Source organism: Salvelinus namaycush, chromosome 16, assembly GCF_016432855.1.
Source record: "Salvelinus namaycush isolate Seneca chromosome 16, SaNama_1.0, whole genome shotgun sequence".
NCBI lineage: Eukaryota > Metazoa > Chordata > Actinopteri > Salmoniformes > Salmonidae > Salvelinus > Salvelinus namaycush.
The window spans coordinates 15,286,901-15,431,079 of record NC_052322.1 but is presented as its reverse complement, the minus strand read 5'-3'; the positions used below and the strand labels follow the sequence as shown (position 1 = coordinate 15,431,079).

The following is a 144,179-nucleotide window of genomic DNA, read 5'->3' as shown; positions in this document are numbered from 1 at the left end:
GATTGGGTTTGCAATAGCAACAGCAGTCCCCTAAAACCTAGCGAAAGTGCAGCAGGATTTCCCAATCATTTTCACAGACAAATGCTGTCATGATCAAAGATCAGAATCTGATGAACAATGTTTCAACTCTTAGCCTTAGATCTGTACATTTGAATATTTGATCACGACGACATCATAAGTAGCTACAGATTTAGCATGCCTTTGTAAAGTTCCACACTCCACTATGAACTAAAATAAGTCAATCCAGTAAGTAATTGTAAGGTTGGGTTTGTTGATGTTGAGTAAAGAAGCTTTGTTTGTTTCCCTGCAGGACGACCCATGCTAAGGCCAAGTCAGATGCTGCCGATCAGGCCTCTCAGGCTTCCAACCAGGAGTCCAGCCTCGCCAGGTTGGTGGCCAGGGAACTGTCCCCTTCCTTCTATCAGCCAGGTATGTGGACTGGACTTCTCAACTGTGGGATTGATATTGACAAGAGAAAAACATATACAAGAACCTTGCTTTCTTACATTCGTTCCAAGTGCTGTATGAGACTTGGAAATATAGTAATAATTGACTTTCAAGAACAGTATTGAAAAGCAAGTGTTACAAAGTGAAATTAACGAAATTACAAGATTTTAAAAGCAAAGTAAAGTTCTGTTCAAAGCATCTACCTTATTGCTGTTTACAATGATAGATAGATCTGTCTTGCTACTGTTGCAGCTAGTCTTTGCATGGCTGGGGCAGGCACTCCATAAGGGTAGTCACCTTTGACTGTCTAAAAAAAGGACCATCTTACTTGGGTAGAGCAATCATATCAGTTTCCTTACAGGTCTGTCAGGGCCCAGGCCCAAACAGTCAGGCCCCAATGCCTTGTCGAGTGTGCATTTCTTTCCCCCTTCAGTCACTCACTACCCACCCAGGACCCGCTGAGTACTTAGCAGATCCAAATAGATACTGATAGGGCCTCCCGAGTGGCGCAACGGTGTAAGGCACTGCATCGCGGTGCTAGAGGTGTCACTACAGAGCCAGGTTCGATCCTGGGTTGTATCGCAACCGGTCGTGATTGGGAGCCCCTTAGGGCGGCATCCAATTGGACCAGCGTTGTCCGGGTTAGGGGAGGGTTTGGCCGGGGGGGCTTTACTTGGCTAGTGAATCCTTGTGGTGGGCCGGGCTCCTGCAGGCTGACCTCGGTCATCAGTTGGACGGTGTATCCTCCGACACATTGGTGCGGCTGGCTTCCGGGTTAAGCGAGTGGGTGTTAAGAAGTGCGGTTAGGTGGGTCATGTTTCGGAGGACGCGTAACTCGACCTTCGCCTCCCGAGCGATGAGACAAGATTGAAATTGGGGAGAACTTAAAATACCAAAAATAAATTAATAAGAAATAGACACTGATAAAAAGTTGCCACTGACTGTGAAGTGCCAGCATGAAATATCTGTGTCTAATGGTACAAATGGGTGTCACTCAACCACACTGAAGCTGACGGGGAATAACAGTGCTATTGTGAAGACAGACGCTGGGAGACGAGAAGCAAGTACAGGGAGTGAACATTTAATGAATAACAAACATGAAACATAGCACGGACAGCGTCTGGACAGGGGGAACAAAACAACATTAATGCAGACACGGGGAAGAAACTGAGGAAGTGACAGATTTTGGGGAAGCAATCAATAAAGTAATATAGTCCAGGTGAGTCCCATGAAGCGCTGATGCGCGTAACGATGGTGACAGGTGTGCATAATGATGTGCCAGAGAGGGGAAGCGGGAGCAGGCGTGACAGCTATAGGCTATAGTATTTCCCGAATTCTTCATTCAAGAATTTTCCTTGATCTTCTTGATTGAAAAATTGGGGCTTAAACTGGGGGCTAACGCTAAACAACAGCATGTGATTGATAGTAGATTGTCTCACTCCGTCTACTAGTCTTTTTGTCTTTGTTTGTGCTTGCCTGTACTCTATGTCAGATAGTAAGTGGTTACGTCAGAACCTGTTAATAGAAGGCTCTGAGTCAAGTCAGTGGTCATAAACATACTAGCGTACTACATACTTAAACTGCATACTCATTTCGACGCTTAATCTTTTTGAAGAAGTCACTCGTCTTTTCCGACTCAAGTGTTTGACAACAGCTGATAATCAGATAAATTGACGCGCTGTACCAAAATGAACGATGGCTGGAGTCAACGCAATCACACATTAGATGAAGCGTTCGGAGTACTATTTTCGAAATGACAAATACTCTAAAACTTTTTTGCATACTATTTAGAACGCTAGTATACAGTGGGGCAAAAAAGTATTTAGTCAGCCACCAATTGTGCAAGTTCTCCCACTTAAAAGATGAGGCCTGTAATTTTCATCATAGGTACACTTCAACTATGACAGACAAAATGAGAACAAAAAATCCAGAAAATCACATTGTAGGATTTTTAATGAATTTATTTGCAAATTATGGTGGAAAATAAGTATTTGTTCAATAACAAAAGTTTATCTCAATACTTTGTTATATACCCTTTGTTGGCTCGGAAACAGGTACCATTAATACAGGTAACGAGTGGAGGACAGAGGAGCCTCTTAAAGAAGAAGTTACAGATCTGTGAGAGCCAGAAATCTTGCTTGTTTGTAGGTGACCAAATACTTATTTTCCACCATAATTTGCAAATAAATTCATTAAAACTCCTACAATGTGATTTTCTGGAGAAAAAAAATCTCATTTTGTCTGTCATAGTTGAAGTGTACCTATGATGAAAATTACAGGCCTCTCTCATCTTTTTAAGTGGGGGAACTTGCACAATTGGTGGCTGACTAAATACTTTTTTGCCCCACTGTAGGTATTCGGACACGGACAGTATTTCAAATCCTACCCTGCAAAATGATCTTATAGGTTGTACATCAAAAACCAGCTAGCAGTTCTTATTTCATTAGGCCTATATTACAGACTCAACTTGTTTGGTTTGGCATATTGCAATTCAGCTATTAGTTTAAAGGCCCACTCTGTGATATTTACAGCCTAAAGTAGCATGTTTTTGCATTAGACTGCAAAAATTAGACCTATGAATAATCAACCCTATGTGATCTTTTACTGGAACCGCAGTTGCTGTGTTTTCTCAGGCCAACTGTAGTCACCCCACTGTGACTGTCACAGGACTGTGTTACAAGCAGACAGAGTGGCTCCAAATAAAAATTGAGACCTTGGTGATACTCCTCAAATCCATCCACGACTGTCTACACTTCCTAGCTAATAACCTCCAAAATATCCTGCACTAACCATATTTTATTAGCTACCATAGTCACGGTGTACGTGACTATAAAACATCCATAAATAAATTAGTCTGATCTTTATCTAGTCTGATCTTTATCTTGTTGTTATTGGAATCTCATCAAACATATATTTCTCTATGTTGCTCCACAGGCCCAGAGTACATGAAGAAGAGAGCGCTACAGGAGATCTCAGATGCCAATGAGAACACAGGCCCTATAATGCATGAACCACTGTTAGCAGGGCAGCCACCGACACCCGCTGAAAGCCCAATGCTGCACGACAGGCCTGGCTCCTCTCCAGCCCGCACGCCCTCCCCCAGCCCGGCTGTGACCCCTCCGGCGTCCAGGCACTCCAAGCAGGGCAACGTCAGCAAAGAGGACCCCCATCTCCTCGGCCCCGCTGGCTGGAACGGGGACAAAGGCAATGGAAGTCGGGGGAGCAGCCGTCCCAATAGCAGAACCAACAGCCGGCCCACCACTCCCGCCCCTGCCGCTGCTCCCCCTGAAGAGCGCCTCGCTACTGCCCCCATCCCTAGCAGCCGCGCCTCCAGCCGCTTGAACAACAAGGTAGAGCAGGGCTCGGACCTGGAGATCAAACCCCTGGAGAAGACGGCATCTGAGGCTAAAGTATCCGAAGCTGCTCCCTCGATAAGTACCAGTGTCGCCTACTCAGAAGAAGAAAAGGAAGCCCCACCCCCTCCTCCCGCCTCCAAAGTGTCTTCCAAAGCTGCCTTCAACCCCAAGCCTAAATCGTCAGAGCCCAAACAAAGAACAGAGTCGGTCAATGAACGACCTGTGTCCACCATATCTGAGAGCGAACCAGAGTCCAGTGCCCAGTCTGTCAATAAAGTGTCTCCCAAGCCTTCGCCATCACTCAGGCCATTGACGAAACAGGAGGCCAATCCAGCTTCAAAACCTGCCACACCTGCACCTACACCAGTGCCTAAATCTGCCAAGCCAGGCCCTAAGGTTGAACCCAAAGCAGAGGCCAAGCTGATGAAGAACATGGTGAAGAGCCCAAGTGAAGTTACAGAAGTAGTAGAATTTGAGCAGGTAAGGCAATTCAAACACTCAATATCTCATCTAATGAAATGTTATGAGAACACATTCAGTCAAATGAAGACTGTTCTTACATGTTATGTAGTACACTCTCCCATGACCTGGGTTCTAAAAGCAGACTCAGAACATACAGTAGGTCCTCTCTCCTCTAAGTGCAAATATGTAACCCGATGTTACTCTGGAGACTGTTATCTGTGGTTGATGCTGGTCCTTTAAACCACCCTTTAAACCACCCTTTAAACCACACTGATCAGACCCCATTTCTGATTAACCTCCCCTCCGCTTTTCCTCTGACGTAATAATAATTAGTTATGTTTGCACCTATTCTCAACTGCATTTCCTTTCTGACAACCACAATCAAGGCAATTTTCCCATTTCTTGTTGGGAGCTTACAGACAGATAACATGACACAATTTCTCTAGCAACCAACAACTACCATCGTTAGCTAGAAATGTCCAATTTTGTAATCCAGACGACCCATTCCGATCTATGAAAGTATGTAAATGAACGTTGCATTTCAGGTGTCTGTTACATAAGTGTTTATAAAGGCAACAGTTGTTTGTTCTGAATGATTATGGAAGCTGTAGATGGCGTGCAGACTAGTGGTTTGTCTTGGACGTGAGACCTCAGCGGTCTGCCCTATATGGCATGTACTCTAGGGAGGTTTTTCCATAGCCCAGGCCCCCTGTGTTGAAAGGGGCATACAGCATATGAGAACCTACCAGACCGCTTACCAGGCCAGCTACCATGCAGCAGCAGCTTCTCTTCCAGTCACCATATTTTACAAGTGTTATTACTAGAGTCATTACAGCATTACTACACAGGAATGGATGCAACTTAAATGTAAAAAAATATAATTGTGATTTCATTTTTCATTCATCCCATTCATATTGCTGTTGTTTCATAGATCTTTAACAGGTCTGTCTTGAGGAAGACATTTTTATCTCAATATGACAAACCTGTATAAAGGTGAAATAAAACATGAAATGTATCTACTGTACCTCTCTCTTCCAGGGTCCGAACACCATCATGATAACCATGGTGATTCTTCTCAACATTGGCCTGGCCATTCTCTTCGTACACGTCTTGTCATGAAACACTGTCGACCCAGGTAACTAACACAGCTCTCTGACTGTCCTGCCAGTCACAGATATACACTGAAAGGTATCTGTTTCTTTTGTTTCAAGCAGTCAAAACACAATGGCACTGAACTTCTGACCCTTGCAACCTGTAAGGCAATGTCTATTTGATCTGGTCACATGACTAAGTAGTGCTTGATTACAACAACAATTACTGTTTACATGTTTTGACTCGGAGGTACTTCCAGGTGGTCACGATTTTGATGATGAGACATTAACTTGTCTTCATATTTGTTTTGTCTGCTTGACCTTTTTCCCACAGGTCACCACCTTGCAGTGGTGTTGAGGTCATTTTTAAGCAAGGACCATACAGAACAAGAAAACTGCCAAGAAGCACAAGCCTTATATGAAGGAAGCATACGACAGCTCCTCCACACACAGCCTCTTGTTGATGTGACTGCGTTGAGGCTCTTTAAGGCGAATCTGCTTTTCAGAGGCTTGGAATCAGAGGATGCTGGTGGGTGGAGCTATAGGAGGGCGGGCTCATTCATGTCTGTAATGGAGTTAATGGAACGGTGTCAAACACATCAACCATATGGAAACCACATGTTTGATTCTGTTCCATTTATTCCATTACAATGAGCCTATCCTCCTATAACTCCCCCCACCAGCCTCCTCTGCTTGGACTATCTGGAGCCGGGTTAAAGAAAACCATATGAATCCGGATTGAAGGACATCAATGCATATGAATCCATTTGAATCCTTACGGCTCAGGATTGAAGGACATCAATGAATCTGAATATCAGGAAGAGGGCCTGAATGGACACTGTGTTTGTAAAGAAGAGTTGGTGAGTGCGTTTCAGTGAGTTTTGGTGTCTACCCTGGAGATGTTGTTGAATGTTATTCACTGGTGAAGTTTGAGTGAACTAAAGCACTGTGTGTTATGTTTTAACAAAGGGCTAAACCCTTCATATTGGCAAACACTGTCGCCTCAGATCACCGACAGATTAGAGTGGTTGTGGTGTGGACAGGTTAGAGTGTCAGGAAAGGATTAGTTAGCTTTGTAATTAGATATTTATTTAGCTGATGTCTTGTCTATAGGAATGTAATCTCTGGGAAAATCTCAAATAAACTGAATATTCTCTAATTTCTGCCTATTTTTGCCAATAATAATTAGTGGTTTGGGGCTAATATCAGTGTTCCTATTTATTGACAGAAATCCATGTTATGCTCCTATTAGTTTATCTGCCTTCTTCCTTTGTTGCCGTATTCTCAACTTTCTTCAGTAGTTATCAATAAAGACATTTTACAGTCTCTTTGACGTCACAGGGCTTTAAGACATGAAATGCTGATTCTTTATTCGGCAACGCCTGAGAATCAGTGATTTTCTTATCTGCAATGGCAATGCAACCCACCACAGCAATGCAATGTAATGGACAGTTATGTTTGCACATAACCTATTCTCTCTCCAAGGCAATTTTGAGTGAGTCACACTGGAATGGTATTCAAAACAATATCTGTAAAAGGAGTGGTACAGTAGTACTGACATGCATTGTACATTGTATAATTTAGTAAGAGGCTTTCAAATGACACAGAATCGAGGAGGAATTCTAGGACTTTAACCAGTGTATGTGGTTTTGGATTTCTGGAGTAATGCGTATCTATGTTGTTTTCTGGTTGTCTGATCAAAAGAAACGTAAAGCAGCCTATTGAATGGTTTGATTTGAATAAAAACATGACATGAAAATAATGATACATTTGGGTGGGCGGTGGGGGGTCAGTTTTGTCAAAAACCATTAGGGAACATTTAATGTAGATTTCGAGAGGGTATTTATTTGAACAAATGGGCTTGCATTGTTAGGATGTAATTGTGAGCAGTTGTTTGGGAATTTTGTTGGTCTGTCTGCTTCAGAATAGGTCCCACAATTTAAAATGCATTGCATTCAGAACAAACAGTTTGTGCTTCATAATCAATCAAGATGATTTTTCTCCCAACTTTTGTATGCACGTGGGCACTGTTTAGGTGTGTTTTTGTACCTTTTTGAAGTACACATCTCCAATGTAGTGTATTTAAAACAAACTCCAGGTCTTACTTTACTAGAGAGCACTACAGTATGAGATTCTGCACTGTATAAATCCTTATTTATAACTTTATTTTCCCTATGTCCCAAACAGTTGTCTTCCCCTCAAAGACGATTGATAAATAAGTGGGAAAAGATATTCAAGATAAGGTACTCTTGTACATTATGTAAAAGAGGCCTCAGATCTACTTCCTTACTACTCCAACTCCCCCCTATGGACAATGCATGTGTATTGTTTTTCTCATGCTCATAGCGATATGAGACTCTTTAACAGTCTCCTTACTCTCGACGTTATTTCATAAAACATCGAAACTTTCTATAACATATTTTCATTGCAATAAAACACTCAAGAGACCCTCAATCAGAAGTGACTTTGGTTTAATCCAGGAGCTGATTATTTAAGACATAATCCTGGATGGATCCCATTGTATTCAGAAATATTGCTGGTCCTCTTCTAAATTGTGAAATGAAAATAAAAAATATCTTCCAATGTTGTGGTATATGTCATTTTCTTCACGGGGAAGATACTTGCACAATAAACACATGCAAACCAGGCTGCAAGGAGTACAAAGGCCTTGTAAATGAGTAAACCAGGCTTCTTGGGCACATGTAAATACCTGACCCATGCACATTGACTCATAATCTATATACTGTTGTTTGCATTCTTTCTGATCTCATGGCATCATACCAATGCCAAACCCCTTGCTCGTATATCAATTTTCCATAGATACAGCACATGGTTGCTTATTTTGTCATACCATTGCAACCATGTCTAATCCATACATTTAATGAGCTGGATAATTGTAAAGGAGCATATATCATGTTGAGTCTAAACGCAGTGGGAACAAAGACAGTATTTTTAAACCCCAGCTGTCCTCTCTGCCAGCTTGACAGACCCCCCCATGACTGGGCAAGATATGAATTCCAGGACCTATTTTAGATCAGGGCTATGAACTGGGACTGGGCTCTTCTCAGGCCTAGTTGGCTTTCACTTTTGTAAATTGGAGTACATATCACTTTTCCCAATGAATGTAGATACCATAGAACATAGTATTGTAGCATGTATTATTTGTTTGCATTCTGAGGGTGAACAAATTAAGTGTATTTGGTCTAGCTCTACCCTGTATGCACTTATGGCTGTGATTTTTTCAGATACTTTTTTTAGGGACTTTTCTAAGTGTGTTGATTTAATATTACCCTTGTGATATGTTGTAGTTTTCAGTATTGAATTTGACCGACCAACTACAGTAAGCGTCTATTGGTAGTGTGTGCATGTTCACGGCAGGACAAGGACAAGAATTTATTGCACAACACTGCCCTCTAGACAATACATTTTTTAGGTATCAGAGCAGAGGCTCATCCTACTTATAGTCTTGAAAAACCAACACACAAGCTCCACCATAGCTGCTCTTTCAAAGAAATGCTCTCATATTTCAATTATTTAAGCTTCAAGTAGTTTAAGTAAGTCATTTTTAAACCTAATTTGTTTACAGGTTAGTATAAATATGTAATAAAAGTAATAGCACATACTTTGAAATTGTGTGATTCTAGGAACTTCAGTGTTCCTAGAACCCAGTGAATCTGTCTAATCCACCAGTATGACTTCGTGTACAGGACTATGCAACTAATGGTACAAAGACCTCTAAATGGGAAACTGAAAATTGTTTTCCATACAATGTCAATTTATTGTCAACATGAAAGTGATTTTGTTTGAGGTTAGGAGTTGAAAGAGCATACTGGCTGAAAAGAATAGGAAAGGGTGGATCTATGGAAAGGGGGAGTGAAAAGAAAAGGGTGGATCTATGATAAAGAATTTGAAAGACAGACAAAGAAAGCCAGCCATTTCTAATACTGTTCTCTGTCCTCTACTTCTGTCATGTCCGACCTCTTCATAATCATTCAGGGCTGCCACGTCCTCTCTGGCCTCAGAGAACTCCCTCCTCCATGCCCTCACCCACATACCAGTGCACAAAGGCACGTTTGGCGTACATCAGGTCAAACTTGTGGTCAAGACGAGCCCAGGCCTCTGCCACAGCAGTGGTGTTGCTCAGCATGCACAGTCCTCTGGACTTTGGCCAGGTCTCCACCAGGGACCACAGTGGGAGGCTGATAGTTGATACCAACCTTGAAACCAGTTGGGCACCAGTCAACAAACTGAATAGAACATTTGATCTTGACATCTTTGGGCATCACCTCACCACGGTACAGAAGGCAGCATGAAATGTACTTGCCGTGGCGAGGATCACATTTCACCATCTGGTTGGCTGGCTCAAAGCAGGCATTGGTGATTTCCGAGACAGTTAACTGCTCATGGTAAGCCTTCTCTGCAGAGATGACTGGGGCATAGGTAGCCAGAGGAAAATGAATACGTGGATAGGGCACCAAGTTGGTCTGGAACTCTGTCAGATCAACATTAAGGGCACCATCGAATCGAAGGGAAGCAGTAATGGAGGAAAGTTGGTGTAGGTGGGACGCTCAATGTCAGGGTTCCTACGACAGATGTCATATATAGCCTCATTATCCACCATGAAAGCACAGTCAGAGTATTCTAGGGTGGTGTGGGGGGTCAGGATGGAGTTGTAAGGTTCCACCACAGCTGTGGACACCTGGGGAGCTGGGTAGATGGAGAACTCCAGCTTGGACTTCTTGCCGTAGTCAGCAGACAGGCGCTCCATCAGCAGAGAGGTGAAACAAGAGCAGGTGCCACCTCCAAAGCTGTGGAAAACCAGGTAGCCCTGAACACTGGTCAGAGAAAGAGAAACACATCAATAAAAGGACAGATGTCCACATTCTAATCAGATAGTTGATCAAATATTTTATTCATTCATTCTGAGAGCCACCAGTTTGCGGATCCTGTCCAGCACCAGGTCAATGATCTCTTTGCTAATAGTGGAGTGTCCACGGGCGTAGTTGTTGGTAGCATCCTCTTTGCCAGTGATGAGTTGTTCAGCATGGATAATTGGCGGTAAGTCTCCGTGCACACCTCATCTGAGGAGAGAAATCAGTAGCTCATGGAAGAGCTCAATACCAATGTAGTAAACAGGAAGCTTACCTATGACTGTGGGTTCCAGGTCCAGAAAACACAGCCCTGGGGACATGCTTTCCAGCCCCACTGAAGAAGGTGTTAAAGGAGTCATCTCCTCCGCCAATGTTCTTGTCACTGGGCATCTGTCCAGTCCATCAGGCTGGATCCCATGTTCCAGGCAGTACAGCTTGCAGCAGGCATTGCCAATCTGGACTCCAGCCTGACCCATGTGGATGGAGATGCACTCACACTGCGGAAAGAGTTGTATACAACTCAGAAAAATAACACTTTTAATTTGAAAATCAATCAAGTATTAACTGTAAATACACATAGGACAAATCATAAGCCAGAGGAAATTATCACCTTCAAATTCTACTTTACAATCTTCAGAAAGAAAAAAGTTCTTATTGTTTATTATGCCAAAATATATTCTTGGACCAAAACATTAATCTAAAACTGGAATAGTAACAATAATATTTCATTAGTTTCAAAACAGAAATGGCCTAGAGTTTGTTTTGTTTAATTCTTAGCAACTCTGTAGGAGAGGAGAGGGGGCTTGGGGCATGACAGAAAGTGCTTTCATTGTAGAAGATAGGGTACCGGTACACATCACCTGACTGAAGAAACAAGTGATCAGCTATTGACCAGACAAACAGGCAGTGTTTTTTAGACCAAATGTCAATCATAGCCTACCATGGGGTGACTAATTTGACAAATCAATTATAATCTGATCAACACATTCCAAACAATGAATGCATTTGACTTCAAACTAATTTAGTAGACCTGCTAACCACATCTATTTTGATATGAAATGTTAAATCAAGGTATTTTTACTATGGCACTCAATTTTTTTACATTTAATAGCATATCAGCAAAGCAGTTTGAACTTTGTTATTGTCAGACATTCTGAAATATCTCATGAAATATTATATAAGTTCGAAATGAATAAAAACTACAGGTTACTTGTTACTTTCAGCCGACTTCATAAACGAGGCAATTTATTTGAATATATGAGTGCCAATGACTGAGTTTACATTTGCTACTACAGTGAGTCATTATCCCTGGGTCACTTCCAATGCAGACAAAGCAGGAGAGAGATGTCATTAAGAAGAGACATCAGTTCAAAGTCAAGTTGTTAGAGTAGTTAGAGTAGTTGGCTGAAGTTAACAAAATGATTGAGATTGATTTGAGTTTTGCTTTGGGTTACAAAACGACATCTGTAAGATGACTAAAACGTTTTAGTCAAATTGACAATTTGTGTTAAATTGAATAGAAACAGCTTTGATTTAACTATTGTAAGATATGAAGTTATTGAAACTAACAATAATATGATTTGTGTGTACTCGCCATGTGTAACGGGTGTCGTCGGAAGGAAGAGACCAAGGCGCAGCGTTCTTAGAGTTCCACATAATTTAATCACGAAGTGAAACTAAAACAGGATAAAACAATAACAACTACACCGCCTGAACAACTTTGATGTGCAAACTCCCTGCACACAAACACATAAACAAGCTCCCACACAGAAAAACGGAAAAGGGCAGCCTAAGTATGATCCCCAATCAGAGACAACGATAGACAGCTGCCTCTGATTGGGAACCACACTCGGCCAGAAACAAAGAAATACAAAACATAGAAATACAGAACATAGAATGCCCACCCAAATCACACCCTGACCAAAACAAAATAGAGACATAAAAAGGATCGCTAAGGTCAGGGCGTGACACCATGTTTAAGTTGAGAAATTTCAAGATGTGGTTCTGGAGAAATTTTATTTAATTTTATTTTAACTCTCACAGGCTTATCTTTGGGAGACTGTAGTAAGAAGTCTGATAGAAAATTTGAAAGGTGCAGCAATTTATACTTCTACGATACAGTGGACAGATGTCAGAGAAATTCTACAGGAAGAGAGACTGCAGATTCTTTCAAACAACAATTTTATAAGATTTGAAAAAACGAAGCAATCAATAACAACCACTCGATCAGTGCATTGTTAGGAAAGCCCAACGAACAGAGTTGTCTCTCTCCTCTTATAGAAAAAGTACAACCTATTTTGTCTATGTGGCAGTTTAGCAGATGGGTGGATACAGGGACGGAACATGGTGTGTAAAAGCTGATTTAGCTTATCTGTTCAGATTAAGATAGTTGACGTTGCCACCATTGTCTGTTCCTTCCTGCATGTTTCCACACATCTAAGTTCCTGTAGATTGTGAAAACAGGATGTCACATACTGCGGTCGCACCCAAATGGCTCTTATCTGTACGCCCAGACTTATGACTAAGTCACATAAGACATGCCTGTATCAGCAAAAATACTAACATATAACAATGGAAAATTCTCGAAGTAAAAACAGCATAGTTAAACTAATTAAACAGTATACAGTAGTATGTAACGAATATTACATTTCTACCACACAGACTTTGTCGAAACTGATTGGAAGGTCTTATATGCCTTTCCCAATTGGTTATCAGAGTAGAATAGGTCAAAGTATCTCTTCCATATGTGTGTGGTTTAAGTAAGCATCTTCAAAACCTACTTTTGGAAGTTGAAGTAACACTGTGTAACTGCAGTTACATTTCCAAAACTGCAGTACTACAATTACAGTTAGTATGTTTACAAATTAGAAAAATGTCACTACATTGTAACTGCAGTATTGTCACGCCCTGACCTTAGTTCCTTTTTTATGGCTCTATTTTGGTTTGGTCAGGGCGTGAGTTGGGGTGGGCATTCTATGTTTTGTGTTCTATGTTTTCTATTTCTGTGTATTTGGCCGGGTGTGGTTCTCAATCAGAGGCAGCTGTCTATCGTTGTCTCTGATTGAGAACCATACTTAGGTAGCCTTTTCCCACCTGTGTTTTGTGGGTAGTTGTTTTCTGTTTTGTGTTGCTGCACCTGACAGGACGTTTTCGTTCATTCTCTTTTGTTATTTTGTTTAGTGTTCTGTTTTAATAAATTAACATGAACACTTACGACGCTGCGCTTTGGTCCGATGATTCCTCATCTTCAGACGACGAACGTTACAAATATTTATTTATAATTAATCTAGGTCTACCAGATATAGATTCCTCTACTTCTGATGAATATGTTGGAGTTTTAAAAACATTGGTAAGTAATTGATGAAAAGTATACAACAAAACATTTGGGATTCAATTTAAACACACACTTTTAATGGTGAATCTTTAATGAAACACAAACAAATCTGTGATTGTCACTACAACAAACCAGTTGTGCTTAAACCTAAACAAGAAGCAAGAAAATATCAAACTAAGAAGAAATGCATTTGTTTTGAAATTCTGCTATTATAAGATACGGGAGACAAGGGCGTCCTTGCATGAACACTCAGTACTCCTCTCCCTCCTCCTGTCCGTCACCCTCGACGGTGTCAACCCCCACCTCTTCGTAATCCTTCTCCAGGGCTGCCATGTCCTCTCTGGCTTCAGAGAACTCTCCCTCCTCCATGCCCTCACCCACATACCAGTGCACAAAGGCACGTTTAGCATACATCAAATCAAACTTGTGATCAAGCCGAGCCCAGGCCTCTGCAATAGCAGTGGTGTTGCTTAGCATGCACACAGCCCTCTGGACTTTGGCCAGGTCTCCACCAGGGACCACAGTGGGAGGCTGATAGTTGATGCCAACCTTAAAACCAGTTGGGCACCAGTCAACAAACTGAATAGAACGTTTGGTCTTGATGGTGGCAATAGCAGCATTGACATCTTTTGGCACCACATCACCACGGTAAAGAAGACAACATGCCATGTACTTGCCGTGGCGAGGGTCACATTTCACCATCTGATTGGCCGGCTCAAAGCAGGCATTGGTGATTTCAGCCACAGAGAGCTGTTCATGGTAAGCCTTCTCTGCAGAGATAACTGGGGCATAGGTGGCCAGAGGAAAATGAATACGTGGATAGGGCACCAAGTTGGTCTGGAACTCTGTCAAATCAACATTGAGAGCACCATCGAATCGAAGGGAAGCAGTAATGGAGGAAACAATCTGGCTAATGAGCCTGTTGAGGTTGGTGTAGGTGGGACGCTCAATGTCGAGGTTCCTACGGCAGATGTCATATATAGCCTCATTATCCACCATGAAAGCACAGTCAGAGTGCTCTAGGGTGGTGTGGGTGGTCAGGATGGAGTTGTAAGGTTCCACCACAGCTGTGGACACCTGGGGAGCTGGGTAGATGGAGAACTCCAGCTTGGACTTCTTGCCGTAGTCAACAGACAGGCGCTCCATCAGCAGAGAGGTGAAACCAGAGCCGGTGCCACCTCCAAAGCTGTGGAAAACCAGGAAGCCCTGAAGGCCTGTGCACTGGTCAGACTGAGGAGAAAGAGGAACATGTCAATAAAAGGAGTCCACATTCTGATCAGATAGTTGATCAAATATTTTATCGATTAATTCTGTGGTACCCACCAGTTTGCGGACCCTGTCCAGCACCAGGTCAATGATCTCTTTGCCAATAGTGTAGTGTCCACGGGCGTAATTATTGGCAGCATCCTCTTTGCCAGTGATGAGCTGTTCAGGATGGAATAACTGGCGGTAGGTCCCAGTGCGCACCTCATCTGAGAAAAAAATCAGCAGCTTATGAAAAACAGAACGGGAAGTTCTAAAAGGGTTCTCCTACAGGGACAGCGGTTCTGCATCAAACCTTTTTCATCTGGCAACCTTCACTATGGAAGACAGGGTTCTAGAATGGTTCTTTGTTGTTGGAAAACGTTCTGGAACCAGGGTTTTTCAACAGCCCTCAAATTCAAATCTGAACCTCGAAGTCAGTTCTACAGTTTTTTTTTATTTCTTCCCCCTCTAATCAGGGACTGATATCAATCACATTTATTTATGAAGCCTTTTTTACACCAGCAGATGTCACAAAGTGCTATACAGAAATCCAGCCTAAAACCCCAGACAGCAAGCAATGAAGATGTAGACCTGGGACACCAAATAGGTGCAATTAATTATCAGGTAACAGTTAACCAGCAGTACTCTGGACCTCGTATAAGATTTCAATACCCCTGTTCTACAGGGACAAGCCAAAGAACCCTTTATGGTTCTATGTATAACCTTTTTTTCTTAAGAGCGAAAGCTTACCTATGACTGTCGGTTCCAGGTCTACAAACACAGCCCTGGGAACATGCTTTCCAGCCCCAGTCTCACTGAAGAAGGTGTTGAAGGAGTCGTCTCCACCTCCGATGGCTTTGTCGGATGGCATCTGTCCATCCGGCTGGATCCCATGCTCCAGACAGTAGAGCTCCCAGCACGCATTGCCAATCTGGACACCAGCCTGACCCACGTGGATAGAGATGCACTCGCGCTAGGGTGAAGAGGGAGACATTTTTTATTTGAAAGGAGGTCCGCAATAACCCAAAATAAAATAGTCTAGCGCAGTGGTATTCAACTCTTACCCTTCGAGGTCCGGAGCCTGCTAGTTTTCTGTTCTACCTGATACTTAATTGCACCCACCTGGTGTCCCAGGTCTAATTCAGTCAGTGATTAGAGGGGAACAATGAAAAAAAGCAGTGGAACTGGCTTTGTAGTCCAGAGTTAAGTTGGAGGTGTCTAGACCATGATATACGGTCAAAATATAAAAGATGTCATGTGAAAATACACAGCAAATTCCTCAGTGTTAAATTAACACTGAAAATGTGGACCTGTATAGACACTGAACAGTGTTGAATTAACACACTGCTTATTGTAATGCTTTATTTGCATATTTCCCAGAGTGCCTTGCCTTTCAAATGAATTGTAGAAATACCACCAGAGAGGACGAGGAAGAGAGATGCTCCACTTGGCAGAAATTCTGTCTCCCTCTTTGTTTCCCATTGTCAGGGCGAAGAAATATGTACCTTGTCAGTATATCCCTAATCTTTGGTTACCACCCATGACTGAATTTGTTAATGACAGTGACATACTTGTTGCATTCATCAATTTTCAATCCAATGGGCTTCACCAAGTGAGATCCTAAATGAATATCTTATCATTAAAATGTAATTATTTAATACATTATGTATTTCATTAGGCCTTATTTTGAGGGCATACACTAAAACATACTGAGTTGTTCGGATGACCCAACTGCTGGGTTGCAGGTATTGGGTCACATAGGGCTCTATTCAATCAGATCTGCTTTAGCTGACATTCACATAGCGGTTGTTTTGGCGATGTCAGAGGTGGAACTGCGTTAGAGATGTCAAATCCACATGCGGCTCCTGGCATTATACTGTACCTGAAATGGACATTACCATTGCCTGTACCGAGTTGCAAAAACAGAAATCCTGTGCAGCTTTGTTTACAAGTTTGAATACTGGAATGTGAGATGTAATCGACATCTTGATTAGTTTAATGATTATTTATTGTAATGATTTTTCTATTTGTGCGTAATTACTTCTTTAAAGTCTACAAGTTCTCGTTCTGAACTTCTAACGCGAGTGGGGTGGGTGTGGCTTCGTGACAATGATTGCAAGAGCAGCTGCTCACCGATTTGACGGCTCCAACACAGTTCCGCCAAAACATCCACTTTGCAGGTGTCTGCTCTTGCTGGTTAAACGCTTAATCTGAATGAATCTAGGCCTTAGTTATTTTTTTAGAGCGAGGTTTGATGATGCTGGGTTATTGAGATATGACACAGCAAGTCAGATTAGAAGACTGGAGGCTTGGATTAGTAGGGTTGTGGCTTTGTCAAGTTATTTCTGGCCACCCGTGAGAGTAAATGTCATTCTGGTTCATCTATTCTGTTCTAATTGTCATCACATGTTACAGTTGAACACGGACTCTTTTGTAACTTTAATTAATCTTACAGAAATGTATGAGTTTCTTAAAAGACTATGCAAATTCTAAAGTGATAACCCCAATTCAAAAACATTGATATTGAAACAAGGAATTATTCAAATCAACCTGCAATACAGCAGTGTGATAATTTAACACTGTTCCAGTGTCTATACTGGGCAACACTTTCAGTGTTAATTTAAAACTCTCAACTGTACCATAGAGGCACAGAATAAGTTAGAGGAAAAACAAACAGTAATGGCTGAACTTATTCAAGAAAGATCCAGTGTAATACATTATAAAAAATAAAAGCGAACTGGATGGAATATGGGGGAAAATGCAACAAATTATTTTTCAATCTTCAATACAGAAATGCTACCAAACAAAAAGTTTTGAAACTTGTTACAAATAATGGAGTTACGTATGATTCACCGAATGATATTTTGAAAGAGGAAGTAAAGTACTTTAAGAATATGTTTTTGTTTCAGTCTCCTCCATCTCCACTAGCCAAAGCTAATTGTAAGGATTTTTTTTCCTAATAATAATGTAAAATTAACATCTGTACAGAAAGACTCATGCGAAGGCCAAATTACAGAGGAGGAACTTCTTGATGCAATTAAAGCCTTTAAGGCTGGGAAAACTCCAGGGCTGGATGGCATACCAGTGGAAGTATACCAAACTTTTTTTTATATACTCAGAGGTCCATTTATTAGCATGTTTTAACCACTCCTATATAAATGGTAGATTATCGGACACACAACAAGAAGGTCTGATATCATTACTACTGAAACAGGACCCAAGTGGTATATATAAAGATCCAGTCCATTAAAAAAATTGGAGGCCTCTTACACTTCAGTGTTGTGATGCAAAAATCCTAGCAAAATGCTTGGCGCATAGAATTTAAAAAGTATTGTCAGATATTATTCATCCTAATCAGACAGGTTTTTTACATGGATGATACATTGGAGATAAAATAAGACAAGTACAGGAAACAATAGAATACTATGAAATATCGGGGACACCAGGCCGGGTTTTCATAGCTGATTTTGAAAAGGCTTTTGAAAAGGCCTGGAGTATATACAGTGGGGAGAACAAGTATTTGATACACTGCCGATTTTGCAGGTTTTCCTACTTACAAAGCATGTAGAGGTCTGTCATTTTTATCATAGGTACACTTCAACTGTGAGAGACGGAATCTAAAACAAAAACCCTGAAAATCACATTGTATGATTTAAGTAATTAATTTGCATTTTATTGTATGACATAAGTAGTTGATCTGAACACCTACCAACCAGTAAGAATTCCGGCTCTTACAGACCTGTTAGTTTTTCTTTAAGAAGCCCTCCTGTTCTCCACTTGTTACCTGTATAAAAGACACCTGTCCACACACTCAATCAAACAGACTCCAACCTCTCCACAATGGCCAAGACCAGAGAGCTGTGTAAGGACATCAGGGATAAAATTGTAGACCTGCACAAGGCTGGGATGGGCTACAGGACAATAGGCAAGCAGCTTGGTGAGAAGGCAACAACTGTTGGCGCAATTATTAGAAAATGGAAGAAGTTCAAGATGACGGTCAATCACCCTCGGTCTGGGGCTCCATGCAAGATCTCACCTCGTGGGGCATCAATGATCATGAGGAAGGTGAGGGATCAGCCCAGAACTACACGGCAGGACCTGGTCAATGACCTGAAGAGAGCTGGGACCACAGTCTCAAAGAAAACCATCAGTAACACACTACGCCGTCATGGATTAAAATCCTGCAGCGCACGCAAGGTCCCCCTGCTCAAGCCAGCGCATGTCCAGGTCCGTCTGAAGTTTGCCAATGACCATCTGGAGGATCCAGAGGAGGAATGGGAGAAGGTAATGTGGTCTACTGAGACAAAAATAGAGCTTTTTGGTCTAAACTCCACTCGCCATGTTTGGAGGAAGAAGAAGGATGAGTACAACCCCAAGAACACCATTCCAACCGTGAAGCATGGAGGTGGAAACATCATTCTTTGGGGATGCTTTTCTGCAAAGGGGACAGGACGACTGCACCGTATTGAGGGGAGGATGGATGGGGCCATGTATCGCGAGATCTTGGCCAACAACCTCCTTCCCTCAGTAAGAGCATTGAAGATGGGTCGTGGCTGGGTCTTCCAGCATGACAACGACCCAAAACACACAGCCAGGGCAACTAAGGAGTGGCTCCGTAAGAAGCATCTCAAGGTCCTGGAGTGGCCTAGCCAGTCTCCAGACCTGAACCCAATAGAAAATCTTTGGAGGGAGCTGAAAGTCCGTATTGCCCAGCGACAGCCCCGAAACCTGAAGGATCTGGAGAAGGTCTGTATGGAGGAGTGGGCCAAAATCCCTGCTGCAGTGTGTGCAAACCTGGTCAAGAACTACAGGAAACGTATAATCTCTAATTGCAAACAAAGGTTTCTGTACCAAATATTAAGTTCTGCTTTTCAAATACTTATGTCATGCAATAAAATGCAAATTAATTACTTAATCATACAATGTGATTTTCTGGATTTTTGTTTTAGATTCCGTCTCTGAAGTGTACCTATGATAAAAATTACAGACCTCTACATGCTTTGTAAGTAGGAAAACCTGCAAAATCGGCAGTGTATCAAATACTTGTTCTCCCCACTGTATATAGATGCCTAGAATATTTCAATTTTGGGGAATCTCTTATACAATGGGTTAATGTTATGTATAGTAACCCTAGGTGTAAAATAGTGAATAATGGCTACATCTCAGAAAGTTTAAAACTATCTAGAGGAGTAAAACAAGGTTGTCCACTATCGGCATATCTATTTATTATTGCCATTGAAATGTTAGCTGTTAAAATTAGATCCAACAATAAAATTAAGGGATCAGAAATCCGTGACTTAAAAACTAACATGTCATTGTACGCTGATGATTCATGTTTTCTTTTAAAACCACAATTAGAATCTCTCCACGGCATCATAGAGGATCTAAATACTTTTGCTATCCTCTCTGGATTAAAACTAAATTATGATACGTTTTGGATCACAAAAAAAATTTACATTTTACATTACCGTGTAGTTTACCAATTTAAATGGTCTGACGGAGATGTGGACATACTCGGTATCCCAAAAGAAAGAAATGATCTCACTCCGATCAATTTTTATAGAAAGTTAGCAAAAATAGATAAGATCTTGCTACCATGGAAAGGAAAATACCTGTCTATTTGTGGAAAAATCCCCCGATTTAACTCTTTAGTCATATCACAGTTTACCTATTTGCTATGGTTTTGCCTACACCTAGTGACCTGCTTTTTAAATTATATGGAAACATTTTTTTAAATTTGATTTAAAATGGCCTATTTATATAACGAATATGAAATCAGAGGGCAGAAATTATTAAGTATTAAAACATTAGACCTCTCACTAAAGGCATCAGTCATACAAAAGTTATACTTACATCCAAACTGGTTCTCTATTAAATTGGTAGCAATGTCTCATCCTATGTTCAAGAATGGCCTTTTTCCCTTTTCAAATCACAACTGCTCACTTTCGGTTGTTTGAAAAGAAAATAATCTCCAAAATATCGTTATTTTTTTAAACAAGCCTTAGAAAGTTGGTTGCAATTTCAGTTTAATCCACCTGAACTAATACAACAAATATTGTGGTTAAACTTAAATATACTAATTTATTTTTTTTAAACGTATTTTTCAAAGAAATTTTTAAAAAAGGTATAATTTTAGTGAATGATATCATGAATAGGACTGGTGGAGTTATGTCACACATGCAGCTAACACAGACATATGGAAATGTCTGCTCTACCCAAAATTACAACCAACTAATTGAAGCATTACCACAAAAATGGAAGAGGCAAGTAGAAGGGGAAAAAGTAAGGAACTTGTATGTCGGCCCTGTATTAAAGACCATAAATGGTTAAAGAAAAGTGTGATAAATAAAAACATACCAACTTCATTTAAGGACCGAAAAACAAAATAGTGGCAAAATAGTTGTGAAGAGATTTTCGGTGTATCGATTCCATGGCACATGGTTTATGAATTGACACGCAAAACAACGCCGGATTCAAAACTTCGAATTTTTCAATTTAAATTACTATACAAAATCCTTGCAACCAATAGAATGTTATATACTGTCACGTTCGTTATAAGGATCGGACCAAGGCGCAGCGTGGTATGCGTACATTCTTATTTATTAAAAGAATGAAACACTGAACAAACTAACAAAATAACAAAACGAACCGTGAAGCTATACAAATGAGTGCTGACAGGCAACTACACATAGACAAGAACCCACAAACACCAAAGGGAAAATGGCTACCTAAATATGATCCCCAATCAGAGACAACGATAAACAGCTGCCTCTGATTGGGAACCATATCAGGCCACCATAGACATACAAATCACCTAGACCTACAAAAACCCTAGACAATACAAAAACGAACATACCCGCCCTAGTCACACCCTGACCTAACCAAAATATAAAGAAAACAGATATCTCAGGTCAGGGCGTGAGAGTACCCCCCCCCCCCCCCCCCCCCCAAAGGTCCGGCCGCAAACCTGAACCTATAGGGGAGGGTCCGGGTGGGCATCTACCCTCGGTGGCGGCTCTGGTTCTGGACGCAGCCCCCCCTCTTTACGCTGATCTCTCCACCTTTGTAGAACCGGACCGCGGATCATCGCCAGAGGCTCTGGACTGCGGATCATCGCCGGAGACCCCGGACTGGGAACCTTCGCCGGAGACCCCGGACTGGGAACCTTCGCCGGAGACCCCGGACTGGGGACCTTCGCCGGAGACCCCGGACTGGGGACCGTCGCCGGAGACCCCGGACTGGGGACCGTCGCCGGAGACCCCGGACTGGGGACCGTCGCCGGAGACCCCGGACTGGGGACCGTCGCCGGAGACCCCGGACTGGGGACCGTCGCCGGAGACCCCGGACTGGGGACCGTCGCCGGAGACCCCGGACTGGGGACCGTCGCCGGAGACCCCGGACTGGGGACCGTCGCCGGAGACCCCGGACTGGGGACCGTCGCCGGAGACCCCGGACCGTCGCCGGAGGCCCCGGACCGTCGCCGGAGGCCCCGGACCGTCGCCGGAGGCCCCGGACCGTCGCCGGAGGCCCCGGACTGGGGACCGTCGCCGGAGGTTCCGGACTGGAAGCGCACTGGAAGCATGATGCGTGGTGCCGGAACTGGTGGTACCGGGCTGAGGACACGCACCTCAGGGCGAGTGCGGGGAAGAGGCACAGGCCGTACTGGACTGTGGAAGCGCACTGGAAATCTGGAGCGTAGAGCTGGCACACTGCGTCCTGGCTGGATGCTCACTTGAGCCCGGCAAGTGCGAAGAGCTGGAATAGAGCGCACCGGGCTATGAATGCGAACTGGAGACACCGTGCGTATCACTGCGTAACATGGTGTCTGACCAGTCACACGCTCCCCAGCATGCCCGCTCTGCAGCGCTCTCAATGCTAGCACCTCTCTCCGGAATCTTGCGTCGAACTCCTCATCCGACTCCCTGACTGGCTCTGGTTCGCTCCTTGGCTCCGCCGACTGCTCCATGTGCCCCCCCCCCCCAAAACATTATTGGGGCTGCCTCTCGTGCTTGCATCGTTTGTATTTCTTCTCGTAATATCGCGGTTCCGCTTTCGCTGCCTCTATTTCTTCCTTCGGAAGGCGATACTCCCCCGCCTGCGTCCAGGGTCCTGCTCCATCCAGAATCTCTTCCCATGTCCATTCCTCCTGAACACGCTGCTTGGTCCTTTTGTGGTGGGTTCTTCTGTCACGTTCGTTATAAGGATCGGACCAAGGCGCAGCGTGGTATGCGTACATTCTTATTTATTAAAAGAACAAAAGAACAAAAACTAAAAAGAACAAACTAACAAAATAACAAAACGAAACGTGAAGCTATACAAACGAGTGCTGACAGGCAACTACACAGGCAACTACACATAGACAAGAACCCACAAACACCAAAGGGAAAATGGCTACCTAAATATGATCCCCAATCAGAGACAACGATAAACAGCTGCCTCTGATTGGGAACCATATCAGGCCACCATAGACATACAAAAAAACCTAGACAATACAAAAACTAACGTACCCACCCTAGTCACACCCTGACCTAACCAAAATATAAAGAAAACAGATATCTCAGGTCAGGGCGTGACATATACAGTTGAAGTCGGAAGTTTACATACACCTTGGCCAAATACAATTAAACTCAGTTTTTCACAATTCCTGACATTTAATTCTAGTAAAAATTCCCGGTCTTAGGTCAGTTAAGATCACCACTTTATTTTAAGAATGTGAAATGTCAGAATAATAGCAGAGTGATTTATTTTAGTTTGTATTTCTTTCATCACATTCCCAGTCGGTCAGAAGTTTCCATGCACTCAATTAGTATTTGGTAGCATTGCCTTTAAATTGTTTAACTTGGGTAAAACGTTTAGGGTAGCCTTCCACAAGCTTCCTACAATAAGATAGGTCAATTTTGGCCCATTCCTCCTGACAGAGCTGGTGTAACTGAGTCAGGTTAGTAGGACTCCTTGCTCGCACACGCTTTTTCAGTTCTACTCACAAATTTTCTATAGGATGAGGTCAGAGATTTGTGATGGACACTCCAATACCTTGACTTTGTTGTCCTTAAGCCATTTTGCCACACCTTTGAAGCATGCTTGGGGTCATTGTCTATTTGGAAGACCCATTTGCGACCAAGCTTTAACTCCTGACTGATGTCTTGAGATGTTGCTTCAATATATCCACATAATTTTCCATCCTCATAATGTCATCTATTATGTGAAGTGCACCAGTCACTCCTGCAGCAAAGCACCCCCACAACATGATGCTGCCACCCCCGTGCTTCACGGTTGGGATGGTGTTCTTTGGCTTGCAAGCCTCCCTCTTTTTCCTCCAAACATAACGATGGTCATTATGGCCAAACAGTTCTATTTTTGTTTCATCAGACCAGAGGACATTTCTCCAAAAAGTACGATCTTTGTCCCCATGTGCAGTTGCAAACCGTAGTCTGGCTTTTTTATGGCGGCTTTGGAGAAGTGGCTTCTTCCTTGCTGAGCGGCCTTTCAGGTTATGTCGATATAGGACTCATTTTACTGTGGATATAGATGCTTTTGTACCTGTTTCCTCCAGCATCTTCACAAGGTCCTTTGCTGTTGTTCTGGGATTGATTTGCACTTTTCGCACCAAAGTACATTCATCTCTAGAAGAAAAAACGCATCTCCTTCCTGAGCGGTATGATGGCTGCGTGGTCCCATTGTGTTTATACTTGCGTACTATTGTTTATACAGATGAACGTGACACCTTCAGGCGTTTGGAAATTGCTCCCAAGGATGAACCAGACTTGTGGAAGTCCACAATTTTCTTTCTGAGGTCTTGGCTGATTTCCTTTGATTTTCCCATGATGTCAAGCAAAGAGGCACTGAGTTTGAAGGTAGGCCTTGAAATACATCCACAGGTACACCTCCAATAGACTCAAATTATGTCAATAAGCCTACCAGAAGCTTCTAAAGACATGACATCATTTTCTGGAATTTCCAAGCTGTTTAAAGGCACAGTCAACTTAGTGTATGTACACTTCTGACCCACTGGAATTGTGATACAGTGAATAATAAGTTAAATAATCTGTCTGTAAACAATTGTTGGAAAAATTACTTGTGTCATGCACAAAATAGATGTCCTAACCGACTTTCCAAAACTATAGTTTGTTAACAAGAAATTTGTGGAGTTTTTGAAAAACGAGTTTTAATGACTCCAACCTAAGTGTATGTAAACTTCCGACTTCAACTGTATATGGGGGATACAATCTTCCCAGCTCTGCAGATTTTGCTGTGAGGAGGCAGAGTCACTAGATCATTTATTTTGGTATTGTCCATATGTAGCTAGTTTTTGGTCACAGGTCCAGGAATGGCTAAAGAATTGCAACATTTTCCTAGAACTAACGCTGCAGATAGCAATACTGGGTGATTTGAAAAGCCATAGTCAATCAATCAATAATATAATAATTATTTTAGCGAAAAAAAATAAAAATAAATGTACAATCTGTAGATGCTATGAGAATAGAAAGGTTCAGTACTTTTATGAAGCATCACTGCACAGTTGAAAAATATATGGCAAATAGAAATCCAAAATGGATGGTGTTAAGAGATATAGATGGGAGGGGTTGAATGGAGCTGAAGGGTGGGACGAATAACAAGATAACCAATGTAAAACATATGGGGTCTGTAAAATATATATATATATATAGGTTCAGAAATGTTGTGAAAGAGCACAGTTACAAATAGAAATCCAACTGGATGGACATCAGAAATAGAGGAAGGACTAAAAACAAACAAAATATAACTATTGTAAAATAGATTGTGTCTGTAAAATGTGTATAAGATGTATAAACTGAAGGTAGATGTCACGTTCTGACCTTAGTTTCTTTTTTATGTCTTTGTGTTAGGTTGGTCAGGGCGTGTGTTGGGGTGGGCAGTCTATGTTCTTTTTTCTAGGTTGTTTGTTTTCTAAGAGTTTGGCCTGGTGTGGTTCCCAATCAGAGGCAGCTGTTTATCGTTGTCTCTGATTGGGAGCCATATTCAGGTAGCCTGTTTTCCATTGTGTGTTGTGGGTGGTTGTTTCCGTTTCAGTGTTTTCACCATTCGGGACTGTTTCGGTTTACATTTTGATTCTCTTGTTCTTTTTGTATTTTGTATTCATTCTATTAAAATATATTATATATTCTAAATATATAATATATTCAACAAAAAAAAGTATGTATATGTACGTGTATGTATATGGATATATATATTTACCAAAAAAAGATATGGGGGATTGGAAATGATGAAGACAATTACATTGGTGGAAGTAACAATCTTTCTACAATATTAAGCGGATCTACCTCTGAGAGTTTATTTTAATTTTTTCTTAATGTTAAATTTAACACTGGAGAATTTGCTGTGTGGAGTAACAAAGATGATATCTCAGCCAAACGTTAGATTGCTCTTATATGGAACTTTCTTTATTGCTGTTCTATATTCTATTATTTTATTCTAAGGGATAATCAACGAGGGGCTATGCATTTTATTGAAAATTATGAAAAAACGTAGGTGTGTTACACGACGTGCTAGCGGAGTGGAACTGACCTTCCACGGACTTGCATTATTTTCCAGAGAATGCATAGAGCCCCGAGTTGATTATCACATTTATACCATGGCTATAATTTAACACATTTACCACTAGAAATGTTTCATTTGCCAGTAGAAATGTGTTCAACATCCACTGAAGTAGCTAATACATTTACTAGACAGCTACAGTAGTTGCAGTGGTAGTTTAGCTAACCCGAACCACTAGCTTGCCATTATGAAAAGCCAATTCAACAATACCAATAATGTTTTCAATTCGACTTTTGCTTCAAAAGCAGCTCAAACATAGAAGATGTAAGAATGAACTATAGCCATTGAATTCTACCGTGAAAATATACTCTTCATTATAGGGAAATTATACACACTCTAAAATGCCCTTCAATCCAATCAGAAATAAGTATTCAACAATGCTATGTTATAACCTAGAATAATCAAATATTCTTTAAGATTCTACAGGTTCTGATTTGATCTAGCCTACTGTTCTACGGATGTGTTTTAGTGTTGTGTTTTCCTCTGACTGCGCAGCATATGGAGGGGATTATCTAGGTCAGCAAGTTTTAGTGCTGCTGTCTCTTTAAAACGTTATGAGATTAGTCAAACCACATCCAGATTTATACTGAAATTCATTCCCAGTGTTATAATAATAGTTTTTTCCCCCCTTGAATAAATATATTTCAATAACCGCTGCAGCAGGTGAATAGGAGAAACCAAATGTGCAAATATAGCCACACACATACAGGTAGCATTTTTTGGGTTTTCAATCTCTCATAGCAAGTGGCAAAAATATAGATAGCCTACTACAATACGGTGGAAAATATACATGCCATACAGTCTAATAAAGTAAATAGATTCGTCAATCAAATGGCAGTGAGACTACTGTCCACGTTGACCAGCGCTGAACATGCCTAATCTGATTTAGCCTACTGTTTGCTCTGACCAAAGGATTTGATTTTGGAGAAGTAGGCTACCGCGCAGATCCATTCATTACCGGTCCCCACAAAGTTTACATCTCTATTAACCCCATTATATTTACCTGCTTTGAGTTCAGAAAATTTGACATAAGTTTACACAATATTTGTTAAAAAAAACAAGTCAATTAAGGCTATTTCGATCGTTTCTATTTGACAAATGTCATAGAGCCCATGGGTGCAAATCAGGACTGTCCCACACATAAATTACTAAAAAACATCTTCACAAAATGATTGAAATTTTTGAAATTACACATTACATAATATGTCACCGAAAATATGTCGACTATGCTCACCATGATAGCTTTTTTTGTGCAGGGGATGAGGAGAAAAAAGTCAAATAACGATGAGCTCGTTTCAGAAGCCTGCAACTTGAGGTGTGCGATATCTGAAGATAATCCCATGAGTGACGCAACCGTAATACTATTCAGTATTAGGCTATGTCTGGGGGAAAGCTTCTAGCCTTCATGCACAAATTTTCTTTCCTAGTGTAATTTATTATTTGAATAGGTTATTTTTACTAAACAGTATATGCTCCTTTGAAGCTGTAGCCTAAACTGTACCGAGACTGAAACTTCAGGAAAACAGGTCAGCTGCCATTCGTTCACAGGTTGACGTTTATTGTCATGAGTCTTGTCCTGGAGGCAAACCTGAGCGATTTCCTCTTTAGACTAGATATGCAAGCTGCAACGTTTAAAAAAATGGCTTTATTGTAAACATTTATAAAAAAATATATATATATAGCTTTTTGTCTTAATTTAAGATTAGGGTTAGGCAGTAGGGTTAGCGGTGTGCTTACGGCTAGGTTTAAGATTAGGGTTTGGTTTAGGTTTAAATTAGATTTCACGAATTTGTGGCTGTGCCAGCTAGTGACCACACTGCAGAGCTGCCTCCAGAACAAGATTCATGACAAAGAAAATCTAACCTGGCTTTCATTCAATGAAAGACAACCCAAACACAACTAGTCAGGATTGACCTAAGTAGTACATGTATTACATTTCAAATGCAGTATATTTACATTATAATTGGCTATATTCAACCCATGCCAAAATTGCTTTATAAATCTAGCACAGAGATTTTTCCTGTTACACAAATGGAATAAGGAATATATCCTCTTTTAAAAAACAATTCATATGCAGTTACTAAACTATTATGTAACAAAATGTAAATACAATATTGTTAACAGTATTATTACAGTGTTATTTCACAGGAATAAGAACAACTTAATGTAAAGTGTTACTAAAACCTGACTGTGTGCTTTATCTACCAAATTCATGACAACTATAGAAATACAAACTGAAATACATTTAATAAGACAATTATTTCAAAAGAGAAAATACTTTTGTCAGACAATACATTTATTTTTCCAATACAGTTGTAACGGCAGCCTTCCCTCTCTTCATGAGAAGAGAGGGTGTAACAGGGATCGGACCAAGACGCAGCGTATTCCGTGTTCAACATATTTAATGACAGACGAAAAGTGAACACTTACAAAACTACAAAATAACAAATGTGGCAAAACCGATACAGTCCTTTCTGGTGCAGACAAAACACAGAGACAGGAAACAACCACCCACAAAATCCCAACACAAAACAAGCCACCTATATATGATTCTCAATCAGGGACAACGATTGACAGCTGCCTCTGATTGAGAACCATATTAGGCCGAACACAGAAACAGACAAACTAGACACACAACATAGAATGCCCACCCAGCTCACGTCCTGACCAACACTAAAACAAGCAAAACACATAAGCACTATGGTCAGGACGTGACAACAGTAGTCACTTGAAACACTGCACTTTAATAAAAATACTTTTGAAATCTTTACAGACAGATTATTTCACTTATAATTCACTGTATCACAATTCCAGTGGGTCAGAAGTTTACATACACGAAGTTGACTGTGTCTTTAAACAGCTTGGAAAATTCCAGAAAATGATGTCATGGCTTTAGAAGCTTCTGATAGGCTAATTGACATAATTTGAGTCAATTGGAGGTGTACCTGTGGATGTATTTCAAGGCCTACCTTCAAACTCAGTGCCTCTTTGCTTGGCATCATGGGAAAATCAAAAGAAATCAGCCAAGACCTCAGAAAAAAAATTTAGACCTCCACAAGTCTGGTTCATCCTTGGGAGCAAGTTCCAAATGCCTGAAGGTACCACGTTCATCTGTACAAACAATAGTACGCAAGTATAAACACCATGGGACCATGCAGCCGTCATACCGCTCAGGAAGGAGACACGTTCTGTCTCCTAGAGATGAACGTACTTTGGTGTGAAAAGTGCAAATCAATCCCAGAACAACAGCAAATGATCTTGTGAAGATGCTGGAGGAAACAGGTACAAAAGTATCTATATCCACAGTAAAATGAGTCCTATATCGACATAACCTGAAAGGCCGCTCGGCACTCAGCCACTTCTCCAAAAACGCCATAAAAAAGCCAGACTATGGTTTACAACTGCACATGGGGACAAAGATCGTACTTTTTGGAGAAATGTCCTCTGGTCTGATGAAACAAAAATAGAACTGTTTGGCCATAATGACCATTGTTATGTTTGGAGGAAAAATGTGGAGGCTTGCAAGCCGAAGAACACCATCCCAACCGTGAAGCACTGGGGTGGCAGCATCATGTTGTGAGTGTGCTTTGCTGCAGGAGGGACTGGTGCACTTCACATAATAGATGGCATCATGAGGTAGGACAACTATGTGGATATATTGAAGTAACATCTCAAGACATCAGTCAAGAAGTTAAAGCTTGGTTGCAAATGGGTCTTCCACATGGACAAGGAGGCCTACAAACCTGATTCAGCTACACCAGCTCTGTCAGGAGGAATGGGCCAAAATTCACCCAACTTATTGTGGGAAGCTTATGGAAGGCTACCCAAAATGTTTGACCCAAGTTAAACAATTTAAAGGCAATGCTACCAAATACTAATTGAGTGTACGTAAACTTCTGACCCACTAGGAATGTAATGAAAGAAATAAAAGCTGAAGTAAATCATTCTCTCAACTATTATTCTGACATTTCACATTGTTAAAATAAAGTGGTGATCCTAACTGACCTAAGACATGGAATTTTTACTAGGATTAAATGTCAGAAATTGTGAAAAACTGAGTTTAACTGTATTTGGCTAAGGTGCATGTAAACTTCCGACTTCAAATGTACCAGTGCACGTTTGGCGTACGTTTGGCGTACATCAGGTCAAACTTGTGGTCAAGATGAGCCCAGGCCTCTGCCACAGCAGTGGTGTTGCTCAGCGTGCACACAGCCCTCTGGACTTTGGCCAGGTTTCCACCAGGGACCACAGTGTGAGGCTGATAGTTGATGCCAACCTTGAAACCAGTTGGGCACCAGTCAACAAACTGGGTGGTGAGTTTGGTCTTGATGGTGGCAATAGCAGCATTGAGATACTTGGGCACCACATCACCACGGTACAGAAGGCAACATGCCATGTACTTGCCGTGGCAAGAGTCACATTTCACCATCTTATTGGCTGACTCAAAGCAGGCATTGGTGATCTCAGAGACAGAGAGCTGCTCATGGTATGCCTTCTCTGCAGCGATAACTGGGGCATAGGTAGCCAGAGGAAAATGAATATGTGTATAAGGCACCAAGTTGTCAGATCAACATTAAGGGCACCATCGAATCAAAGGGAAGCAGGAATGGAGGAAACAATCTGGCTAATGAGCCTGTTGAGGTTGGTGTAGGTGGGACGCTCAATGTCGAGGTTCCTACGGCAGATGTCATATATAGCCTCATTATCCACCATGAAGGCGCAGTCAGAGTGCTCTAGGGTGGTGTGGGGGGTCAGGATGGAGTTGTAAGGTTCCACCACAGCTGTGGACACCTGGGGAGCTGGGTAGATGGAGAACTCCAGCTTGGACTTCTTGCCGTAGTCAACAGACAGGCGCTCCATCAGCAGAGAGGTGAAACCAGAGCCGGTGCCACCTCCAAAGCTGTGGAAAACCAGGAAGCCATAAAGACCTGTGCACTGGTCAGCTTGAGGATAAAAAAGGGACATGTGCAGTGCCTTCAGAAAGTATTCATACCGCTTGAGTTATTCCACATTTTGTTGTGTTACAGCCTGAATTCAAAATGGATTAAATATATTTTTATCTCACCCATCTACACAATACCCCATAATATAGTGAAAACATGTTTTTGAAATTTTAACAAATGTATTGAAAATGAAATACAGAAATATCTCATTTACATAAGTATTCACACCCCTAAATCAATACTTTGTAGAAGCACCTTTGACAGTGATTACAGCTGTGAGTCTTTCTGGGAAAGTTTCTAAGAGCTTTCCACACCTGGATTGTGCAACATTTGCCCATTATTCTTTTCAAAATTCTTCAAGCTCTGTCAAATTGGTTGTTGATCATCGCTAGACAACCATTTTTAGGTCTTTCCATAGATTTTCAAGTAGATTTACGTCAAAACTCAGGAACATTCACTGTCTTCTTGGTAAGCAACACCAGTTTAGATTTGGCTTTGTGTTTTAGGTTATTGTCCTGCTGAAAGGTGAATTCATCTCCCAGTGTCTGGTGGAAAGCAGACTCAACCAGGTTTTCCTCTAGGATTTTGCCCGCGCTTAGCTCCATTCCATTTAGTTTTTATTCTGACAAACTCCCCAGTCCTTAACGATTACAAGCATACCCATAACATGATGCAGCCACCACTGTGCTTGAAAATATGGAGAGTGGTACTCAGTAGTGTGTTGTGTTAGATTTGCCCTAAACATAACACTTTTTATTCAGGACAAAAAGTGAATTGCTTTGCCACATTTTTGCAGTGTTACTTTAGTGCCTTGATGCAAACAGGATGCATGTTTTGGAATATTTTTATTCTGTACGGGGTCATAGCCACAGTAAGAAGCTTGGGGTTGGGGGTGCTGCGATTATTTTGGAGGGGGTGCTTATACAGGACCAGTAAAGGCCCAGTACACTACTTTTAAACTAAATGTACATTTAAACTAAATGTATTTGAGTGTTTACCAGCATTTTGTAGTCTGATAATTATCTGTACAAAACAGTTAATCTGATAATCTGAATATAAAAATACTTGCTTGATATAAGTTTTCCAGTTTCTTGAAATACCTTGCAAATGCAACTTTTTTATATGTGAAAACTTAAAATGGTCTATTCATTCCTTTTCTATTTTAGAAGACACTAATCCAGAGCATTTTACAGTAGTGAGTGCATACATTTTCATACTTTTTCATAGTGGTCCCTCATGGGAATAGAACCCACAACCCTAGCATTGCAAGTGCCATGCTCTGCCAAATGAGGCACGTCATCACAAACCACTTGATGTCTCAATGTACTTAATTACTGTATCGTGCATTGTTTAACTTCATGGTGATCGAAAGTGTACAGGTACAAACCTAGATGACCTGCCAATGTAAAATACAGTAATGTACATTTATTTACATTAAGAGGATTGTAGGATTTTAAATTAATAGTGCACAAAAAGTGGTTGTTTTCCATCTTATTTGATCAAGAAAAATATTTAATTTATTGTGGATGTATGTGTCTTTGCCCATAACTTTGCACATTTTGATGTAAATGTTCGAATACAGGGTCTTGTTCTTTCTGGATTCCATTAGAATGACAATCGCAGAGAAAATGACAGGGCAACAAGTCTTACAATTCCAACTATTGAATCCTGCAAGATACTGTTCTTAATTATACACCTACCTTTTTTTGCCAAGGCTGAGATGCTCTCTGGCAACTGAGTTAGGAAGAACGCCTGTTTCTACAGAGAGACTGGGTGTATTGATACGCCATCCAAAGTGTAATTAATAATATCACCATGCTCAAAGAGATATTCACTGCTTTTTTTACCGATCTTACAATTGATTACCTTCTTCGCGAGGCATTGGAAAATCTCCCTGGTCTTTGTGGTTGACTCTGTGTTTAAAAATGCACTGTTTGACTGAGGGATCTTACAGATAATTGTATGTGTGGGGTACAGAGATGAGGTTGTCATAAAAAAATCACTTGTTAAGCAAATTTTTACTCCTGAACTTATTTAGGCTTGCCATAACAAAGGGGTTCAATGCTTATTGACTCAAGACATTTCAGATTAAAATGTGGATGGTGGATGGAGCGAGACATGATGTCCCAGATGTGCTCAATTGGATTCAGGTCTGGGGAACGGGCGGGCCAGTCCATAGCATCAATGCCTTCCTCTTGCAGGAACTGCTGACACACTCCAGCCACATGAGGTCTAGCATTGTCTTGCATTAGGAGGAACCCAGGGCCAACCGCACCAGCATATGGTCTCACAAGGGGTCTGAGGATCTCCTCTCGGTACCTAATGGCAGTCAGGCTACCTCTGGCGAGCACATGGAGGGCTGTGCGGCCCCCCCAAAGAAATGCCACCCCACACCATGACTGACCCACCGCCAAACCGGTCATGCTGGAGGATGTTGCAGGCAGCAGAACGTTCTCCACGGCGTCTCCAGACTCTGTCACGTCTGTCACATGTGCTCATGTGCTCAGTGTGAACCTGCTTTCATCTGTGAAGAGCACAGGGCGCCAGTGGCGAATTTGCCAATCTTGGTGTTCTCTGGCAAATGCCAAATGTCCTGCACGGTGTTGGGCTGTAAGCACAACCCCCACCTGTGGACGTCGGGCCCTCATACCACCCTCATGGAGTCTGTTTCTGACCGTTTGAGCAGACACATGCACATTTGTGGCCTGCTGGAGGTCATTTTGCAGGGCTCTGGCAGTGCTCCACCTGCTCCTCCTTGCACAAAGGCGGAGGTAGCGGGTCTGCTGCTGGGTTGTTGCCCTCCTACGGCCTCCTCCACATCTCCTGATGTACTGGCCTGTCTCCTGGTAGCGCCTCCATGCTCTGGACACTACGCTGACAGACACAGCAAACCTTCTTGCCACAGCTCGCATTGATGTGCCATCCTGGATGAGCTGCACTACCTGAGCCACTTGTGTGGGTTGTAGACTCCGTCTCATGCTACCACTAGAGTGAAAGCACCGCCAGCATTCAAAAGTGACCAAAACATCAGCCAGGAAGCATAGGAACTGAGAAGTGGTCTGTGGTCACCACCTGCAGAACCACTCCTTTATTGGGGGTGTCTTGCTAATTGCCTATAATTTCCACCTTTTGTCTATTCCATTTGCACAACAGCATGTGAAATTTATTGTCAATCAGTGTTGCTTCCTAAGTGGACAGTTTGATTTCAGAGAAGTGTGATTGACTTGGAGTTACATTGGGTTGTTTAAGTGTTCCCTTTATTTTTTTGAGCAGTGTATATATTCACTACCATTCCAAAGTTTGGGGTCACTTAGAAATGTCCTTGTTTTTGAAAGAAAAGCACATTTTTTGTCCTTTAAAATAACATAAAATTGATCAGAAATACAGTGTAGACATTGTTAATGTTTTAAATGACTATTGTAGCTGGAAACGGCTGATTTTTTATGGAATATCTCCATAGGGGTACAGAGGCCCATTACCAGCAACCATCACTCTGGTGTTCCAATGGCACGTTGTGTTAGCTAATCCAAGTTTATCATTTTAAAAGGGTAATTGATCATTTGAAAACCCTTTTGCAATTATGTTAGCACAGCTGAAAATTGTTGTTCTGATTAAAGAAGCAATACAACTGGCCTTCTTTAGACTAGTTGAGTATCTGGAGCATCAGCATTTGTGGGTCCAATCCAAAATTACATATAGAATCGGCTTCCTATTTCGCAACAAAGCCTCCTTCACTCATGCTGCCAAACATACCCTCGTAAAACTGACTATCCTACCGATCCTTGACTTCGGCGATGTCATTTACAAAATAGCCTCCAACACTCTACTCAGCAAATTGGATGTAGTCTATCACAGTGCCATCTGTTTTGTCGCTAAAGCCCCATATACTACCCACCACTGCGACTTGTATGCTCTCGTTGGCTGGCCCTCGCTACATATCCGTTGCCAAACCCACTGGCTCCAGGTCATCTATAAGTCTTTGCTAGGTAAAGCCCTGCCTTATCTCAGCTCACTGGTCACCAAAGCAACTCCCACCCGTAGCCCGCGCTCCAGCATCCCCAGAGCCAACACATACTTTAGCCGCCTTTCCTTCCAGTTCTCTGCTGCCAATGACTGGAACGAATTGTAAAAGTCACTGAAGCTGGAGACTTATATCTCCCTCACTAACTATAAGCATCAGCTGTCAGAACAGCTGGTATACATTCTCTCTGGTATACAATCTAGTTTCCGCTCAGGTTATGGATGTGTCACTGCAACCTTAAAGGTCCTCAATGATGTCCCCATTGCCCTTGATTCTAAGTAATGTTGTGCTGCTATTTTTATTGACTTGGCCAAAGCTTTTGATATGGTAGACCATTCCATTCTTGTGGGCCGTCTCTGAGGGGTCTTTGGCCTGGTTTGCGAACTACTTCTCTCAAAGAGTGCATTGTATAAAGTCAGAACATCTGCTGTCTCAGCCACTGCCTGTCGCCAAGGGTGTACCCCACGTTTTTCTCAATTTACATCAACAACATAGCTCAGGCAGTAGGAAGCTCTCTCATCCATTTATATGCAGATGATACAGTCTTGTACTCAGCTGGCCCCTCACGGGTTTTTATGTTAAACTCTCTACAACAAAGATTTCTTTCTTAGTGTCCAACAAGCTTTCTCTGCCCTCAACCTTATTCTGAACAAAACAAAGGTCATGTGGTTTGATAAGAAGTATGCCTCTCTCCCCACAGGAGTGAATACTATCTCTGAGGGTTTAGAGCTTGAGGTAGTCACCTCATACAAGTACTTGGGAGTATGGCTAGACTGTCCTCACTCCCCCCTATCTGAGATATCTACTGCAGCCGTCATCCTTCACATACAACACCCGTTCTGCCAGTCACATTCTGTTAAACCTCTAATTCCTCCCAAACCCGAATCCGGGAGCACCCCCATCAGTAAAAAAATCTGACTAGCATAGCCTAGCATAGCGTCACAAGTAAATACTAGCATCTAAATATCATTAAATCACAAGTCCAAGACACCAGATGAAAGATACACATCTTGTGAATCAAGCCATCATTTCTGATTTTTAAAATGTTTTACAGGGAAGACACAATATGTAAATCTATTAGCTAACCACGTTAGCAAAAGACACCACTTTTCTTACTCCACCATTTTTTTACTGCATCAGTAGCTATCACAAATTCGACCAAATAAAGATATAAATAGCCACTAACCAAGAAACAACTTCATCAGATGACAGTCTGATAACATATGTATTGTATAGCATATGTTTTGTTAGAAAAATGTGCATATTTCAGGTATAAATCATAGTTTACCATTGCAGCCACCATCACAACTCTCACCAAAGCGACTAGAATAACTACAGAGACCATCGTGTATTACCTAATTACTCATCATAAAACATTTCTTAAAAATACACAGCGTACAGCAAATGAAAGACACAGATCTTGTGAATCCAGCCAATATTTCAGATTTTCTAAGTGTTTTACAGCGAAAACACAATATAGCGTTATATTAGCTTACCACAATAGCAAACATCACAACAGCATTGATTCAAGCCAAAAATAGCGATAACGTATAAACCACCAAAATATATTAATTTTTTCACTAACCTTCTCAGAATTCTTCAGATGACAGTCCTATAACATCATATTACACAATGCATATAGAGTTTGTTCGAAAATGTGCATATTTAGCGGCAAAAATCGTGGTTATACAATGTGATTAGTGGCCAAAACTTCAAGCAATCTGTCCGGCGCCATCTTGGAGAGGCACCTATTCTAATCGAAAACTATTCATAAACTTGACTAAAAAATACAAGTTGGACAGCAAATGAAAGACAAATTAGTTCTTAATGCAATCGCTGTGTTACATTTTTAAAATGAACGTTACTTCAGCATACAGCGTGCGCTAAAGCGAGACCGCACCGAAATTCATGGCGGAATTATTATTTGACATTTGTCAACATAAATACGAAATAACAACATAAAGATTGCTTACTATTTGCCGAGCTTCCATCAGAATCTTGGGCAAGGTGTCCTTTCTCCAGAACAATCGTCTTTTGGTTGAAAGATGTCCTCTTCTCATGTGGAAATAGCAGCTAACGATAGCCACCCACTGGAGAGGTGTCCAACTCGAGAAAGCGCATCACAAAGAAATCCAGGAAAATCGCAATAAACTGATATAAACTGCTATAAGTCGGTTTAAATTAACTACCTTATGATGTCTTTAACAACTATAACGAATAAAAACATGACCGGAGATATAGAACTGCTAAAACGAAAGCTTTGCAGGAGGCCATTGTGATGTCCCTGCTGCGCCAGGCGCCCCGTTGAAAAGAACGGTACTTCCGTTCCACGGTCTTTTATAGGGCCCCAGATTGCGCAATCCACTCCATTCAAATTCTCCCCGCTTACTGACATCTAGAGGAAGGCGTATGCAGTGCATGTAGCCCGATGGCTTACATGGGGACTTATAAACTGACCTCAGAACAGGGACCTCGATTTCTGAAATCTCACTCCCTGACAGGAAATGTGCTGCAGAATGAGAGAAATAAATAATAACATCACTCAGAGAAATAATTCAAACGGTTTTAGAAACTAGAGAGTGTTTTCTATCCAATAGTAATAATAATATGCATATTGTACGAGCAAGAATTGAGTACGAGGCAGTTTAATTTGGGAACGAATTTTTACAAAGTCGAAATGGCGCCCCCCTAGTGTCAAGAGGTCCCCAAAGCGCACACATCCTTGGGTCGCTCGTCTTTTCAGTTTACTGCAGCAAACACTCCAACTGGACAGTTTTATCTCAATCTCTTCATTCAAAGACTCAATCATGGACACTCTTACTGACAGTTGTGGCTGCTTTGTGTGATGTATTGTTGTCTCTACCTTCTTGCCCTTTGTGCTGTTGTCTGTGCCCAATAATGTTTGTATCCTGTTTTGTGCTGCTACCATGTTGTGCTGCTACCATGTTGTGCTGCTGCCATGTTGTGTTGCTACCATGTTGTTGTCATGTTGTGTTGCTACCATGCTGTGTTGTCATGTGTTGCTGCTATGCTATGTTGTTGTCTTAGGTCTCTCTTTATGTAGTGTTGTGTTGTCTCTCTTGTCGTGACGTGTGTTTTGTCCTATGTTATTATTTAAATTATTAAAAAAAAAATTTTTATCCTCCCGCAGTAGGCCGTCATTGTAATTAAGAATTTGTTCTTAACCTGACTTGCCTAGTTAAATAAAGGTTAAATAAAATAAAACAAAGAAAATGTAGGCCAAGTACAAGTGTCATTGTGATTATTATTTGTATTCATGTCAAGTTATTCTGTTGCTTGTTTTAATATTTACTGTCAGTTGTAGCCTGACCACATTCAGTTATAAAAGCACTGTTCAATATGGGTGCTTTCATCAAAATGGGTAGACTTAAATAGCTGATATTATTGATAAAATGTTAGACTGCACCAACTAAACTTGAATTTGTGGTTGTTGTAGAACTACTGTCTGTGCTGCTGATAATAGAGGTCAAATGACTCAAGCCTAGATCTAGGACAGGGAGCAACAGACACCCAACCCTCAAGCCCCCTTCCTCCCGTGGTCCATCCGTTGCTAGGTGATGAATAACGAGTTGCTTGGTTACAGGCCTAGTATCCACATAAACTGTCTTTATCTGTTAGTCACGTGACCAAGCTTGAATAGCAGCAGCAGTAAAAAGGAGTAGGACACAGCTGTCCCAATGGGGGATGTGACTGAGGCTTCCCTCCAAGTCCAAGTTCCTTGTTTTTATTTTCTCTTATACTGATTTATAGAGGAAACAGTTAAAACCTCCTTTCTCTATCTATGGTAGGATGAGCTGGAGAAGAACAAAATGTGGTGGAAAGAATTGTGAGAAGGATGGGTTAAACCTTGACTTTTGACAAAATGCCAAACAATGTATGTGGTATGGCAGTTTACACTAACTTTTTGAGGCATTGCTATGGCTTCATGATTTGTTTGGATAAGGGGGAAAAAAAATCCATATATATATTTTTTTATGTCATTCAACATGCAGCAGCGAAGTGGAAAGGCTCAGCGGCAACCCTGGTTGCTAACCACATGGGACTCAATGGCAACTATACACACTATCCCCGTAGGGTTATAAATGATACCCCCATTATCTGCTCCAGAAGCCACTGAGAGAAGAACACTAGAAAAACACAAAGTTGTTTATCATGAAAATGTCTATTTTTATCACCTCTATAAAAAGCTATTTAAGATTTATGCCCTACAGTGGAATGTTTTTTAAGCATGAACGGTAATAAGAAGTAAGCCACAGATACTGTAGACATGGCTGTTTATTTCAAAATCCACTTTGAAAGCTTTTATCATAATCATAAAGTCCTTAAAGCTTTAATATGTTCACGGAGATAACCAGTATAGGCCAACAACTGCTTTTTGACTGCATTGGAAAACCATGAGTGCGATCTGTAGATTCCATAGAGGACCACACCCATCCAGCTGCTGTTTAACTTCAGGGCTCCTCCCTCATCTGTTGCGGTGTGGGGACCTCCCCCTGGAATTGTATAGGCATGAGACCACACGTCTTGTTCTGCTCCTTCTAAAGTGTACCTAAATCTCACTCACACTTACTGTATTAACCCACAATTGACATAAATCTTTGTTTCTTGGTAGCTTACCCAGTGAGCAAAACTCATCAAAAATATGTAATTTCAACCAGTTTTTCTCACAGGGTATATTTAGAATATTCCAAAATAAAGCTCTAAAGACAAACAAATTGCTTGTGTCACAGATACTTTTTAGTGGATTTTACAGAGGGACTGTATCAAAGCAATTATTCACTTTACAGTATTTTTTGTTGTTGTTGTATGATTTAATCTTTATTTCACTAGGCAAGTCAGTTAAGAACTTACAATGACTTTGTAGAACAACCTGATGTAAGCTTTTATTTATATATCTGCCAGACAAAATCCAGTACTCAGGATAGTCTGACAATGCAGGTTTTTAAAATTTCGGTTGTTGTGTAATCCTTCAGGACAGTCTGTGTGGTGATGTAGACTTATCAGGAAACTCAGACCTGAGCCCTTAAAGTCAATACATGTTTGGTCATTATGGCTATATTCAATTGGATAGATAGCAGAAAGGAAAACTGCTTCCTTAACAGGAATACACTCAGGCCAGCCCAGTGCATTCAGGAGCAAGACACGGTGATCACGTGATCAGCCCAGGGGATGACGTTATCATTGCAGAGAATATAGGACAAAGAGGGAGGAGAGATAGGAGGAGAAAAATAGGCTTTAGCAGCATCATTGGACCACTGGCTCAGCTTCAGTGAGATAGGTCCTTCCCTGATTCTGTCATTTTAAATTATTTATCTGGTACTGTTCCCTAAAAGGACTTTGGCCATAAATCTATATATAACCATAATTTAAGATGTGGGTATGTGTTTTAAGTTGTCTTATGGTGATAGATTGGAAGGTTTCTTTGAGCATTCTGACCTTCAGTAGCTTCCAACACTCCCGTTGATTTGCAGTCAATAATCCTAATGCTAAAGCTGTCCCTACACCTAAATATTGGATTGCTCACTCTCAAGGGTATTCATGATAAGATGCATTTTTAATTGGGGTGAACTATATATTCAAACAGCGTGACACTGGACATAGGGTCAATTCACTGCCTTCCATTCCCTGAATTACATAACATTTAATAATTCTCATAATTCACAATTAGAAAAATACTAAATTAGCATAAAAGCTTCGTTTAAAAAATGTAATTTTCACACTCAAATTGGCGAATTACACAACGCATACTGCCTGTGCATAAATCTGGAAGCGCCGCCCCTCTCCATCAGCAGTTGTTGCGTCGACCCTGACGGGCAGAGAATACGCTCATTCATTCAGACACAAATAGGGATCTCTCTGCGTATTGCTTTGTATTTTCCCTTATTGTTCGATCCTCCTTGGAAAACATGGTAAGTCATGTTGTTTTTTAAGCAATAATAAGCCTGAAATAATTACGTTTTTGATGTTTTCTAATGAGAATTTATACAATTATGAGACAATATTACACCCTAATTGTGGCTATATGGGTCGATTCTTATTGTCTCGGTCAATTAATTCTGGATTGGGGGGGGGATTTTAAGCATTTTCGTGTTGTTCATCCATTTCCAAATGCAGAAGATTTGCTTAGGCTTCATTAGCGTTTGGAAATGGTATTGCATGCTATTTCGGTTTAATACAAGGGTATTACATAAATTGGTATGGCATTGGAATGAAAGAACAAGGGCACTATATTTGCATTCAGAATTTGTGCTAGCTATTGAAAACATGAATTGTACAATATTCATCAAAGGTAGCAACATTTATTTATCCAGGAAATTTATTTAAAATGGTAATAAAATGGGATTACATTCTCACTGTCATTCATTGTGTTGCTAGGTGTGGGAGGGCAGACTGGGTGGGGACAGAAGGACAGAATATATGTCTCTCTTCTGTAACATATGTCTAACATTATGTCTAGTTAAACCCTGAAAAGAAACCTATTCCTCTCCAGCTGCCAGCTGCATTTAAATTCCTTAGTTATGTAATATGACCTTCTTGTCAGTTTAGTAATGGTCATATGTTTATAGATGTCAAGATTCCACTGCTATTCATTCATACTGTTCTTCAGTTTACATGTAGCCTACCCAGTCTTCCACTAGGTGGTGTTTTTGGCAAGTGTACATTTTTGTCAAATGTATTGTAATTCTGCTACATTAAAACCTCTTAAGGATCGGCCCCTTTTTTTCAGCCTAAAATTACATACCCAAATCTAACTGCCTGTAGCTCAGGACCTGAAGCAAAGATGTGCATATAATGTAGGAGAATTTAACAGATTTGGTAAAAGATTTAAAAAAAGAAAAAAACATACGTTTCTTTGTATTCTTTTGTACCATCATCTTTGAAATGCAAGAGAAAGGCCATAATGAATTATTCTAACCCAGGCGCAATTTAGACGTTGGCCACTAGATGGTTTTAGTCTGATCCAATGTACTATTGCATATCTGTTCAAAATGTTGTATCAAGACTGCCCAAATGTGCCTAATTGGTTTATTCATACATTTTCAAGTTCATAATTGTGCACTCTCCTCAAACAATAGCATGGTATTCTTTCACTGGAATAGCTACTGTAAATTGGACAGTGCAATTAGAGTAACAATAATTTAAGCTTTCTGCCCATATCAGATATGTCTATGTCCTGGGAATTGTTTTTGTTTCTTACAACCTCATACTAATCACATTAGCCTACATTAGCTCAACCATCCCGAGGATGGGACACCGATCCTGTAGAGGTTTAAATATTTTCCCATTTATTTTCCAGCGTGAGTGTATCTCTGTCCATGTGGGTCAGGCTGGAGTCCAGATTGGCAATGCCTGCTGGGAGCTCTACTGTCTGGAACATGGGATCCAGCCAGATGGACAGATGCCCAGTGACAAGACCATCGGAGGAGGAGATGACTCCTTCAACACCTTCTTTAGTGAGACTGGGGCTGGAAAGCATGTCCCCAGGGCTGTGTTTGTAGACCTGGAGCCCACAGTCATAGGTAAGCTTCCTGGTTCTCATTCAATTGAAATAAAGGTAGCTCCTTAATGAGCTGTTCATTTTCTCTCCTCAGATGAGGTGCGCACTGGGACCTACCACCAGTTATTCCATCCTGAACAGCTCATCACTGGCAAAGAGGATGCTGCCAATAACTACGCCCGTGGACACTACACTATTGGCAAAGAGATCATTGACCTGGTGCTGGACAGGATCCGCAAACTGGTGGCTATCTCAGAATGAATGAATTACATATTTGATCAACTATCTGATCAGAATGTGGACTCCTTTTATTGATGTGTTCCTCTTTCTCCTCAGGCTGACCAGTGCACAGGCCTTCAGGGCTTCCTGGTTTTCCACAGCTTTGGAGGTGGCACCGGCTCTGGTTTCACCTCTCTGCTGATGGAGCGCCTGTCTGCTGACTACGGCAAGAAGTCCAAGCTGGAGTTCTCCATCTACCCAGCTCCCCAGGTGTCCACAGCTGTGGTGGAACCTTACAACTCCATCCTGACCACCCACACCACCCTAGAGCACTCTGACTGTGCTTTCATGGTGGATAATGAGGCTATATATGACATCTGCCGTAGGAACCTCGACATTGAGCGTCCCACCTACACCAACCTCAACAGGCTCATTAGCCAGATTGTTTCCTCCATTACTGCTTCCCTTCGATTCGATGGTGCCCTTAATGTTGATCTGACAGAGTTCCAGACCAACTTGGTGCCCTATCCACGTATTCATTTTCCTCTGGCCACTTATGCCCCAGTCACCTCTGCAGAGAAGGCTTACCATGAGCAGCTCTCTGTCTCTGAGATCACCAATGCCTGCTTTGAGCCAGCCAACCAGATGGTGAAATGTGACCCTCGCCACGGCAAGTATATGGCTTGTTGCCTTCTGTTCCGTGGTGATGTGGTGCCCAAAGATGTCAATGCTGCTATTGCCACCATCAAGACCAAACGTTCTATTCAGTTTGTTGACTGGTGCCCAACTGGTTTTAAGGTTGGCATCAACTATCAGCCTCCCACTGTGGTCCCTGGTGGAGACCTGGCCAAAGTCCAGAGGGCTGTGTGCATGCTGAGCAACACCACTGCTGTGGCAGAGGCCTGGGCTCGTCTTGACCACAAGTTTGACCTGATGTACGCCAAACGTGCCTTTGTGCACTGGTATGTGGGTGAGGGCATGGAGGAGGGAGAGTTCTCTGAAGCCAGAGAGGACATGGCAGCCCTGGAGAAGGATTACGAGGAGGTAGGGGTTGACTCCATTGAGGGGGAGGGAGAGGAGGAGGGAGAGGAGTATTGAAATGTCCCTGCAGGCAAGACATTGTCAAACATTGTTACTGTTGCATGATCTGATTATGATACCTAATAAAATATTTAATTATATTAGCCATTTGTGCTCTTGGTCTTTATTCACAACATTATTTTGACAAATAGAAAGACAATAGTGCAGTTTTGGGGGATTTTAATGGGGGAAAGATATTAAAATGTATAACTTCACAGTAGTTTCCACTAATATTCACTGGTCAAACCTCCAGTATAAAAATGTTAAATCAATGTTGGTCTTACAATACATATGCTCTTTGAAAATGTTTAGTTTGAGGGAAATAAGCCAAATTACACACAGTTCAAAAATAAATGTATAAAAAGTATAAAACAAAAAACAAAACATGTCTGATGACTATATGTGCAAATAAAATGTTTCTTGGCTGTTATTTTGTGTGTATTTGACAGTTGAATGGGTTGTTGTTGTCCATTCACACAAGCCTGTCATCGAGCAGTGGGCTGTTCTCTACAGGAGCCTGTCGACTCAGAAGGTTCCAGAACAGCAGAGGTCCAGAGCTCCAACCAGCACTGCTCTCAGCGCTCTGGGAGGAGGAGCCAACCACAGATTCCTCCTTCAGAGGACGGTAGGATTTGAACCGTCTGTGGAACAAAAAGAGAACATTAAATTACATGATTTTTTTACTAGGCTCACTTGACAAAAATGTGTGAATCTTAACGTGTCTCCCCTGGTGAAATAAAGGATAAAAAAGGTAATTAGAAAGGTATTATCAATGGTACAATATGACGCATACAGTTGCCCTGAGACTGGCTGTAGTGTAAACAGACACCATAAGGGTCATGTCTCAAAGCAAGCGGTACAGGTTATAGTTTGTGGTGATATGGAACCCTTCAGAAAGGTGTGACAAGTGTAGACCAATGTTGATGTGACTCACTTGTAAGTGTAGGCTACGGATCCAGTGACCAGAGCAACGATCAGGACCCCCATCACCATGGCTACAGTGTCCACTGAGGACAGACCGGAACCTGCCAGAGCACAGACAATAATGTATGTAAAACAACTTCATATAACAACATATTCAAATATATGAATACTTTTTTAAACAATAATTGTTGTACTGGAAGCTGTTGGACTGATTGTCCCTGGGACCCAGGTATGAGACTTGAGTGGGGCTGCCACCCAACATATTCACCATACAGAGATGTGAAGAGCAGACATGTTACAGTACATACCCATGGTCACGCTAACTTTGGCGCTGGTGACTGCCAGACTGACATCATTGGTCATGGACACATTGATGCAGAAGATGCCAGAGTCATTGAAAAAGTGACGCAGTACCAGCTGGCACTCAGAAGAGGGCGACACTGTGTTACACATGGTGTGGACTGGCATCAGACAGTCTGCATCCGACACCACCATACACACCTCTGTGGGAAGGCTTGGTGGAAAACAAACACAGGGTCAGAAACGCTCAGTGCAACAATAGAAGCCGGTTTCCCTGACCCAGACTAATCTTGGACTAAAATACAATATATATATTTTTTAATCCAGGACTAGGATTAATCTGGGGAAATGAAACTAGCCCTAGTGTTTAACTGGTGGGATATAGGCCTGTATTCCTTATTGATTTGTCTGTGGACCATGATTCTGCTTAGGGAAATAATGACTGGTTTGATTCTTTGAGACAGTCTCCCTTTAATTGCTTTGGTGCAGGAATACTCACCTCCCATGGCAGGTGACAGTTAGATCCACTACATTTCGTTCAACCTCAAATTCATCAGTCTTGATCAGAGCATTGTCCACTTGCACGATCTTCAAACTCTCAATGCCCTCTGAAAACAAAGACATAAAGACGGGATGTAATAATCCTCAATGTTAATCAAATCCAATATTAGGAAACCACAACATGGAGATTTAGATGTCCTTTAGACAGTTGACTCACCAACAATGTCAATGCCAGCGCAGAAGGACCCATAGCGATAGATCACACAGTCATCATCCTTGGGTTTTTCACCTGCTTCACGCTTAACAACTATCACCACGGGAACTTGTGCCGTAGCGGCCTCCCCTGTATCAGGAGAAAAGTGACAATCCAACTATTTAAAGCACCTTAGACATACAATTAATTCTCTTCATTCATAAATTAACATGTTACCTAGGTGTTTTGAACACACCTGCTGGCTCTACTTCAGAAGCAACTGTTGTTGAACCAGCGGAGACAGTTGAGGTGTCAGGGTTGACTGGAGAAGGTGTCTTTGTGTGCTGAGCGGTGGAGGCTCCCACCTCAGTCGTGTCCTCCTGTGTGTCAGTCTCAGCGGGGACTGAGGGGCCTACATTTACTGTAGCTCCCTGTGTGGCCGCTGTTACTGGAGCAGCCGACGCAGCCGCAGCAGGAGCTCTCACTGGGGAGAGAAACATGACCATTCAATTTCCTATTTTCTTGGTCAATTCTGGCATAGCCTACTACGTATTGGGTGAATGTCAAAAGTGTTTCCCCACGATTCATCACGTCCTCTCTCCTTGACGAGACTAAGGATGCAAGGAACCCAAGTAAAGCCTTTTGACATTCACTTCTGGACTACAGCGTTTCAAGATGAGAATTACCTGTCGTGCCTGCCAGGTTTGCAGGCCCAATAGTGACAGTGCTACCAGTGGGGATAACACCAGCTGGTGTGGCACATGCTTTATCAGGGATAACGGCCTGTACAACCACCTGAGGCTTGAAGCCGCCAGCCACTATGTAGGTATGGGTGACAGTCAGCTCTCTGGAGATGAGAGCTCCGCTGCTGTCACCAAAGTCCCAGTTGTATGTGATGTCAGCGTCACTCAGGTACTCGCTGGGATCGTGGAGACTGATGGTGAAGGCTATCGCTCTGTTCTGGACGAAGCTCAGGTCTGCCTCGTTGACGTCGTTCACTTGGCTCATCGAGACGGCAAAGGGGATTTGATCTAGAGACACAGAAATAAATACCCTCAAGTATCTTCTAGTAGCAAGTATTGTTGTTTTCTACGTAGATTGAATAAACATATGCATTTTAAAATAGTACTAAAATGTGTTCATTCATTCACTCATTAAGTCATTCAATTTGTTCACTCATTCATTCTACTAACCAGTGATGGAGAACTGTGTGGAGGCGTATCCCAGAGGGATGAACTTCTCGTGGCTGCGGTAATGGTAGATGACAATGTCCACTATGTAGGAACCCAGAGGGACATTGTCTGTCCCGATGGTGAGAGAGGAGGAGGGGCCATCAGACACCTGCCAGTACTGACCTGTGAGGCAAAGCAAAGGAAATAGCTTTGCATGCTTATAACAGTGTTATTACATGGTTTTTAAAGGTTTATAACATTCCTACAAGACAAAGTAAAACACGTTAACATTAATAATGTAGGCCTAATAGATGAGTGCTTGCAGCTGTACTTACCCCATGTCTTCCATACAAACACATACGGAGGGGGTTTGTCACCACCCTTCCTGAAAGGTGTGCCGTCGGGAAAGACTCCGTTCCACTCCGCGTTCTGTGCAGGATACACTGGCTCAGACTGATGGTAGTGTGTTCCTAGAGGAAAACAGAGCGTGTGTTGGTTTCCGCTTTGTCTTTAGACAGAGGAGTATGTACTATGAATATGTAGTATCTAACCTCAAAATGTAATTTTTGCACAGTAACTTGTAGTTTCCAAAGGGAAAGAACAATACAGATATTGTAGACTGTCATGCATTATTAATGAACAATAGCTGTCCAGAAGCCAGCACTCATGCAAGATTTGGCTCTGGGCACCAAGATTACTGTATAAGTGACAAAAGCCCCTCATATAGCCAAAACTCTAATCTTGTTCACAAGACTCTTCCTACCAATAAGCCTAGGGATGAGGTCATCAAAACCCAGTCAGTCCTCGAGGACTTACCATTGACGGTAAAGTTCTCGGCCCACACCACCTCTCCGTCGGGCATGACCTTCTGGTTGTGTGGGAACTGCAGCTCGATGGTAAAGGTCACCTTGGCTGCAGTCAGGGTCGGTGCGTCATTACCCACAATGAACTTTACCTTGCCACCTGTTGAGAAGAATGTACACTTTGAATTGATTATCATAAGTATACTATTTCACAGAGATAATTTACTTACTTTACTTAAACCCTTTTGTCCACAGAGATATTCCTGATAAATAAGATGAAAATGTTATTTAACCATCAGTGTATTTACATTGTGTTGAGACAGAGGAAAATTGTGCATACCTTTCCAAGAGTCTTTGTAGCGAGGGTCTTCATCTTTCCACACCGGATACATTTTCGTATTCCATGATGGATATCGTGTGAAGCGACTTTTGGGCTCTGGAATATAAATCATAGAAATTACATAAGTAAGCATGCACAGTCAGCATTTATTCATTAGAGTTGAAAAGGCAGGAGATGGTCACACTTTCGGTTGCAACCAAAGGAGGGGGCTCAGCTCTGACCTAGGTGACTGCTTATCCCAAAAGCTCTACAATCCCCTTCAATCCTATTCATGTGACTGTCAGCTGAGTGTGTACCATAACTTTACTACAGATTAGGGCTAAGGGAGAAGATTGTCTTTGACATAAGGACCAAAGAGGTCAAACTATTTATATTTAATTGCACTGATAAGCACAGACTATTTTCATAAATGCATATTTTTTTTTATTTGAATCAATAATCCCCCCCAAAAAGACAAATCAAAATGCTAAACCTGAGTTAGATTGAAGTCCGGTCATCCATACACAGCACCCTATAGCCAAAATCCCAAAATACAGATATCCCAGTTGGGGGAGACTGTAAAATGATTATCAAGGGTATGATTGTTAGAATAGGCTACTGTAATGTGCAATGATCCCACCATCGGTACATCTTACTGTAAAATCAAGAATTTACAGCCGCTGACTGATACTCTCTATATTGTTCGGAATTAATGCAAACTACCGATTGGTGACGAAGGAGACCCTTCTCTCTTGTGCTTTTGAACTATTTATTTAAAATCTCATGCGACTTGCACAATGTTGAAGGTTAGTGCATTGAATCTTCCTAGAGGCCCTATTACTGCAATGATGCTTCCCCATAAAATCAATGATGACAACAGAACTAATTCATATTTGTGCAATGTTTGCAAAGCATTTGGAGAATAAAATGGATAATAATCATTGAAAGGGTTTTAGTCCAGGACTAGGCTTAATCTGTGTCTGGGAAACTGACCCTTTGTCATGCACATAGTGCTGCACTGAGGAGCCACTGTCATAAGAGTGGCTAAAACAATGTTTTACAGGAAATGTAAAACTTGTAGTGTATTTTAGGTTTAAAAAGGCGTTTAAAGTTCGTAATTTCCACTTTGAAATATTAGACTTGATTCTCCCTTTCCCTCAAGAAAAATGTATCAACCCCTACAAACTTGTCCATTAATTATAATACACACAATAATTCACATTTCCTGTTGCTGCAGGATAATTTTCATGCTGTAGTAAACTGGCTTAAATTAAGATCCTACATCTGTACTTACTTGCTGCAGCAGATGAAAACAGTGCCAGCAACAACACTGCAAGGACTGTCCCCGTCTTCATTCTAAGTGTGCACGCTTCCTTTCCACATTAAATATGGAATATCCCTTTTCTTCTCCTCCAATGCAGGTCAGAACAAACTCACCAGACCATTGTGATTCCTGGCTTTATAAATTATTTAATCTCTGGCCTCACAGCAGTAGTACTAAACCCCTCCTACCCCACTGAAACTGTGGTCCCACCTCCCCAAAGGCAGTGGTGTAAAGTATTAAGTAGTACTTTCAAGTATTTTTACTTGAGTATTTTTTTTGGTTATCTGTACTTTACTATTTATATTTGTCAACTTTTACTTCACTATATTTCTAAAGAAAATAATATACTTTTTACTCAATTCATTTTCCCTGACACCCAAAAGTATTCGTTACATTTTGAATGCTTAGAAGGACAGGAACATTGTCTAATTCACACACTTGTCAAGAGAAAATCCGTGGTCATCCATACTGCCTCTGAACTAGTGGACTAAACACCTGCTTTGTTTGTAAATGGGTGTTGGAGCTTGCCCTTAACTATCCGGAAAATTTTTAAATTGTGCCGTCTGGTTTTCTTAATAAAGGAATTTGAAATGATTTATACTTTTACTTTTGATAAAGTATATTTTAGCAACTACATTTACTTTTGATCCTTAAGTATATTTCAAACCAAATACTTTTACTCAAGTAGTATTTTACTGGATGACTTTCACTTAAAAGTCATTTTCTATTAACGTATCTTTACTTTTACTCAAGTATGACAATTGGTTACTTTTTCCACCACTGCCCAAAGCCACTTGTGACATGTGGGGCTTTTCTAGAACAGTATAGCAGGGCTCATTTACATAAGGCACACAATGAAAAAGGGATTCAAATATATTTTACATACACATTTTGGTTGACCTGTGTAGAACATGTCTACAAGGTTTCAGAAGATACCTTAATATATGAGATGTTTAACTTGTCTGCTAACACATGATAATATCTGGGGAGTGATATGCATCAATCCAGTTGAAAAAGAAGACATGACTAAAACATAATACACCTGTTGTAATTATTTCCCATGAGGCTGTGCAGTCTTGGGACCCATGAAATTGTCTTTCTTCATCCTGGTCTCCATACTGTAGCCACATACACTCACCATTACCTACACATACTTACATACAGTATAAGTCCATTTAGATTCATATAGTATTTGTTACTGTGATAGATTATGGATGAGTGCAAGAACTTGTGAAATCATCAGTCTACATTCCCAAGGCTGTGGGGCTCTGTTAGTCTTAGGTTAGGATACCAAAGGTTCATGCTGCCTTGTGAATGAATTGTGATAGTAAATATGGGGCAATACTATGGTATGTACAGTAGATATGCACTTCTTATAGGCTACTGTATAATGAAGAGCTTTACAAAAGTAATAAATTATTATTATTATTGAAATTGCTGGAGTAGCGAGAATGTTTCAAACTTTCATTAAAATTGGGTAACTACATGTGAAAACTTATGTGCTCCCATCTTAAAATACCACCGGACCCATTGCATTGAGGCCAATTTGGACTCCATCCCAAAGACTACTGTCCCCAATGACTTAATTAAGAGATGTACCCTCAAATACTTTCAGCTCTATTCCAATGAGGATATTCAGTATTAAAATAGTCTAATAATCTGAGCAATAATGATAAAATCTTATCACACATAACAGTAGTAAGAACACTCGATGAGATATACAGTACCAGTCAAAAGTTTGGACACACCTACCCATTCAAGGGTTTTTCTTTATTTTTTACTATTTTCTACATTGTAGAATAATAGTGAAGACATCAAAACTATGAAATAACATATATGGAATAATGTAGTAACCAAAATAAACTTTGACAAATCAAAATTGAGATTCTTCAAAGTAGCCAACCTTTGCCTTGATATCAGCTTTGCCCACTATTGGCATTCTCTCAACCAGCTTCATGAGGAATGCTTTTCCAACAGTCTTGAAGGAGTTCCCACATATGCTGAGCACTTGTCAGCTGCTTTTCCTTCACTCTGCGGTGGAACTCATCCAAAACCATCTCAATTGGGTTGAGGACGGGTGATTGTGGAGGACAGGTCATCTTTTGCAGCACTCCACCACTCTGCTTGGTCAAATAGCCCTTACACAGCCTGGAGCTGTGTTTTGGCTCATTGTCCTGTTTAAAAACAAATTATAGTCCCACTAAGAGCAAACAAGATGGGATGGCATATCGCTACTGTGGTAGCCATGCAGGTTAGTGTGACTTGAATTCTAAATAAATCACAGACAGTGTCACCAGCAAAGCACCTCCACACCTCCTCCATGCTTCACAGTGGGAACCACACATGCGGAGAGCATCCATTCACCTACTCTGCGTCTCACAAAGACACAGCGGTCAGAAACCAAAAATCTCAAATTTGGACTGCAGACCAAAGGAAAGATTTCCATCGGTCTAATGTCCATTGCTCGTGTTCCTTGGCCCAAGCAAGTCTCTTATTATTGGTGTCTTTAGTAGTGGTTTCTTTGCAGCAATTCGACCATGAAGGCCTGATTCACGCAGTCTCCTCTGAACAGTTGATGTTGAAATGTGTCTGTTACTTGAACTCTGTGAAGCATTTGTTTGGGCTGCAATTTCTGAGGCTGGTAACTCTAATGAACTTTTCCTGTGCAGCAAAGGTAACTCTGGGTCTTCTTTTCCTGTGGCGGTCCTCATGAGAACCAGTTTCATCACAGCGCTTGATGGTTTTTGCGACTTCAGTTGAAGAAACTTAAAGTTCTTGACATTTTCCGTATTGACTGACCTTCTTGTCTTAAAGTAATGATGGACTGCCATTTTACCAAATAGGGCTATCTTCTGTATACCACCGCTACCATGTCACAAACTGATTGGCTCAAATGCATTAATAACCTCATTGGGATCGGTGCCCCCCCCCGCGGAACGGTTGAGCTAACGTAGGCTAATGTGATTAGCATGAGGTTGTCAGTAACAAAAACATTTCCCAGGACATAGACATATCTGATATGGGCAGAAAGCTTAAATTCGTGTTAATCTAACAGCACTGTCCAATTTACAGTAGCTATTACAGTAAAATAATACCATGCAATTGTTTGAGGAGAGTGCACAATTATCAACTTGAAAATGTATTAATAAACCAATTAGGCACATTTGGGCAGTCTTGATACAACATTTTAAACAGATGCAATGGTTCATTGGATCAGTCTAAAACTTTGCATATACACTGCTGCCATCTAGTGGCCAAAATCCTGGGCTGGAATAATACATTATGGCCTTTCTCTTGCATGTCAAAGATGATGGTACAAAAAAAATACTTACAAAAAAACATGCATTTTTCTTTAAGTATTATCTTTTACCAGATCTAATGTGTTATATTTTTTATTTCACCAGGTAGGCCATTTACAATTGCGACATGGCCAAGATAAAGCAAAGCAGTGTGACACAAACAACACAGAGTTACACATGGAATAAACAAACGTACAGTCAATAACACAATAGAGAAAAAAAGTCTATATACAGTGTGTGCAAATGGCGTGAGGAGGTAAGGCAATAAATAGGCCATAGTGGCAAAGTAATTAAAATTGAGCAATTTAACACTGGAGTGATAGATGTGCAAGTAGAAATACTGGTGTGCAAAAGAGCAAAAAAGTAAATAAAAACAGTATGGGGATGAGGTAGGTAGATTGGATGGGCTATTTACAGGTGGGCTGTGTACAGCTGCAGCGATCAGTTAGCTGATGTTGAAAGTTAGTGAGGGAGATATGTCTCCAACTTCCGCAATTTGTTCCAGTCAATGGCAGCAGAGAACTGGAAGGAAAGGCGGCCAAAGGAGATGTTGGCCTTGGGGATGACCAGTGAGATATATCTGCTGGAGCGCGTGCTACGGGTGGGTGTTGCTATGGTGACCAGTGAGCTGAGATAAGGAAGAGCTTTACCTAGCAAAGACTTAGATGACCTGGAGCCAGTGGGTCTGGCGATGAATATGTAGCGAGGGCCAGCCGACGAGAGCATACAGGTCGCAGTGGTGGGTGGTATATGGGGCTTTGATGAAAAAACGGATGGCACTGTCATAAACTGCATCCAGTTTGCTGAGTAGAGTGTTGGAGGCTATTTTGGAAATTACATCGCCGAAGTCGAGGATCGGTAGGATAGTCCGTTTTACGAGGGTATGTTTGGCGGCGTGAGTGAAGGAGGCTTTGTTGCAAAATAGGAAGCTGATTCTAGATGTAATTTTGGATTGGAGATGCTTAATGTGAGTCTGGAAGGAGAGTTCACAGTCTAGCCAGACACCTAGGTATTTGTAGTTGTCCACATATTCTAAGTCAAAACCGTCCAGAGTAGTGATGCTTGTCGGGCGGGCGGGTGCGGGCAGCGAACGGTTGAAAAGCATGCATTTGGTTTTACTAGCGTTTAAGAGCAGTTGGAGGCCACGGAGGGAGTGTTGTATGGCATTGGAGCTCGTTTGGAGGTTAGTTAACAGTGTCCAAAGAAGGGCCAGATGTATACAGAATGGTGTCGTCTGCGTAGAGGTGGATCAGGGAATCACCCGCAGCAAGACATTGTTGATATATACAGAGAAAAGAGTCGGCCCAAGAATTGAACCCTGTGATACCCCCATAGAGACTGCCAGAGGTCCAGACAACAGACAATTTAACACACTGAACTCTGTCTGAGAAGTAGTTGGTGAACCAGGTGAGGCAGTCATTTGAGAAACCAGGCTGTTGAGTCTGCCGATAAGAATACGGTGATTGACAGAGTTGAAAGCCTTGGCCAGGTCTATGAAGACGGCTGCACAGTACTGTCTTTTATCGATGGCGGTTATGATACCTTGAGCGTGGCTGAGGTCCAGCTCGAAAACCGGATTGCACAGCGGAGAAGGTACGGTGGGATTCGAAATGGTCAGTGATCTGTTTATTAACTTGGCTTTCGAAGACTTTAGAAAGGCAGGGCAGGATGGATATACAGTGGGGCAAAAAAGTATTTAGTCAGCCACCAATTGTGCAAGTTCTCCCAATTAAAAAGATGAGAGGCCTGTAATTTTCATCATGGGTACACTTCAACTATGACAGACAAAATGAGAAAAAAAATCCAGAAAATCACATTGTAGGATTTTTAATGAATTTATTTGCAAATTATGGTGGAAAATAAGTATTTGGTCAATAACAAAAGTTTATCTCAATACTTTGTTATATACCCTTTGTTGGCAATGACAGAGGTCAAACGTTTTCTGTAAGTCTTCACAAGGTTTTCACACACTGTTGCTGGTATTTTGGCCCATTCCTCCATGCAGATCTCCTCTAGAGCAGTGATGTTTTGGGGCTGTTGCTGGGCAACACGGACTTTCAACTCCCTCCAAAGATTTTGTATGGGGTTGAGATCTGGAGACTGGCTAGGCCACTCCAGGACCTTGAAATGCTTCTTACGAAGCCACTCCTTCGTTGCCCGGGTGGTGTGTTTGGGATCATTGTCATGCTGAAAGACCCAGCCACGTTTCATCTTCAATGCCCTTGCTGATGGTAGGCTTTGTTACTTTGGTCCCAGCTCTCTGCAGGTCATTCACTAGGTCCCCCCGTGTGGTTCTGGGATTTTTGCTCACCGTTCTTGTGATCATTTTGACCCCACGGGGTGAGATCTTGCGTGGAGCCCCAGATCGAGGGAGATTATCAGTGGTCTTGTATGTCTTCCATTTCCTAATAAATGCTCCCACAGTTGATTTCTTCAAACCAAGCTGCTTACCTATTGCAGATTCAGTCTTCCCAGCCTGGTGCAGGTCTACAGGTCTTTGTTTCTGGTGTCCTTTGACAGCTCTTTGGTCTTGGCCATAGTGGAGTTTGGAGTGTGACTGTTTGAGGTTGTGGACAGGTGTCTTTTATACTGATAACAAGTTCAAACAGGTGCCATTAATACAGGTAACGAGTGGAGGACAGAGGAGCCTCTTAAAGAAGAAGTTACAGGTCTGTGAGAGCCAGAAATCTTGCTTGTTTGTAGGTGACCAAATACTTATTTTCCACCATAATTTGCAATTAAATTCATTAAAAATCCTACAATGTGATTTTCTGGATTTTTTTTCTCATTTTGTCTGTCATAGTTGAAGTGTACCTATGATGAAAATTACAGGCCTCTCTCATCTTTTTAAGTGGGAGAACTTGAACAATTGGTGGCTGACTAAATACTTTTTTCCCCCACTGTAGGTCTATAACAGTTTGGGTCTAGAGTGTCACCCCCTTTGAAGAGGGGGATGACCGTGGCAGCTTTCCAATCTTTAGGGATCTCGGACAATACGAAAGAAAGGTTGAACAGACTGGTAATAGGGGTTGTAACAATGGCGGCGGATAATTTTAGAAAGAGAGGGTCCAGATTGTCTAGCCCAGCTGGTTTGTATGGGTCCAGGTTTTGCAGCTCTTTCAGAACATCTGCTATCTGGATTTGGGTGAAGCTGGGGATGCTTGGGCAAGTAGCTGCGGGGGGTGCGGAGCTGTTGGCTGGTGTTGGAGTAGCCAGGAGGAAAGCATGGCCAGCGTAGAGAAATGCTTATTGAAATTCTCGATTATCGTGGATTTATCGGTGATGACAGTGTTACCTAGCCTCAGTGCAGTGGGCAGCTGGGAGGAGGTGCTCTTATTCACCATGGACTTTACAGTGTCCCAAAACTTTTTGGAGTTAGAGCTACAGGATGCAAATTTCTGTTTGAAAAAGCTAGCCTTTGCTTTCCTGACTGACTGCGTGTATTGGTTCCTGGCTTTTTGGTTCCGGAAAGTTGCATATCACGGGGACTATTCGATGCTAGTGCAGTCCATATTCTCCTACATTAACTTCATATTTCCACAAACTTCAAAGTGTTTCCTTTCAAATGGAATCTAGAGTATGCATATCCTTGTTTCAGGTCCTGAGCTACAGGCAGTTAGATTTTTTTTTTTAAAGGGTCAGATCCTTAACAGGTTTTAAGAAATAAAAGTTAATTTATGGAATTTTTTAACAGGGCACACCTGTTAATTGAAATGTATTCCAGGTGACTATCTCATGAAGCTGGTTAAGAGAATGCCAAGAGTGTGCAAAGCTGTCATCAAGGCAAATGGTGGCTACTTTGAAGAATCTGAAATATAAAATATATTTTGATTTGTTTAACACTTTATTAGTTACTGCATGATTTCATATGTATTATTTCGTGGTTTTGATATCTTCACTATTATTCTACAATGTAGAAAATAGTAAAAATAAAGAAAAACCCTTGAATGAGTAGGTGTGTTCAAACTTTTGACTGGTATTGTAGGTCTAATTAGGTATAACACAGGAATATAGAATAAGTTGTACTAATTAGTGAATAGTTTCTGGGTCAACAGAACAATAAGTCATACAATGCTGCTAAGAGAAACTGCTTACAGGCAGGAAATATGGTAGGAATTTAAAGTTAATAAGGATTACTGGGGCGCTTGTGATTTAAATTAATCCGGATTTGTCCTCCCCTCTATTTGAAACTATAACAAACAGTGTTACGTTTTTTGTTAAATATTTTATGGTCAAATTGTGAGACTGTTCAAACTCCTTTTTGAACAATGTCACTATTCAGAGCAAAGCTATTTAAATTGATCTCTTAACTTTCGATTTATCATTCCTAATTTAACCCTCACATCTAAGAAAAACGAGACTGTAAATGCTTAGGTTTTTATTGTATTTCAAAGATCTTTAAAAAAAAGAAATGTATTCTTTAATAGGTCAAGCAATTTAAAATAATCTAAGCAAATGCTTCTATCATGCAAGTCCCTATTCAGTTATCACTCTCGCTGTCAGGAGAGGTCGTGGTGGCAGTTGAGTCCATTGGTGAATTGGCATGGGGTGTCATCCCACTCTGAGGCAAAGTGCTGGGCATCTCATCGTCAGACGACAGCGCAGCCAGGTGTACAGCGAATTCGCACTGCATTACCTCAACTTCCTCACGAACAGACAACATTATCTCTGCGGCGAGCAGGTTCACATCTGACTCCAGTAGGGGGGTGAGTGAAATGGCATTCTCAGTCAGCTGACAGGCCTGGTTTTTGCTCAGTTTTCTGGATAAACTTTTCAACATAAACATCACCATCTGCACATCTATCACTCCAGTGTTAATTTGCTAAATTGTAATTACTTTGCTACTATGGCCTATTTATTGCCTTACCTCCTCACGCCATTTGCACACACTGTATATAGACTTTCTATTTTGTTATTGACTGTACGTTTGTTTATTCCATGTGTAACTCTGTGTTGTTGTTTGTGTCGCACTGCTTTGCTTTATCTTGGCCAGGTCGCAGTTGTAAATGAGAACTTGTTCTCAACTAGCTTACCTGGTTAAATAAAGGTGAAATAAATAAATAAATGCTTCTAAAGTATGTACAACACGATAAACAATCAAATCAACAAATCAATTTAATCACCACCAATACAAACAAATACATCATCAATCAAATATAAATGAAAAAGCATCACACAGCAGACAAATGTTGAATACAACATTACACGGTATTTACAACATAAATATATAGGCTTACCTTTGGAGCTGGCTCTCCCAAGAGAAGTCTCTTCTTGATCTTGTCAACAAACTTTGTCTTGACTTCCTGGAAAACTTTCGGAATCAGCTGTGCTGCAGCAGACTCCCGTCAGGAGAACTCTTCTTCATCTGTAGCGTCTTCAGCCAAGGTGCGAGAGCTCTGTCCTGCACACTTTCAGGATATGTCCTTCAGCAATTTGTCTAGCATTTTCCTCTCAAAGTAATCATCCATTTGAAGATTAAACATTCAAAATTCAGGCATATTGGGTCAGTCTGTCTTTGAAGGGTTCTGTACTGAAGTGGTCCATAACGAGTCCATACAGGTTAGGAAGAGAAGCGCTTATGGTGGCTGCGTGGGCTTTCTTCACCTTGTGAATGAGAATTGGCCTTGAAACAACTTCTTCAGTATTGCTCCTTAAGTTCCTCCAGAACGTCAGTGATCAATGTTTTGAAGTAGAGGTTCAAGTCTTCTCCGTTGGCCATCCGCTCCTCTGGTTCTAGATTATTTGCTTTAGCGTTGGGTTTGATTGGGTTTCCCCCGCGGAGACTGCAGGCAGGTTCGTTGCAAGGATCGCCCGCTCGAGAGACACACTTCACCACGTCATAAGCGACTCTGGCACTCCGAACCCTTCATGCCGCTGGCTTAGACCCTGGAATCATCATTTTGACCTCATCACTGATCCGACTCCGCCAGCTGCTTCATGACAGGCTTGGAGCCCAAGTGGTCAAGGGTGACAGATTTTAGCTTTGCTCTGTCTGTGATGCCTCATCTCTCGATGGATTGGAGATCCTCAAAACAGATGCTTGCAGACCCTTCCTCTCCTTTCTTCTGTTTTTCCTGGCCTTTTTTCTTGTTGAGGGAACTCCTTGCTCGCTCTGGGAGGCCTTGGGAACCACGGGAGCCTTGGATCTAGGTTTCAGGGAACCGTCAGATGCAGCAGATACTAGTTCTCTCTTTGTTACTGTGTGAGAGTCAGGTGCCCCATCCTGTACCTGCTGTCTTTCTCAACACTTGGTTTGGATCTGCAGGGCAGTGGAGACAGAAGATCCTGGCATGGTCTCCTCTGTATCATGGGTGGCTCTTCCTTAGATGAGTTCCCTATTACAAACACACACAATACTAAATTGGATGTAATTTAGCATTCACTTTGCTATGAACATGCCAATATGCAGGCACCAAACAATACTCAGAAATATCCTTCATAATTCAATTATGATTACTTAGTGGTGAAACTGACTTGCCTGACAGAGAAACTGTTTTCTTCACAGTTTTGGTGTGAGCAGCTAGGCGAGCGAGCTGGACAGGAGCTATAATAAAAAATAAATGAAAAGATGATTACAGCAAAAGACATTCAACTGTATGTTGCATTTCACATAGTGATTTAAATATTTGTACCTGTAGCTAGGTTTCCATCCAATTGGCAACAGATTTTCATATTAACAATATGAGCATTTTCCCACCAGACATGTTTTCCATCAAATTGACTTGTTCCAGATATCTGTGCGTGATGATGTAAAAATACCTTTTGCGGTGAAATTCCCATGTACCGAATAAAAAAACAAGTTATTTTCATAGCATTTTTAGCTCTATTGATGGTTTTCTCAAAGAATAATGTCAAGTTATTTAGCGAGTGTGCCCAGTATTGGCACCGGCGCTCTAGTCGACAGCGTTATCTGCTTGAGCGCATGTTGGCTAGAGCGCATGTACAGCCAACATGAGATGATTTTTATGGACAGAAAAAATATTTTAAATTTGACAAACGGCAGCCAAGCATCGATTATTTATAGGAGCATCAAATAGAGGTGCAGTGGTCGAAGGCACTGCATCGCAGTGCTGCAGCGTCACTACAACCTGTGATTCGATCCCCATCAAATGTGCCAACTTGTCACAACTGGTCGTGACTGGGAGTCCCATAGGACTGTGCACAATTGGCCCAGCGTCGTCCGGATTGGGGGAGGGTTTGGCCAGGGGGGCTTTACTTGGCTCATCGTGCTCTAGCGACTCCTTGTGGCAGGCCGGGCACCTGCAGGCTGATTTCAGTCGTCAGTTGAACGGTGTTTCCTCTGACACATTTGTGCAGCTGGTTTCCGGGTTAAGCTTGGTTGGATGGAAACCTGGTAAGTGTGATGAATTCAAATAAAATCCTTACCTGGTTTTCCAGATATTTCTTCCAATAGATCATTTGGTTTAATAGTAGCCTCTCTCAACCTCTCAAACTCCTGGAGGTTTTTCAATTCCTCTTCCATTTTCCTCATCTGAATGGCCTGCTTTTGTTCCATGACGCATTTTCTGTGAAGAGCATAATACAACAATATACAGAGTAAAACAATAGCAGTGAAATATACCTTCAAATGTGTCAACTTAGCACCTACAAAAATGTAGGTAAAACCATTTCTTAATTTACTGACCTATTCAAACTTCAATAATTTTTTGGTTTAGTTTGTGAAGTATGAAGAGTGTGTGATATCATTACCTTTCTGTTGCGCTTTTCTTTGGCCTCCTTCAGGTGCCTGGCCTTGTTCACATCATGCTTTACATTATTTTGAATGAGTTTCAGCCTGGATCGCTCCTTAGAAACCCAATACTCCTCAAACTCTCTCTGGGTCATACAATGCAGTTTGCAGGCCATCTTTGTGTCCCCTGACCCTATTAATACATTCAACAGATCAGTCATGTACTTGACATTTCTAACACAGAGTAGGCATAACTCTACTATAAAGCTATAGAATTGTTGTCTCTATCGTAATGATATGCAGTAACATGCAGTTCGTCATTACTACCACTAGGCGTCAGCACTCACATTTGTATAAAGTGCATTTACATGCACTTCTTGCCTACCTGGAACCAATGGTTGACTGCAGATGCTTCATGTTCCGAGCTCCTTCTTCCAGTAAGTACTCTCTCATATCTTCCAGTATAACATCCTTAGGGATATGGCCTTCTTCCCGTAACTGTGGTCCCGTGTGGCTCAGTTGGTAGAGCATGGCGCTTGCAACGCCAGGGTTGTGGGTTCAATTCCCACGGGGGGGACCAGGGTTCAATTCCCACGGGGGGACCAGGATGAATATGTATGAACTTTCCAATTTGTAAGTCGCTCTGGATAAGAGCGTCTGCTAAATGACTTAAATGTAATGTAACTGAACCATTCTCAGCATCTGTTCCTTCTGAAATACGATAAAGGACATTTTCGTACAGTTTAGATACTTATCAACCTAAGATATGCAGTACATGTTACAGTAACATTGTTATAAGAGTGATGAGTGAGCGTTTCACATTTTCATGTGTGATCTCAACATGTGCTCTTTACAAATTTCAGAAACAGTCAAACTACCCACATACCATCTTCTTGCTGTAGGTTTTGTCATGGTTTGTCTTGACCGTATCCAGGTACTGTTTGTATGTGTTATACTCCTTCAATGAGCATACAACCTTGAGAAGAGAGAGAATCAAAAGGTATCCTCCTATAATACTATTTCCTGGAGTTAACGATCAGTTAAGTTTACAGTCTCCTCCTACACTGGTCAGAAACAACAAGATTAACTTTTTAAAAACTTACGTTGTCATCTTCAGTGATTAAGTTTTGCGTCTTCAAATCGCCATGATTTTCCTTCTGATGGTAGTATTTATTGAGATTTGTGTCATGCAGACTATTGTACGTGGGCCTCATAACGTGACAGTTTGGGTCATTTAGGTTGAAATCAGACATAGGCTGATACAATTGAGGGAATCAGGATAACAATGGTAAAAAATGATCTACATTCTACTACATACTTCTACCATGCTACTGCAACATTCTACTCAATCCTGTTTAAAATGTCCATTCGGCTTACCTTTTTACCCAGGTTGGCTCTTGACATTGTAAAGGCAACCCCAGGTAGGAATGGAAGCCTTGTCATTGTAGACAATCTGCTGCTCACTGACGGCTTTGTCTTTCTCATGATCTGAGGAGGCTTCCCTTTCGGTAGACGAGGTTGCTCCCCTGGTTGGGAGGTATCTGACTCCTAGGCTCTGAGGCCTTTTCCTAAAAACAGCAGGGATGTATTTCATACAAACTCACCTGTGATAGTCCACCCAACATGTCATCATAGGTCGAAGCACAATGAACTACCGTGGCAATAGATTGAGTACCAGTCTGTTTGTGCTTTTGGTCATGTTCGCCTGCTCAGACGTTGCTTAAGCATGCCAGATCTTATAATGCCTGGATAGGTATTTTACATATCAGCTAACCACATCATATGTTACTAGCGGCACCCCGCCCTATGGGCAGTAAATCATTGGATCTGATTCATTTGATTCAATGCAATTCAATCTTTGAAAAGCATATTTATTTATGCTTATTAAATAAGCCATTGTCAACTTCCCATCTATGGTTATTTTTGCTCACTGTCAATTGTGCACGGTCACCCTATTTTTACAAATGTTTGATTTCCTGCAGTGGCCAGTGGAATGTAAGAGGACGACAATAAAAAAAAAAAAAATAAATAAAAAAAAATCGGTACAAAATTAAGAGAGCATTGTCAACAGACCTTTGTCAACATTGTCAAGAACCTGCCTGGGTAAAAAGGTAAGGAGGGAGTGCACAAAACATTAGGAACACCTGCTCTTTCCATGACAGACTGAAGGTGAATCCAGGTCAAAACTATTATCCCTTATTGAGGTCACCTGTCAAATCCACTTCAATCAGTGTAGATGAAGGGGAGAAGACAGGTTAAAGAAGGATTTTTAAGCCTTGAGAGATGGATTGTGTATGTGTGCCATTCAGAGGGTGAATGGGCAAGACAAAAGATTGAAGTGCCTTTGAATTGGGTATGCTAGTAGGTGCCAGGTGCAACGCTGCTGGGTTTTTCACGCTCAACAGTTTCCCGTGTGTATCAAGAATGGTCCACCACGCAAAGGACATCCAGCCAACTTGACACAACTGTGGGAAGCATTGGAGTCAACATTGGCCAGCATCCATGTGGGACACCTTGTAGAGTTCATATATTAGGAAGATGTTCCTAATGTTTTGTGCACTCCGTGTACATTTAAACAGGATAAAGTAGAATGTTGCAGTATAATATTGATTTTCAAACTCTCCTTTTCCCAGTCTGTAATCCCCATATGTCCAAAAGCTGACCACCCTCATTCTCGTTCCCAAGAACTCTAAGGCTACCTGCCACAATGATCACCACCCTGTAGCACTCACATCTATAATCATGAAGTGTTTTGAAAGGCTGGTTATGGCACACATCAACTCCATCATCCCAGACCCACTCCAATTTGCTTTATTGTTCCCCACAATGAAATCTGTGGATCCGTCTCCGTCCGTTAGTAAGTTTGTTCGTACATTACACTGATTGGCCAGATAGTGGCGCTATAAGAAGATTGAAAATAAACACTTTGAAAGGTCACTCCCCTCACCACGTTTGACTTAAAGTCATGAAATTCAGTACATTGGTTCCGTGTGAGGAACCTATTTGCCTCAGTTGACCCATATAGAGATAGATAGAGGAGTCATGTTTATATTTGTGATATTATAGCGTCTGTGACAGCATGGGCAGCACCATTGAGGCTTAAACTGAGGAATTCCCACCCAGGTGACTACTTTAAAAATGTCTGAAGCCTGGTGGAAGCCCTGAATTAAGCAGCTAATTAAGCCCCGCTAAAATACCCTTTTGTCCACTAGAGGCGTCTATAATTCTCTATGGGAAACCCTACGGTCCGCCATGATGGATTTTCTGCCATTTATAATTTGGTGAAAAACACTTAAAACGCTACTCTTCTTGCACCGAATGAACTATCTGCACGGAACATGATACGTGGCATCAATGGACAAAGGTCTCTCGACGCAATATTTTCCAAACTAGTACCTAAAACAAAATGGCTGATATTGGCCAATAAACATTCATATGGGCGTGGTCTGGCACATAAATGCATATGAAATCAATTAATGACATTCATATTGTCACAACATTTGGTACACATGTTGTAAACACAGTCAAGACTCAACATATGCAAGAGCATTCAAATCGACCTCAGGGCAGCGTTATAACGGGCACGTTTATATCTCTTGATCTGTTTGATGTGTGGCAGTGGCAGTGAACTAATTGACCTTGAACTGTCATCAGCATGCCACAAGACTGTGTTAACGCACTGAATGCCTAGGCTCTCAGGGAACTAACACAAGTCTCGGGCAACTCATCACACAAAAATAGTTCACTGAACTACCTCAGCTGCACTTTTTTGGTTAGCTACCCCCACACAACATTTTGCTCTGCCCAAAGTAGACCTCATGCACAAATTATTTTTGGTGGCCTGATTCACCTACTGTTTTGGTTCAGACTTCATAGTATTGGTGTAAGAAATAGCAGTTTTAACTTAAATTACAAAATACGTTCACAGTTGTTAACAAGTTTAATTAGACTGTCAGAAAATAGTTAAATGCAAAGCATGGCAGGAATGAGAAATATGCCTACGAACATGACTACGTATCAAAAATACATGCGTCATAATGCAGTAGAATACTTACCTTGTTCAAAAACTGGGAACTCGCGAAAAATTATATTTGAACGGTCATCCAACTCCGAATTCAAACTCGGGAACTCAGGCCTCTTTCTGGACTCGAGAGCTTCGACTTTCCGACCTGAAAATCCCTGACGTCATGATTTGTATTTTTCCAAAGGTCCCAGTTATTTTGAACGCGGCAACAGTACCGTCTGTAACACAATGTATTGCCATATTCGAAATTCGATTGATTATATCACATGCCCAACTGTATTGAATGTCCCTTCTAAATCTGATCATTGTTGAATGGCTGCCTATCAATAAAGATTTTCTACATAAAATACTTTTCTGGGCTATACTTTTCATTGATGTGTCAACACAAGTCACAAAAGTTTTTACACCAAAAAATTATAGACAATAAAATGCATGCAACCCATCTATTAGCACAGCAGATGGCAATGCACCAATTATAGCGAAGAGATAAAGGGTGTCGATTTCCGATTGGAGAAACAGATTCAGCAAAGCAAGATGGCTGAAATTGGGGCGCTCCAGAAACTTAAGGTTGCTAACACGTTTTATCGAAGTTTAAAACGTCTTATACCGCTATTATATTTTTGGAAGATTAATTATCGTATGTTGTCAGTTATCTTTACTTTGTAAATCAGGATCTTGCACGCTGCAGATCCCTGGACACCTACAGCCGCAGTTAGCTAATTGATGTTAACGGACGGGAAGTGAAATAATCCATGCTTGCTGCACGTAGTTAGCTAGGCATTTTGAGGTTTGAGATGGCGAAACTGACTGGTACCCAGGCTACGCGGATAACATTCCACTCCGTGTGATATGACACAGATGTTTAGCATGACAGAAGAGGAATGATAGCTAAAAAGAATGGTGCCCAGACTAGTATCCACACTTGTTGAATTTATTTAGTCTGGCTTCGTTATCTCAGTGAGGGCCAAAGTGATCAACTACTGCTGTGAAGTTAGCAACGAACGGACAGCATCGGCGCATGCGCGACCACGAATGAATGAATTTGTATGGTATTGTTAGGTCTAAATTAGCTTTGTTGGGCGCATTGTTTCCGTTGCACTGTTTCACGGCAAACAGTAGCTAACTGCGGCTGTAAAATGTTTCACAATGCAACGGAAACACAGCGCCCGACAAAGCCAATATCATTGCCGCCACGCAAAAAAAATATGGCACATGAAAAAATATTTCTGCTAGGGTGCACTTTGACGATGCTAGAACAGGCCACATTTCTTCTGCAAACAGAAATTAATTTATAAAATCCAACAATCCCATAGTAGAATAGTTTATATATTTACTAAGTCAGCTAGTGTGCTATGCGAGATAAATATTCCTTGTGGGGCATTCAATGAGTGCCATAGGGAAGGAAGGACATTTTACATTTAAGTCATTTAGCAGACGCTCTTATCCAGAGCGACTTACATTTTTAACCTTTTTTTTTATTTAACTAGGCAAGTCAGTTAAGAACAAACTCTTATTTTCAATGACGGCCTAGGAACAGTGGGTTAACTGCCTTGTTCAGGGGCAGAACGACAGATTTGTACCTTGTCAGCTCGGGGATTTGAACTTGCAACCTTTCGGTTACTAGCCCAACGCTCTAACCACTAGGCTACCCTGCCGCCCGAAGGAAACATGCATTCTGAGTTACCCTAAAAGGTTGGCCTACATTATATTCACTTTTTATGTAAGTTTTTTGCGACCTAAAGTTAATCAATAGGATAATAACTAGTTAAAAGATAACATTTGGGATCTGGCTAATGATTAGCCCAATAGTGTAAATGCAGATAGGCAACCCCATGCTTCAGTATATTTGCAATTTGCTTCATCAGTTGGGCTACAGGTGATAATGTTTATTGCTACTAGCATACTGATAATATGGACCATATTAGCATAGGCTATTTACATTCTTATAATTTTTTTAACAAGGCAAGTCAGTTAAGAACAAATTCTTATTTACAATGACGGCCTACACTGACCAAACCCAGACGACACTGGGCCAATTGTGCGCTGCCCTATGGGACTCCCAATCACGTCCGGTTGTGATACAGCCTGGATTCGAACCAGCCCACGACGTAAAAATGATTTTATCACATTTTAACAATGTTATTGGGCTCATTTCTGGAGTTGGATATTATATTTTAGATGGTGTCAGCATACTTTTACTTTAAATCAGTTGTGAGTAGAATGTCCTTTTAAAGAAGTCAGCAGAACTGCGCTTCTCAGTCCTGATACATACAAAGTCTAGGAGGGAACCCCCAACGATATTTTCCCTGCTACACATTTTTTCCAGGGGAAACACTGTTGGGTAGTACCATTTGAATTGCAATAACTGCAATTTAGTAGGAATTTGTAATCTAATCAGCAATCCACACTTCTGTCCTACAGCTTGCTGAGCTGAAGCATGAGTGTGAAGCCAGGGGTCTGGATGTGAAGGGCAACAAAGTGGAACTGATCACACGACTACAGGTTCATCTAGAGGAGCATGGTGAGCATGCAATAATGGATGGACTAAATACGTATTGGGTCAGGTTCCCAGACATGGGTAAAACCTAGTGCTGGCCTAAAAATATTCTCCATTTAGCATACTTTTTGGTCCTGGAGTAAGGACTAGGCTTCACCGGTGTCAGTAAAACTGGCCCATGGAGTGGGAAGTGTGATAACTTGCTGATTTCTAAAAGGTGTGAGCAATATGGCAAGAATTCCACCCAGCCTATGAATGGGCAAAGTGACGCATATGCTTAAATGTATACTTATTTTTTTATAATATTTTTAACAGAGGATGACATGGGCCTAAATGAAGATGATGTTCTGGGAGAAGAGCCAGAGGTAAGCCTGGTTTTAAAACGGTATGGCAGCAATGGCACTTCATGTATGGATTAGGTGAGTACCACCATGTCCAGTATATAGTCACTTTGTACATGCTGCAATTGCTTAGGTGAAATATGACATGAAAATAATTGTAGGAACATTTCTTGATGATGCTTTGTGCTTTTGAAAATGTCCTGAAGTACCTCTCGAAAGATGCGGATGCCGTCACTGGGGATAACGACGAGAAACCAGTAGCGGTGTCTGAGTACGTTTTTCATTTTATGTTAACACGCATTGAAGACAAACATTTTCTTTCCATGATTTTTCTGACAATCTGATGCCCCTGATTTATTGAAATATGTAAAGTGTGATTTGAATGTTTTTCAGGAAGGCTGAAAAGAAAGTGGTAAAAATCACACCTCCAGTGTCTGTGGATGAGGTAATGGGATGCTTGTTGCACTCTTTTACCAGTCATGACGGGTCTTCGATGCAATGATGGTTTGCTAACCTTATTATGAACATATTTTTAATCACGTATTCAGAGGTTACAGAAAAGAGCAGACCGCTTCAATGTCCCTGCCTCAGCTGACAGCAAGAAGGCCATACGTGCTGCCCGGTCAGTACCCAACCATTCTTACAAATTATAGAATAACTATCGTATCTATGAAACTATATATTAAAGTTGATTAAATATGTCTTGTGTTCAGGTTTGGTTTGCCCGCTGCTGCACCTCCAACTTCCACCACAGGTCGGTCTCAATCTTCCAGTCATTTACTGTTCTCATGTTGAGTTTTTAATGTTATTTTTCCGAGAACCATAACCTGCAGTCAGTTTACTAAACAAGCTTGAAGAACATAATTTATCACAAGTAATGGTAGGAAAACTGTTCTCCTGCATTGGCTCTCTGGTTTTAATCAGTTTTTTTTTCTCTTTTCTTTCTATCATAGGTGTTACTGTGAATAAATCCACTGCAAGTAATCCACATATGATGAGCAGTCAACTCTCCTCATTTCATTAATGTGACCATTACTGTGACTCAGAAGATTTCATGAAGTATTTCTCTCACTCTATGTTCTGAGTAGCCAGTCAGCGTTGAACAGCTAAAAAAGCGAGCTGAACGATTTGGCGGGAACGTTTCTTCAGTCTCCAAGAAGGTGAGCTCATAGGGATGGGCCAGTTTCTAGATTAGACTATAAGGCATCCTGAAAGTTGAAAGAAATGCTGAATTGAAACCTAGAGGTTATACTTAAGCATTTTTGATTAGGCTAAGCCACCTCCATGTTATAGATTTAAGACCATATTTGTGTGTTCCAGGTTGAGGAAGATGAGAAGCTGAAGAAGCGGAAAGAAAGATTTGGGATCCTCACTGGTGCTGTTGCAACTGACGTTGAGGTTTTCAGATTCTATTTATTATTGATACCGGTACAGCTCATTCAAAGTATTTAGACCCCTTGACTTTTTCCACATTTTGTTACGTTACAGCCTTATTCTAAAAGGGATTAAATAAATAAAAATCCTCAATCTACGCAATACCCCATAATGACAAAGCGGAAACAGGTTTCTAGAAATGTATTTAAATTAAAAAACAGATACCTTATTTACATAAGTATTCAGACCCTTTGCTATGAGTCTTGAAATTGAGCTCAGGTGCATCCTTTTTCCATTGATCATCCTTGAGATGTTTCTACAACTTTATTGGAGTCTACCTGTGGTAAATTAAATTGATTGGACATGATTTGGAAAGGCACACTTGTAGTCAGAGCAAAAACCAAGCCATGAGGTCGAAGGAATTGTCTGTAGAGCTCCAAGACAGGATTATGTCACGGCACAGATCTGGGAAAGGGTACCAAAACATTTTTGCTGGTCCCCAAGAACACAATGGCCTCCATCATTCTTAAATGGAATAAGTTTGGAACCACCAAGACTTTTGCTTGGGTGGCCAGCTCTAGCAAAACTGAGCAATTGGGGGAGAAGGGCCTTGGTCAGGGTGGTGACCAAGAACCCGATAGTCACTCTAACAGAGCTCCAGAGTTCCTCTGTGGAGATGGGAGAACCTTCCAGAAGGACAACCATCTCTGCAGCACTCCAGAAATCAGGCCTCCTCAGTAAAAGGCACATGACAGCCCACTTGGAGTTTGCCAAAAGGCACCTAAAGGACTCTCAGACCATGATAAACAAGATTCTTTGGTCTGATGAAACCAAGATTGAACTCTTTGGCCTGAATGCCAAGTGTCACGTCTGGAGGAAACCTGGCACCATCCCTATGGTGACGCGTGGTGGCAGCATCATGCTGTGGATGTTTTTCAGGTGGCCGGGACTGGGAGACTAGTCAGGATCGAGGGAAAGATGAACGGAGCAAAGTTTGTTCTTAACTGACGTGCCTAGTTAATTTAAAGTACAGAGATCCTTGATGAAAGCCTGCTCCAGAGTGCTCAGACTGGGGTGAAGGTTCACCTTCCAACAGGACAACAACCCTAAGCACACAGCCAACACAACGCAGGAGTGGCTTCGGTACAAGTCTCTGAATGTCCTTGAGTGGCCCAGCCAGAGCCCGGACTTGAACCTGATCGAACATCTCTGGAGATACCTTAAAATAGCTGTGCGGCGACGTTCCCCATCCAACTTGACAGCTTGAGAGGATCTGCAAAGAAGGTGAGAAACTCCCCAAATACAGGTGTGCCAAGCTTGTAGTGTCATACCCAAGAAGACTTGAGGCTGTAATTGCTGCCAAAGGTATAGCAACCAAGTACTGAGTAAAGGCTCTGAATACTTGTGTAAATGTGATATTTCAGTATTGTGTGTAGATTGAGAGGGGGGGGGGGGTAATTTAATCAATTTTAGAATAAGCCTGTAACGTAACAATATGTGGAAAGTCAAGGGGTCTGAATACTTTCTGAATGCACTTTATATATTACAGATTTCTTTCCTATTTTGTAATATTTTATTCCATAAAGAGATTAAATCAAATGTTTGTTTACTATTTTTCCTCAGGCAAAGAAACAGAAGCGTTCTGAACGATTTGGAAATGTGACAGTGTAATTTGGTATTTCTAAGTGATGTTTTATGCTTTGTTTTTTTTTGTGTGTTGCAAACATAACTGAAATGTACTGTATATAGCTTGTCAAGTTGTATTACATTTGGTCATTAAAGTAGTTTTCAATTATTTTCTAGAGTTGCTGTTTATTCTGTCCATGGGTTTGCTATTTGATTTATTGTCCAGTTGTACCAAGTGGAGTACATGGCCTGGTAGCAGGGAACCCTCTTCACTGGGTCCCCCAGATAATGGCCTGACAAGTGCACAACATGCTGGACTATTCTTACACTGCCAGGCCTGTGAGCTGACAAGTCAGGGCATTGTTTCACTATTTAGTATAAATATAGGAAGTGAGAGAAGAAAAGAGGACGTTTGAACATTGGGTCAATGCCACAATTTTGTAGCATTATAGATGCGCTCACCTGGTCTGAGTGCACAGCACATACAGAATGTCCAACCCACTCCCCAGTGGGAGTCCTGCCTAGTTATGTGAAATCCTTAGAATGGAGCTTTTATTTAAATTGACTGATTTATTTATATGAACGGTAACTCATTAAAATCTTTGAAATTGATGCGTTTTTATATATTTTTCAGTATATTTACTCCGCCCATAACTTTTGGACTCACCTGGGAGTGCTATAATCATTGAGTCACTTAGTTTTACACTTATGTCTACATTTGGTCAGTCCAAATTTGCTTTTTAATTCTGTCATGGACATAATTGTATTTCCTATTACCAACTAATTACGATTTGCCTCTAGATTTCCATGTGGACCAATTTATTGAACACTGCCCTATTCCATCTGGACCAGAGGAATACCTACAGTTGAAGTCGGACGTTTACATACACCTTAGCCAAATACATTAACTCAGTTTTTCACAATTCCTGACAATCTTAGTAAAAATTCCCTGTCTTAGGTCAATTAGGATCACCACTTATTTTAAGAATGTGAAATGTCAGAATATAATTATTTCAGCCTTTATTTCTTTCATCACATTCCCAGTGGGTCAGAAGTTTACATACACTCAGTATTTGGTAGCATTGCCTTTATATTTAACTTGGGTCAAATGTTTTGGCTAGCCTTCCACAAGCTTCCCACAATAAGTTGGGAGAATTTTGTCCCATTCCTCCTGACAGAACTGGTGTAACTGAGTCAGATTTGTATGCCTCCTTGCTCGCACACACTTTCAGTTCTGCCCACAAATTTTCTATAGGATTGAGGTCAGGGCTTTGTGATGGCCAATCCAATACCTTGACTTTGCTGTCCTTAAGCCATTTTTACACAACTTTGGAAGTATGCTTGGTGTCATTGTCCATTTGGAAGACCCATTTGCGACCAAGCTTTAACTTCCTGACTATCTTGATATTGCTTCAATATATCCACATCATTTTCCTCATGATGCCATCTATTTTGTGAAGTGCACCAGACCCAACTGCAACAAAGCACCCCCACAACATGATGCTGCCATCCCCGTGCTTCATGGTTGAGATGGTGTTCTTCGGCTTGCAAGCCTCCCCCTTTTTCCTTCAAACATAACGATGGTCATTATGGCCAAACAGTTTTATTTTTGTTTAGTCAGACCAGAGGACATTTCTCAAAAACGTATGATATTTGTCCCCATGTGCAGTTGCAATCCATTGCCTGGCTTTTTTTATGGTGGTTTTGGAGCAGTGGCTTCTTCCTTGCTGAGCGGCCTTTCAGGTTATGTCGATATAGGACTCGTTTTACTGTGGATATAGATACTTTTGTACCTGTTTCCTCCAGCATCAAGGTCCTTTGCTGATGTTCTGGGATTTATTTGCACTTTTCGCACCTAAGTACGTTCATCTCTAGGAGACAGAACGCGTCTCCATCCTGAGCGATATTACAGCTGCGTGGTCGCATGGTGTTTTTACTTGCATACTATTGTTTGTACAGATGAACATGGAACCTTCAGGCGTTTGGAAATTGCTCCCAAGGATGAACCAGACTTGTGGAGGTCTACACATTTTTTTTCTGAGGCCTTGGCTGATTTCTTTTGATTTTCCCACGATGTCAAGCAAAGAGGCACTGATGTTGAAGGTAGGCCTTGAAATACATCCACAGGTGCACCTCCAATTGACTCAAATTATGTAAATTAGCCTGTCAGAAGCTTCTAAAGCATGACATAATTTTCTGGAATATTCCAAGCTGTTTAAAGGCACAGTCAACTTACTGTATGTAAACGTCTGACCCACTGGAATTGTGATACAATGAATTATAAGTGAAATAATCTGTAAACAATTGTTGGAAAGATTACTTGTGTCATGCACAAAGATGTCCTAACCGACTTTCCAAAACTAGTTTGTTAACAAGAAATTTGTGGAGTGGTTGAAAAACGAGTTTTAATGACTCCAACCTAAGTGTATGTAAACTTCCGACTTCAACTGTATGTAAGAATGCTGTTCATTGACTACAGCTCAACATTTAACACCATAGTACCCTCCAAACTTGTCATTAAGCTCGTGACCCTGGGTCTTGACCACGCCGTGTGCAACTGGGTCCTGGACTTTCTGATGAGCCGCCCCCAGGTGGTGAGGGTAAGAAACAACATCTCCACCCCGCTGATCCTCAACACTGGGGCCCCACAAGGGTGCGTTCTCAGCCTTCTCCTGTGCTCCTGTTCACCCATGACTGCGTGGCCATGCACGCCTCCAACTCAATCATTAAGTTTGCAAATGACACTACAATGGTAGGCTTGATTACCAACAATGACGAGTCGGCCTACAGGGAGGAGATGAGGGCCCTCGGAGTGTGGTGTCAGGAAAATAACCTCACTCAACGTCAACAAAACAAAGGAGATGATCGTGGACTTAAGGAAACAGCAGAGGGAGCACCCTCCCATCCACATCGACGGGACAGTAGTGGAGAAGGTGGAAAGTTTTAAGTTCCTCGGCGTATACATCACGGACAAACTGAAATGGTCCACCCACACAGACAGCATGGTGAAGGCGCAATAGCGCCTCTTCAACCTCAGGAGGCTGAAGGAATTTGTCTTAACACCTTAAACACTCACAAACTTTTACAGATGCAGTCTGTAAACGCATCACCGGGGGCAAACTACCTGCCCTCCAGGACACCTACAGCACCCGATGTCACAGGAAGGCTGTTAAAGGAATTTAATTCCTATGTTTATCAACCAATTCAATTAAAACACTCTGCCCATACATATGAATTTGTAAGATACTTATCAGCATAAAATGGACAGAAACCAGACTTAAAATCAATCAATCAATAGCGTTTATTCTCGAGAGTACTGATCATAATGCATTTTACATCAGGTTATATAATAAGATGATGTCATAGGTTTTAACGTCCATCCTCCTCTCGGATACAATGGCAGTATAGTTAGCGTTCTCATTACTGTCTGCCACCTGTTAAACTATCTGCAACCAACCCAAGGTCTTTCCCCTCCCTGGGTAGATACATCATTCAAGCCTGTCTGAAGATAAACCCATTCTTTCTAACAAGGAACATATTACACTCAGCATTATGATTATAATAAGTTTCATTCATACAGTAACATCTAAGTCAAATGTATACATATTTTAGTCATTTATTCATAAAAATACCATAACAAAGGCCAAAAAGATCATCAAGGACAACCACCCGAGCCACTGTCTGTTCACCCCGCTATCATCCAGAAGGTGAGGTCAGTACAGGTGCATCAAAGCTGGGACCGAGAAACTGAAAAACAGCTTCTATCTCAAGGCCATCAGACTGTTAAACAGCCATCACTAACATAAAGAGGCTGCTGTCAACATACAGACTCAAATCTCTTGCCACTTTAATACATTTAATAAATGGATTTAATAAAGGTATCACTAGTCACTTTAAATAACGCCACTTTAAAAATGTCTACATATCCTACATAACTCATCGCCTATGTATTTACTGTACTCTATACCATCTACTGCATCTTGCCTATGCCGCAGGGCATGGCTCATCCATATATTTATATGTACATGTTCTTATTCATCCGTTTACATTTGTGTGTATAAGGTCATCGTTGTGAATGTTAGATTACTTGTTAGATATTACTGCACTGTCGGAACTAGAAGCACAAGCATTTCGCTACACTCGCATTAACATCTGCTAACCATGTGTATGTGACCAATAGGATTTGATTTTAATTTTGAAAAGCTATCCAAGGATTGTTCCATAGGAGTGTTTTTTTAAGGGAGTGATATGTGTTGTAGAATCTGTTTTCATTTTCATCCAAATTGTTAGTGTTCTTAACTTTTACTTTTTTATGTTCTTAGCTCCATCCTTTGAAAACAGACATGTGAAAAGATTATTGGTTTGAGCATGCGCATCTTCAACATTGTTCCTCTTTAGTGCATTTAACAATATGTCACAAGTAAAAGTTGATACAATTCTAAGTCTGGAAGGTTAAAACCACCCTCAGACTTAGAGACATGTAAAACTTTATTTAGTCTTGAGTTTTATTTGCCCATAAAAAAGTCTTATGGCCAAGTATACTTTTTTAAAGAATGTCTTTGGTGGGGTAATAGGCATTACCGAAAATAAACTTTGGGACCCCATGCCTTTCTAAAGTGGTTTATTGTACCTGTAAGATTTATGGGAAGATTATTCCATTTAATTAGATCTGCTTTCATGTTGAGTAATAGGACAAAGTTATCTTCAACATAGACTTTGGGCAATCTAAAAGTTAAAGGAATCTGATTACTTGGTGTGTCATCATGGTGGTGTCCGACTTGTGGTCAGGCTCGATGGAAGGAGATGGACCAAACTAATTTACATGCATACTTTGGGGTTCTTATCCTTGCTGGTGTTTTCAGATCCAATGGGGAATCCACAGAATCCCTGTGGGATGCAGATAACTTTTCCGTGCAACAATGTCTCTGGGAAAACTTCCACATTATTTCCAGGATTATCCGCTTTGATAACTGGGACACCAGACCAGCTTGGCGGCAGAGACACAAGCTAGCTGCAATCAGGTCAGTGGGTGGACTGCCTTCCCCTGTTTAACAACCCTGGGCCTAACGTTACTGTTGTTGAGCAGCTTATGCCATTTAGGGGCCTGGGCAAGCTGGGCAAGGCATTGGTAAGACCTCAAATCCAGAGGAGGCAACATATCCCAAGGACCCCAGCTTCTGCAGCCATCGGAGGAGGAGGATGCTGGTGCCCCATCCGCCCGACCCGCAGAACTAACAACTCCAATACCGGAAGTAAGTGTGAGTGATGTGGTTGCATGTGTGTGTCTCATACCTTGGCCTGCTGTAAGATGTTAGTAAAATTCCTGAACTAAGTGTTTTCATCATTCTAGATTGCAGCCGGTAGCAACAAGAAGCGCTGCAATGTGTGGGGACCCAAGAAGGACAGGAAGACACAGTACACATGCATCAAGTGCAAGAAATACATTCGCAACACACACAGAACTCTGTCCCTCATGTGGTGTGTAGACCAGCCTTCATTTGTGTTCAATGGGGCTCATTTATTTTTTCCATCAAATACTGTATGTAAAATTTGTCCTTCCAATTTGTTTAGTTCAAAGCAATAAACATCAATAGTGATGAAAACCTTGTTTCACTTATATTTGTTCAAGATTAACATTTATTCCACTGATGTCTTGATTATAACGAATAGAGCTTTTATTGATAAATGAAATCTAGCAGAGGTAAATGGCAATTATTAACCATGTATGCTGTCTACATTGCTTGTAATTGATATAAGTCAACATCTAAGTATTAAGTATTTGAACATAAATTGCTATGGCTGTATTGTTTTAAAAACCAAATAATGTTGTGGGTCAATGTTACAATGTTTGGTTGGTAACCTCACAGATCATTGCACCTGTACATAGCCCATCTGTAAATAGCCCATCCAACTACCTCATCCCCAAACTGTATTTATTTATTTTGCTCCTTTGCACCCCACTATCTCTACTTGCACATTCATCTTCTGCAGATCTATCACTCCAGTGTTTAATTGCTATATCGCAATTACCTCACCACTATGGCCTATTGTATTGCCTTACCTCCCTTATCTTACCTCATTTGCACACACTGTATATATACTTTTTTTCTACTGTATTATTGACTGTATGTTTGTTTATTCCATGTGTAACTCTGTGTTGTTGTATGTGTCAAACTGCTTTGCTTTATCTTGGCCAGGTTGCAGTTGTAAATGAGAACTTGTTCTCAACTAGCCTACCTGGTTAATAAATAAAGGTGAAATAAAAAATAACATAAAATAAAACCTAACTGATTACAGTTAACGTTTTCTTTTATCAGATTACATGTAACTGATTATGTGTAATCATTCACCCCCCTGGACAACAGATGGTTTCCATCTGAGATGTTGAAGGGTGTAATTGATATCTACATTGACATTGATAACTACATATATTGATGCTCGCCATTGGTCCATGGCCGTTTCTTTAGCGTTGGGGACAACAATTGTTGACAACTGTAGCATTGTAGCTAAGCCTAACTCTTTTCCTAACCTTAACCTCAGTCTCCTAACCAGCAACGCTAATTCACTTGACTTACTTTTTTTACCTGCTGTGTAAACAAATCATCTGTGTTAGAAACCATCAGTCTCATACCGCAGTCACCATAACACCTCATAACATTTGCTGATAGGGAACAACCACATCAAGAAACGCCCCGAACTGCGGTCTGCATTTACACCATATTCGAGATGTTTAGAAATGTTGCTTTGGACAGAGAGGAACCAAAATATTTGCTTTGGGGACACTTGCCGTTCACATAATTGACGTCACTTCCTGTGATCCACAATTTAAAAAATATTGTCCTTCTCAGTAATGGCGGCTTCCTTCCCTTCTCCTTCTGCAATAAACAACAACAAATGGTACTTCACCCGAGAACAGATCGAGAATAGCCCGTCTCGCCGTGCGGGGCTTGATCCAGACAAAGAATTGTCCTACAGACAACAAGCTGCGAACCTTCTACAGGACATGGGACAACGACTTAATGTGTATCTTTTGTCGGGACGATTTGCGCCTGCTAGCGGTTAGCTAGCTTCAAGAGGTTGAAGCCGGTTTGGCGGCATGGCTAGTTGCTAGCTAATATCTGCTATTGTGTTTATAGTTGGGGTGTTATTGTTGATACCACAATTTATTAATGTGCTTGGTATGGACTGGAGTGGTTGCTAGCTAATTGAAACCAGCGGCCCAGACGTGCGACTCGCTAGCAAGGGCCCGGCCATCATTGCGTGTGATTAGCATGGCTAGCTAACGTTGTGTAGGCCTTTGCAGCCGAGGCCTACGCTTCTTTTAACGTTAGAGAACAAAAGCCGAGCAGAGGGACGTTAGAGTTGTCTAGATATTATACGTGGGGTTTTGGTGTATCAAACATTTTAAGAGCATAACGTTATTGGACAAATTGTTAATGCGCTGTTTTGGGAACCTACGCGAGTAACGTTAAAACTAGCTGTATATTTATCTGCTCTATATAACGATGAGTTAACTATAGGCTAACAACACAATAGTTTAAAAACCATGCGTACGTTACATAGCTAACTATTAGACATTGTATTGGTGAGAGGTCCAATGCTGTTCGATAAAATGTCCATGTGAATTGAGATTAAGAAAGTTTAGTACCTATTTTATTTGATACGGTTGGCTTCTTTGTGGCCATTATTTGCTACCTTGTTAGCGACAGCAAACGATCTAACCCACAATGCAGTTCTAGCGAGCGAGATACGTTATCCTACTACGTACCACCACACACATTGCCAACATTTGGAGTAGTTACAGCAGTACTAGATCACTCGGCTACATCCAAAACTAGTTTTGAAAATAAGTTGGTAGCTACTGTTACATAAAATACGCTGTCGTCAATCAAACATACTATTTGTCATTTAACCCTTAAAGTAGTGAGTTCAATCTCACGGAGACGTCAGGTCATATTGTTATGCTATAACCCTTAACCCGTAGCTATGCATCAGGTCCCAGCTAACAATTAATACTGCCATTGTGTATATGCACCGATTCTACATGATCCAGTCATTCACCAGGTTCCACAGAAATGTAAGTACTTTGCACACACTGACATGCTCTTTTGCAAAATGTTGTATCTTATATAGTTTGAAATGAAACATGTAAAATGCATAGCTCTATCAGTACAGCATTTATCAAAATGTCCTATTTTCCCCCCTAGGTCATAGCTCCAGCAACACTATTCCTGGCTGCAAAGGTTGAGGAGCAGCCCCGCAAGTTGGAGCATGTTATCAAGGTGACCCATGCATGCCTCAACCCTCAGGACCCTTCACCAGATGTCCGCAGTGATGTAAGTCTCCATGGTCTGGCCACTCCACTTTGAACTCACTCTGGCACTTGCATGGTGCTCCACAAACTGATTTGGGTATGTTTGTTAGGGATGGGACGATACCAGTATCAATATACTTGTTTGTATCGTGGCAAGGAAACAAAACACTAAGCAGATTTCACTTCTTTAAGAAAACAGCCCTAATGTTGGAAACAAATGTTGTCATCTGGAGTCTAATTTATTTATTTGACAAGCGATAGCACACTATTTTATGTAGCAGGTTTTTAAAGGGTCTGCTTCGTGTTTTCATTTTTGTCAAGAAAAAAATATTGAAATACTGGTATTATCACAGCCATTGGGTGTTTTGAGGCGGTTGTACCTAGGCTTGGGCGGTATACCGAAGTAAATACTGTACCTGCAGTCAACTTGTGCATTACTTTAGGAAATAAAGAAGATTGTGTTCTTCATTTCACCTGTCACATCATTTTTCAATATGAAGCTTACCCATAGTCTCCAGTCACGTGGTGTTTGTTTACAAGCACACAAGAGGCTAGAGCCCAATATTAAGTTAACTATCTAAAATATGCTAAATGCTATGCAGTTGTGCATTTGGTTTGCTAATTTAGTCACTAGTTAGCTATCTAGCTAAGTGGTTAGCTTCATCCAAAATCAAGCTTCGCTTGGTAACAGCAGAGAATCCCCTCCTTGATCAAGATCCTTGCTGTCTTATATTTGTTCTGTGCATGCAGCAAACTGTGAGTAGCCTTTCTGAGTTACTTATATAACTTCACCAGCTGGGACGTCTGTCTTGAAAATAGTTTAGGTCAGAGACTGTATAAAATGTTCACAAAGTGCTCGTTAGCATTTAGTTCTCTATGGGATTTTACCAGGGTTTCCGGCAGGAAAATTTGGCGCCAGACAACATGACTGGCAAGGTTTTAATTGACCAGACATTTGATACATTTACTCTGCGTCCATATGCATTCGGTATGTAACGCATTAAGGTGTCCACCCACGGTGTTCAAAATCACATTTAGATTATTATAATTCATCTTAACAGAATAGAAATTATCCTGTAAAGTTGTAATAAAGTAGAATGAGGTTCATTGCCCGTTGTCTTCGTCCCTGCTTTAAATCATAACTCAATATAATAATAAAAAACATTTAACCTAGAAGAACAACTCACTTACACAGTAATAAAATACCGCTTCAGAATATAATATAATTTGCGTACGACCTGTCCTATAGGCTGTTTGTATGAATATTTGAATTAATAAATAACAAAACACAGGTGTTTTCAATTACAATCTGGGCCTCTAATTTAATTTAGCCTAGCCATGAACATTTTAATTAGGTCTAATGAATAACAAAACATGGGTGTCTACGAACACCAGGGCTGCCCGACTCCCCATTCTCGCTGCGATTCAGCACCACAGCAGTAGAAATAGGCCCCTCTTGGTGGCCACAAAATGAAGAAATTATAAAACTGATGTTGGACAATCAAAATCACAATTTTTTTTAAGGCTGGTTCAAGCTTATTTTACAATACTCCTGTGCAACGAGCCCCGCGCCATGGGTTTATGAAAGCACTTGATTCCAAATCTCAAATGATATCTCACTCTTTTTACAGTTCTATTGGATGATGTTGAGAAATGTTGTATTTATTGTCATTTGAACTATCGTGGGGTTGTGACTCGTGTCATGTGTGACATACACATTATTTATAACAACTCTGTCTCTTACTTCGGGTTGCAATTCCTTTAACTTTACCCAAATTCCCCGGTTTTCCAAAACTCATGGTTAAAAGATTCCTGGAATTACGAGGGAATAAGCAGGAAATCCATCAATTTACAACCAGGATTTTGGGGAAACCAGGGAATTTTGGGAAAGTTAGCAGAATTTTGCATCCCTACTCTTACTATAGGCAGTTGGCTGCCTAGTGATTGCAACATTGTAACTGATGTGAATAGTTGGCAATGATATTTCGTTTCCAAGTGCTACTGAATAAACTCAACTGGAATGCACCAGTTGAGCATGATACACATCATTATGTTAGTCTATCAATCCATTTCAAATCATGACACGGGCAGCATATGTTGATCTTGCTTAGGGCGGCAGCAGAACTGCTAAGACCGGGCCTGACGAACACAATTTGCCTCCAATTTATATGTGTTGCGGCGGACCTTGGCCTGCTCAAAGTGAGCCGCTGCTGTTGGGAAGTGAAAGCTGGCCAACTCTTTGGAGCAGTTTGCGATGCGCATCAGCCTCGTTACTTTGTCCTAACAAAGTTGCTATCTTGAGTCCCTCTGAACTCTGTTTTGGAGAAAGAATCACCTCTTGGCAGGCATGCTGGAAAGGGGGATAATCTACACAATCTTTTCCAATTTTGCCCAGTCGGGGTATACTTAGCTGAAGTCCCTTATGAGGACCTTGCGTCTTTTTGGCCGGTAACAATTTTAGTTATTGGCTTTTCATATTTTTTTATTGGCTTAAAGCTGGCATTTACCTTGATAACGTCCTCGTAACCTTCGGATTAGAGGCTCAGTGGGGTTTGTGTTCAGTGCGGGTATTACAGAATATCCCGGTATGGCGCAAGGTCGGTCTGAAGGTATGACAATCTGGATACCGCCCAAGCTTAGTTGTACCTCCTTGAAGGTAAGACTGCGTTAAGGGAAAGCAAGAGGGTGAGTGAGGCGTAAGGGGTGAGAGAGAATGCCTCCTAGTGAGTAATGCCTGTCTCCTGCCTGTCCTCTCAACCTCAGGCTTACCTGCAACAAGCCCAAGACCTGGTCATTCTTGAGAGCATTATACTCCAGACCCTGGGTAAGTTGGGATGGAAAAATGAATGGGGTCTTTGATTTCACCCCAAACTAGAGATGTGCTGCTTGCCGACACTATTAACCATCTTTGTTCTTGTCCACAGCAGAGTTTTGAGTAGCAGATCATTCTATTGGACGTCACCACATCACCTAGTTCGATATGCTCACTATTTATCACTACTGTCTTCCATTTTTGGTTCCCCACTTTTACAGAACTTTTTCACATTTTCCTTGTGGTTTTATGCCATTCATTTGAGTCGAGTAATTGTGGTGCAGGTTGTGGTGATGGAGGATGTTTTTGTTGTAAGCACATGAGAGCGCAAGTGAATTTAGTACAGTATTGCTAGAATTTGGATTGCGTGCTATAATGGCCATTCCCCACCTATGACCTTTGTCTCAATGAATGGCTTAAATGTAAATGCCAAACTTTTCTTATTCTCTACGCACTCATTCACATTTGTCTTATACAGGGCCTGTCATCTGAAGACCTAATCCAGTGCATTCATTCACTATTTACTGTAGTTCCATAAAACAAGTACATTGGTTTTCCGGGGCAATTATTTATTTTATTGCTCAGTGAGAGTACTGAAATATCCAATAAATTCAGTACCTATTGAGTGAAAATGTGTATTTTGCATTAGCAGGCTCAAATTATCATAGAAAGAGGATTATAGTGTTCTTTTGAAATTGTCTCTCATGGAACCTTTTTTCTGTCTCCCCTCTGCCCTATTCATTACAGCCTTTGAAATCACCATTGACCACCCACATACTCATGTTGTCAAGTGCACCCAGCTAGTCAGAGGTAAGCATCAATAATGTCCCTGTGTAGGCTACTGGTGAAGTTTCCGACCCCTAGTAGTGCTTTTACAAATGACATAACTGGTTCTCGCCTAGTTAAAGGTATTATTTATGCATATTTTAATCACATGTTTTTAATGTCAGTATTTTGAACATAGCCGGTTTTAATTGTATTTTCTTGTTTCTCGTGTTGTTGTTCCAGCGAGTAAGGATTTGGCCCAGACATCATACTTCATGGCTACCAACAGGTATGCTGTTCACTCTGCTGTGTTCAACTTCACGCTTTTAATTTCAGTTCGATATAACATTATTCAATTAAAAATGCAGTGCAACATTGTCTGATCTAAAACAGGAGAGGATCTTATGACCTGTATTTGAATGAAATTACCACTCATCTAAGAGGTGCACCGTCATTCTTTTCATTATATTCTGAAACTGAATCTGTTTCTTCTCCTCCCCCTCTTGTATTTTCCCTGTTTCCATGGATTTTCCTTCTGCTGGTTTATCTGGGACCCAACCTGCTGTGTAGTCTACACCTAACCACATTCTGCCTGCAACACAGCCCGCCCATCGTGGCCTGCGTTTGCATCCACCTGGCCTGCAAGTGGTCCAACTGGGAGATCCCAGTCTCCACAGACAGCAAGCACTGGTGGGAGTATGTGGACAATACTGTCACCCTCGAGCTGCTGGATGGTAAGTTTGATTCAATTTCATTATGCATGTTTGTGTAGTTGTTGGTTAGATTGTATTGTAGGGAACTGAATTGCAGTACCGTTTGTAATACTTTGTGTCCCATAGAGCTCACCCACGAGTTCCTGCAGATCTTGGAGAAGACACCAAGCCGACTAAAACGCATTCGCAACTGGAAAGTAAGTCATAGTTTAACATACTTAATTAACATACATTTTAAATATTTTCATAGCTCCATTTCTTTCAGGTCGCCCTCGCAAAAGGGTCTTTCCTGATTTAAATAAATGTAGCTCTGTCATTGCCTAACTGATTTCTTGTCCCAGGCGGCAGGTCAGACAGTGAAGGGAGGGAAGTCCAAGGTGCCAGAGGACGGCGATCAGACAGATGGCATGATGAGCATGGTCTCCATGTCGTCGTCTGAGACCACGCTGGGCGGCCTGATGAGCCTCTCCAACCCTCTCTCTTCATCTTCCTCCTCCATGGCTCCCATACTACTGGAGCTCAAGTCGACCCTTGGCAGTGGTTCCGACCAGCCCAGCCACGCCGAGCTGCACGCCCCGGCCAAGGTGTCACTGAGCGAGTACCGGGCCAAGCACGCTGACGTCCTGGCTGCTCAGAAGAGGAAGCTGGAGAACATGGAGGCCAGCGTGAAGAGGGAGTACGCCACGGCAGCCCAGGCTCTGATAGGCCAGCAGCAGAGGAAGGAGAAGCACCACCGTGACCAGCAGCAATCCAGCTCCCACCATTCCAGCTCGGCCTCCTCTGACCTCAGCAACCCCTCGCCCATCATCCTCAAGATCCCCCTGGAAAAGGAGAGGGGCGAGCGCAGCTCCCTGAAGATGCGCCTCCCTCTGGGGTCTGGGGGAGGCGTGGGGCACAGTGGAGGAGGGAACAGAGGAGCAGGAGGAGAAAAGGACATCAAAGTGAGAATTCGGGTGCCTGAGAAAGTACGCAGTGGAGGCTCGGGAGAGGAGGGGGGCAAGACTAGGGAGGGAAAGCACCGAGAACGTTCCAACCACCATCATCATCACCACCACCACCATCATTCATCGTCATCTTTTAGCGGTGCTTCTGTCTCTTCGTCCTCGTCTCATAAACACTCAGCCAGTGCTGCTGGAGCTGTAGGAGGAAGCAGCAGCAAAAAAGCCCCCAGTGATTCGTCTAGAATGAGCTCCTCTTCCTCTGTGTCTCGAAAGAGGACACATTCCACGGAGTCCCAGGGCTCCCACTCGTCCAAAGTCTCTAAGTCCTCCAGGAACTCAGCTCACCAGCTGCCTGCTCTTTTAGCTGCCTCTGGAGCACACTCCCTGGGGGCACACCCCACTGACATCCTCCCCTCCCTGGGTCTCCCCTCCCTCCACCAGGGCAACTACTCTCACTCCAAGGGGGACAAGCCGGACACTAACGGACACAATGCAGGTGTTGGCAGCCAGTCGAATGAGTATCAGGACACGTTTGAAATGCTGAACTCTTTACTGAGTGCTCAGGGGGTGCAGCCTGCCCAGCCTCCCATGTTTGATTGCCGGTCTCAGTACGTGGAGTACAGATACAGCGGCGGGTCTAGGGGGGGATCTCGACCACCACCTCTGCCTGCTGAACCTCCACCTCCGCTACCCCCTCTACCCAAATGATCCCTGATGAAGGGGTGAATTACTGACAGTGTATCTGTAGACGCATCCAACCATATTACATAAGATATTTGCTCTGTGAATTTTGTCCCTTTTATGTGTTTGTATGGATCATGTTGTGGTTTTCAACTTGACAGCAAAGAAATGTACTAATACATACTTTTCAGTGCTGAAGTGTCTCCCTCGTCACATCATATTCAATGCATCTGTGGGGCAATGACGGTAGGTGTGAACGAAAAGCTTGCAAAAATATGAAACGAACAAAATTAATTATTTATTCACAATGTAAATACTTTATCATGATATGAACTCAAATCAAATTTTATGGAATGGCGGGCATAATATTTGAGCCATAGCTGTTTTTAAAAGAAAGTCAAACATTACATGTTTGAATGCCTATTAGAGGAAACAAACTTGTTTGCTTCACTTATTACATTTTAAAGTCTTGCTAACAATTAGTCTTTTTCAGAATGTTTTTTAAATATACTATTTATTATTAGTATTGAATGCTTTTGGGGAAGTTTTTTTATTTTTATTTTTTAAATATATATATACTAACAGCCCCTTTCTGCTGTGTTGAACTGAAGGATAGTTGAGTGCTCCTTACACAGGCCTATTTCAGAATGCATGTCTTCAAAGCCATCGTTTTCAAACATTTTGTTTGTTTCATAATACTGTAGTCACTGAGGGTTTTTTAGTCTCCGTTTTGTCAATACTTTTGTTTTGTAATCTCTGCATTATTTTGAACAATTGTTTAATATTAATAATGTAAATTGGTGAAAGTGGACAAATATTTTGTACATTTTGGTAAGAACGAAGTTACTAAAAATCCTGTAAATTGATACGGCTTATATTTTAGTTCCTAGATTTGTGTGTTGCAATCATTGTTTTAAATGGTTGTAAGATGTTAACAGTCAAATGCTTACACTAACATTCAGAGTTTATACTACAGTACATGCACTGCATGGCCAAAAGTATGTGGACACATTCAAATTACTGGAATTTGCTGTTTCAGCCATACCCGTTGCTGACGGGTGTATAGAATTGAGCACACAGCCATGCAATCTCCATATACAAACATAAGCAGTAGACTGGGCCGTACTGAAGAGCACAGTGACTTTCAACGTGGCACTGTAATAGGCTGCCACCTTTCCAAAATGTCAATTTTTCACAGTGTCAAATTTCTGCCCTGCTAGAACTGCCCCAGTCAACCGTAAGTGATGTTATTGCGAAGTAGAAACATCCTAGGAGCAAGAACACACAAGCTAACAAAACTGGACCGTCGAGTGCTGTAGCGGGTAAAATTGTCTGTCCTCGGTTGCAACTCTTACTACTGAGTTCCAAACTGCCTCTGGAAGCAATGTTAGCACAAGTGTTCGTTGGGAGCTTCATGAAATGGGTTTCCGTGACCAAGCAGCCGCACACAAGCCTAAGCTCACCATGCGCAATGCCAAGCGTCGGCTGGAGTGGCGTAAAGCACGCCGTCATTGGACTCTAGAGCAGTGGAAGCATTCTCTGGAGTGATGAATCACACTTCACCATCTGGCAGACCAACAGACAAATCTGGGTTTGGCAGATACCAGAAGAACGCTACCTGCCTGAATGCATAGTGCCAACTAAAGTTTGTTGGAGGAGCAATAATGGTCTGGGGCTGTTTCTCATGGTTGAGGCTAGGACCCTTAGTTCCAGTGAAGGGAAATTTTAACGCTACAGCATACAATGGCATTCTAGACTGTTCTGTGCATCAAACTTTGTGGCAACAGATTGGGGAAGGTCCTTACCTGTTTCAGCATGACAATGCCACCGTGTACAAAGCGAGATCCATACAGAAATGGTTTTCGAGATCGGTGTGGAAGAACTTGACTGGCCTGCACAGAGCCCTGACTTCAACTCCCATCGAACACCTTTGGGATGAATTGGAAGGCCGATTGGGAGCCAGGCCTAATCGCCCAACAGTGCTCGACCTCACTAATGCTCTTGTGGCTGAATGGAAGCAAGTCCCCGCAGCAATGTTCCAGCATCTAGTGGAAAGCTTTCACTGAAGAGTGGAGGCTGTCATAGCAGGAAAGGGTGGACCAACTCCATATTAATGCCAATGATTTTGGAATGAGATGTTCGACAAGCAGGTGTCCACATACTTTTGGCCATGTAGTGTATCTACATATTCATATACAAACCACAGCAGTGTCAATCATTTTGATAATGGACTGATTGTCTTTTTTAGTGTTTTGAACAGAATTAAGTGTTACTTTTACTGTTTTAACAGTAACTGAAGTCTTCACTTATTTGAATTGAACTGAAATTCCCATTTTGGGCGATTTTAGTAAGGGGTGTATTCTTTTGTCTATATTATTTAGGTAATACAGCAGTTTTTTTCTGTTTTGTTTGGAGATTACACATGCTTAACTGAGAGACTAGAGGATTTAACTTTTTTTTTTAAATCTCTCGTACCACTGTCAACCATCCTTGTCAGGATTTAATTTCTGTGTAAAGGACTTGTTCAATTAAGATGATAATAATCGTCCCCTTTATGTCCAGTTATGCTGTTTGTCATGTTTATTGGTCATAAACTGGTATTCTCTCTCATTTAATCATGTGTTGGGAATCATCTTTTAAGATTGTGATAGTGGAAATGAAGTGGGCTATAACTTAGCTCTGACATGTTTCAGACATTTTTATCAGAACTCTCTTGGTCCAATAAGCTGCCAGTGGATAGATTCATTTTTTGGATATCATGTAACACAGCTGTAGCATACTGATTTGATCATGTGGTGTTCCTGCTGTTTGTTTTTGTATATAAAGGAAAGAGTTGTCATTATTCTGGGGGCTGTTTTCTATTACTTTAACTGACCCATGATGGAAATACATTTCTGCTGTTTCCAAGGCTACATAAAATGGCCTACGTCTGCCAAGTTTCTACAGTACTTGAGTACAACCATTGATTTTTGTCACTCAGGTAAGCCTTTATGATGATATATGAAGAGAAACATGGATATGCTTCAAAATGCACTGAAACGTTATCCCATCAGGGTTGTCTAACAAACATAGCTTTTTTTGTTAAAAACTGAGGAAATTATCACTTGTATTACTAGGAACAGTACGCTTCCATTCTGTTTTATTTTATATAATAAGATACTCATTAGTACTAAATTAAGCTAAGTATTATTGGACTTGAACTGATACATGGATGACTGTATGCAATATATCTTGTGCGAGTGCTTGTTTAACAAGAACAACCACAAAATGAAGCTGAAATTATGAAAATAGATGGAAGACACTCATGCAACCAAATGCAAAATCACATTGCTACTCCTTTGTACTTCATTAACTGCTCAAAAGTTGTATCTGTCTGTACACATTGTCACGTCTTAATGTTTTAGTTATACCACAACTCAGGTCTGTAATTGACATTTTTGGGATATATATTGTTTAAAATAACTAAAGGTATGTTCTTTTGTTGTGAACAAAGTTCATTTTTTAAATGTGGTTGATATAATCCCATGTCAATAAATGTTTAAGAAAAAACATCCCATTTTATTTTTATTTTGTATTTTATGATCATGCAACAATCTTTGTTTACATAAATAATATACTAAAGTCGCAAGCTACCGTACATTGAATATCTACTTGCTCAGATGTGGGAGACAGGTCTCAAATTGAGAGACAGGTCTTTCAACCTATCGTGTATTTCCCACCCACTAGTCTGGACCAATCAAAGCTCAAATGGGGCGGGTCCATCTTCTCAAGGCACTGATAGGAGAGTGCGGGAAAAACGACGCAGTGGCATTGTGCTTCGAGAACTGTCTCGGTAAGGACACGGTAAGCTCCTCGCCGTTATATTAACCAAAATGTTATATGAAAGTCCTTTTTTGATTATTAACATATTTTGATGAAATCAGAGTGCATCTGTACATCGACAGCGAATAAACCAGTATATGTTGCTACAGAGACTAAGGAACGCTAAACAAACATGGCTGCTAAAGCTAACTGGCTAAGAAGCTAACACAAAAGCTACAATTTGCTGTCGTTGAGCTTAAAGGAGGCGGACCTGTTCCATGTGGCGCGTGATTGGGTTTTATGCAGGATCGTCACAGCGCAAGTGTTTGGCACAGATGGTAGAGTACAGTTTGTTTTATCCTGAACATACTTGTTTGGCGACTAATTACAACAAATGGCTTGGTAGATAACGTAGCAATTAACTAACAACATTTGTTATAAAAAATGTTGCAATGGGAAGGTCGGTGTCTCTACTATTCTGCGTAATTTATTTTATTTCAAAAAAATGTTACTAGGCATTTTATCAATCAACAGCATATGCAAATGTCAGCTTTGAAACGATGTGGCATACTGGCTGGACAGATGTCATGAGTAGTGCCCTGTACTTTTCTTGACTTTTTCATAATTTTCTGCTTATTTTGTTTGTCACTGGTTATGCTAATGCACATGTTTTAGTATAATTATTGATTGATTGCTGAGGTTGTGGCAATGCTTGATGAAAGAGAATTGAGTAAGGCTTGAATTACAGATTACACATTAAGTTAATGTGACATGGGTCCGGTCCGTCCGACACACACATTAACGTTTTCATTTTATTTGATCGTGTCCCATGTTTGTTGTATTGTAGTATCAGGATTCTATTCTAATGCCCCTTGTGTTCTTTGTTTGCTACCACATATTGTGGTATCCCGTTGGGCTCAGTTGGTAGAGCATGGTGCTTGCAACGCCAGGGTTGTGGGTTCGATTCTCACGGGAGAAGGCATAAAAATAAACGTGTACACTTACTACTGTAAGTCACTCTGGATAAGAGAGTCTGCTTAAATGACTAAAATGTCAATATTGGCCTGGTTTCACCTAATTAGCTATGTCAATTTGTAACTGTAGGGTTGCTAATTCAGCCCCTGGTACTCACCGGAACATGTATTTCCCTTCCAGGACCAGTGATGAACAGGATAAGGATCCACGTGTTGCCATCGAGCAGAGGCCGTGTGGCCCAGACCGCCCGTACCCAGGAGCCCCAGGCCTGCTCCTTCACACAGCGACCCTGCTCCCAGCCGCGCCTGGAGGGCCTGGAGTTCTGCATCAAACACGTCCTGGAGGACAAGAACGCCCCTTACAGACAGTGTAGCTACGTCTCCAACAAGAATGGCAAGCGCTGCCCAAACGCAGCCCCTAAGGTGGAAAAGAAAGAAGGGTGAATGAAGCAACTTGGATATAAATGCGTTTGATCAAACTCTCAAAACCGCATATGATCTATGTGGGCTTGAATCTGGGAAATCCCTTAGTGTATCAATGAATACTGAGTCTTTTACTTTCCAAGTCAGGTCTTCAGAAGTATCAGCACAATCTTGAATTCTTTGTGGCCTTAGTTCTTATCTTGCGTGTGATTCTTTTGTCTACATTCAGGGTGACCTTCTGTGCGGAGCACGCTAGAAGGAATGCCATGGCTCTCCAGGCCCAGCTGAGAAAGGCCTCATCCGGACCCTCCCCTGAAGCCCTCCTATCTCAGCTCAGTGGCTACAACCGCCCTGAGACGCATGGCCTGGACAGTGGCCGCAGTGAAGCCACCCGCATCCTAGGTTAATAATATTTCTGAATCTTCTTTTTCCTCCGCCATATGCAATGGCAACATGTTTTAGAATAACCATATTTTTCCTAGAGTGTACTTCAGTTAACCATTCTGTACAATAATTATTTCCCATTTGAACCCTAATTTCTTACATGTGCTTGACCTTGAATATTCATGGACTAATTTCACTCTCCCTTTACTACACACTATTGCTAAAATGGCCCAAATCAAGTCTGACAGCTTGTGGTAGCGGCTCAGATCCTAACAGGGCCAACATTAACATCTTCCCATGGTCTGTTGGTTTTCTCTATATTAACAAAGGGAATAGTCAATTCAGTTGGAAGGAACAAATGCCTCCTTTACAAATCATAATGAATTTCTAAATCATTATTTCAGCATGTTTTTCAAGCCAAAACATCCAGTGCATTTGGAAAGTATTCAGACCCCCTTGACTTTTTCCATGTTTTTACATTAGGCCAGACAATTGATTCGCTGTTTAAGAATGTTAATATACATCTTGAATAACGTTCCAACCGGAGAATTACATTGACTTCAGTTGAGAGAGGCAGCTCTGTTCCATATCACGTGAACGCGCGTGTTCAATGCGTGGTCACCTCATGGCAGTGATTACTCATTCCTGTCTCCTTCGGGCCCCCCCTTCACATCAGTCATCAGACAAAGTTCTATTGACTGTTGACATCTAGTGGAAGCCGTAGGAAGTGAAAACTCATCCATATCTCGTTGTAATTTCATTGGGAGCTTGGTTGAAAATCTAGCAGCCCCAGAAAAAATCCAAACAGGAAGTGGAACTTCTCAGGCTTTTGCCTGCCATATGAGGTCTGTTATACTCACAGACATAATTCAAACAGTTTTAGAAACTTCAGTGTTTTCTATCCAATAATAATATGCATATATTAGCAACTATGACTGAGGAGCAGGCCGTTTACTCTGGGCACCTTTGTGCACCTTTCATCCAAGCTACTCAATACTGCCCCTGCAGCCATAAGAAGTTAACGGATTTTCCCCACAGAAAAGTGAGGCGAGCAAGTGCAACTTTTTTACATTAAGTGGATAAGGAATAACAGTACTTGGAAGGAACCACGTTGTCCTAGGCTATATGGAAATAAACAATAGGAGAAATATTCAATTTCAGACTGATTTCAGATTATTATTAATACACAAATTAACATTAAACATTATTCACATAAATTGCATTATTTCATGAATGTATTATCAGTTCATTAATCTACTTAATTGTAAAGCCTAACATTCAAGAATGATTGACAATAAATATTTGTAATCAAATTTTAAATTTGATGCATAATGAGTTCATTACCTGAATGCGTCTAGCCTAGGCATTAACAAAATATTCATACAAATAATTAGGCCTTTCATAGACCAGGCCTTGTAGAAAAAGGGTCAATCAAGTTAGGTCTGCCAAAATTAATGTAGCATTGGGGGGGAAAATGCATAAATCCAGCCATGGAGTATAAACTTTTTTTTGGTGATGATAGGTTATAACATGCACAACTAGAAGCATCAATCTATATAGGGCAAGCGTGACTAAATTCGAGCCCAGTAACTTTCCTCACCGCATCCTCCTTCGATTGTCTCGTCTGGCTGCCACAAAGCCCCCACCTGCTGATCTGTACGAAGTGTGTGCGTGCCACTGGCGATGTACTTTGCTTGACATGCTAGCTGTTCTCGACGGCGCATCATCACTTCAAACGCATTTCGTCGTGGCGTTATTGGTTGGCCTACTACTACTGGTAGTACCGGTAAAATGTAAGTTATGACTCGCAAATCACCATACAGCTAACACTTCGATTTCATCAATAAGTTTGACTTAGTATTTTGGACAACCAAATTTATTAGCTTGCACCGTGTCTTTGCTGATGAATGCCCTGATTGCTGGCCAGTCAGTTGGTTAAATTAAATTGTTTAGTCTATTAATCGCTTCTAATAGATCTGAAATGATGCAATAACCATACATTTAACCGACTGTTTATGAGGGCCTCATGAGGGGAAAAAACAATTTAATCCATCTACAAACAATACCCCATAATGACAGATAAAAAAGGCTTCTAGAAATGTTTGCAAATTTGTTAAAGGAAAGATCCCATTTACATAATTATTCAGACATTTTATTCAGTACTTTGTTGAAGCACCTTTGGCAGCGACTGTAGCCTTGTCGTCTTGGGTATGATGCTGCAAGCTTGGCACACCTGTATTTGGGATGTCTCACATTTTTCTCTGAAGATCCTTTCAAGCTCTGTCAGGTTGGATGGGGAGTGTTGCTGCATAGCTATTTTCAGGTCTCCCCAGAGATGTTCGATGGTGTTCAAGTTCGGGCTCTGGCTGGGCCACTCAAGGACATTGAGACTTGTCCCGAAGCCACTCCTGTGTTGTCTTGGCTGTGTGCTTAAGGTCGTTGTCCTGTTGGAAGGTGAACCTTTACCCCAGTCTGACAACCTGTTCAAGAGCGCTCAGGACTTCATCAAGGATCTCTCTGTACTTTGCTCCGTTCACCTTCCCTCAATCCTGACTAGTCTCCCAGTCCCCGCTGCTGCAAAACATCCCAAAAGCATGGTGCTGCCACCACCACCATGCTTAACTTTTAGGGGTGGTGCCATGTTTCCTCTAGACCTGACACTAGGCATTCAAGCCAAAGACTTTCTTGGTTTCATCAGACCAGAGAGCTGTGGGACCTTATATAAACAGGTGTGCCTTTCCAGATCATGTCTGATCTATTGAATTTACTACAGGTGGACCCCAAGTTGTAGAAACATCTCAAGAATGATCAATGGAAACAGGATGCACCTGAGCTCATAGCAAAGGTTCTGAATACTTATGTAAATATGGTATTTTTGTTTTTAATACATTTGCAAAAATTACTAAACCTGTTTTCGCTTTGTCATTATGGGGTATTGTTTGTAGATGAGGATTTTTTATTTAATACATTTTAGAATACGGCTGTAAGGCAACCCCCCCCCCTTGCTGCTATGACAGCCAGCCTCCACGCTTCTGGGAAGTCTTTCCACTAGATGCTGGAACATTGCTGCAGGGACTTGCTTCCATTCAGCCATGAGCATTAGTGAGGACGGGCGCTGATATTGGGGAATTAGGCCCGGCTTGCAGTTGGCGTTCCAGTTCATCCCCAAGGTGTTCGACGCAGGGCTGAGCGAAAATATGGAATGAATTTGTTTTTGCGCAATATTACATATGCCTCTAAGAATTTAGGTTGTTTTTGAGTGTTTATGTCCGCTTGTTCTCAAAAATAAAACATGGTCTCCTCTCCTTCGCTCCTGTGTACTTCCCCGTTTACACCAGAGATCTGTAAATAATGACGAGATGTACATCTCAAATCAAAGTTTATTTGTCACGTGCGCTGAATACAACAGGTGTAGGTAGACCTTACAGTGAAATGATTACTGACAGGCCCTAACCAACAGTGCAATTTAAGTAAAAAAATAGGTATTAGGTTAACAATAGTTAAGTAAGGAAATAAAGACAGTGAATAGTAACAGTAGCAAGGCTATATACAGTAGCGAGGCTGGGTGCCGTTGTCCCAAAGGCGGGAAGGCAGGCAACAAGCTTAGGTCCAAAAATAAGCCCATAGAAACGCATTGGACAGATTTTACTCTTCCTCTATGGTTTACACACAATAATTGGTAAGATGGACACACATTGAGACATTATTTTACTGTAATAGAATAGGAAACCTTTCAAATGATACAATTTTTTGTGTCTCAACTGCTCAAATAATAACCTGCCCAGGGACTGCGGTTGAAAATTAGCCGGCTGGCTAAAACCAGCACTTTTACTGAAACGTTGATTAATGTGCACTGTCCCTGTAAAAATAAAATAAACTAAAATTGCGTGCAGACTACTTAATTTTTTAATTTGACCTTTTATTTAACTAGGCAAGTCAGTTTAACAAATTCTTATTTTCAATGACGGCCTAGGAACAGTGGGTTAATTGCCTTGTTCAAGGGCAGAACGACAGATTTTTACCTTGTCAGCTCGGGGATTCGATTTTGAGTATCAATGAATACTGTTTGTCATGCGTGGAATTGTTAGGTTAGTAGCATTTTAGCCAAAGACTACTATACTAGCTCTCTGTCTGTTTTGTGAATGTGCAATAAGCATAACTCAACTTATACAACTTGGGGTCCCGTGTGGCTCAACTTGGGGTCCCGTGTGGCTCAGTTGGTAGAGCATGGCGCTTGCAACGCCAGGGTTGTGGGTTCATTCCCCACGGGGGGACCAGGATGAATATGTATGAACTTTCCAATTTGTAAGTCGCTCTGGATAAGAGCGTCTGCTAAATGACTTAAATATAAAATAAGGAATTGGCAACTTGTCATTCTGAACAAAGTGGACATAGTAACATGCTTTTCAAACAGTTGGCGGCAGAAGGTTGTGTTCAACCTTGTTAGCTAGCAAATGGATCCAAGTTGCCTGAACTTGAAATGTAAAGATGAACTGGCTTATCTCCAGCATGTGGGCTTGTTGATGTGACCTATGTTAATTTTAGTCATTATTAGTGAATGTGCATGATACATGGTTCTAGTTAAATTTGTAACAAGGGCATTTTCATAGACTTGAAAGCCAGATTGATGATTATTGCAAGTTAATTTTTATCAAATTGTTTATTAGTGGGTCTTATGACTGTGGAAGGCTTATATTTTGCCTAGGTATAACTAAAAGTCCTGACTTAATTATTGCGGTCTGTTTGAAATGCAATATATATATATTTTTTTAATTATTATTTTATCCCCTTTTCTCCCCGATTTTCGTGGTATCCAATCGCTAGTAATTACTATCTTGTCTCATCGCTACAACTCCCGTACGGGCTCGGGAGAGACGAAGGTCGAAAGCCATGCGTCCTCCGAAGCACAACCCAACCAAGCCGCACTGCTTCTTTAACACAGCGCGCCTCCAACCCGGAAGCCAGCCGCACCAATGTGTCGGAGGAAACACCGTGCACCTGGCCCCCTTGGTTAGCACGCACTGCGCCCGGCCCGCCACAGGAGTCGCTGGAGCGCGATGAGACAAGGATATCCCTACCGGCCAAACCCACCCTAACCCGGACGACGCTAGCCCAATTGTGCGTCGCCCCACGGACCTCCCGGTCGCGGCCGGCTGCGGCAGAGACTCTGGTGGCGCAGTTAGCACTGCGATGCAGTGCCCTAGACCACTGCGCCACCCGGGAGGCCCGAAATGCAATAATTTGACCTTTTTTTAATTGTACAAAGCTTATTTAGATGTATATTGTGAATCGGCCATTATTTTGAGGGAGGATTTATTTTTTTAGTCTTAGTCTATCACCCAGCCCTAGTTCGATGGGATTCAGGCCAGGGCTCTTTGCAGGCCATTCAAGTTCTTCCACACCGATCTTGACAAACCATTTCTGTGTGGATCTCGCTTTGTGCATGGGGGCATTGTCATGCTGAAACAGGAAAGAGCCTTCCCCCAAACTGTTGCCAGTCTGAAGCACAACCGTCTAGACGGTCTTTGTATGCTGTAGCGTTCATGATTTCCCTTCACTGGGGCTAGCTCGAACCATGAAAAACAGCCCAGACCATTATTCCTCCTCCACCAAACTTTACCGTGGGCACTATGCATTTGGGCAGGTAGTGTTCTCATGGCATCCGCCAAACCCAGATTAATTTGTCGGACTGCCAGATGGTGACACGTGATTCATCACTCCAGAGAACATGTTTCCACTGCTCCAGAGTCCACTGGAAGTGAGCTTTACACCACTCCAGCTGACGCTTGGCATTGCGCATGGTGATCTTAGGCCTGTGTGCAGCTGCTCGGCCATTTCATGAAGCGCACAACGAACAGTTCTTGTGCTGGCGTTGCTTCCGGAGGCAGTTTAGAACTCGTTCGTGAGTGTTGCAACCGAGCACAGTTCAGCATTTGGCGGTCCAGTTTTGTGAGCTTGTGGCCTAACACTTTGCGACTGAGCCGTTGTTACTCCTAGACGTTTCCACTTCACAATAACAGCACTTACATTTGACCGGGGCAGCTCAAGCAGGGTTGAAATTTGACGAAATGACTTGTTGAAAAGGTGCCATCTTATGACGGTTCTACGTAAAAAGTGTCTGTTCTCTTCATTAAGGCCATTCTATTGTCAATGTCTGTCTATAAAGATTGCATGGCTGTGTGCGTAAAAAAAAAAAAAACGCACACAGCCATGCAATCTTTATAGACAGACATTGACAATAGAATGGCCTTACTGAAGAGAACAGATGTATTTCAAGGCCTACCTTCAAACTCAGTGCCTCTGTGCTTGACATCATGGGAAAATCAAAAGAAATCAGCCAAGACCTCATAAAAATAATTGTAGACCTTTAAGTCTGGTTCATACTTGGGAGCAATTTCCAAATGCCTGAAGGTTCCATGTTCATCTGTACAAACAGTAGTGCGCAAGTAAAAACACCATGGGACCATACAGCCGTCATATCGCTCAGGAAGGAGACGCGTTCTGTCTCCTAGAGATGAATGCAAATCAATCCCAGAACATCAACAAAGGACTTTAAAGATGCTGTCGGAAATAGGTACAAAAATATCTATATCCACAGTAAAACAAGTCCTATATTAACAACCTGGAAGGCCGCTCAGCAAGGAAGAAGCCACTGCTCCAAAACCGCCATTAAAAAAAGCCAGACTACGGTTTGCAAATGCACATGGGAACAAAGATCGTACTTTTTGGAGAAATGTCCTCTGGTCTGATGAAACACAAATAACTGTTTGGCCATAATGACCATTGTTATGTTTGGAGGAAAAAGGGGGAGGCTTGCAAGCCAAACACCACCCCAACGGTGAAGCACAGGGGTGGCATCATCATGTTGTGGGGGTGCTTTGCTGCAGGAGGGACTGGTGCACTTCACAAAATAGATGGCATCATGAGGGAGGAAAATTGTGGATATAGTGAAGCAACATCTCAAGACATCAGCCAGGAAGTTAAAGCTTGATCGCAAATGGGTCTTCCAAATGGACAATGACCCCAAGCATACTTCCAAAGTTGTGGCAAAATGGCTTAAGGGCAAATCAAATTTATTTATATAGCCCTTACATCAGCTGATATCTCAAAGTGCTGTACAGAAACCCAGCCTAAAACCCCAAACAGCAAGCAATGCAGGAGCACGGTGGCTAGGAAAAACTCCCTAGAAAGGCCGAAACCTAGAGAGGAACCAGGCTGAGGGGTGGCCAGTCCTCTTCTGGCTGTGCCGGGTGGAGATTATAACAGAACATGGCCAAGGAGTTCAAATGACCAGCATGGTCAAATAATAGTAATCACAGTTGTCGAGGGTGCAACATGCCAGAACCTCAGGAGTAAATGTCAGTTGGCTTTTCATAGCCGATCATTAAGAGTATCTCTACCGCTCCTGCTGTCTCTAGAGAGTTGAAAACAGCAGGTCTGGGACAGGTAGCACGTCCGGTGAACAGGTCAGGGTTCCATAGCCGCAGGCAGAACAGTTGAAACTGGAGCAGCAGCACGGCCAGGTGGACTGGGGACAGCAAGGAGTCATCATGCCAGGTAGTCCTGAGGCATGGTCCCTAGGGCTCAGGTCCTCCGAGAGAGAATTAGAGAGAGTATACTTAAATTCACACAGGACACCGGATAAGACAGGAGAAGTATTCCAGATATAACAGACTGGCCCTAGCCCCCCGACACATAAACTACTGCAGCATAAATACTGGAGGCTGAGACAGGAGGGGTCAGGAGACACTGTGGCCCCATCCGATGATACCTCCGGACAGGGTTTAACAGGCAGGATATAACCCCACCCACTTTGCCAAAGCACAGCACCCACACCACTAGAGGGATATCTTCAACCACCAACTTACCATCCTGAGACAAGGCCGAGTATAGCCCACAAAGGTCTCCGCCACGGCACAACCCAAGGGGGGGGCGCCAACCCAGACAGGAAGATCACGTCAGCGACTAAACCCACTCAAGTGACGCACCCCTCCTAGGGACGGCATGGAAGAGCACCAGTAAGCCAGTGACTCAGCCCCTGTAATGGGGTTAGAGGCTGCGTCTCTCACATGGGTAGGCAGACCATTCCATAAAAATGGAGCTCTATAGGAGAAAGCCCTGCCTCCAGCTGTTTGCTTAGAAATTCTAGGGACCATTAGGGGGCCTGTGTCTTGTGACTGTAGCGTACGTGTAGGTATGTACGGCAGGTCCAAATCGGAAAGATGGGTAGGAGCAAGCCCATGTAATGCTTTGTAGGTTAGCAGTAAAACCTTGAAATCAGCCCTTGCCTTAACAGGAAGCCAGTGTAGGGAGGCTAGCACTGGAGTAATATGATACATTTTTTTGGTTCTAGTCAGGATTCTAGCAGATGTTTTTAGGGCTTTATCTGTGTAGCCGGAAAGTAAAGCATTGCAGTAGTCTAACCTAGAAGTACAAAAGCATGGATTTAATTTCCCTGTATCATTTTTGGACAAAGTTACTGGTTTTTGCAGTGTTACTTAGATGGGAAAAAGTTGTCCTTGAAACGGTCTTGATATGTTCGTCAAAAGAGATTAGGGTCCAGAGTAACACAGAGGTCCTTCAGTTTTATTTGAGATGACTGTACAACCATCAAGATTAATTGTCAGATTCAACAGAAGATCTCTTTGTTTCTTGGGACCTAGAACAAGCATCTCTGTGTTGTCCGAGTTTAAAAGTAGAAAGTTTGCAGCCATCCACTTCCTTATGTCTGAAACACAGGCTTCTAGCGAGGGCAATTTTGGGGCTTCACCATGTTTAATTGAAATGTACATCTGTGTGTCATCCGCATTGCAGTGAAAGTTAACATTATGTTTTCGAATGACATCCCCAAGAGGTAAAATACAGTGGGGCAAAAGAGTATTTAGTCAGCCACCAATTGTGCAAGTTCTCCCACTTAAAAAGATGAGAGAGGCCTGTAATTGTCATCATAGGTACACTTCAACTATAACAGACAAAATGAGGGAAAGAAATCCAGAAAATCACATTGTAGGATTTTTAATGAATTTATTTGCAAATTATGGTGGAAAATAAGTATTTGGTCACCTACAAACAAGCAAGATTTCTGGCTCTCACAGACCTGTAACTTCTTCTTTAAGAGGCTCCTCTGTCCTCCACTCGTTACCTGTATTAATGGCACCTGTTTGAACTTGTTATCAGTATAAAAGACACCTGTCCACAACCTCAAACAGTCACACTCCAAACTCCACTATGGCCAAGACCAAAGAGCTGTCAAAGGACACCAGAAACAAAGACCTGTAGACCTGCACCAGGCTGGGAAGACTGAATCTGCAATAGGTAAGCAGCTTGGTTTGAAGAAATCAACTGGGGGAGCAATTATTAGGAAATGGAAGACATACAAGACCACTGATAATTTCCCTCGATCTGGGGCTCCACGCAAGATCTCACCCCGTGGGGTCAAAATGATCACAAGAACGGTGAGCAAAAATCCCAGAACCACACGGGGGGACCTAGTGAATGACCTGCGGAGAGCTGGGACCAAAGCCTACCATCAGTAACACACTACGCCGCCAGGGACTCAAATCCTGCAGTGCCAGACGTGTCCCCCTGCTTAAGCCAGTACATGTCCAGGCCCTTCTGAAGTTTGCTAGTGAGCATTTGGATGATCCAGAAGAAGATTGGGAGAATGTCATATGGTCAGATGAAACCAAAATAGAACTTTTTGGTAAAAACTAAACTCGTTGTGTTTGGAGGACAAAGAATGCTGAGTTGCATCCAAAGAACACCATACCTACTGTGAAGCATGGGGGTGGAAACATCATGCTTTGGGGCTGTTTTTCTGCGAAGGGACCAGGACGACTGATCCGTGTAAAGGAAAGAATGAATGGGGCCATGTATCGTGAGATTTTGAGTGAAAACCTCCTTCCATCAGCAAGGGCATTGAAGATGAAACGTGGCTGGGTCTTTCAGCATGACAATGATCCCAAACACACCGCCCGGGCAACGGAGTGGCTTCGTAAGAAGCATTTCAAGGTCCTGGAGTGGCCTAGCCAGTCTCCAGATCTCAACCCCATAGAAAATCTTTGGAGGGAGTTGAAAGTCTGTGTTGCCCAGCAACAGCCCCAAAACATCACTGCTCTAGAGGAGATCTGCATGGAGGAATGGGCCAAAATACCAGCAACAGTGTGTGAAGACTTACAGAAAACGTTTGACCTCTGTCATTGCCAACAAAGGGTATATAACAAAGTATTGAGAAACTTTTGTTATTGACCAAATACTTATTTTCCGCCATAATTTGCAAATAAATTCATTAAAAATCCTACAATGTGATTTTCTGGATTTCTTTCCCTCATTTTGTCTGTTATAGTTGAAGTGTACCTATGATGACAATTACAGGCCTCTCTCATCTTTTTAAGTGGGAGAACTTGCACAATTGGTGGCTGACTAAATACTTTTGCCCCACTGTATATAGTGAACACAATAGTGGTCCTAAAACGGAACCTTGAGGAACACCGAAATTTACAGTTGATTCGTCAGAGGACAAGCCATTCACAGAGACAAACTGATATCTTTCCGACAGATAAGATCTAAACCAGGCCAGAACTTGTCCATGTAGACCAATTTGGGTTTCCAATCTCTCCAAAAGAATGTGGTGATCGATGGTATCAAAAGCAGCACTAAGGTCTAGGAGCACGAGGACAGATGCAGAGCCTCGGTCTGACACCATTAAAAGGTAATTTACCACCTTCACAAGTGCATTCTCAGTGCTATGATGGGGTCTAAAACCAGACTGAAGCATTTCGTATAGCATTTCGTATTTCTGCCTTCCTGAAGACATTGTTTGTCTTCAGGAAGGCAGTGAGTTGCTGCGCAAACAGCTTTTTCTAAAATTTGAGAGGAATGGAAGATTCGATATAGGCCGATAGTTTTTTTAGATTTTCTGGGTCAAGGTTTGGCTTTTTCAAGAGAGGCTTTATTACTGCCACTTTTAGTGAGTTTGGTACACATCCGGTGGATAGATTGCCGTTTATTATGTTCAACATAGGAGGGCCAAGCACAGGAAGCGGTTCTTTCAGTAGTTTAGTTGGAATAGGGTCCAGTATGCAGCTTGAAGGTTTAGAGGCCATGATTATTTTCATCATTGTGTCAAGAGTTATAATACTAAAACACTTGTGTCTCTCTTGATCCTACGTCCTGGCAGAGTTGTGCAGACTCAGGACAACTGAGCTTTGGCGGAATACGCAGATTTAAAGAGGAGTCCGTAATTTGCTTTCTAATGATCATGATCTTTTCCTCAAAGAAGTTCATAAATGTATTACTGTTGAAGTGAAAGCCATCCTCTCTTGGGGAATGCTGCTTTTTAGTTAGCTTTGCGACGGTATCAAAAATAAATTTCGGATTATTCTTGTTTTCCTCAATTAAATTGGAAAAATAGGATGATCGAGCAGCAGTGAGGGCTCTTCGATACTGCACGGTACTGTCTTTCCAAGCTAGTCGGAAGACTTCCAGTTGTGGCTCCATTTCCGTTCCAATTTTCTGGAAGCTTGCTTCAGAGTTCGGGTATTTTCTGTATACCCGGGAGCTAGTTTCTTATGACATATCTTTTGTTTAGGAGTGCAACTGCATCTAGGGTATTGCGCAAGGTTAAATTGAGTTCCTCAGTTAGGTGGTTAACTTCTCTGGGATATGTGGGACGGTAGCGTCCCACTTGGCCAAAAGCCAGAAAAGATGTAGCGCGCCAAATTCAAATATATTACTATAAAAATCAATCTTTCATGGAATCACACATGAAAGACACCAAATTAAAGCTACACATGTTGTGAATCCAGCTAACATGTCTGATTTCAAAAAGGATTTACGGGGAAAGCACACCAAACAATTGTTAGCTCAGTACATAGCCACAGAAAAACACAGCCATTTTCCCAGCAAAAGATAGTAGTCACAAAAAGCAGAAATAGAGAAAATGAATCACTAACCTTTGATCTTCATCAGATGACACTCATAGGACATGATGTTACACAATACATTTGTTTTGTTCAATAATGTGCATATTTATATCCACAAATCTCGGTTTACATTGGCGCCATGTTCAGAAATGCCTCCCAAATATCCAGAGAAATTGCAGAGAGCCACGTCAAATAACAGAAATACTCATCATAAACTTTGAGAGATACATGTTTTACACAGAATTAAAGATACACTTGTTCTTAATGCAACTGCTGTCAGATTTCAAAAAAACTTTATATAAAAAGCACACCATGCAATAATCTGAGGCGGCGCTCAAAAATAACAACATTTCTCCGCCATGTTGGAGTCAACAGAAATACGAAATTACATCATAAATATTCCCTTACCCTTGATCTTCATCAGAATGCACTCCCAGGAATCCTAGTTCCACAATAAATCGTTGTTTTGTTCGATAATGTCCATTACTTATGTCGAAGTAGCTACTTTTGCTAGCATGTTTAGTGCACATGTCCAAACGCTCGCGCAGATGCAGGCGAACTCGGACAAACTTCAAAAAATTATACACTGCTCAAAAAAATTAGGGGAACACTTAAACAACACAATGTAACTCCAAGTCAATCACACTTCTGTGAAATCAAACTGTCCACTTAGGAAGCAACACTGACAATAAATTTCACATGCTGGTGTGCAAATGGAATAGACAACAGGTGGAAATTATAGGCAATTAGCAAGACACCCCCAATAAAGGAGTGGTTCTGCAGGTGGTGACCACAGACCACTTCTCAGTTCCTATGCTTCCTGGCTGATGTTTTGGTCACTTTTGAATGCTGGCGGTGCTTTCACTCTAGTGGTAGCATGAGACGGAGTCTACAACCCACACAAGTGGCTCAACATCAATGCGAGCTGTGGCAAGAAGGTTTGCTGTGTCTGTCAGCGTAGTGTCCAGAGCATGGAGGTGCTACCAGGAGACAGGCCCGTACATCAGGAGATGTGGAGGAGGCCGTAGGAGGGCAACAACCCAGCAGCAGGACCGCTACCTCCGCCTTTGTGCAAGGAGGAGCACTGCCAGAGCCCTGCAAAATGACCTCCAGCAGGCCACAAATGTGGCCCATTGAATGTCTCTAAGAACAGTGGCCTCGTCATTCTAAAATGGAAGAAGACCTCAGATTGGGGCGAAGGTTCACTTTCAAACAGGACAACGACCCTAAGCACACAGCCAAGACAACGCAAGAGTGGTGTTGCACATTTTGTGGAATATTCAGAGGTGGAAACTTTCCATGGAAATAAATGCAAATGAATACTATTTTAAATGTAGATGTTTTTTGCTTTTGATATATTTACCTTATCATAAGTAGACATATTTGTAAATGATAAAATTCTTACAATAGAAATAAAATATTTAGTTGTGAATTGAACTTTTAATTAAATCAGTTGACCCTTCACATGGGATGATTTCACTGAATAACAAGAGGGAATATTGAATGATCCCCAATGATCCATCGCATCTCCCAAAACGTTTTCAACATGCATCTGTGAAATGATAGTCTAAACTTAAGCTTTGGTTGTCTTCCCCTAAGGCTTCCATGTCTTCTCCCTGGACCTCCTCAATGTCCACCTCTTGAACATCAGACTCTGAGGCCTCGTCTTCACTATTTCTTTCCAACCTCAAATTTGCCCGGATGGCCACCAGTTTTTCAACCCTTATTGGTCAGCCTGTTGTGCTTTGTGTGTGTGTGTGTGTGTTCCCAAACAAGGACCAGTTGCGCTCTGAGGCAGCTGATGTTGGTGGGATTTGCAGGATGATGGAGGCAACAGGGGAAAGAGCCTCAGATCCACAAAGTCCCTTTTACCAGGTGGCTGATGAGATATGTTGGCACGACTACCATATTGCATCTCCATCCCAAAGCCCTTGCTTGGAAGTGTACTTCGCCAGACTGCCAAGAACCTTGCCCTCGTCCAGGCCAAGGTGGCGAGACAAGGTAGTCATGACACCGTAGGCCCTGTTGATCTCTGCACCAGGCAGGATGCTGTTGCCAGCATACTTTGGGCCCAACATGTACGCTGCGGAAAGTTTATGGACTTCAGGCAGACGTCTTCATGCTTTTTGATGCATTTCAAAACTGCAGTTTCCTCTGCTTGGATCAACAGTGAAGTGGGCAGGGCAGTACAGGTTTCTTCTTACATCTGCAAGCAGAGTCTGAACATCAGGCAGGCTGGCAGTGCAATGGCTACTGTTATAGGTTTCAGGCTGCTTACCACTCTCTCCCAAAATACATCATCCAGGAGGATCCTCTTGATGTGGCTGTCCATATCGACAGACTGTTATATAGACATTTCTTGGAGAGACTCCTTCCTCTTCCAGGAGACTGTCAAACTTTATGACAACACCACCCCAACGAGTGTTGCTGGGCAGCTTCAATGTGATGCTCTTATTCTTCACTTTGCTTGGTGAGGTAGATTGCTGCTATAACTTGATGGCCCTTCACATACCTAACCATTTCCTTGACTCTCTTGTGGAGTGTATCCATTGTTTTCAGTGCCATGATGTCCTTGAGGAGCAGATTCAATGCATGAGCAGCACAGCCAATGGTTGTGATGGGAGTGTAGGCCTCCTCCACTTTAGACCAATCAGCCTTCATGTTCACAGCATTGTCAGTCAGCAGTGCAAATACCTTCTGTGGTCCAAGTTCATTGATGACTGCCTTCAGCAGTCAGGACCATGAGCTGTTGCTATCGATGCGGTGTCTCCATAATTTTCACCTCGATTAGAAGTAGAGACTTTTGTCAGAGGTTGTGAGCGTTGAGGGAACTTTATGCACTTGGCCAGATGATTCTGCATCTTTGTTGCATTCTTCACATGATTTGGCACAGTATTTGCAAATGTTCACACCGCTTTTCCTTCTACATTAGCTGCAGTGAAATGTCTCCACACATCAGATAGTGCCCGTGGCATTTTCCTGTAAAGATTAGGAAAACATGAGTAAAAAAACAAATAAATACAATTCCATGTACAGATAAAACATTTATTTTACAAAGGAGTTCTTTAAAAATGAAATGTGAATTAACACTCCGTTAGCAGGCTCAAGCAAGCTAAAACCCACATGGTAGTAAAAACTAATTAGCAGTATTTAACAAGTTAGAAATGATTTAAACACTTTGCTGTAGGCTACTATTTACTAGTTAACAAAAAATCATGCATGTCATAAAATATTTTTGCCCCACCCAGTATTGTAATCAAAACTTACCAGAAAGCATGTAGTCCTTGGGCCAGACAGTATAGTAGTGTGGGCTCAATAGCATCTCATTAGTGTGCAAGATCTTGAATCAGCTGTACATGTGATGGAAAAATGCACTGTGCATGCAGAGGGTTGCAATTGAATTGGGGATAGTTTAACCAAAATATGCCACAATACCTAGAATTGCCTTGTGTATCCCACAAAGGTTCACTGTTATAAGCTAACTTTTCTTGATGAATTTAAGCAAAATTCCCGGGGTTAACTCCCATGGAAAATTTCCTAGAAAGTTTGCAACCCTACGTGGCTTCGGGACAAGTCTCAATGTCCCAGCCAGAGGATGAACTTGAACCCGATCGAACATCTCTGGAGAGACCTGAAAATAGCTGTGCCGTGACGCTCCCCATCCAACCTGACAGAGCTTGAGAGGATCTGCAGAGAAGAATGGGAGAAACTCCCCAAATACAGGTGTGCCAAGCTTGTCACGTCATACCCAAGAAGACTCGGCTGTGAACGCTGCGAAAGGTACTTCAACAAAGTACTGAGTAAAGGGTCTGAATACTTATGTAAATGCAATAATTCCTTTAATATTTTTACAAAGATTTCTGAACCATTTTTCTTTTTCATTATGGGCCGTTGTGTGTAGATTATGTATTGTGTGTAGAACTGTTTCATCCATTTTAGAATAAGGTTGTAACAATGTGGAAAAAGTCAAGGGGTCTTAATACTTTCCGAATGCATTGTATACTTGGTAGCTAGTGTCATGACTTTCTTGTTTGCATTGAGCCATGCAATAGAGCAGAGGAATTGACGGGTGCTTGTCTGTCAGATGTGGACAGCTGGAGTGAGGAGGAGCAGGGACCACTGGTGCTGGACCAGACATGGAGAGGAGATCCAGACAGTGAAGCTGACAGCGTCGACAGTGACCATGAGGATCCTCTCAAGTAAGACACCTTTTGGTGTTGTGTGGTTGCTTGTGCTCACATTACATGGGTCTTGTAATGTCCATGAGATTAATTATGATATTTTCAGTGTTTATGTACTCTGTAAAAATCCTTTAACTTCAAGGTATTGATATCACATTTAGCTCAACTTGTTAAATAAATTATAAACGCAAGATCATATTGTGGCGGTCATGAAATTGTCAGCCGGTGATTGTCAAGCAAGTAACTGCCAGTCTCACTGTAATTAACACAAACCCATTTAGCATCTCCTGGCTTCCACTCATAGCCTACAAGCCACGGATGCAGACCTTTGAAACAGCCTCATTTTTAAAAAAAAGTCTAAATCCATGTAATCTAGCCTACACATCACAATAAATCCATTTATTTTAGACTGGTCTAAAGAAACATGATACGAAGAGAATGTTGTCTATTTCAGATGAACTGAATGGCATACTGAGTTGTCATTAAGTTAGGGCCTGCTATGGCTGTGTGCTACACTAGTTCATTTAGCAGACACGATTTGCTTAAATATCCATGGCATTATTTTATAGTATGAAGAATACAATTGAACATAGCTGAATAAAAGGCTATTTCCTCCAAACGATTTGAGGGAGTGCGCACAATGGAGCTATTCTGTATTGAGTGGTTAACAAAGAAAAGGGGGCTCTTATGCTTAATTTAGAGTTATGTAACTTGTGATAAATATTGGGCTATATGTTTTCATTTTTAATAAAGGCTGCATGATGCGACTAATTATTTGAAAAAAGTTTCATTAAGCCATGAGCTCTTTTTTTCTTTTTTTAAGCAGGCTGTACACACCATCAGTCTCATTCACAATTTGACAAGCACTTGAAAATGCCTCGATTTTTCCCGGCTGCGTCCCCTTCCTGTGGCCGTAATGCCGCATACCAAAAAAAAAAATCCATGCCTTTTGCGGCCAGTGGCCGTTGTGCCCTTGGGCTGGATATAATAATTAGAATTTCCTTCTCCGGGCTGCGTGCCGAAGCGCCTCTCATTCACATGACTCTCCGTCATGTGATCAGGGTTTTCTCACAGGCTACAAGTGAAGACGGACACATCGGGGACACAACTGCGTGCGTCCTTATCCAATTCCGAGGCGTGTATTGTGGAACAACAGTCCACATTTCAATTTTCGTCAGCCAATAAGAGTAGGCCTACCGAACAGCAAAAGCACTAGCCTATGTCAATCTAATATCCCCCATTGTATAAAAGTTGACCTAATATATTGGTCAACTGGTCCTTCTGTCCGAGAAATATTCTTAACAGTTGTGGGATGCGATAGATCCCCAATTAATACAACCGCTAGCATTTAAAAAAAAAAAAACGGTTTTAAGCAGTGAGCCTGACGCAACAGATGAGAACATTTTTAGCTTAAAATGTTTAACTATTAGGCTATTTCTTCACATAAGCGCAGCAAAGCGTACATGGCAGTAGATTATAAGCACGAATGTTCCGTTAGCGGGGAAACACCGTTCTCAAGTGACCACAAATGTGATTATGCATGTATTGCTTTTATTATAAAGGTGCATTTTTATGGTGAAAATGATCTTCCCCAAGCTTGAAACTCACGTGCTGTGTATGTATGCCAGTTAGGCTCTACACCTGTTGTAAAGTGGATGAATGTGCTTTATTTTAATAAGTTATTATCAAAACATAAAGCCTATGGGCTAGGCTACATGAAGCATGCAACTATGATTTGAAGAAGTTGCAAAAAAATGTGCCGTTTGCCGTAAGCTGGGCGTCATTCACAAGTTATATACACCGCTCAAAAAAATAAAGGGAACACTTAAACAACACAATGTAACTCCAAGTCAATCACACTTCTGTGAAATCAAACTGTCCACTTAGGAAGCAACACTGATTGACAATAAATTTCACATGCTGTTGTGCAAATGGAATAGACAAAAGGTGGAAATTATAGGCAATTAGCAAGACACCCCCAATAAAGGAGTGATTCTGCAGGTGGTGACCACAGACCACTTCTCAGTTCCTATGCTTCCTGGCTGATGTTTTGGTCACTTTTGAATGCTGGCGGTGCTCTCACTCTAGTGGTAGCATGAGACGGAGTCTACAACCCACACAAGTGGCTCAGGTAGTGCAGCTCATCCAGGATGGCACATCAATGCGAGCTGTGGCAAGAAGGTTTGCTGTGTCTGTCAGCGTAGTGTCCAGAGCATGGAGGCGCTACCAGGAGACAGGCCAGTACATCAGGAGACGTGGAGGAGGCCGTAGGAGGGCAACAACCCAGCAGCAGGACCGCTACCTCCGCCTTTGAGCAGGAGGAGCACTGCCAGAGCCCTGCAAAATGACCTCCAGCAGGCCACAAATGTGCATGTGTCTGCTCAAACGGTCAGAAACAGACTCCATGAGGGTGGTAGGAGGGCCCGACGTCCACAGGTGGGGGTTGTGCTTACAGCCCAACACCGTACAGGACGTTTGGCATTTGCCAGAGAACACCAAGATTGGCAAATTCGCCACTGGCGCCCTGTGCTCTTCACAGATGAAAGCAGGTTCACACTCTGCACATGAGCACATGTGACAGACATGACAGACACTGGAGACACCGTGGAGAACGTTCTGCTGCCTGCAACATCCTCCAGCATGACCGGTTTGGCGGTGGGTCAGTCATGGTGTGGGGTGGCATTTCTTTGGGGGGCCGCACAGCCCTCCATGTGCTCGCCAGAGGTAGCCTGACTGCCATTAGGTACCGGGATGAGATCCTCAGACCCCTTGTGAGACCATATGCTGACACATGCACATTTGTGGCTTGCTGGAGGTCATTTTGCAGGGCTCTGGCAGTGCTCCTCCTGCTCAAAGGCGGAGGTAGCGGTCCTGCTGCTGGGTTGTTGCCCTCCTACGGCCTCCTCCACGTCTCCTGATGTACTGGCCTGTCTCCTGGTAGCGCCTCCATGCTCTGGACACTACGCTGACAGACACAGCAAACCTTCTTGCCACAGCTCGCATTGATGTGCCATCCTGGATGAGCTGCACTACCTGAGCCACTTGTGTGGGTTGTAGACTCCGTCTCATGCTACCACTAGAGTGAGAGCACCGCCAGCATTCAAAAGTGACCAAAACATCAGCCAGGAAGCATAGGAACTGAGAAGTGGTCTGTGGTCACCACCTGCAGAATCACTCCTTTATTGGGGGTGTCTTGCTAATTGCCTATAATTTCCACCTTTTGTCTATTCCATTTGCACAACAGCATGTGAAATTTATTGTCAATCAGTGTTGCTTCCTAAGTGGACAGTTTGATTTCACAGAAGTGTGATTGACTTGGAGTTACATTGTGTTGTTTAAGTGTTCCCTTTATTTTTTTGAGCAGTGTATATTCACAAGTGATAAGCTAATTGTCACATCACACTTATTGATTTAATCTTTCTTTACATATACATAAATGGAGAATGCTTTTCACGTGGTTCATTTTCATGCCAGCCAGGTAGGCTATACTCCTGTTGTAAAGAAAAGCATTGTACTTAATATTAGGAAAGTTGAGGTAAATATAAGAGGCCCTCACCCTGTTTTCTCACTCAATTGCATAGCCTGTAGAAATGTTGCGCAACATGAGCTCATGGGCTCTGTTTGATTCGTTTTTTGAATACATTTGCATTGATGTCAGTGATCAACTTTGGAAAGCCTAATTACAGCATCAACTTGGAAAAGCCTAATTCCCGTGACTGTGGAATTTGAATTGTGGTGTTTATACGGTCAGCGTAACAGCCCTAGATACGACACATTTGCTGTAGACTGTTGTAACTGTTTGCATGGATTGTTTGACCTACAGACATGCAGGGGTGTACACGGCAGAGGAGGTTGCTCTGATCACACGGGAGAAGCTCATCAGACTCCAGTCTCTCTACATCGACCAGTTCAAACGCCTGCAGCACCTCCTCAAGGAGAAGAAGCGCCGATACCTGCACAGCCGCAAGGTGGAGCATGAGACCCTAGGTAAAGCCATGGTGCTGCACTACCCCTGCCTGTTCTGTCCTGTAGTTAGTCAGGTTTGCGACCAATAGGTTTCACTGTAGTGCAACATTTTGCAACGGAAAATAGAAATCATTGTTCCAATTGGACAGCTTCATATAGTACTTGTCCAGATGTGATCGTGGGTTTTCCGGGTGAGATCATTATGGTTATTCCAGTAGCTGGCTGACCTCCTGCGTAATGGGTGTGTTTGTGACAGGTAACCTGACCCTAGATCAGCACACCTACTTTGACATGCTTTTTGAATACAGTCTGACACTTTGTGTTTTCTGTCTAACAGGGAGTAGTTTGCTGACTGGCCCGGAGGGTCTCTCCATGAAGGAGAGGGAGAACCTGAGAAAGCTGAAGGCTCTGCGTCGGTACCGCCGCCGGTACGGCGTGGAGGCTCTGCTTCACCGGCAGCTCCGAGAGAGGAGACAGGCTGTCACTGAAGGAGCTCCTCTTCAGGTCTGTGGCTTATCTGTTTGTAGGGATGGACTCTAATCCCGGGGACTCCAGCAACTGTCTGTGGCCTGGCAGAAGTAAATACTTATGTTCCAGGTTGTATGTGAGTCTCAGATTGAATGTGGAAATGAAATGCCTAGCAGCCCAGAGTGGCTGGGCGATATGGCCTAAAAATAATATCTAGAGTCACGATATGCAAGAGTATTTGGACTCCCTTTCAAATGAGTGGATTCAGCTATTTCATCCACACCTGTTGCTGACAGGTGTATAAAATCAAACAATGCAATCTCTATAGCAAACATTGGCAGTAGAATGCATGGCCTTACTGAAGAGCTCAGTGACTTTCAACGTGGCACCGTCAACTTGAGAAAGGTCAATATACTACATGTAAAATTATACCTAGGCTAAATATAAGTCTTCCACAACCATAAGACACACTAATTGAAATTATTTTAGCAATAGTTTAACATGATTTTTTTTGCTATAATCACTGATCTGGCTAAATCTTTATTTCAAGCCAACTTGGCTCTATTTGCTTGCTAACAAGGTAGAACTGTTATGAATACACCCTACTATCTGTCTCCAATGGTTTAAACAGACTGTTCACGTTAATATTGTAATCAAGTGTCCTACCTGCTTAAAGTGCTTATTTCTCAGAATGAGAACAATTTGCCAATTTCCTGATTTATAAATTAGTATTTTTATGCTCGTTGCACATTTATAAAACAGACAGCTAGCATATGAGTCTGTGGGTAGAATGCTGCTAGCGGTATGTGATGCCGCGCACGACAAACTTAGCATTTAATTTGACAATCATGTTCATTGATACTTTCGTTTTAGTAGGGTCTGTTCTACCTTTTGGGATTTGAGAGGGTATCGTTAGAAATGTGTATTACAGTAAAGTGTCGAAGTGTTTCGGTGTCCATATAAACAATTCTGTTGGACTAAACCTCAAATGCAAATAGCGAGTTTAAACTGCTTTTTGTCAGGAAGTTATTTCGTTGTGAGTGACGGGCTTGGTGTCTGAGTGGGAAGGTGCACAGAAGGCGCGACGGAGACCAGACCAAAAAGGCAGCACGTTCAGAAATAAATTGATTCTTGAGATACAGGTATTTGGAACATTGTGCTAAAACACCAATTTGAATTAATTTGATATATCGTCTCAGTACAATAGTGCCAGCAGAGGGAAAATGGTATAATAGTGTGCGGGAACGCAGGCAGTATGCCGGATTTGGTGTATCCGGACTAAGATGTTGCATGAACTGGTCAGCATATGCGTTAACCTCAACCAAACTTTGGTTGAGGAATTTGCGGATCTTAACCTTATTCCTGTCGTTGTGTGTTCTCTCTACAGGCGCATACGATGCGGTCTAGCCAGAGGTGTATCTCCTATGTGGAAGGGACCCGCTGTTCTAACCAGTGTCTCCCAATGACACGACATTGCGTCTCTCGTATCCTTCATACTGTTCTTCTGGTGTCCTCTATGATCAGTCATCTGTTTACGTAAAGTTCGATTTCAAATTTGCATTCATCTTTTTCATGGACTTTTGTGGGGGTGTTACCCTACACATACTAATGCTTGTTGTGCCGAAAGCCTTTTTTGGGAGGGGGGCTAAAACTGGAGCGTTACTAAGGCGTTCCAAGCTTGTTAACCAGTCTGCACAATAACTTATTTCCCATTTGAACCCTAATTTCTTACATACGCTTGACCTCCAGAATATTCATGGACTAATTTCACTCTCCCTTTACTACACACTATTGCTAAAAGGGCCCAAATCAAGTCTGACAGCTTGTGGTAGCGGCTCAGATCCTAACAGGGCCAACATTAACATCTTCCCATGGTCTGTTGGTTTTCTCTATATTAACAAAGGGAATAGTCAATTCAGTTGGAAGGAACAAATGCCTCCTTTACAAATCCATTGTTTTTATTTCAACATGTTTTTCGAGCAGAAACGTGCGTACACCAGTTTCATTACACTGTTGGTCTGCTCGTAATCAAGTGGTTGACATAGCAAGTAATTCTGCTTAAAATGTTAATCCAAGAATCAATAAAACCTGGTTAATTCAGAGCAATGTGTTTGTCAACGAGGTGCAAAATATTGTTGTACAAAACCAACCAAGCCTCCATTTATTTGTACCTTGCAGCGTCTCACACAACAAATACCCAAATACTGTTATTGTAGTGAACTTGTCATGTGAAGCTAATAAAAACAACCCAACATAAGTCGTTTTAATGCTGTTGTTGTAGACTGCTTATTTGTGTGCTAATTGTTTGTCTAACGCGTATGTATCAAACTCGGCCCATGGAGGGCAGAGTGTGTGCGGGTTTTCCCTCTCTTGTACTTGATTGCTGAATTAAGGTCACTAATTAGTAAGGAACTCGCCTCACCTGTTTGTCTAGGTCTTAATTGAAAGGAAATCCAGCAAACCACTAGGCCCTCCATGGAATGAGTTTGACACCCCTGGTCTAACTGGTTGTTTTTGTTTCTGACGTTCTGTTGCATGCCCGTGATTCCTATAGATGCCCAACAACGAAGGAAGATGAACTGATTTAGCCTTGATTTCCAGGCTTCTTCACATTGGTTCCTAGAGCAGAGTAATACACAATACTCGGAAGTATCTTAATGGGAGACTATAACTGATGTAATTGCCATCGTGGATATCAGTTACTATTCTTTACCATAAGATATCCAGACATCTACCAGGACAGTAACCAGGTATTGTTCAAGATGTGTCCGGGGCTGAAGGATGTTCCCTGTGACCGGCCCGTTCACATGGGCCAGTCAGAGGAGCCTCGCTGCCCCCTGCACCTCTCCCTGCCTCCCCCCATGTACCAGCCTGAACAGGAGACAGCCCTGACCCCAGAGCAGCTGGATGCAGTACTGCCCAAAGACATGTACCTGAGTGCCGCAGAGCTACAGCCCACGGAGAGCCTGCCGCTAGAGTTCAGTGATGTACGTGAAGTCTGACCACCAAGTTTCCTGCTCTTATTTATTTTTTCACCTTTTATTTAACCAGGTAGGCTAGTTGAGAACAGATGTTTTGTGCTAACATTCCGCTCCTTGTACTCTGTGGCATATGACAGTACAAGGAGTGGAATGTTACCACACAGCGTGTCTGGATTTCAGGCTATGAGTAAATCATAAGAACAGGAAACTTGCTGGGTGTGTATCTCACAGATTTGTATTTATTTTATTCACGCCACCAAGATTTACTTTTACTCTTTCTGCTTATCATTATTGCAAACGGTGCCCTAATCAAGTCTGACAGCTTGTGGTAGCTGTCCAGATCCAAACCGGGCCAACATTAACATCTTCCCATGGTCTGTTGGTTTTCCCCCCATATTAACAAAGGGGATAGTCAATTCAGTTGGAAGCAACAAACACGTTTATTCCTCCAAAACTGATTTTTCACCCCCCAGAATGTCTAAACATGTTGCATGTATACTGAACAAAAATATAAACGACATTTAAAGTGTTGGTTTCATGAGTCTTTGATACCAAAATAGCGTCTAAAATACTTTGATATTAAAATGACACTTTAAGGCCATTCTAGAAGGTATGGAATCAAAGTGATATGTTGGGTGTTTCTTCTCGAGTCAATGAACTCATGGATACAGTTGTCTCTGTGCAGTATGAAGGAAGTTAGAGGTAGTTTGGTGAGCCAATGCACACTACCACAAACACGTGTTAGCAATTGCGGTAATCCTCTTTTGTAACTTCTTTCAAACTGCATGTAGACAAATGGTATCCATAAGTTCATCTGATTCTAGGGAAGTAGATGAAGGGCTTCATTGCCAAATTCCCAACGTATCCCTTAACAAGGCTCACAGCAGTATTATTCAAAGTCGACAGTTTATTTTAATTTTATTTTTTTCAGATTACTGTATGGGACAATATACAAATGTTTTGAAGAAAAAAATGTATTTATTGGTTTGTTAATTTTAAGAGATGATAATAAATTGAAGGTTATTGATTTATCAATTTAAAAAATTTGAAGTTTCATTAGATTTGCTGGGATAGGGTAGGCAGAAATTCTGGCGCAAAAAATGGGGTCCCCGTTGAAAATGTTTGGATTCCACTGGCTTACTGTATGTGCTCAACCATAGCATTAGTGTTTATCAGTCACAAAAAAATCTGCCTTTTACTTCCCCTGTAACGTAGCTGTATTAATCTACTCTGCTGAGGAATAGAAACACCTTGTAACACTTACCCACTAATGTCCCGCCCGTCTCCTGTTCATCTCCTGTAGGACCTGGATGTAGTGGGGTGTCCTCCGTCCCCTCTGATGTTTGACACGGCCCTGGCTCTGGAGGACCAGACTATCAGGGCCATCGCTGAGGGTCCTATGGACATCCTGACCGGGGTCGAGCTGGACGCTTCGGGACACGACGACTCTGCTGACATGGATTTCTCTGAGAGAGTTCTGCAGTCTATAGAGGACCAAGTGAGTTGTCATCCTTGATTTCTTAACCCCTGAGAGTCGATTTAAGCGCTGTTCTAAGTTACTTATATACATACATAATTTGCATAACAAAAAATCCCTGTCAAAATCCATCAGTTTAAACTAGGGATCTGTTTTTTGACTTTGAATGCGTCTCGATCCACCACATCCGCCAGTGTCACACTTCTGCATCTGCGGTGACAGGTGGCTGAATTAGAGCAGTGTTTGTCAGACCATGATACATCCTGAAAGTCGGTCTTCTCACGTAAACGTCTGTAGCATCCGAACAGTTTGACCTACAAACTATTACCCCTCTGGAAAGGGGAGACTCACGTGTTCTCCGTTTTGGTCTAGGACCCCCACAAGTGTCACGGGATTCGTATGAAGGTAATCGGTACCAGTAAAAAATAAACAAATTGAAGTATGAAGGTAGTTTTGTGCCTACCCAAAAAAGAGGTTAAATATGTGTGAAAAAATATATGCATATTTTTTATCTAGATTCAGGACACACTTCAAAACCTTGTTTCTAATAAATGTTTTTACTGTCCTTTTTGCCATTTATGAATGTGTTATTCAATGTGTTTCTATGGGCATTAGTAGTAAAGGCAAATCTACAGTACCAGTCAAAAGTTTGGAGACCTATTCATTCAAGGGTTTCTTTATTTTTTACTATTTCTGCATTGTAGAATAATAGAGAAGAAATCAACTATGGAATCATGTAGTAACCAAAAAAGTTTTAAAATCCAAATATATAGATTCTTTGAAGTGCCTTGACCGCTTTGCACTCTTGGCATTCTCTCAACCAGCTTCATGTGGTAGTCACCTGGAATGCATTTCAATTAACAGGTGCCTTGTTGAAAGTTAATTTGTGGAATTTCTTTCCTTAATGCATTTGAGCCAATCAGTTGTGTTGTGACAAGGTAGGTGTGGTATACAGATGATAGCCCTTTTTGGTAAAAGACCAAGTCCATATTATGGCAAGAACAGCTCCAATAAGCAAGAACAATGACAGTCCATAATAATAAAAAAAACTGGATTGAGTAGGTGGTAACTTTGGAATGGTACTGTTTTTTTATTTTTTATGCCTAAATGGGTCCTAAATTATCAAATCGCTAAATGAGCCATCGTTTTTTATTTATTTAACTAGGCAGGTCAGTTAAGAATTTGTTCTTATTTACAATGACTGCTTACCAGAAGGCAAAAGGATGCCTGCGGGGATGGGGTCTGGGATTAAAAATAAATATAGGACAAAACACACATCACGACAAGAGACACCTCAACACTGCATAAAGAGACCTAAGACAACAACATTGCCTGGTAGCAACACATGGCAGCAGCACAAAACATGGTAGAAACATTATTGGGCACAGACAACAGCACAAAGGGCTGGAAGGTAGAGAACAATATCACGCGACGTAGCCACAACTGTCAGTAAGAGTGTCCATGAATGAGTCTTTGAATGAAGAGATGGGAGACAAAACGTTTGACAGTCTTAAAACAATTCCATATGTCAGCATAGCACCCCCCCTCCCCAATGTCTTTGACTCTAAATAATTTTAAACATGATTGTATCAGCAAAATGTGGAGTTTTCCAATGTGTGTAGTATTATTATTCAGCATAGTAGTTGTAGCACAGTTCTGAAAATAATGACTAACCAACAGAAAAATACATTCTTATAAAGTTGAGTAGATTGAAAATGTACAGTGCCTTCAAAGTATTCATACCCCTTGAGTTATTCTACATTTAGTTGTTACAGCCTGAACAAAATACCCCATAATGACAAAGTGGAGAAAAAAATGTAGAATACATTTTTGCAGATGTATTTAAAATGAAATGCAGAAATGTCTAATTTACGTAAGTATTCACACAGAAGCACCTTTGGTGGCGATTTACAGCTTTGGGTCATCTAGGGTATATCTGTATCAGCTGTGTACATCTATTTGGGGATTTTCTCACAATCTGTTAAGTTAGATGGGGAGTGGCGGTGAACCGGAATCTTCAAGTCTTTCCACAGATTTTCAATGGAATTCATGTCTGGAGTTTGGCTGGGTCCTTCACAAGTATGTGAAAGTCAAGGACTTTCACATACTTGTTCTGAAGCCATTAGTGACACAGTATGCTTGGTGTCGTTGTCCTGTTAGACTGGGGCAAAGATTTGCATTCCAAGGTCGTTTGCGCTCTGAAGCATGTTCTCATCAAAGATTTGGCTCCATTCATTATTCCCTCTCTCCAGTCCCTGCCTTTTGAAAAGCATCCCCATAGCGTGATGCTGTCACCACCATGTTTCACGGTAGGGATGGTGTTACAAGGTTGCGCTGTGCCGGGTTTTCTCCAGAAATGGCACTTTGCATTCAGGCCAAAGAGTTCAATTTGTCTCATCAGACCACAGAATCTTTTGCCTTATACTCAGTCTTTCACATGCCTTTTTGCAAACTCTAGGCGTGGTGTCATGCCTCTTTCTCAGGAGTGGCCTCTGTCTGGCCACTCTCTCATAAAGCCCAGATTGGTGAAGTTCTGTAGAGACCTTTGTCCTTCTGGCAGGTTCTCCCATCTCAGCTAAGGAACTCTGTAGTTTAAATCATGTCCAAACGAATTAATTGGCAACAGGTGAACTCCAAGTTGTAGTGACCTTTCAAGGATAATCAAAGAAAGTTGGATGCACCTGAGCTCTATTTGGAGTGTCATAGCAAACAGGTGTGTATACTTATGTAAATTAGATATTTCATTTTCAATAAATTTGCGAAAATGTCTACACTTTCACTTTGTCATTTTGTGGAGATGGGTGAGGGGAAACAGATCTATTTAATCCATTTAGAAATCAGGCTGTTACACACGTGGTATGAATACTTTCTGAAGGCATTGTACATTGTTGATGGCTAATGCCTGCTATAAATGAATCTAGTTTTAGCTAAACTGCTCATCTTCCCCTCCAGATTGTATCAGAGGTAATAGGAGGAGGGGACACCACGGAAAATTCATCAACAGAACTGGACCATGTTGCAGCAGACACCTCCAGATGAGCGCTTTGCCTCCGGACTTGTGTTGAATTCCAGAGACTAATGTTGAGTTGACCAATTCAAAGCAAAGATGGATCTACAAGGTGGTAGATCATAACGAAGCCTTTGCACACCATTGCCAAATGACTACTGTTAAGTCATTGTTTAATCAGTTGTCATATTACTAACTTTTGCTGATACTCTTGAGTCGGTTCAGTGTCTGTCTGGTCTTGTTGCCTTTCTCAACTTTACCTATGTAATTGAATAACTCCTGGCTTCTCCATAAACTACAAACATATGTATATCTTGTATACAAAGTTGGTGTAGTGAAGAGATGAAACACCACTTGTAACTGGTTTGTTACTGTTCAATAAACACTCCACAAATGCATGTATTGATTTTTACCTTATTACACCTTATTATAGATTTCTTGAAATGGGTGAAACGTAATTATTGCAAGTAGTTTAGTTTGAACACAATAGCCAACTCTTGAAACAAATTACAGACTATTTTCACCAGTATGTATCCAAGTGTGTGTGTCCATTGGATCCATTTTAATTCTGCAGCACCACTAAATTGTTTCTGAGAATGCCAGTATTTTGGTTTGCCAAATGCTGAGAGAATATTATTCTCCAAAGCATCATCCGCTAAACATGGACCTTTGAGGCTGCAGGTGAGTTCAATGGTGGGTGTTTTATTATTTATGTGTATATATAAATAAATCTCCTTCGGTGAGGTTAGTCATACTTGGCAATGTGGTACTGTTTGACGTCACTATTCTCTAAACCAGTCTCAGACACGAAACGCTGCCTGCAAGGCAAAATGCAACCGACGAAAAGACATCGTCCTAAGACAGTGGAGATCTTTCATACAATGATTTAAATGTAGGCTAGCTATCTAATAAAGGAGCTATTTATACGTTTTATGGTACGTTTTCTGCGGTAGCCTAATCAACAAATGAGGTGAGTTTCATTGCAAGCATAAATGTCTGCACTCACTAGGCTACTTACTGTAAATTGCTCTGGACAAGAGCTAAATGTGACGAACTGATTTGAAATGGTGGCATCCTGACTGCCACGTTGAAAGTCACTGATCTCTTCGGTAAGGACATTCTACTGCCAATGTTTGTCTATGGAGATTGCATGGCTGTGCTCGATTTATACACCTGTCAACAATCGGTGAGAGTTTCTAAAAAAAAACATTAAAAAAAAAACATACCAAAATAACATGCCGGTGGCTGTGCTCGATGTGATCTCCCTCCAGATAAACCGGGAAATTATACATCTAGGAATATGTGCTGTTGTCCTCCAAAAAGTCTTCATAATGGCAATGTAGGTTAGGCTACTAATAGCATTGTCTAGGTTGGTCTGTTTGCCTGGCGGGCACGAATCCAAAACATGGATTTGATTTATGGGAAAACCCCAAACAATTTCTGTCCAGTTTTGAAATGAAGGCTATTAGGTTATAAAGTATATTTGGTTACACCATAAACATCAGTGACTAATTCAAGTGTAATGGGCAGTAAAAGTATTCCCTCACCCTGGATCATTTAGTTCAAATTTAAAAGAAATACAGATGTGTTGCTGGCCTTTTGTGTCCCACGTGTCTGCCTGGAGACCGTTGAAATATGTTATAAAAGGAAATGTTGCAGTGGATTTAGAATGATTTACTAACCCCAAAACATGATGGAAATTGGATCCATTGAGAGAAACATGGATTATTTTCCCAAGTGAATTGTTACAAGATTGTTTCAAACACGCAGATCATTTTCAGTCATACTATGAAACATATGATCAAAACATTTATTTGCCATTTGATCATATTAGCATGCTTCGATGTATTGTCTTGTGACAGAATGATGCTGACATTGTATTAATTTTCTTCTAATACATCAGCAATAACATGATAGGCATAGCGCTACGAGACGTCTAGACGTAGTGTTTGACAAGTCCTTGTGCTCCTATGCATGGAGTAGGCCTAATTAGTGCTTTTGTTGAGATTATAACCTCTAAAATCAAGGTCATTCATTCCCTAGAGATCATTTTCAACGTTCCTGGTTGTGATGACTGCTCACTGCTCCAGTATAAGGAATTAGAGCAATGGAAACATGTCTGTACAGAGCTGCATTGAGTCTTATATTAACACACTTCGACAATGCCGTTATTGAATGCCTTTTCGCAGACAGGTCAGTATCATTGGGCTGTAAGAGGTCAATCTTTCTTTAACGTACTGCTTCCCCTATGTGTATTCGCATTATCCCACTCTCGTTTGTTATAAATAAATGTTCACTCTATCCCCCTCTGCACCCCGCCTTTTTGCTGCATGCAGGTAGTTACCATTGTTATGCAGCCGAGTAGAGACGCTTCTGGAGCAGCATGTTAGCGCGTGTGTGTCTCTGGAGCCACACATTAGCATGTAGAAATATTCATAAATTACCACGTGGAGCTGGAACGATATGGCAGAGCTCAAAGCGGGAGGAATGACTAATATCTCCCTGCAACATCACTACCGTTTCCACACACTGCAGATATGTCGATGTTGCCCCCCGCAGATATTTGCCCCATGTCCCGCAGCCGTTTGTTCTTCTAGGATAGTAAAACAAGTGATGTTCTCCCTTGTGGGGACATTTCCCACGTCCCCATGAGGCTAAAGTATATTTGAAATGTAGGGGTTAGGGAAAATAGGATTTTGAATGGAAATGTATTTTAGGTCCCAACAAGGATGGAACATAACTGTGTCTCGACTAAAGGCAGAACATTATTTAGGGGTCATTATAAGGACAGTTTAAACTCTTCCTCTTCTATTTCTCTCCTAATATAAACTGTATCAAATCATTTGTTTGGTATTAAATGATAACAATAGCCGTTTGGGCTTAGATAGGCCTATAACTACCCCAATTAATTCCTCTAATGCAGGGATTCCCAAAATTTAAATAAGCGATAAAGCTAATTTCCTGCAATTCTACACATTTTGCCATGTCTTATGTGTGTTCATGTGATATCTGAATGACTCAAACATTACAACAAAATCAATGGGCTAAAAAACCTAGCTAAAAAAACGTTAGCTGACATGGACTGTATGGTCTGAAAAACATGGAGAAACTTGGACAAACCTTATAAAGCTAGTATTCTTTGGTATCTGTATGATACATTTATTTGATAAAAGACAGATGGTTATTGGTCATTTTGGAGAGACCGAAGATAAACTTAGTTCTGTTTCCACTTTCCAGCCATATAGTAACCATTCCATAACTTTACTTCAATTATATATATTTTATTCTATGAATAAGTCTTTCTGGGTCTGCCCAGACACGAGAACAAAGGATGTGGATGTTGAGATGTGAGAACATGCTTGGCTCAGCTGCGATGGTTCTGTGGGTGTCTGTACTGACTGACACGGATACGTCCCAAATGGCAACCTATTTCCTACATAGTGCACAACTTTTGACCAAAGCCCTATGGAGCCCTGGTCAAAAGTAGTGCACTTTATAGGGAATAGAGTGTCATTTGAGATGCGTCCACGGTGCCTGGTGTCCAGATGTTAGCTGCTGCTGGCTGGCTATTAACATGCCCATATGTTAATGGTTCCTTCTCCACTCTGGCCTTGAGTGCAACACTGCTGTTCTATTACCAGCCTGTAGTCAGGGCCACATTCAGTTGAAAAATGTAGTGGAACATTGCAGAGGTCCAGGCTTGTGTCCAATAGGTACTACACAAGGATCACTTTTTGAAGCTGGTGAAACAGTGAGATACTACTTGAATTTGTTCAATAAGAAAAGCTCATATTCATTGGTATGTTTAGCCCTACTGAGCATGACCCAGACTTCATTGCCTGTCCACATGCTGGCAAGAGAACTCCAGTTGTTGGCAAGGCGATTCCTGTTATCACTGAAGTATTTGTATAAAACCTGTCTGTAAACAGGCGAGACAAATGTTTTTCCTTACTGAGTTTTATGTTTAGTAGAATGTAAGAGGATCAATACATCAACTTTTTATTAAGAACATCAAATATTTTACCTGAAAGGTATTTATAAGGGTCGTTGTGTGGTTACTGGGTTCAGTTATAAAACATATTGGGTAGTTGACTTGACACGCCTTTTTTTGTTCATAATGGCAAACAAATATATAACATCATTTTATTAAAGCTTTGTTTTTTTTAAACTTGGATCACAAGTAAATTCATGCACTGTATAATCCGTTTTCTTACAATTTTGAATCAATGGTGATAAATGCAGAGCCGGTCCTTGCGGTTCTGCCGCACCTAGCCAAGACCAAAAAATACCACCCGGGCGAAACTAGAATAGTCACAGTAAGCAAAATGTCGTTGAAAAGATGTGAGAAATACATATTTTCAGACGTTGAAGTTAGGTTCAATTTAGGTTCTGAATGAAAGGTGAAAAAGTATTTTTCGGACGTTCAAAAATACATATTTTCCGGACGTTGAAATCAGGTTCATTTTCAGTTCTGAATTAAAGTTGAAAATATGCTACTAATTATCTGGATGTTGAAAATAAGTATTTTCCAGACGTATATGTTTGGGCCAAATCAAGGCTGGTCCATACCAGACAAAATCTGAACCAAACATTGACGTCTATGATTGGTTAAGATTTGGACCAGACCAAAAATAAATTACCATTGAAATCAAGGCCGGTCTGGACCGCACCAAATGTGAACTAAACATGATTGGTTCAGATTTGGTCCGGACCAAATACCAATGTCCGTGGATGTGGAAATCAAGGCCGGGCTGCACCAAAAAAAGACGTCCAAAAGGTGTCTGCATCGGTCCGTGCTTACTGAGGTATATCCTATAGTGTTCCCTGAAATTGAATTTCATAAATGCGTAACTGTGGTAAGCCTAATGTTTGTAAACACCAAAAAAAGAAATCCAATCCGGACAGGACCAATAAAAGATGTCCAAAAGACATCGGCTCGTGCTTACTGGTGTGTAGCCTACCTTGTCGCCCACAATGGGATGTTATGAATGCCCATCCATGTTGTAGGCCTACCATTTGTAAAAGCTCTGAATATCAGCTACCCAACTCTATCAGGAGTTATCGTGAGCCTACTTGCAATGTGTTTACACAACGGGAAATGCAGAAGTGTTTTCTTTTTCGCTATGATCAGCTTGTCAATAATTGACGGATACAAACTTGAAACCACTGATCATGACAATGTGGTGAAACTCCTGGACAACAATTGTGATTGTCCATTCCATATTGTCCATTTTACTTTGACCTGTTTTATTTGATTGGGCGCCATTTAGGTTAGGCTATTTGATCGGAGAAACCTGCATGATGTTAAAAGTGTCTGTTTTTTGACAACGTGGCGGAGAACTGCAGTGATGCGTCTCTCCAACAGCACAATGGAGAGGCACGCTGGGAATGCACAAGCAAAATATTTTGCGCCCCTGCCTTTGACAAAGTGGACACTGCTTATCACAGGGCACCATCAGCACTCACCTAAAAAGCCCATATGCCACTGGTTGAGAGAAATTGTCATTGTTTTTGGTTTTGGGCAGTATTATGTGAGGTTGTATGTGTTGTTGTTGTAGGTGCGTCTTGGTCAGTTTAGCTCAGAAAATGGCGCCCTTTCAATCTGGCGCTATAGGCGGCTGCCCAATGAGCAGACTGGCCTTGGATAAATATTCAAGTCTGTGACTGTTACAGGTAAAGGTTTTTAACTTTTAACTTAAGTAAATGAATGAAAAAAATGATACAATTCCTTTCCCCAAGTCAATTCATGGTTTTGGTGACAAAATGTAATCAATGTCCACATGGTGTGATTTAACATTTAGCCAGCATTTGGGCACCATTGTTCGGAGCGAGAGAGCTGGAGCACATGGTCTGAACAGATTGTAAGCTTTATCAGAAATATTTGTCAAAATATTGTACTTTTTTGCCATTGCCAAAAAAAGGGGTACATTTCTTAGTCCTTTGGTGTGACGACCTTTTAAAAGTATAATTTTAAAAAGTATAATCTTTTGACAATTTAACAATAGAAAAAGCTATTAAAATATGTTGTGGTTAAATTAAATGGTTAGCCCAGCTACCACATTTGGTTCCTTGGAAGTAGTGGGAATGTATGTTTTTGGTTTCACATTGGTTGTCGGAACAAAGCCATATGTTTCCTGACAGTTAAACTGAACGTTTCTTAAATGTTTGAGAACAGAAGTGAAAATGTTGCCTGTTCTGGGGACATTTGTTTTTAGGTTGCAGGGAGGTTCTGAAAACGTTTTACTCTGGTTCCAAAAGTTTTCCTGGGATGTTTTATTCAATGCTCTGAGAACAGAAACTGTAGACTATTTGGAGGTTTTTGAATAACTTCCTTAAAATGTTCACTGAATGTTTCAATTAGACATTTAATAACACTGCTAAATTATTTTGGGTTACCATTTTTTTTTTTTTTACCCCTTTTTCTCCCCAATTTCGTGATATCCAATTGGTAGTTACAGTCTTGTCCCATCGCTGCAACTCCAGTACGGGCTCGGGAGAGGCGAAGGTCGAGAGCCATGCGTCCTCCGAAACCCAACCCTGCCAAGCCGCAGTGCTTCTTGACACACTGCTTGCTTAACCCGGAAGCCAGCCGCACCAATGTGTCGGAGGAGACCGAAGTCAGTGTGCATGCATCCGGCCCGCCACAAGGAGTCGCTAGAGCACGATGGGACTGACCCTCCCCTAACCCGGACGATGCTGGGACAATTGTGCGCCGTCTCCTGGTCGCGGCCGGCTGCGACACAGCCTGGGATCGGACACGGATGCAGTTCCTTAGACCGCTGGGCCCTGGGTTAACTTTTTTGAACTCCAAGCACAGATAGTATACATGGAAATTAATTTCCTTAGGCATTAATCATGCAAACACATTTATGTTTTATTGTGACATGGCATCAGTAAGATTTCAACCAATAATCATCTGTTCTTTATCCATGGAATTAGTCCACTGCGTCATCATGATGGAAGTAGCATGCCATGTTTTCTTTACACATGCAAAGCTGTTCATTTTAGTCTATTCAAATAGACCGCATTTCAAAGGGAACAAGCGCTCATTAAGATCAGGTGTGCCCAATTAGTGGGTGTGGCCAGCACACCTGAACACACTTAACTCTCTCTGTCCTCTATCTTGTTTTGTTGATGCTGAGAATGGAATGTACAGTGCCGTGAAAAAGTATTTGCCCCATTTCTGATTTTCTCTATTTTTGCATATTTTTTTACACTGAATGTTATCAGATCTTCAACAAAAACCTAATATTATATAAATGGAACATTTTATTTTATTTGACATTTATTTAAACCAGGCAAATCAATTCTTATTAACGATGACGGCCTGGCAAGAGGCAAAATACCAGGTGCTGGTATTAAACATAAAAACAATATAATACAAAACGGACAACACAGAGAGAAGACACTGGCAACAGCACAAATACAACAGCAAACAAACAGTGGATGTGTGTGTGTGTGTGCGTGGAGGCATGTGTATGGTGTGTGTGAAGTAAAACATGCTTCCTTACATAAGGCAACGCAAACTAGTGACATCGTATTGATCAGTCTCACATCTCTGTGAAGGAATTTGGGCCCACTGTTTCATGCAGAACTACTTTAACTCCGCAACGTTTGTGGGGTTTGGGGATGAACAGCTCGTTTTAGGTCCCGTCACAACATCTCAATCAAGTTTACGTCTCGACTTTGACTAGACCATTCCAAAATTGAAAATGTGTTGCTTATCAGTCTTTCTGATGTAGACTTGCTTGTGTGTTTTGGATCATTGTAATGCTGCATGACCCAGCTGTGCTTCAGCTCATGGATGGATGGCCTGACATTCTCCTTTATAATTATCTGATACAGAGCAGAATTCGTAGGTCCTGAGGCAGCAAAGCATCCCCAAATCATCACACTACCACCACCATGCTTGACCGCTGGTATGACGTTCCTACTGTGTGTGGAATGCAGTGTTTAGTTTTCGCCAGACATAACGAGACCTATGTCGGGACCGATGCCGTCCACGCTGTGGGTAGGTCGGGTTCTGGGTTCGCTTTGCGGCCAGGTACACCTCAATGTTTTGGCGGCCTACCAGAGTGACCTTACCATTAGCATTATTCTTGTCTCAAAAATGAAGCCATGCAAGTATTAGTACCCACGGCCGGTACAGTGAAACTGCGAATGGATAATTAAATCAGTTATATTTCCTTTGATTGCTCCAACATTACTTGGATGACTGCAGCAATTCTAGAGCTAAATTAAACCAACACGTGCTGACCTTTGGGGATGCGTGCATTCAATCAGACCCAAAACCCATGCAGGGTAGTCTCGGGCACCACGAACGCTTTTCGATCATACGTTCTGTGCCTACCATGGTGACCACGGGTAACAGTGAGTCAGGGTTCGCTTTTGGGGAGAGAGCCCAAGAAACGGCAACCAAAATCCAAGGAAGGCAAGCAGGTGCCTAAATTAACCACTCCTGACTCGGGGAGGTAGTGACGAAAAATAACAATACAGGACTCTTTCGAAGCCCTTCAATTGTAATGAGTACACTTGAAATATTTTAATGAGGATCCAGACACTTCTAAACATCAGTAATGGTGTAATTTATTTATAGAAATGTATTGTTATTTTTAAGTCAAATTTGACTGCCTGTTGTCAATTGTCCATCGGTGTGACATAATGTCTAATGGGGTGACGCCAATAAATGAAAGGGAAAAAAGGTGTTGTCTTGAACAAAATGTAGAAATAACTGTTAAGCATGAGGCAGGTTAACATCATCATAATACACAATTGGACAAATTGGCACCCCAAAGGTGGAACAAGCACTTTTCTTTTCCTACTTACACTGACTTTGCTGATAACTACTTTGTTGAGGGAAAATCTACTTGCTGCGATTGTGAAATGTTGTCTCACCTAGCTATCTTAAGATGAATGCACTAATGTAAGTCTTTATGGATAAGAGCGTCTGCTAAATGACTAAATTATAAATGTAAATGTAATCTAGGTTTAGTAAAATTACTGAATCTTACTCAAAATGTAATGGGGAGACACTTTGTTACCATCATTATAGAAGGAAATTACGTGTTTTTTCAACTGAAATTCCAGAATATGATTACTGATTTAAAGACAGAGGTAACAAAATATTTGTATTGTCTATTTGGGAATCATTAAACCTTTATATTAGCATTCATTATGATATCACACCAGAGGACAAATTCAAGGAACTAATGTATTAAATGGTTAATTCAATTGGATTAAAACATGTATCGAAGGTGGCCACATAACATTTTGAATTGTTTAGACATAGTTTATTGCAACTATATATTTTTAAACTTAAATTTTAGAATAAATATTTTTTTCACTTTTGGTTTGGCCATAATGTCAACTACCCATTTGCAGTTTGCCGAGACTAGGTCTGATCCTTTTATGCATTCAAAACAATGTCAGTGTCTGTGTACGCTCCATGAATATGCACAGTTTAAATCAGCAATGCAAAAGCGACAGTACTTCTTGGTGATGTCTCTGGAATGGATAGTACGATTTTGACTCCGTAATTAGGCCTGGGCTAAGGCATAACTGAGCAGTTTCATACAAATTACCATAAAGGCCACCATTCTCATTTTATCTACCCAGCTGTGGACACACCCTGCCCATCTCCCATTGTCCAGTAGAGAGAGATGGAGAGAGTGCGTGCGTGTGTGTGTGTGTGTGTGTGTGTGTGTGTGTGTGTGTGTGTGTGTGTGTGTGTGTGTGTGTGTGTGTGTGTGTGTGTGTGTGTGTGTGTGTGTGTGGGGGGGTGTGTGTGTGTGTGTGTGGTGTGTGTGTGGTGTGTGTGTGTGCGTTCATCTCCCAGCAGAGCAGAGGCGGCCAGTGTCACATTTCTAATAGGTGAATTAGCTCCATCTCACATGGAGCTGTGCACACTACAGGCCATTAAACTGTCGCCTCTCAATAGGGTTTTACCCCATTAGTCTTATTTACAACCCCCTTTCACAGCAGTGAGGTTCGCTTTGCACAACAACTAACCAACCGCTCAACGAGGAAGAAGAATGGTTGAGATAGATAGACCATCTGTCAATGCATAGTTGCATTTCTTTATTTTGCTAGGCTGCTGTGCTATATTAATTTGCCTTGGGTCAGACGTTTGGTGCTTGTGTTTTTTGATGCATGGATGATAAGTTGAACCGTGGAGGCTTTTGGTGTTTTTATGGAAATTGACAGAGGAAGCCAGTCTTATGGAATGAACTTGGCTTCCATATGTTTGCATTGTGTTTTAGTCAAATGTCTTGCCGTGTCTTGGCAAATCTGTAAGGGTCCAGGTGGAACGGTGCTCAGTGGTGGCCGGGTATGTCAGAATGTCACAACTAGTGACTGAATCTGATGATATACTGTAGCTGCGTTAAAAAAAAAAAAAAAAATTTAATCAGTGCTTACTGGTAACTATGTTATGAAATGTGAGCTCCTTAGCTACCGGTACTCTACCTGTTTTTACCTATCATCAACCAATTACGTGTCTAGCCTACAATCACTAACTCCTATAAATAGCGTTATAACGTCGATATTGAGCATGCGATTAATATTGACTGTTCTATTTGTGAGTCGTGATCCTCAGAGAAGTGAAAGTGGATCTTTAAAAGGGTAACAATAGGCCTTTTATGTGAAACATGTTCTCATTCCCTCTGTTAGTTCCAGGGAACCATGTGACCTGCTCTCTGTCATTCAGGTCATGTCAGCCTGTGCAGCCTCTCTGTCCCTCTTTGAGGAGACTGTTTCTGTGAATGTTCCATTCATTACATCCATCCCATAGAGTTAGATGCCCGTGTGGATTAATGTCTGACAGAGAAGAGGCATTGGACAAGTCCCAAATGGCACCCTATTCCCTATATAGTGCACTACTTTTACAAGAGCTCTATGGGCCCTGGTCAAAGTAGTGCACCATGTAGGGACTAGGGTGCCATTTGGGATGTAATAATGGTATCCAGCCAGATTCATTCACAATTTATATGACACTGGATGGAGTTGGAAGTGTATTCTCTCTTCCAACCACTAGGTGGACAGACAGAGATTTCTGCCTTTATGGTTGCCCTACAGTGATTCTGTTTCTTTGATAGCAGGAAGGAGGATGCACCTCAACCTAGTGCTACTTTAGGCATAGGTATGGCCACATTTTTCCCAATACAACATGTGGCAATACAGTGATATTTATCCAATTCCATGGTTTAATTGGCAGAGGTTTAAAAGCTTTTATAGGAATGTGGCACCATTGGCAAGCTGCTTAGGTCAAATCTAGATTCAAAGAGAGAGAGAAGCTGAGAACACTGACATTGAAATAACCCCAGGGCTTTTTTATTTGAGTTCCGGAACTCTTCTCTGGAATCAAGTACATTCAGGTCAGGCCTCTCTGTCATGTCAATTAGGGTCATTTACTGTAAAATATGAAACAATTCGGCATACTGGTATAAGGCATTTATTAAAGGTGTTATTTAAAATCATTATTAGCTGCATAGTGCTTGGTCAATTCACAGATGAAAAATGCTATTACAAAGCAAACTGAATATTTGAATTATTAGCTCATGTATTGGTTGTTTATGTATAGGTTATTCATTCACTAGCGTTTTTCCCTCTTTTGCATGGTCATGGGGGAGGCTATCCTCTCCTCATTAGTCGTCTGAATCGGTATGAAAATCCTCTTAACGCAGAACCCATGTTCTTTATACAAGCAGTTGAATAACCCTGGCTGGATAATTCCATTACTCAACTAGCCAGCCAGACTGTCGGATATCCTCTCTGTGTCCACGGCTCCGTACCTTTGTCGGTTACATGGTGGGATTTCTTTTGAAACCTAACCCCTTTCTTTCTATCTCCTTTATGACCTGACCAGCAGCTGCAGGGTTAATGTTTAGCAGCAGCAGCAGAGGCAGTAGTTTTAGGAGGAGGAGAGAGGAGAGGTGGGGGCTAGTCCACAGCTGTTGTAGTAGGCAGGGTCTATTGGGGCAGGAAGCCTGCCTCCCCACTCGCCCTGGAACAATGGGAGATATGGCAGCCACTGCAGGCAGACAGCACAGGGCAAGCAGAGAGAGATACACAATGCACATGCCCAAGGACTGGCCTTTTCTATCAGTAGTATAAACTGGAAGACATCACCTTGAGGAAAAACCCCTTCTTCAATCGGAAGGGCTCTTTCGGATGTTTTAAGAGGATGCTAGGAAACAGAGCAAGGTGAGCCTGGTTGGTCATTTTAGGACACACACATTGAAAATCAGAAAAATATGTCACTGTTAAAACTGATTTTGCGCTGTTATGGTGATTTTAGGGTGGTATTCTGATGCCGTTGTCTGCGTAGATTTGACTTGTAGGCTGGTTGTGACAGGTGACGTGACAGAACCATAACAGATGATGTATTAGCTGTGGTCTGAGAGGACAGATGGACATGGGAAGCAGAGCTCAGATGCCCACTGCCAGGTCCCTTACTTTCTGTGTCATAGTGATCAGTGGACTAGCCTACATTTTGGGGCAGCACTAAATAAACAGTTTCCATAAGCATATTAGTATTAGAAGATCATAGAAGAGGAGGGACATGTGTACATGAATCTTGTTTGTTGTTCAGTGTGCCCAATTATGACAAAATCTCCCTTGTCTTGCTGTATCATGACTGGCAGCCTTGTAATTCTGTTCCAGTGGGGAGGACGGATGGTGTAGGGTGGGGTTTTCGGGGTTGCCTGGCAAAGATTTTGAAATATCACAGAGAGGCCTGCACCATTCTGTTGGATTACGCTCAGACATGGCATTGGTCCAACCTCTGGATTCTTTTGGGAATCGTCCCTCCCTTCCCCAAATCCGTTATTCCCTCTCTCCTCTATCTCTCCCCTCTACCTTCAGTCAAAACGTTGATATTGGATTATCAGGCCCACTGTTATTTTGGCTAAACATCAGAAGCCATAGTAACAAAGGAATCCGATTAGTATGAATCTAGTCTATGTACCATCTCACTATGCTTAGATGTATGCCTACAGTGGCATATTTTAGTGATCATGGTTATAATTGCATTGTTGTTCCTATGAGGTGTGGTTCCTAATTTGTCTGAATGGGTCTTCTGTGCTGTGATGTTGTTTACCCCTCCTGCCTACACACTTGTTTGTTCACACCGAGAGAACTCCAATCTGTGCCATCCCAAATTGCCAAAAGGGAAGGGTGGTATTTGATATAACCTGAGACAGCCTCCGCTCGGCGGCAGCAGCCAAATCCCCAAGTGTGTGCCTGACATGATTTAAGGAGCTTGAAGGTTTTTGGTTCTGCTGAGTTGTCTTTGATTTGTACTGTAACCCCCCATTCCATGAATATAAAGTATAAGTCTGCTGCTTGGCTCATTCCTCGTGGTGTGCATCACACCAGACCCAGCCACTTTGAACTCTGAGCTCCATTCGGATGACCTCACACAACACAGCATAATATCAATATCAATGTTGCCAGCCGCCACAGGCAAAACACATTCTCAAGAAAATCATTATGAAGAAGTGCTATTTTTTCGCGGTCTCTTGGATGTGATCAGGTGTGTGCACACAGTAACATTATATGCCAATGGCAAAACCCATTCTCAAGGAATCATTACTCAAGTGCCATTTTGTCTTGTCTCTTGGATGTGATCAGCCATTTTGTCTGGTCTCTTGGATGTGATCAGGTGAGCAGCTAATAACACAATATGGCTATGGCAAGTGAATCATAACAATAATCTATTACACTTGTTTCGTGTCGCTCGACAACAGATAGCCAAGATCACAGATCAGGATTTTCACACATGGAGCAGGTGTGTTCTCCTGACTCAGAGACAGGCGTGCAGACTCCTCTGCTCTAGTTAATCTGCAGCTGAAAGCCAGAGTGGAAAAGGCAGATGCTAAATACTGCTAAACACATTTGGAGTTGATGAGATCTAAAAGGGATCAGCCGTGGTTCCCATGTGGGCTGCTTGGGAGTGAAGAGTTAATGCTGTAGCTCTGTCTAAACTCATCTCGTCTGAAGGAACGTGGCCAGACTAGACTGAATCTGAAGCCAATGGCAGTGACTGAACATGCTCCCATTTAGCAAGTTACAGTATGAGGACAAGACTGCTTCCCAAATGACACCCTATTCCCTATGTAGTGCCTAGTAGTGCACTACATAGGGAATAGGGTGCCATTTGGGAGTCAACCTATGGCAGCGAGCGTCTGACCGTGCTCCCATTTATCAATGAGGGCAAGTCTTGTGGAAACGAAACATAATTACCAATGAGAGTACAGTAATGGGAAATCCCAGATTACCGACTAGACTACATGGAGGTTCAATACAGTGATTGTAATACCGGGTGTCTGCAGCCTGCATGCCATAGTGTTATCACTGGAACATGAAAGGGGACTTCGAAACGCTACTGGGTCTCTCTGCTGAATTATTCATCCATCTTTCTTTCATTACACTTTACAATGACTTAAGACTCGAGATGAAAAGAAGGGAAGATGAGAGGGAGAGAGAGGGGGGATTGTGGTTTTGGCGTGGAGGCTGCCGTCTGCAGACGTTGTCCCCCGCAGGGCATGGAGATTCCTCTCATATTCCTGGTCTGTCTGACAGGACAGGAAGACCATTCCAGTTCCATAGCCTGTCCCAATTCGCTTCCTACCACTTCCCCTTAGCCTTAACCCTTCGATGTGTGCAGATCTGTAAAGTGGAGAAAATATGGTGGAAGCTCCAGACCCTTCAGATATTCAATCATCAAAGGGTTAGGGCCAATGAGGAGGGAGAGTTGCAGAATTCGGACTGACTGCCTATTCTAATGTGACAGTCACATTCATTGCGTTTGGTCAACACCAAAAAAAAAACAATATGAAGCTGCTCTCCTCTCTGGAGATGACAGGGATGTGATGTTTGAGTGTCCATCTGGGAAAATCAAAATGGAGCAAGAGAAATATGGCCTTGATGTCATAAACATGGCACGACAGAGATGGTCGCCTCGCTTCGCATTCTTAGGAAACTATGCAGTATTTAGTTTTTTTATATATTATTTCTTACACTGTTACCCCAGGAAATCTTAAGTCTTATTACATACAGCCAGGAAGAACTATTGGATACAAGAGCAACGTCAACTTACCAGCATCACGACCAGGAATACGACTTTCCAGAAGCGGATCCTCCGTTTGGTTCACCACCTAGGACAATGGATCGGATCTCAGTAGGCGACCCAAAACAATGGTGCCGCAGAAGGGGCAGACGGAGAGGTCTTCTGGTCAGGCTCCGTAGACAGGCACATCGCCCACCGCTCCTGAGTATACTACTCCAATGTCCAGTCTCTCGACAACAAGGTAGATGAAATTCGAGCAAGGGTTACCTTCCAGAGAGACATCAGAGATTGTAACATTCTCTGTTTCACGGAAACATGGCTCACTCGGGATACGTTATCAGAGTCGGTACAGCCACCCGGTTTCTTCACGCATCGCGTCAACAGAAACAAACATCTCTCTAGTAAGAAGAAGAGTGGGGGTGTATGCCGTATGATTAACGAGTCGTGTTGTGATCATAACAACATACAGGAACTCAAGTCCTTTTGTTCACCTGACCTAGAATTTCTTACAATCAGATGCCGACCGCATTATCTGCCAAGAGAATTCTCTTCAATTATAATCACAGCCGTGTATATCCCCCCCAAGCAGACACCTCGACGGCCCTGAAAGAACTTCGTTGGACTCTATGTAACCTGGAAACCACATATCCTGAGGCTGTATTTATTGTAGCTGGGGATTTTAACAAAGCTAATCTGAAAACAAGGCTCCCTAAATTTTATCAGCATATAGAATGCGCGACCCGGGCTGGCAGCATTGCTACTCTAACTTCCGCGACGCATTCAAAGCCCTCCCTCTCCTTCCTTTCGGCAAATCTGACCACGACTCCATTTTATTGCTCCCAGCCTATAGACAGAAACTTGAACAGGAAACGCCCATGCTCATGTCTGTTCAACGCTGTTCCGACCAATCTAATTCCATGCTTCAAGATTGCTTCGATTACATGGATTGGGATATGTTCCGGATAGCCTCAGACAATATCATTGATGTATACGCTGATTCGGTGAGCGAGTTTATTAGCAAGTGCATCGGTGATGTTGTACCCACGGTGACTATTAAAACCTTCCCCAACCAGAAACCGTGGATTGATGGCAGCATTCGCGCAAAACTGAAAGCGCAAACCTCTGCTTTTAATCATGGCAAGGCGACCGGAAACATGCCCGAATACAAACAGTGCAGCTATTCCCTCCGCAAGGCAATCAAACAAAGAGACGAAGTAGAGTCGTAATTCAACAGCTCAGACACGAGACGTATGTGGCAGGGTCTACAGTCAATCACGGATTACAAAAAGAAAACCAGCCCCGTCGCGGACACCGACCTCTTTCTCCCAGACAAACTAAACAACTTTGCTCGCTTTGAAGACAATACAGTGCCACTGACACGTCCCTCTACTAAAACCTGCAGGCTCTCCTTCACCGTAGCCAATGTGAGTAAAACATTTAAACATGTTAACCCTCGCAAGGCTGCCGGCCCAGACGCATCCCTAACCGCGTCCTCCGAGCATGTGCAGACCAGCTGGCTGGTGTGTTTACGGACATATTCAATCAATCCCTATCCCAGTCTGCTGTTCCCACATGCTTCAAGAGGGCCACCATTGTTCCTGTTCCCAAGAAAGCTAAGGTAACTGAGATATACGTCTATTGCCCCGTAGCACTCACTTCCGTCATCATGAAGTGCTTTGAGAGACTAGTCAAGGATCATATTACCTCCACCCTACCTGACACCCTAGACCCACTCCAATTTGCTTACCGCCCCAATAGGTCCACAGATGATGCAATCACACTGCCCATTGCCCTAACCCATCTGGACAAGAGGAATACCTATGTAAGAATGCTGTTCATCGATTACAGCTCAGCATTTAACACCATAGTAATCCCCAAACTCGTCAATAAGCTCGAGACCCTGGGTCTCGACCCCGCCCTGTGCAACTGGGTCCTGGACTTGCTGACGGGCCGCCCCCAGGTGGTGAGGGTAGGAAACAACATCTCCGCCCCGCTGATCCTCAACACTGGAGCCCCACAAGGGTGCGTTCTCAGCTCTCTCCTGTACTCCCTGTTCACCCATGACTGCGTGGCCATGCACGCCTCCAACTCAATCATCAAGTTTGCAGACGACACTACAGTGGTAGGCTTGATTACCAACAACGACGAGATGGCCTACAGGGAGGAGGTGAGGACCCTTGGAGTATGGTGTCAGGAAAATAACCTCACACTCAACGTCAACAAAACAAAGGAGATGATCGTGGACTTCAGGAAACAGCAGAGGGAGCACCCCCCCACATCGACGGGACAGTAGTGGAGAAGGTGGAAAGTTCCTCGGTGTACACATCACTGACAAACTGAAATGGTCCACCCACACAGACAGCGTGGAGAAGAAGGCGCAACAGTGCCTCTTCAACCTCAGGAGGCTGAAGAAATTTGGCTTGTCACCGAAAACACTCACAAACTTTTACAGATGCACAATCAAGAGCATCCTGTCGGGCTGTATCTCCGCCTGGTACGGCAACTGCTCCGCCCACAACAATAAGGCTCACCAGAGGCTAGTGAGGTCTGCACAACGCATCACCGGGGGCAACTACCTGCCCTCCAGGACACCTACAGCACCTGATGTCACAGGAAGGCCAAAAGGATCATCAAGGACAACAACCACCTGAGCCACTGCCTGTTCACCCCGCTATCATCCAGAAGGCGAGGTCAGTACAGGTGCATCAAAGCTGGGACCGAGAGACTGAAAAACAACTTCTGTCTCAAGGCCATCAGACTGTTAAAGTCACCAAAAATGTGAATATTATCTGCCGTGACTACAAGGACTGATAGGAATTCAGGGAACTCTGTGAGGAACGCTGTATATGGCCCAGGAGGCCTGTAAACAGTAGCTGTAACGTCCGCTTCCAACTCACACTCAAACACGTAGATCCCCTGAACACAGCTCACTTTCCAGCCCACTTTTCAGCTCACACTCTCAAACACATAGATCCCCTGAACGCAGCTCACTCTCCCGATCCCAATCACCTGAATTCTGATCACCTGTTCACACACCTGTATGTTATTATCACACACTATTTAGTTCAGTTATTTGCACCTCATCTTTGTGAGGTATTGTTTTTTTTGTGACACACTTCTATTTGGAGCTCTGTTTTTCCTGTGAGTTAATCCTCCCGTGTATAATAGTTTTTGCCCGCCTCACTATTGACGCCTTTTGCCTGTACTTTAGCATATCAGATTTCCTGTTATCAACCTATTGCCTGATCTCCCGGTCGACGTTACTAGCCTTTTCCCTGCCTATACTGTTGCCTGTTTGGACCCCCTGTGTATGACCTTCTGCCTACCCCTGGACCCAGCTACCTGCCTCCTCCTGTGGTTCTTTACGGATAAACACCTGCTGAGCCCTGCGCTTGAAACCAGCTCTCTGTCTCCCATCGTGTTCATTACAGTAGCTATAAAAAGTTATTTAGGCTGCATAGATTTCATGACTAGAAGCTCAAAAGACGAAAACACAGTCGTTATTTATTTTATTTGCTGTCATAAATGTTTGCAACAACTCCGCCTTTGCAGAAGGCGTGGGGGATATGGTCACTAGGGTAACCAGGAGGAAAGGCCTCATTTAAACAGCCATCACTAACATTGAGTGGCTGCTGCCAACATACTGACTCAAATCTCTAGCCACTTTAATAATTAAAAATTTGATGTAATAAATGTATCACTAGTCACTTTAAACAATGCCACTTTATATAATGTTTACATACCCTACATTACTCATCTCATATGAATATACTGTACTCTATACTATCTACTGCATCTTGCCTATGCTGCGCGGCCATCGCTCATCCATATATTTATTTGTACATATTCTTATTCATTCCTTTACACTTGTGTGTATACGGTAGTTGTTGTGAAATTGTTAGATTACTTGTTAGATATTACTGCACGGTCGGAACTAAAAGCACAAGCATTTCGCTACACTCGCATTAACATCTGCTAACCATGTGTATGTGACCAATAACATTTGATTTGATTTGATTTGTATAACATTAACGCTTGATGTCTGCAAACCGCACGAAATCCCCGACTGAAAAATGCTCTGACTGGAAAAGGGAGGGGGGGAGAGGGAGAGTTGAGAGGATGATAATAACAAGATGTGTCATTTCGTTTTTTTCCTCAGCTCCTTGGCTCTGACGTGGGGAGAGTAGAGAAGTGGCTTACACGCACAGGAGTAAGACTGAGTACTCTGCTCTAAGGAGAGCTGGCATCACAGGTGAGTGTCTGTTCTAGAAGACTCTATTCTACTCTACTGTTGTATGTTCTTTGGCTTTCTGTACGTTTCCAACTATGAAAATGGACCTTCCTAGCAATATCTTCTGGGTATTATACCTTCAGGAGACAGCATGCTTGGCTATTTATTTCTGGCGCATGGCACATTTCTTTTGCAGGCCTATAGTGTTACACATTTTCTTCTCCTTATAAAAGCTCCTACAATGTCTTCAGGATTACTTTTTTTACAGCATTAAGTGTTATATGCATTCCGGCTCAGTGATGACATGATATATCTTGTTTTGTTCTTTTGCTGTTCCCTTTAAACTGAAAATTGTGCGTCGTTTCACCTGGTTTAGTCTATCTATTTGACGAAAGAGCAGTGGGGGTGGAAGCATCATTGAAAAACAGCAGTGGAGGAGGAAGCATCATTGAAAAAGAGCAGTGGAGGAGGAAGCATCATTGAAAAACAGCAGTGGGGGTGGAAGCATCATTGAAAAACAGCAGTGGGGGTGGAAGCATCATTGAAAAACAGCAGTGGGGGTGGAAGCATCATTGAAAAAGAGCAGTGGGGGTGGAAGCATCATTGAAAAACGCCAGTGGGGGTGGAAGCATCATTGAAAAACGCCAGTGGGGGTGGAAGCATCATTGAAAAACAGCAGTGGGGGTGGAAGCATCATTGAAAAAGAGCAGTGGGGGTGGAAGCATCATTGAAAAACAGCAGTGGGGTGGAAGCATCATTGAAAAAGAGCAGTGGGGGTGGAAGCATCATTGAAAAAGAGCAGTGGGGGTGGAAGTATCATTGAAAAACAGCAGTGGGGGTGGAAGCATCATTGAAAAAGAGCAGAGGGGTGGAAGCATCATTGAAAAACAGCAGTGGGGTGGAAGCATCATTGAAAAAGAGCAGAGGGGGTGGAAGCATCATTGAAAAAGAGCAGAGGGGGTGGAAGCATCATTGAAAAAGAGCAGTGGAGGCGGAAGCATCATTGAAAAACAGCAGTGGGGGTGGAAGCATCATTGAAAAACAGCAGTGGGGGTGGAAGCATCATTGAAAAAGAGCTTCATGGTGTTCAGGGTTCCCCTTTGTTGTCTCTGTACTTCACTCTCTGTTTTCTCTTCATGTCCTTTGTTATCTCTGTACTTCACTCTCTGTTTTCTCTTCACGTCCTTTGTTGTCTCTGTACTTCACTCTCTGTTTTCTCTTCATGTCCTTTGTTGTCTCTGTACTTCACTCTCTGTTTTCTCTTCATGTCCTTTGTTGTCTCTGTATTTCACTCTCTGTTTTCTCTTCATGTCCTTTGTTATCTCTGTACTTCACTCTCTGTTTTTTCTTCATGTCCTTTGTTGTCTCTGTACTTCACTCTCTGTTTTCTCTTCATGTCCTTTGTTATCTCTGTACTTCACTCTCTGTTTTCTCTTCATGTCCTTTGTTATCTCTGTACTTCACTCTTTGTTTTCTCTTCATGTCCTTTGTTGTCTCTGTATTTCACTCTCTGTTTTATCTTCATGTCCTTTGTTGTCTCTGTACTTCACTCTCTGTTTTCTCTTCATGTCCTTTGTTATCTCTGTACTTCACTCTCTGTTTTCTCTTCATGTCCTTTGTTATCTCTGTACTTCACTCTTTGTTTTCTCTTCATGTCCTTTGTTGTCTCTGTATTTCACTCTCTGTTTTCTCTTCATGTCCTTTGTTGTCTCTGTACTTCACTCTCTGTTTTCTCTTCATGTCCTTTGTTGTCTCTGTACTTCACTCTCTGTTTTCTCTTCATGTCCTTTGTTGTCTCTGTACTTCACTCTCTGTTTTCTCTTCATGTCCTTTGTTATCTCTGTACTTCACTCTCTGTATTCTCTTCATGTCCTTTGTTATCTCTGTACTTCACTCTCTGTTTTCTCTTCATGTCCTTTGTTGTCTCTGTACTTCACTCTCTGTATTCTCTTCATGTCCTTTGTTATCTCTGTACTTCACTCTCTGTTTTCTATTCATGTCCTTTTTAGCGAATGTCACAGTGTCAGTATCCTTTTGTGGCTTGCTGGAGGTCATGCACATTTGTGGCTTGCTGGAGGTCATTTGCAGGGCTCTGGCAGTGCTCAACCTTGCACAAAGGAGGAGGTAGCGGTCCTGCTGCTGGGTTGTTGCCCTCCTACGGCCTCCTCCACGTCTCCTGATGTACTGGCCTGTCTCCTGGTAGCGCCTCCATGCTCTGGACACTACGCTGACAGACACAGTAAACCTTCTTGCCACAGCTCGCATTGATGTGCCATCCTGGATGAGCTGCACTACCTGAGCCACTTGTGTGGGTTGTAGACTCCGTCTCATGCTACCACTAGAGTGAAAGCACCGCCAGCATTCAAAAATGACCAAAACATCAGCCAGGAAGCATAGGAACTGAGAAGTGGTCTGTGGTCACCACCTGTAGAACCACTCCTTTATTGGGGGTGTCTTGCTAATTGCCTATAATTTCCACCTTTTGTCTATTCCATTTGCACAACAGCATGTGAAATGTATTGTCAATCAGTGTTGCTTCCTAAGTGAACAGTTTGATTTCACAGAAGTGTGATTGACTTGGAGTTACATTGTGTTGTTTAAGTGTTCCCTTTATTTTTTTGAGCAGTGTATTTCATACTTATCACAGACTGCAGATTGTAATAAAGCACGTCTTGTTTTTATCCGGGTATATCATAAATTGTTTGAGAGACATGTAAATCTCCCCTGTTTATAATTCTAGAATGGGAAAATACGGTAGCAAGCAATATGGCCGTCCTCCTTGTACACAATCTCCTTTTGCATTCAGTGCTTCTCTGTGGGTCTCAGTCTCATATCAGCACATTTCTGGAGCAGGGCATCTCTCTCTCTTTTCTCGCCCTAGCTCTCTCTCTTCACGAGCACTCTCTCTTCTCCCATTCTCTTTCTCCCGCTCTCTCACTCTCTCTCTCCCCCCCCCCCCTCCCACGCTCTCTCCCTCCCCACCCCTTGCTCCCTGCCTGGCACGGCAGTCTCTGGGCAGACACACTGATCTCCTCTCCCTGTGAATGGTTATCTGTTTGGGCACGCAGAAGCTAGTCAGTGGCCTAAGCACCACCCCCACAATGACAATGCTGTCCTTCACCACACTACAGTTGACCCCTACAGTTCTCTGTGACCCCTGCCTAGAATTTCATTGTATCCGCCGTGATCGGATGTAGGATCTGTTGTATAATCAATATCAGTTGAATTGGTCTGATGGGGGGGAAGAGGATGAGGTTAAGGATGGGGGAGAGAGCATGAGGGTGGGTGAATCAGCTTTGATCAAGCTGCAATCAATAAATTGTGTCACTTTAGAATTGTCTGGATTAAATTCAGAAAAGAGGCATTCTCCTTTATCGCTTTGTTTTGGTCGCGATTCAAGGTTCTGCACCACAGAGTACAGTACCTAGCAACAGCAGCATCTACCATGTTATATTTAGTCTCACTTTTATGTTTTGTTTAATGTGGAGTTCACATGGAGTTCCATCCCACTGGGCACGGACGTCATTTCAACGTGGAGTTTTACTTTACGTTTGGTAGAGTTGTCAACACAGTGAGATCAAAAACAGAATTCCAACATGCCATTGGATTTAGGTCCAAAGTTGGTTGGGAAAAAGACAAAATGCCCTGACGTTGATTACTTAAAAAAAAAAAATCCAATCAGTTTTCCATGTTAATTCAATGCCATCACATCCCTAAACATGATTTAAATGACGCTGAAACAATGTTGATCCAACCAGTTTTTGCCCAGTTGGATGTGTGAACGTTCCGAGAACACGCAGATGCTGTTAATGGGAAAAGGATTTGTCATTTTGTCCTTTTCATTTGTTATGAATAAACAAACTCGGTGTATTTTGTACTGTAGCTTGCCATGCCTGGAGCTGTAATGTGCATTAAGTGAAGAATAGCTGGTATTTATAACTCCTCCTTAACGCTCTGGCAGGTTAAACATGCAGCAACTACTTCTTCCTTATGCCTCTATAGGAGACACATTGATCAGCCCTCCATTACAGGCCCAATTGGCCTTTGCTCAGTGGATTACAGCTCAATACATCAGTTTAGATGGGGCTGCTGAGATCTCAGACTGGCAGCGAGGGTGAGGATGGGCCAGTAATATTAGGCCTATTCAATGCATCCTCTGGGGTGTCGAGGTTCTCGTAAACGTATTCGCGCTTTGCACTTCGCAGCACTCACCTCTTAGACTTATAATGCACTCATCCCTAGAGTACGTTTGTGTTTGTGAACAGGGGTTTACTGTACATGACCTGTCTGTTTAGCTCTGGGTGAAGGGGATGACTTGGCAGGATTTGAGTAATGGAGTTAGATCAGTCTTATCCCTGACACTGTTTAATGCTCCTGAGAAACCCAGGGATATATCTCCAGGCCTTCCCCTCCACTCACAGCTGTCACAGAACCCTACCACCAGCACTTCCACCATTATGTTCTGCTTCTATGGGCTTTGTCCAAAAAAAACTCTCAGTATGCTATACATTACTATAGATTACTCCGTAATCTAGCTAAAGCCAACCAACAGGCTGATACATCAGTTATGCATTTATCCGACCAAACACACCCAGTCTAACATGGCAGAATAGCGTTACATCTCTCCATCGTCAAGAACCTGACACTAGAGGGATTATTACGGTTCCATTCTCACAAGAGAAAGTCCTGGTATTTGTATTTATTATGGATACTGTACTCTTCCTGGGGTCCAGCAAAATTAAGGCAGTTATACCATTTTAAAAACATTACAATACATTCACAGATTTCACAACACACTGTGTGCCTTCAGGCCCCTACTCCACCACTACCACATATCTACAACAAAATCCATGTGTACGTGTGTGTATAGTGCGTATGTTATTGTGTGTGTGTATGCATGTGTCTGTGCCTATGTTTGCGTTGCTTTACAGTCCCCTCTGTTCTATAAGATGTATTTGTTAAATCGAATTTTACTGCTTGTATCAGTTACTTGATGTGGAATAGAGTTCCATGTAGTCATGGCTCTATGTAGTACTGTGCACCTCCCATAGTCTGTTCTGGACTCGGGGACTGTGAGGTACGCATGGGTGTCTAAGCTGTGCGCTAGTAGTTCAAACAGACAGCTCGGTGCATTCAACATGTCAATACCTCTCATAAATACAAGTCCACTTTGAGCCAGGAGAGATTGATATGCATTTAGAGAGCCAGGAGAGATTGATATGCATATTATTAATGTTAGCTCTCTGTGTACATCCAAGGGCCAGCTGTGCTGCCCTGTTCTGAGCCAATTGCAATTTTCCTACGATCCTTTTTGTGGCACCTGACCACACAACTGAACAGTAGTTCAGGTGCGACAAAACTAGGGCCTGTAGGACCTGCCTTAGCTGATAGTGCTGTTAAGAAGGTAGAGCATAGCTTTATTATGGACAGACTGCTCCCCATTTTAGCTTCTGTTGTATCAATATGTTTTGACCATGACAGTTTACAATCCAGGGTTACTCCAAGAAGTTTAGTCACCTCAACTTGCTCAATTTCCACATGATTTATTACTAGATTTAGTTCAATACAATGCTTTTAGTTTTAGAAATATTTAGGATTCATTTATTCCTTGCCACCCACTCTGAAACTAACTGCAGCTCTTTGTTAAGTGTTGCAGTCATTTCAGCCGCTGTAGTAGCTGACGTGTATAGTGTTGAGTCATCCGCATAAAGAGACACACTTGCTTTACTCAAAGCCAGTGGCATGTCGTTAGTAAAGATTGCCATGGGGAATTCCTGATTCTACCTGGATTATGTTTGAGGCTTCCATTAAAGAACACCCTCTGTGTTCTGTAAGACAGGTAACTCTTTCTCCACAATATAGCAGGGGGTGTAAAGCTATAACACATACGTTTTTCCAGCAGCAGACTATGATCGATAATGTCAAAAACAGTACTGAAGTCTAACAAAACAGCCCCCACAATCTTTTTATCATAAATTTCTCTCAGCCTATCATCAGTCATTTGTGTAAGTGCTGTGCTTGTTGAGTGTCCTTCCCTATAAGCGTCCTGAAAGTCTGTTGTCAATTTGTTTACTCTAAAATAGCATTGTATCTGGTCAAACTCCATTTAAAAAAAAAGTTTACTAAGGGTTGGTAACAGGCTGATTGGTCGGCTATTTGAGCCAGTAAAGGGGGTAGTGGAATGACTTTAGCTTCCCTCCAGGCCTGGGGGCACACACTTTCTAGTAGGCTTAAATTGAAAATATGGCAAATAGGAGTGGCAATATCGTCCGCTATTATCCTCAGTAATTTTCCATCCAAGTTGTCACACCCCGGTGGCTTGTCATTGTTGATAGACAACAATCTTCTTATTTTTTTACCTCTTCCACACTCACTTTACGGAATTCAAAATTACAATGTTTGTCTTTCCTAATTTGGTCAGATATACTTTGATATCTCTGGACACTCCCTGTTATTTGGGGTAGACTATTGCGCTGAGACAAGGCTGGACGCCATAGGAGTCTATAAATCAAAATCATCA

At 42.0% G+C, this 144,179-nt stretch overlaps 6 protein-coding genes, 2 long non-coding RNA genes and 2 pseudogenes across 13 annotated transcripts; 4 read left to right on the top strand and 6 right to left on the bottom strand.

Annotated features, from left to right (window-relative positions):
• Positions 1–10,703, bottom strand: part of LOC120061081 — an 11,080-nt pseudogene extending 377 nt beyond the window's left edge.
• A 3,107-nt stretch (positions 10,704–13,810) lies between these two features.
• LOC120061066 (tubulin alpha-1B chain-like) lies at positions 13,811–15,800 on the bottom strand. Its single transcript, XM_039010580.1, is given in 3 exon segments — positions 13,811–14,791; positions 14,885–15,033; positions 15,557–15,800. Coding segments are annotated over 3 exon segments (1,374 nt in total).
• Positions 15,801–30,479: 14,679 nt separating this feature from the next.
• On the bottom strand, positions 30,480–31,318 carry LOC120061065 (annotated as a pseudogene).
• Positions 31,319–42,665: 11,347 nt separating this feature from the next.
• LOC120061064 (tubulin alpha chain-like) lies at positions 42,666–44,180 on the top strand. Its single transcript, XM_039010579.1, has 3 exons — positions 42,666–42,885; positions 42,958–43,106; positions 43,200–44,180. Exons 1-3 carry the CDS (start codon positions 42,765–42,767, stop codon positions 44,178–44,180), a joined length of 1,251 nt encoding a protein of 416 aa, XP_038866507.1. The 5' UTR covers positions 42,666–42,764.
• A 161-nt stretch (positions 44,181–44,341) lies between these two features.
• On the bottom strand, positions 44,342–48,556 carry pmelb (premelanosome protein b). The gene is made up of 11 exons (XM_039010578.1): positions 48,396–48,556; positions 48,069–48,215; positions 47,588–47,722; positions 47,274–47,435; positions 46,767–47,111; positions 46,337–46,564; positions 46,105–46,230; positions 45,886–45,994; positions 45,395–45,600; positions 45,097–45,187; positions 44,342–44,803 (listed from the first exon to the last, which is right to left on the bottom strand). The coding sequence occupies exons 1-11, from the start codon at positions 48,526–48,528 to the stop codon at positions 44,635–44,637; spliced, it is 1,851 nt and encodes a 616-aa protein (XP_038866506.1). The 5' UTR covers positions 48,529–48,556; the 3' UTR covers positions 44,342–44,634.
• Positions 48,557–59,460: 10,904 nt separating this feature from the next.
• On the bottom strand, positions 59,461–61,241 carry LOC120060819. The gene is made up of 4 exons (XR_005478269.1): positions 61,073–61,241; positions 60,708–60,880; positions 60,384–60,523; positions 59,461–59,541 (listed from the first exon to the last, which is right to left on the bottom strand). It is a non-coding gene; the product is annotated as an uncharacterized LOC120060819 (long non-coding RNA).
• Positions 61,242–61,293: 52 nt separating this feature from the next.
• Positions 61,294–64,848, bottom strand: LOC120060671. The gene is made up of 3 exons (XR_005478256.1): positions 64,743–64,848; positions 61,574–61,663; positions 61,294–61,398 (listed from the first exon to the last, which is right to left on the bottom strand). It is a non-coding gene; the product is annotated as an uncharacterized LOC120060671 (long non-coding RNA).
• Positions 64,849–65,230: 382 nt separating this feature from the next.
• LOC120060649 (SAP domain-containing ribonucleoprotein-like) lies at positions 65,231–70,712 on the top strand. 2 transcript variants are annotated; one of them, XM_039010037.1, is made up of 11 exons: positions 65,231–65,278; positions 67,133–67,232; positions 67,524–67,573; positions 67,756–67,820; positions 67,943–67,994; positions 68,098–68,171; positions 68,263–68,303; positions 68,503–68,525; positions 68,638–68,709; positions 68,870–68,947; positions 70,547–70,712. In XM_039010037.1, exons 1-11 carry the CDS (start codon positions 65,246–65,248, stop codon positions 70,592–70,594), a joined length of 636 nt encoding a protein of 211 aa, XP_038865965.1. In that variant the 5' UTR covers positions 65,231–65,245; the 3' UTR covers positions 70,595–70,712. The 2 variants fall into 2 exon arrangements, 1 of the variants encoding a protein (XP_038865965.1); XR_005478252.1 differs by lacking the exon at positions 70,547–70,712 and having other exon boundaries at positions 68,503–68,529.
• Positions 70,713–77,353: 6,641 nt separating this feature from the next.
• LOC120061061 (cyclin-T1-like) lies at positions 77,354–85,641 on the top strand. Of its 2 annotated transcripts, none has more exons than XM_039010575.1 (9): positions 77,354–77,572; positions 78,545–78,626; positions 78,757–78,885; positions 81,627–81,687; positions 82,423–82,485; positions 82,684–82,729; positions 83,011–83,174; positions 83,280–83,350; positions 83,495–85,641. In XM_039010575.1, exons 1-9 carry the CDS (start codon positions 77,400–77,402, stop codon positions 84,800–84,802), a joined length of 2,097 nt encoding a protein of 698 aa, XP_038866503.1. In that variant the 5' UTR covers positions 77,354–77,399; the 3' UTR covers positions 84,803–85,641. The 2 variants fall into 2 exon arrangements, with proteins under 2 accessions (XP_038866503.1, XP_038866502.1); XM_039010574.1 differs by having other exon boundaries at positions 82,675–82,729.
• A 2,916-nt stretch (positions 85,642–88,557) lies between these two features.
• kansl2 (KAT8 regulatory NSL complex subunit 2) lies at positions 88,558–118,759 on the top strand. 4 transcript variants are annotated; one of them, XM_039010570.1, is made up of 10 exons: positions 88,558–88,618; positions 89,732–89,990; positions 90,203–90,375; positions 106,366–106,480; positions 110,286–110,449; positions 110,766–110,932; positions 112,284–112,380; positions 113,624–113,883; positions 115,181–115,375; positions 118,307–118,759. In XM_039010570.1, the coding sequence occupies exons 2-10, from the start codon at positions 89,740–89,742 to the stop codon at positions 118,391–118,393; spliced, it is 1,509 nt and encodes a 502-aa protein (XP_038866498.1). In that variant the 5' UTR covers positions 88,558–88,618; positions 89,732–89,739; the 3' UTR covers positions 118,394–118,759. The 4 variants fall into 4 exon arrangements, with proteins under 4 accessions (XP_038866498.1, XP_038866500.1, XP_038866499.1 ...); XM_039010572.1 differs by having other exon boundaries at positions 88,580–88,607; XM_039010571.1 differs by lacking the exon at positions 88,558–88,618 and adding an exon at positions 88,646–88,914.
• The last annotated feature ends 25,420 nt before the right edge of the window (positions 118,760–144,179 follow it).

Coding starts and splice junctions, on each gene's coding strand:
- LOC120061064 (XM_039010579.1), top strand. CDS start 42,765: ATGCCCAGTGACAAGACCATCGGAGGAGGAGATGACTCCTTCAACACC. Junction 42,886..42,957: donor CCTGGAGCCCACAGTCATAG/GTAAGCTTCCTG, acceptor TTCTCTCCTCAG/ATGAGGTGCGCACTGGGACC. Junction 43,107..43,199: donor TGGACAGGATCCGCAAACTG/GTGGCTATCTCA, acceptor CTTTCTCCTCAG/GCTGACCAGTGCACAGGCCT.
- pmelb (XM_039010578.1), bottom strand. CDS start 48,528: ATGCTTACTTATGTAATTTCTATGATTTATATTCCAGAGCCCAAAAGT. Junction 47,112..47,273: donor CACACAGTTCTCCATCACTG/GTTAGTAGAATG, acceptor CTGTGTCTCTAG/ATCAAATCCCCTTTGCCGTC. Junction 45,601..45,885: donor ACTGTCACCTGCCATGGGAG/GTGAGTATTCCT, acceptor TTTTCCACCAAG/CCTTCCCACAGAGGTGTGTA.
- LOC120060649 (XM_039010037.1), top strand. CDS start 65,246: ATGGCTGAAATTGGGGCGCTCCAGAAACTTAAG. Junction 68,526..68,637: donor TTACTGTGAATAAATCCACT/GCAAGTAATCCA, acceptor TGTTCTGAGTAG/CCAGTCAGCGTTGAACAGCT. Junction 68,710..68,869: donor TTTCTTCAGTCTCCAAGAAG/GTGAGCTCATAG, acceptor TGTGTGTTCCAG/GTTGAGGAAGATGAGAAGCT.
- LOC120061061 (XM_039010574.1), top strand. CDS start 77,400: ATGGCGGCTTCCTTCCCTTCTCCTTCTGCAATAAACAACAACAAATGG. Junction 78,627..78,756: donor TCACCAGGTTCCACAGAAAT/GTAAGTACTTTG, acceptor TTTCCCCCCTAG/GTCATAGCTCCAGCAACACT. Junction 83,175..83,279: donor CACCCTCGAGCTGCTGGATG/GTAAGTTTGATT, acceptor TGTGTCCCATAG/AGCTCACCCACGAGTTCCTG.
- kansl2 (XM_039010570.1), top strand. CDS start 89,740: ATGAACAGGATAAGGATCCACGTGTTGCCATCGAGCAGAGGCCGTGTG. Junction 89,991..90,202: donor AAGGTGGAAAAGAAAGAAGG/GTGAATGAAGCA, acceptor GTCTACATTCAG/GGTGACCTTCTGTGCGGAGC. Junction 113,884..115,180: donor TGCCGCTAGAGTTCAGTGAT/GTACGTGAAGTC, acceptor CATCTCCTGTAG/GACCTGGATGTAGTGGGGTG.